This window comes from Coregonus clupeaformis, chromosome 11 (genome assembly GCF_020615455.1).
Source record: "Coregonus clupeaformis isolate EN_2021a chromosome 11, ASM2061545v1, whole genome shotgun sequence".
NCBI lineage: Eukaryota > Metazoa > Chordata > Actinopteri > Salmoniformes > Salmonidae > Coregonus > Coregonus clupeaformis.
The window spans coordinates 45,887,633-46,026,215 of NC_059202.1; the positions used below are offsets into that span (position 1 = coordinate 45,887,633).

The following is a 138,583-nucleotide window of genomic DNA, read 5'->3' on the forward strand; positions in this document are numbered from 1 at the left end:
TACAGATACGACCTATCAGTAAGTTTGCATTTGTTTTCAAATGCTACACAAAGGAGATATTAAACATTGTTCATGTGTGGACTTCTGCACAGCTCAGTGGCTGAATCCATTAGTCAGAGTAAGTCTGAGAAGTCAGAGTGGATAATATATCGCCCGTGGTTTGTAAACTGTTTTGTTAACAATGCATTGTGTAGAAATGAAAAAAGGGTCAGAGCGTTGAAATGTGAACAGTTGGAGGGATGTAAAAAAGCATGCAGCAGCCTGTTTTTGGATAGGGCCTGGCGATGCGCCCCTCCCGTCCGCACCGCCCCCACTCTAACAAGGCTCTGCTTAGTCACACCACCTGCCTCCCTCATTCTTCAACCCCAGAGCTGGGCCTGTCAGGGGAGCAGACGTAGCCCTGGGTCAGCCCCTCCTGGGTCAGCCCCTCCTGGGCCAGCCCCTCCTGGGCCCCAGGGACAGCACCAGACAGCCCCAGGATAACCAGGGCCACAAATTGAGTGATCAATACAGTTCCGATCACATGGTCCGCACGCGGCTTGGCCTGTTGTGTTATTCGCTGAGGCAGAAGACATGATGGCCGCCACCAGTCCATGTCTTTTGTTCCAACCTGCTTCCAAACCTTTGTGCTGGACTGTGTGTGCTTGTGTGTGAGGAAGCCTGGGGTAGGGAGGATGCAGGCAGGGGTTCATTAACCTACGTTTGGCACAAGTGACATCAAGTGCCATCAGTATCAGAACTGGAGAGAGAGAGAGTGTTGAGCTGGTTAGAGTGTTGAAACTATGTCAGCAGGCAATCTTTGAATCACAACAAGGCACAAATTATGCCTTATGTAGCAAACAGACATGTTAGAAAACAACACTGACTCCATGGCCTTTAGATAGCACAACATATCCCAGATGACAGGATCTCCCACACCAGTTAGAGAAGCTTCTCACGAGTTAGCACGTTTGTCTAATTCTGTAACTGATCACTGTTGTGCTGTGTGACAGTAATGGCCAGCTAGCTAGCTATCCCCAGTAGAACACTAGAGATTAGAGGTAATGAGAAGCTCGATCCTTCACACTGATCACCCATTAGCCCCTCACAACCCACCCAGACCCAGAGCACACACACACCACCCCCTCCCCTAATTTGCTCTGAAGGCTATCTTACCACTGTCACACACAAAGGGTGGTGACAACTGATCTGATTCCCACTTAAAATCACCACTTGATTAACACAGCTCTGTTGTGATCTGTGTGTGTGTGTGTGTGTGTGTGTGTGTGTGTGTATGTGTGATTGTGATTGTGTGTGTCATACAATATTGAATTAGTACCACCTGTAATCAGATTTTTTACATGATGGATAATCTTTTTCACACATGGGAAATGTCAGCCTTAATGGCCTAATAGTCAAACTTAACAGCTTTGATAAGGCCAACTCTAGCCTACATCTTTCAAATATGATGATTTTGAGTTATAACTTGCTGAAATATATTTGTAAAAGATATTAAGACTTGAAACATGTTGTTCCTTTGAATCATTTGCGTTACGCTCCGTGATATTTCCACTAGCTTTCAAAATACAACACAATCAAATAGATTCTGCAAGAGGGAGAGCCTTTCGATAATGCCTTTCTTTATATGCTGAATTTGAACCATTTCAATCTTCTTTGAAGTAGCTTTTGGCACATTTAATGCAGAGATTTAGAGCAGAGAATTAATAAAAATAAGAAAGGGGCTTTGGAGGTGTTTATAGATTTCAATTATCTCTCACTTGTAGAGAGCAGCAGAATGTGTGGTCTGATTGGGTCACCCCTCAAGTATCACTTGAAATGTACACAGCAATTTTTCCCTTTTTCACCACACTACTAGTCCGCCATGCTAAATCTTCAAGGAATTTGCTTTGTAGGGGGTTCTAAGGGCTAAGGTCTGGGGACAAAAAGCCCCCCCCACACCAACACAGACACACACACAATATTACAAAGTAGCAGTGCCAAAAGCGGGAGCAAAATTGCAAAACTAGGCCGGCTGACCGCTGAGCAAACAGACTCAACGTAATGGATCGGCCATCTTCTCCACCCTCCAATTACCCTGATCCCGTGTAGAGAATATGGCTGCATTGGTTCACACCCAAGCTCATTCTGTTAATCCCATACATACATATCAACCTCACATTCACTAACATTACTCTATTACTCTATTCCACAGCCACCCAGGCAGTGGGAGTGGAGGAACAGAGAACGCTAGCTGTGAAAACCTGCCTTCTTCAGGTTTAAATAAAATAATGAGGAATATGCAAATGCTTTGGAAGCTTATGGGATTACTAGTTGTTGGACAGTGGTCTTCACCACAATGATGGTGCACTAATACAGGTGTTAGTAAACTGGCATTAGGGGCCTGGCTAATGCTGCTCCATTCACTCTGGGATTGTTCCCTCGGCATTGACATTTGTAGCTCTGTTTGCCCCCTGGTAGAGAGGCTGGTTTGGGCTATTGTGGGTCTGCTGTTACCCAAACTGACACTGGGCTTCCACACCAACTGTGGGTCTGTGGACCCAGTTCTAGACACAACTTGTTAGCTGTCTTTGGGCTAAACATGGTTTTCCATTAGTGACCTGTTTGTTTGTTAACAGGACTACCCTATGAAAGTCTACTTATTGTTCCTGTGGGAAAATCCATGTGTTGTTGCCTAAAGGTGACAGGCCTCTGTGCAGTCTACTTTACCAAAGGAAAGGTATTATATTATTCTATTTCATCAAATTACATCCAGAGCTAGGGAAAAATGTCACTGCACAGTAGTAGAACACATGCAAGAAAGATGTATCACTTTAGCTGAAAACAAATGAGCTAGACATAGACCATTTTGTCTTTAACTGTTTTGTGTACAACTTGGGGACTTAAAAAGGGCCATTCCACTGATCCAGACCTGTAACAATAGAATCATTTATGTGGCTAATGGTGAGAAAATCAAACAGACATATTGCCTAAGAGGCTTTGAAGAGTTAGTGAAGTCCATACCAATTTGAAGATCTATCATATTCTCTGGCCTGGGAAAATCATGGGCATTGTTTTGTAAGGTATTTGAAGGGTTTGTAGGATGTTGCTTAGGGCAGTTAATTCATTGTACTTTTCTCTCTGTATTGGACTATGGTGATACTATTTACAGTATGTGCAAGCCTCAAGCTCTATACTGAAGGCTCTGTGTATCATGCAGCCCTTCATTTTGTCACCAATCAGAGACGTCTAACTCTACAGTGATCCCTACAGTGCTGTCGGGTGGACATCACTAGCAACATGCAGGCTCAAACACTGGTACATTCTTATTTATAAGACCATTTTAGGAAAACTGCCATTTTATTTATTCTCTCTTCTAGCTCAAAATAAAAATGCATAGAAGCTCAGATCTCAATCTTGTTTTATGCTAAAAGTCCCGAAAATTAGAACCGAGCATGGAAAAAGGGCCTTTCATTACTCAGCCGCCTGGTCTTGGAATTCCCTCCAAGCCAACCTAAAACAGGACCTGGTGTCCCTGGAGGAGTTCAAAGGTGATGAACAGGTTGTTGAGACATGTACAGTAGTTGTTTCTAGTTGTCACTAGTTTGCGTTGCCTTTTGTAAGGAAGTATGTTGTTTTACTTCACACACATGCCTGCACGCACGCACACACATCCGCTGTTTGTTTGCTGTTGTATTTGTGCTGTTGCCAGCGTCTTCTGTCTGTGTTATCTGTTTTGTCTTACTTTTATTTGTATTGTATTTTTTAATACCCCGTCCCCACAGGAGGCCTTTTGCCTGTTGCCATGACATCATTGTAAATAAGAATGTGTTCTTAATTGATTACCCTGGTTAAATAAAGGTTAAATAATAAATTACTAAATGTACCAATGATTCAGTTATGTAAAAAAACAGAAGAAGCGTTATCTAATGTGTTGCTCAACAATCATACTCAAGTATAGAAAAGTGAAGGACTACATTGTATTACACTCAGCCTAGTTAATCTCAAAAGGCAGACTACATTATGAGTGGCTTCAGTGACAGTCAGTGTGCATGACAGTCAGTGTGCACAGCAGACAAGGCATCTCAACAGAAGCAGGACTGTTTTTATTTCAATTGTAGCATCAACAGTCTGAACTTGTCCTGCCACTATCCCTCAATTATATTATTTTTTGCCCCATCCCAATGGGATGCTACAACTAGACTAAAGACCATACCATTGGAGAGGAAATGGAGACGCCTACAGTTGCTTTAGACAGAGGAAGCAGCCAGCTGGAGAGATGCATATTCATTCTATATATTCAGTAATCCAACAACAGTAGTGGTACCTGTTGATTCTCCCTTCAGGATGAGCTATAGACTAATCAGTTTGCTCATAGCATTACTGTATTGTTCTGCTTTGATTTGTATTAATTGCAATTGGTGAAAGTTTACCTTAGCCAAAGCCCTATGTTAGCTAACCCTTACATAAAAAAACTGGTCAAATTTGCAGTTTAACATGTGAAATCGCAATTTCGCATGTTAAATAGCTGATTTCATATGTTGAGCTTAAATTTCACATGTTAACACCACCTTTCCACATGTGAAAAGAAAACATGTTTTCACCTCACGTGAATTGCAGTTGCACATGTGAAATTTGCGGTTTTACATGTTAAAACATTCACATGTGAAAATTGGATATGCAGTTTCACATGTGAAAAACATTATCATGTGAAAATCTCACATTCACATGTGGAATTGCAAGTTCACATGTGAAAATCAATCTCATGTGAAAATCAAATTTGCAGTTTCACATGTAAGAAAACTCCACATGTGAAAATCTCACATTCACATATGGAATTGCATTTTCACATGTAAAACCAATCACATGAAAAATCACATTTGCAGTTTCACATGTAAGAAAACTCCATATTTGAATATCTCACTTTCAGATGTGGAATTGCAAGTTCATGTGAAAACCATTCACATGTGAAAATCTATTTTGCACTTTCACATGTAAGAAACATTCACATGTGGCAGTTAAATAGTGTTATTCTCCTCACATGTGAAAAGGTGGCGTTAACATATTGCAGTAGCAATGTTTCCACATGTGGAATTGCAAATGATGTAATGCCATTCTGTAAAAGGTAACTTAGCCTACCTGAGTATAATAATTGAAGTGTGTTAAAAAATAATGATTTCTTATTTCTGAGCCATCCATTTGGAGTGTTACTCCTGAAGGCGCACGCCTCTCTTCTTCATACATTGGTCTGTGACCGTTGGAAGAAGCCCAGTGAAAAGAACAGAGAAGCTAGCTCTCCTTGTTTCCTTATTTATCCTGTTTAACATGTTAGAATTAGCCATTTTGTAATTTAAAGCTAAAAACAACAATCCAATGTAAAAAACAAGTTGACTTTGAGGTTAAAGTGTGTTTATCAATTTATCTGATTTTGCTAACTGGTACTTTGGACAAAATCAAGACGTCAATATTCTTGTAATGCTTTTTGTATAAACAAATCTTAAATTACAGCTCAATTTGAGCAAATTATGAATTTGCGATTCATTGTGATTAATCACAGCAAATCCTGCGATAAACTCAATTACATTTTTGAATAGTTTGACAGCTCTAGTTGACATTAAAATGTGAAAATACACATGTGAAAGTGTAGCGGACATGAGTCGGTCATGGTCATGTGATGAGGTAGCCCCGACTACGACATCAAAATTAGTGTTGGCCCTCTCGGTCGAATGGTCAAGCCGTTGGCTTCTCCCATGGAGACCTGGGTTCTAATCCCACCAGTTACGAAAACACACAATCTGAAATGTCATATGAATAATCAATTTGAAACTTCACACGTGTCCAAAAACCATGCGTCTGACTCACATGTTTATTTTTCACGTGATTTGTTTACATGTGAAATGTCACACATATGTCCGAAAACCACGTCTGTATTTTTTTTTACATGTGCAATTTTTCGCGTGATTTGTTCACGTGTTTTTTTTGTTCACGTGTCCGAAAACCACATGTGGTTTTTCACGTGTTCTTTTCACGTGTTTTTTTTATGTGGGTTCTTTGTAAGGGAAGTGTAAGAAAGGAAGAAATGCATGTATGTGTGTGTACTAGTGAGTGCATTTATTCTCTTTTTTATTTTCTTAATGTGAACAAGTTGCTTTGTCTGTTTATTTCAACAAGTGTTCTTTTAGTATGTCAAATGTTTCATTCTGGGGGAAAAAACGAGTGATTGGATGCTATCTGAATTGTAATGTGTTTGTTTTCAGAAAAACAACGGTAGATGAGTATGAAAAGTATGCACTCAATAACTGTAAGTCGCTCTGGATAAGAGCGTCTGCTAAATGATTGTAAAAAAAAATGAGTGCCAGCATATTTATGACTGTGTCTTTGCCGATAACACATTCATGTATGACACCTATGCAGATAAAGTCACCATCCACCTGGTCCAGTGATCAATGAATGGCAATGAATCAACATGAGCAACTGACACAAACCCAACAACAGCTTGTTCCCTACTGCTCACTGCAATTACTGCCCACTGACAAGAACAATACCACAACATTTCCCTTTCATGAGCATGCAATTAGTGACTGGCTGGTCTAAAGACCCAGATCCAAGGCTCAGTACATACTGTCAGCTTCCTACTATGTGGTCTATGGGAGACCTGAATTCAGACTGTTGCATTGAATCTTACTGTTTTTTTTTCTCAGAGTCAATTATCTTCATGTTATTACTAGACTAATGGTCTAAGGTGACACCAATGTGTAATTAGTGGTCTGTCCAATATCAGTATTTATTACATAAATACTATTTTTGTTTTATTTTTAACCTAAGTATTTACCACAATCTCATGAAAATGCTGATTATTGTCATTTCAATGTCCAAACACTCAAGGAACAATGTTAAGTACGCCCTCTGCTGATTGATTCGAGGAAGGCCATTTTGGAAACAGAATACTGAAGTTAGGGTTAGAGCTGAAGAGGGTTAGTGTAGCCTGGAAAGAGAGCCCGTGACACAATCCATTTACTGGATTGGTTGAACAGTACAGAAGAGAGCCTCCCCTGACAGTTTTTGTTATTCACGTCAAGACCAGTATGTAGGGGATCTATTTTATTATTATTTTTTACACCTTTTCGTGATATCCAATTCGTAGTTACGGTCTTGTCGATCTAGTTTCAGGCGTTTCTAAAGTTAGGGCTGGAGATAAGGTTTGGGTTAGGTTTGTTGTTGAAGCTAGTGTTAGGGCTGGAGATAAGGTTTGGGTTAGGTTTGTTGTTGAAGCTAGTGTTAGGGCTGGAGATAAGGTTTAGGTTAGGTTTGTTGTTGAAGCTAGTGTTAGGGCTGGAGATAAGGTTTGGGTTAGGTTTGTTGTTGAAGCTAGTGTTAGGGCTGGAGATAGGGTTTGGGTTAGGTTTGTTGTTGAAGCTAGTGTTAGGGCTGGAGATAAGGTTTAGGTTAGGTTTGTTGTTGAAGCTAGTGTTAGGGCTGGAGATAAGGTTTGGGTTAGGTTTGTTGTTGAAGCTAGTGTTAGGGCTGGAGATAAGGTTTGGGTTAGGTTTGTTGTTGAAGCTAGTGTTAGGGCTGGAGATAAGGTTTGGGTTAGGTTTGTTGTTGAAGCTAGTGTTAGGGCTGGAGATAAGGTTTGGGTTAGGTTTGTTGTTGAAGCTAGTGTTAGGGCTGGAGATAAGGTTTGGGTTAGGTTTGTTGTTGAAGCTAGTGTTAGGGCTGAACTCATCTCTCATGGACAGACTACATAAGCATAAATGGTACCCTAGATATGTCATGATACAACCGGATGCGTGAGATAATGAGCAGCATTAGTTCTGGTGCTTTGGACAAATCACGATTTCGCAGGTGTTAGCGTCTTTCAAATTCCGGAAGGGGAGGGGACATTTGGGCCATAGACTTGCCTGTAACTTGCAAAGAGAGACGGTGGAGCTCTTCATTAAGGTTCCGATCCTCGTTCTATTTCTTCTCTTAACAAGTATGGACCCAGACCTTAATCAAGCATCTGACCAATTATGCAAGACTTTAGTTCTGGGTTAACCGAGATTAGGGTTGAACCGGGATGTGAACATGAAGATAGGGTTAGGGTTGTGGTTGAGGCTAGGGTTAGGTTTGTGGTAAGGCTGAACGATTTTGGAAAATAATCTAATTGCGATTTTTTGCCCCCAATATTGCGATTGCGATTTAATATGCGATTTAATTTATTTATCCTTTTTCCCCTACAAAACATAATGAATGATTTAAATATGACCAACACAATAGTATATACATTTAGTGTGAAATGTTCTTTCCCATAGGCTGGGTCTATTTGTTAGAATTAAATTCAAACATGTATGACTTGAAATAAATGACATTTTTATTGAACTGCTCATTACAGAAACATCTGTGGCTTTGCCACTGTGCATTTAAATAATTTAAACAAAGGCATGAACTTTGTAAACACTGTGTGCAAAAGGTACAGTCTTAAGAAAAAAATAATTTTAAATTGTATGTATCTTACTGCTCCCAAGTCAGTAACATTTCACACAACTGAAACAAGGAATTTGCTTTGAAAATATTTTGTAAAATCAAAGTAAATAAAGTTATAAATAAAAAATGAGAAATGCACTTTTAATTTAGACAAACTATTTTTTATAAACGATTTGAATATTATAATATAAAATAGATGAGCCTCACTTATCTCAAGTACACAACAATAACACACCACACAGACTAAAGTTCACTACGAGTATGGCACTGCCAGCCATACTTATCCAACAGTTCTGTTCTCAGTGGCTCACAGGTTTTTGCTAAGAAAACCAGAATATTGACTTTTTCTGGCTTCAAGGATGAGCGAGTGCAAGTCACAATATTCCCTCCTGTGCTAAAAAAGACGCTCTGAGGGGAGCGCTTGTAGCAGGTACACAAAGATACTTGCGTGCCATGGTGCACAACTGTGGGTAGCTGATCTTGTGCACCCTCCACCAAGCCAATGGATCATCTTCTCCATCAATGGTAGGAGTCATCAGGTAATTGTTTATCTCTGCCTCTGCGACATCTTCAAGATTTACAGGCAAAGAAGGAGAGGCTGAACTGGTCTTGAAAAACTGCCAAGAGACCTCTTCGTCTTTTCCCCAAGGACTGTGCACTTTGAGGCATCTGAACAGTTTCAGTACGAGACCTCTTCTCCTATTAGATGAAAACAACAGCCATTAGTTTTCCAGTTAGATTTTACAGAAAATTTTTGTTTTTGTGAAATACATAATTATTTACCCAATGATATGTACGTTGTGCCAAGTCTACTATCTCTGTCTTCAGACGAGTCTTGATAGCAGGGATGTTGTCTGTACTGATGTACTGTATTTTGAACCTAGGGTCCAGGAAACAGGCAACATCCAAAAGCTCCTGGATGTTTGGGTCTCCATATTTGTTATTGAGGTATGCTAGGACTTTGGTTTTTATTGATTTAGTCAGGTCAGTGTCCTCAGCATCTTCAGCCAGGACTGATGTGGCAAAAAGGTGGAGAACTGGCTTGAGGTAGGAGATGCTTACATACTCCTCTCCAGAAAGAGCATCAGTAAACTCCAGTAGAGGATGCAGTGCCTTGTGAATCGACTCCAACACGTCAATATCCTGCCAGGTTGGGATAAGGGAGCGTGCATATCGATCTCCAGACAATACCTGAGAAATGGCTTTGGCCTGTTCAAGCACTCTGGCAATCATCATTTCTTTAGAACCCCATCTTGTTGGGCACTCCGTTATGAGGTTGTGCTCAGGGAGTTTGAGCTCTCTCTGTGCCTCCGTCAGGGCTGCTTTCTTCTTCCAACTGTGGGAAAAGTGCCCCACCAGCTTCCTGCACAGTGCTGTTGCCCTTGACACTCTGTCATCTTTGAGTGCATTTTCTAAAAGAAATAAAAAGTAGTGTATTACACACAATTTGAGTTTTGATACAAGGCTCTCACTATTACACACTCAAATTAGCTGTAATTCTGAAATACACACATCCACAACACATCCTCTCTCTCTCTCTCAATTCAAAGGGTCTTTATTTGCATGTCAATTCTCTCTCTCTTTCTCTCTCTCTCTCTCTCATAAACACTAAAAAAACATGTAAAAAACAAAAACAAGAAAAGAAAAAAAAATGCAGGTGGGCATTCCACCACAGACAGACATATGATATAAGCAAGTAAAATGAATTTACATATTAGAAAAGGAGTGGAAGTATGAATTTATTTAATCCCATCCGATTTATATAATATCATTTATATATATTTGTATATTCAGCTTTACTAATCGACGCATCTCTCTCTCTACTCGCGCACACACACACACACACACACACACACACACACACACACACACACACACACACACACACACACACACACACACACACACACACACACACGATAATTTACCAATGGCAAGATGTAATCTGTGGCCAAAACATTGGAGCCTCGTCCATTCATTAAGCCGCGCAGCAAGCACCATATTCGACGCGTTGTCCGTCGTGATGCAGACGTGATTCTCCTCGTGGAGATCCCAGCTGACAAGCCCTTCTCTCAGGCCGGCTGCAATATTTTCCCCTGTGTGATCGTCTGGGAAGTAGGTAGTTTGTAGGCAGCGAGCTCGGAGGTTGAAATCTTCATCAATAAAATGGACTGTAAGACTCTGGTACGGCTCAGCTGTGCGGCTTGACCACATATCAGTAGTGCTAGCAAAAAACTCCACCGTTTTAAGTTCCGTGGCGACTTTCTCTTTGCACTTTTTGTACAGCTCCGGTATGGCAGTCTGACTGAAGTATGTGCGGGAGGGTATACTGTAACGTTTATCAAGCGTATGTATTAATGCCATGAACCCAGGCTTGGTCACCGTGCTGAGAGGCATCATATCTTTGGCTATGAACTCGGTTATTGTCCGAGTGATTTCTCCGTGCCGTTTTGAATTACGTTCATACGGAGTGACACTTTCGAACATTTCTGTCAGTGATCCCTGTCTTGAGGTATTTGGCTTGTCTCGCGCACTGATGCTCGGCATTTTGGTCATACAACTGTCATGCATTGATTTGTGGTATTTTTTAAAGTGCTGAAACAGGTTTGTAGTGTTACCCGTGAAGTAGCAATCGGAGCACGGCATGCTCTGCACAACACCTGATGCTGCTCAGCATCTTCTTTTTTAAAACCAAAATAGTTCCACACCACCGACGTGCTGTTCCTCTTCGATATTAAAGTATCAGCTGTGTCAGTTTCTGACTGTTCCGTCGAGCAAGAGGCCATTGCGCTGGACAGCATGAAAAGTCGCGTCACGTGACCACCTCAAATCGCGCACGTTGCGATTAGAAAATCGCGTTCAGTCAAATCGCGATATTATCGCGAATGCAATTAATCGTTCAGCCCTAGTTTGTGGTGGACATTAGGGTTGAACTGGGATGTGAACATGAAGCTAGGGTTAGGGTTGGTTCTTAACCCATTCTTATAAACCCTAACCTTGATTTAGTGTACTTCTTTCCTACTTTTTATCCTACTCCTCTTTGGACCTGTAAGGTGCTGGAGCTTGGCTCCACCTAGCTCTCCCTTTCACCCAAGGTGCATGAACCCGGCTCTGTGTAGCTCCGGCTCAATTTCAACACTGCCTTACAGGCATTCGGTTCTGTCATGAGCTCCTCCTCATGAACATGGGAGATGGCTCTAAGTATTCCGAAAAAGATGCCAGTTGTTATCACGTCCAATTTATGAAAACTGTAAATATTCAAACTTAAATAATAATTATAGTTATATTGGCCTGTTGGTATACACTTCATACTAACTTCAGCAACACACATTTTTATTTAAGAAATGAATGCAAACTTAACAAAGGTCTCAACTCAAAAGCCATAAATGACAATACACAAATTATTTCTCATGAGCTCTCTGACTCTCAGGATTCCCCTGTAACCCCAGTCCCACATAACCATGGATATGTATTCCTGTTTCCCACCGCAGCACATAGACATCCACACACATACCTCATCAACTGGCCTAACGCTTTGCCATACTGAGAGGCCATTGTGCACTCAAATCTGGGAAACGTATTGCTGCTAAATGTATTTGAAGTTAAGCAATACCCTGAAAATGCAGTTCTTTTAGACTACCTCCTTGTTGTTCCCTACCCTGTTTTGTTCCTTGGTGGAGGGACACAAGACTTGCCATTGTAACAGCTTCTCCTATTTATTCTATTCTGTTAACCACTTTAAGTAGTGTGGAAATTCCAGCACGCCAAGGATGGGAGCTTTCTTTATGGGGTGCCACCTATTTGCTGCTCATAAAACAATATTTAGGTTGATTCAGTGCACTGTGTGCGTCACCTCACTGAATGGGCCCCATTCATGCGGGGTGAGGGTGTAGCGTGGGGCTATGCCGAGGTAGCGTGGGTCCCTGTGTTTTGGGGAGGCGCTGTCACTTGTTAGTAGGAGTGGCAGAAAGGAGGCCCGCCAGCGTCCGATGCTTGGGTTAGCATTGAGTTGATTTAACCGCATAATCGGATTGAAACTGAGCCACGGTATTTATGTCAGTTCACATTTCATCAAATGTGGAGTGTGAATTGGAGTCCACAGTACAGAGGGTTAATCCAGAACTAAAGCCAAAATAATTAGGGGCTCCGTTTAATCCACTCACAATTCTACAAGCTGGGGAGAACATTAAAATGAGAACGCTTTCTGTTGGCAAACAATTAAATGGACCTATCACATCCCAGATTCTCGCTCCTGCCAGGCTCTTAGAGGTTGTATTGGCTCTGAAAATGAAAAGGAGTTTTGCTCCATGATTTTAGTGATGAATTTTAAATGAAAAAGAAACACATGCACCAATGACACACCAAACTGCTGAGAAATGCATAGGATAGAGGATTGTTATTAAAATAATTCCAAATATTTTCAACCTAATCAATAATAAACAAAAATACAGTTTAAAGATTAGTTAGTTTCGAGTATAGCTTACCCGCTGGGCACAATACGTCATTTCAATGTGGTGAATTGGATAATATTTGGTTGATACGTCACTGATAAATCCATCATTTCAACCTATATTCACCCACTCAGAAAGACAGCCAAAAGTTAGTTGAATTTTGAATGTGTTATCACTATGCTTTCAACCATCTAAAAGCACAACCAAATCCCAATGGAAAAACAATGTCTGATTTTTGGTTAAATTGTCACTCAAATATCTATCACTGTGCTTTGAACCATTTAAAAGCACAGCAAAGTTCAAATGGGAATACAGTGTCAGATATTTTGTTTATTTATACAACAGATTAATGTGACATCACTGTGCTTCATCTCATAGCAGAACCAAATGACCTAGATTGCAGTTGAGATTACATTAAAAGTACATAGTGCAAGTGATCAATGCCGTTCGAGATTCTGCGCAGATTATTACAGCAATTGTGAAGATCTCCACAGACCTGCTATGACCTATGTATGCTATCTTGAACATGCACGCTTTATATGATTACATAAGAAGACATTTTTAGTTACAGTAACCTCAAAATGGATGTGTTACTCATTTTAAGGTTGCATGTTACATTAGTTTGTATATAGCTGTTTACTGTATTACAAAAGTAATATTGAATAGTGTTTGGTTGACAATGCAACCAAATATCAACATTTGAAGGAGATGTATCTACTGCTTGGATAGTTACATCCGAGCCACTGGCTTAATCACATTATTTAAATAAATGCCTTGAATATAATGTATAATGTAAAAAGGCCTGCTGGATGTAACTCTTCACTTAAGTGGAATATGAAAATGTCTACAAATATCCCTTTTATACCTTAACAAAAACCGGCAAACTTTAGTATACAGCATTCTTTTTACCGCCTTTTCTTTATATTTGAAAGTAATAACATGTGCAAGTGACGTGGTCATACTTCTGGGTCCTGTCCCCTAATCTTTTGAATTGGCTTGAAGATTATATTACCAAATTCGTGAAAACGCAGTCATTTAATGTATATTAAATTATATTTACTCAATTAACTTCTGGCAGATGCCTTTTATTACATTTTTGCTCTGAAGACCATTGTGCTACGTTTTTTGCCAATTGAAAACCATTGAAAACAGTATTAAAACCGGATTATAGTTCCTGTCCAAATGTTGTCAATGATATGTGTTCAAGTCATAAACCAAGTTTCCATCCAATCATTTCATAAAGATGATTTACCTGAAGTTTGAAAAAAATGTATGACCGGGCTGATGGGAACAGGAAATGCCAGTACAATTTGATAAATGTTGACAAAAGAGATTGGTTGGGCGAAGCGAGAGAGCGCTGAGCTTTACTGACGGGTTAGCCAAGAACAAGATAAGAAAATTGAGAGATAGGCAGCGATGCCAGAGTCCCCTGGTGCGAACCAGGAGTACGGTGGAAGTAACTTTAGACAAAGATTTGGTTGGAGAGCCTCGTAAATGGCGTCCCTTGAGAAAGCAAGAACAAGATGTATGTCAGGAGAAGTGCAGTATTATCATAAGGAGACGTATACTTGGAATACGGAGGAGGAATGGAGGGAAAAAGAGAGGCAGAGGAGGTGTAAGAGAGAGAGGGAGGAAGATTGTGAGCTTGAGTTGGTTAAAAATGGCTGAAAAAAGGGAGAAGGTTTGTTAAAGAAGAATGGTAGAAAATGTAAGCAGAGTGAGCTGAAGACAGGAGGAGAAATGGAAGTGAAGTATCGGAGGTGGTAGGTGTGGTGAAGTTCTCGGAGCCTGAGGCTTGCATCGAGGGTCAGGATAAAGATGAGTATGTGACAGTAGGAGTGACGTTTTTGGAAAAAGGGGACCCTTGCCTTTGGCTGATCAATTTGTGGTTTCAAAGTGGGTGAAAACAGAGTTGGGTACAGTGGAATTGGTGAGGGTAACCAGAAGTGGTCTAGTGATAATTGTTTGTGTTTCTGCTGGTCAGAGGGAGAAGGTGCTCAGAGTTAAACAAATGGGGGAAAGAATTGTGAATTGTTTCGCTCTCAAGAAAAGGGCGCCATTGAAAGGAGTGATTACTGTGGTAGCAGTAAATGTAAAAGTTGATCAACTGAAAGGTGAAGATTCCCGGTGTTTGTGATGCTCGTCGTTTGGTGCGACGCAAACAGGGTGGCGAGAGTGGGGAAACAGAAGAGTCATTGTCTATTCTTTTGAGTTTTGAAGTTGAGTCTTTGCCCGACAAAGTGAAGTTAGGATATATAAGTTATCCTGTACGAGCTTATGTGCCGAATACATTACGTTGTTACAGGTGTCAAACTTATGGGCATGTGGCAGCAGTGTGTAGGAGGGAGGTTCCAAGGTGTGAGAAGTGTGCAGAAGGGCATGAAAGGAATGTGTAGAATTGGGGAAAGTAGTGGTATGTGCTAATTGTAGGGGTGCCCATGGGGCTGGGGATCAGAAATGTCCCGTGCGAGAGAGGCAGGTTGAGGTTTCCAGGGTTAGAGTGGTGCAGAAGTTGTCATATGCTGAGGCAGTGAAGAAAGTAGAGGAAGATGGGTCAAGGGGGAGGAGTGGTGAGAGTAGTAGATCTGTACCAGTACAGAGGGATAGGCCAACAAGTGATATTTGTTTCAGTAAGATTGGATTTTTAGCATTTATAGCAATGGTTATTAACTGTACTGCAGGGATGGAACGGAAGTTGCAGAAAATTGAGGTTGTGGTGGCAGCTGCAGAGTGGTATTTGGGTGTGCGAGATTTGACATCAGAAGAGCTACAGGGTGTGTTAAGTGGTGATGTCCCATCCTTTCAGGTTGAGGGCATGAGGTAGGAATAAATAGATTCAAATAGTGGAGTAGGATGGTGTTCATTTTATTTTATATATTTCTTTGAATTTGTGAGATGGTAGGGTATTTCTTTATTTTTCAAGCAAAGTATAAGGGAGTTGTACTCCAGTCTAGTAGGTGTCAGTAATGCAACATATTGGATGCCAACCGCCGTTAAACCTCATCGAAGAAGAAGAGAGACAGGTTGAGGTTGCCAGGGTCAGAGTAGAACAGAAGGTGTTGCATGCTGAGGCAGTGAAGAGAGTAGAGGATGAAAGGAATTGTAGGTGTAGGTGACCGCATGCACAAACAAAATGTGTGAATGCCATGATACCAAAGAAGAAGGAGACGAGGAGAGAGGAGTATGCAATTGAGATCTTCCCAGTGTAAATGCACAAATCTGATATGGGTCATATGTAAAACTGAGTGTGGAAAGATTCGATATGGAGAAAATAAATCTGAATTGGGTTCTTAGGGTAGCTGTGTTTAGAGTATCAATCATTGTCATTTCACGCGCCCCCAAACTTTCACAAACTCAAGTAGCCAAACTTGGTCTAGCCTACATAATGCAAAATAGCCTAACTGAATTTGCTTTTAGTTGCAAAACGAAACTTTCAAAAAACATAACATTGCTTACCATTTTAACTTTTCCATGTTTTTATCACCCCTTGATCATAATTTCCAGTTATTTCTTTCGTTATTTAAGAACACCATGAATTGATCAATTAATTGAGTTAGCATTAGGCTTAGTTTGATAGCCACCAGTGATCTGCGTCAAAATGGTCCTTGCTATTCGGAATATTTGGGATGTCCCTACTTCTTCTTCTTCTTCAGTGGGGTTTATCGGCGGTTGGCATCCAACGTTATGGTGCATTTCCGCCACCTACTGTACTGTGAATTAAAATTATAGACTGCTGACCCAATCACAGCGTAGTGTGTTACCAATTGTTTTCTTGGTGACTATGGTCCCAGCTGCCTTGAGATCATTGACAAGATCCTTCCGTGTAGTTCTGGGCTGATTCCTCACCGTTCTCATGATCATTGCAACTCCACGAGGTGAGATCTTGCATGGAGCCCCAGGCCGAGGGAGATTGACTGTTATTTTGTGTTTCTTCCATTTGCGAATAATCGCACCAACTGTTGTCACCTTCTCACCAAGCTGTGTAGGTCTACAATCTTGTCCCTGACATCCTTGGAGAGCTCTTTGGTCTTGGCCATGGTGGAGAGTTTGGAATCTGATTGATTGATTGCTTCTGTGGACAGGGGTCTTTTATACAGGTAATAAACTGAGATTAGGAGCACTCCCTTTAAGAGTGTGCTCCTAATCTCAGCTCGTTACCTGTATGAAAGACACCTGGGAGCCAGAAATCTTTCTGATTGAGAGGGGGTCAAATACTTATTTCCCTCATTAAAATGCAAATGAATTTATAACATTTTTGACATGCGTTTTTCTGGATTTTGTTGTTGTTATTCTGTCTCTCACTGTTCAAATAAACCTACCATTAAAATTATAGACTGATCATTTCTTTCTCTGTGGGCAAACGTACAAAATCAGCAGGGGATCAAATTCTTTTTTCCCTCACTGTAGGTATAGCCTCAGTAGCTGCCCCCACTAACGCTGTTCTCACCCAGTTATTCATACTATCTACATCCCCTCTCATATCCACCCGAGCCATCACCTGCTCACTCAGCTCCTGAAACTGATCCCACTTTGCCCTTCCAAACACCCACCTGCCTACTCCCTCCACTAACACCTCCTCTTCCCTTCGGCCTACTGTGCATAGAATGGAGTAATGATCACTCCCTACTGCCTGCCCAACAGGCTTAGAGCATTCCATTGTAGTACTACTACCATAACTAAGATCCAGTAATACATGACTCCACTATCGGCTGCTTGAGGTCATCTCGAACCTCTCCCCATGTCAACCCTGTCATACTCAAATGTCTCCCAGTAGCTTTCACTATTAGTTTAATCCTCTCCGTTTTAGACTCTACTTTATCAGTGCTATTGATAGCTCCTGCTATGAACGTCACCAGCTTTCTCTTTTCTATGTATACCATATCGCTGCCCACCTGCCCTGTAATCCCTGGTCTAGATGCTCCTACCCTTCTCTCCCTTGAACCTGTATTTCCCTGGACCTGGACCACCCTCACTGCCTCAGCATATGACACCCTTCTCTCCTGGACCACCCTCACTGCCTCAGCATATTGATACCCTTCTCTCCACTCTCACTTGTTGCACCTCCACTGCCTTCTTCATAGCCTCACACCCGTCTATATGCCACACTATGAGCACCCCCACAGTTGCAGCACTTTGGTTGTACACCATCTCCACACTTCCCATACTCATGCTCCCCTCCACACCTGGCACACCTCTTTTTCTCTTGACAGACTGTTGCCACATGCCCAAACCTCTGGCATTTATAACATCTTAAAGGTTTCGGTACGTAAGCCCTCACATAGTAACTCATATATCCTATTGTTACCTTATTTGGCAGTACCCGGTCCTTAAAATTTAACAGAATAGATGTGCTAACCCCTTGTTGCTTGCAATCTTTGTGCATTCACTAGAACGCCTCCTCTCAAATTTTCCCTTATCTCTTTAGTGCTAACACTCACAGGCACTCCTGTTATCACCCCTTTACTCCACTGCTTCCCTGCTTGGTCAGACCAGCTGCTAGACACCACCTTACACTTCCCTATTTGCTTCACTCCTATAGCTTTTTCCCCCTGCGCCATGTCCTTACAGAACACCAACAAGCTCCCATCTCTTAACACTTTAGCATTAACAACTTCCCCAATCAACTTGTTTATCACAGCCGTCAACCTTGTCGGACTCATCTCCCCAACTCCCCCTTCCTCCCTAAACTTCATAATCACGTTATGCTCCTCCTCACCTCCATGATCCTCTCGTGTCTTATCTTGCCCTTCCTCTGCACTTTCTGCCTCCGAACTTCCACTATCGTTGGAATCTAGGTTGCTCTCCTCAAACTTCCTTTTCTGCCTCCTCTCTACCTCCATAGAACTCTCGCTCCCCTTCATACCCCTACTCCCTTTCTCTCCAGCTTTATTTTTCTCTTTCTTACTCCCTCCTTTATTTGAACCACTATGTTCCATACTTGCTTCCCTTTCCTCTCCATCACTATCTCCTACCATCTCTGACCCATTCACAGCACGGCCGTGGCGAACTTCCGCCACACCGAGTAAAGTTTGTTTGTTTCTCAACGATTTCAAAAATCCCTCTCCTCAAAGAAGTTCCCACGGAAAGTCTTCTTCCTCCTCCAAAATCGTCCGTCTTCGCTGTTCAGCCGTGTTGTTTCACTTTCCGAGTGTGTGCGACATCCACCGGGCTGTCCCTACCCCATTGAAGTTTACATTTTAAATGGTTATGTAAGGACAGTGCGAAGTTTGCTGGCCACTACTTTCTTTCGTCATCATTCTGCGACAGCTCTACTAGCGCTATAGAAGCCACAACATAAACTCCCAAACAAATTAAACGTTGCTGATTGCATGTGGGTTGTAAAATATCGATGTTGACACGTAGCCATACCAGGTAAGGTGAACTTTTGTCACCAAATGTATATCGATGTTCTTATGTGGGCTTTCCGAACCTAAGAAATAAATTGTGACGTTAGCTATTTAGTCATATGTAGCTATGTGCCAGATGCAGTAAAATGCCAAAGACAAATTGCAACAAATATAGGCAACCCTTTCGTGTGACTAACTACAGGTTTTCAAGTCAAGGCAAGCTAACTTAGCTGGCTAGCTCGATGTGTTGATTACATAACATTTCTGACATCACTAGGATCGTATTCGTAACAGCATGTAACGTTGGTTAGCGTTCATATTGTTGATGAGATTTTCTGGGAAATATGACATTAGCGTAAGCTAACGCTTGATGGATAAACCTATCAATGCCGTGATAGGTAACAGTCCTAACTAGCCAAATAATGGACTAAAGGAGCCTAAAGTACCTTATAGTACAACGACCTTATGTCTGTTTTAAAGCGAGGCGAATTGGCCCTGGAAGCAACAAAATAAAAGCCAAATACTCCATCTAAACGTGAATCGATTCTCAATTGCGGTACGATTCTAGAAACGTAAATCCCTTGTCTTTCATATCACATCAAAATAATTTCACAAATGCAAAATACACACTTACTGTACACTGTTTTGACACAGTTGCAGCCGACAGTATTTTTCAGTGACCACGGTTACATGCACACTAATATCACGTTATTATTTGGGATACTCAGTATTCCGTTTTTGAGTTGACTCGTATAAACATCATATCCCGTTTACAATAACCCCAAAAAGCTTGTATCCCGGTTATGAGAAACCCGGATAAGATGCCTAGGATATGCTGATCTAAGATGGGATACTGTGGCATGTAAACATCTTATCCCGTTTACTGTTGTTTTTGCGGTTTGTGTAGGCTCAGTTTCGCAAATCATGGGTGTTGTGATGTTTTCTTCTGATTGTCAAACAAATCACTTAAAAAAGTAGGCTACCTGCGCAGTTTGATCCATCATAATAATTCCATAATAACTTGCCAACTATAATTCATTGACTATAATTTAACTTTCTGCTTATAATTTAGAAGGCCATTTGTTTATTAACTATAGTTTGATACAGTACATGCAGCTTCTCTTTTGTCATAACTTGTTGCCCCAGAAGACTAAATAAAGTAGTGCTCACCAGAATAATGTCTTATGTGAAATAGAATGAATGCATTCATAATCTTGAAAAGTTGTCTGTTTCGTTTAGGGACCAGGGAGAAAACTCAATAACTCCAAAACAGTAGAAACAAGAAAAGCATAATTCTGCAGGAGTTAATATTATATTACTCTACATGTGAGAAGTTATACGTTTTTCGCTTTGCTTGAAAAATTAGCATTTACCTTACGTCAGCAAATACAGGATGGCTGAATTAAATTACATCTAAACTTTTGATTGATCTTATGTATCAATGTAAATAGTCGGTTAGAAAATACATTCCACACGAGAGGGGCACTGAGAAGGAGCACCAGTAGTGGCTAAGGGAGCAAGCATGGAGAGGCCAGAGATAGCCAGACTTGTAAATTGGGCTAAGGAACAGAAGTTGGGTTTTGGAGAAACGCCAGGCCCGGCTCCAGGATGACATGCCTGAGGGGACATTTTAAATCCATGGGGGGCACAACTAGTATTGCTTTAGAGCCCCCAAAGAACAAGGTAGATTGGTCCTACTGCTGTTCAAATGTACAAAAATGTATATGAAATGTAGCCATACACATCAACAACCGTTGTTTTATTTTAATAACACAAGAAAGATATGCGCCCAACTACAACATACAAGTGTATCCTAAATGCAGCCGTAGCTGCCATAGGCCTACACATAATTTCCGCCTACCAACACGCACAGATCAGCTTGACAGGATGAGCAACACTAGGCTATCAAAGGTTCTTACAGGCTTCATAGCTTAAACTTCAATAATTAGAACTAAAGGCTACATTTCTGTCGAATTTGTGACACTACAGAATGAGCGTAACCTACAGTAAGCCAAGCCGCCACTTCTCCAGGTGCGTAATATTTTCTGTAGGAGAGTTTCAGAAAAGCGAACTAAACCAAACTAAGTGCATATTCTATATTCATAGCTGATGTGACATTTCCTACATGACAGTAGCCAATTTGAATCTGCCGCGAATAAGAGTAAATGCCCATTCAGAGCAACACACACATGCTATAGCAAGAGAGCAGGGAGGGGATGAAAAAGTAGGCTATGTATCGTTTTCATAGTATTGACATCACTTTTACAGTAGCCTATCACACAATGACTGTGTGTAATGCAAATTAATGATAAGAGTGAACGTTTGCCTACTTCTTTTAGTAGGCTACACACAGTATTGGTCCTACTACTGCGACGTACAAAAATGTAGGCCTATCTGAAATGCAGCCATATAGCCTATACACCAACTGCCATTTTGGTCCCAAGAAAGCGCGCAATGTTGAAGAGAAGCCCCACGAGGACTGGTGGCCCAAGATGCGCTCATTAAAACAGCACACGCCGTAACATCGATTCAGTACCATGGACAGAAGGCTACTGCGCGATGAAAGGGTGCACTACCAATTTCAGCACCACCGAAGTGGACAGCCAGGACAATAAGAGAACTGCACCAGGGCTCATCTCAGAGCACAACCAGTAGGCTACATTGGTCATTGTCTGTATACCCAAAAAATAACGCAAAGCTACATATCTGTCATTCGCAATTAGACCCGCAAAAGCAAGCAATGACATTAAGAGATCACAGATAAATCTAACATTAATTGAAGTACAAGGCAAAGGCCTGAAGTAACACTACATTACATTTAAAAAATCTGCCAAACAACCAGGCTTACATGAGGGAAAACCAGTTAATTCTGGCACGGCGGCCAGGGCCATAAAGGTTGTAGCTTACCATTTAGAAGAGTTGCAGCCTCCTTGATGATGTCTTGAATCTCATAAGAAGTTTCTTATTCCATTCTCATTCCTTTACTTGGTAGGTCCCTCTCAAATGCCAGCTGGACAAGCTGGGCTTTTCGTTGATGTAACATGCTGCATCTGTGTTCACTGAATATGTTATTCAGGGTGTAGAAGGAATTTTTGCACATTGCTATAGATGCCCCAAATGTTAATCCATGTTTCAGTGCAAAGGCCCTCCATATCTTTGAATAACACTGAGTGGGGTCCATTTGTTGTTGTTGGCTGTGTTTGTGATTGCACTTTTCAAGAATGTGCGAGCCACAATAAACTCTGTCATTTGCTTGGAGCTGGTGTGCTCGTGCCCTCCTGGCATGCCTCACAAAGCTTTTCGAATTCAGCATCACATCGCAGTTTTTCAACGCACCCATACGTACTGCGGACAAGTTTGACACCGGAGTGCAGATCAGTAGCTTCATACTGCAATAACTTGTTAGGAGGGTCGAGAAGCCCCAGGATTTTGTGAGAAATTGTACAGGCAGCTACACACATTGAAAAGTCGTATATCGCCTCAGACGTCATAGCGTGCACCACAACCAAATGCAGACCTTGAAACAGGTGCTACAAATGACCGCTTTCTCCCACTGAAAATGTGACTCGGGTACGTGTCAAGACAAACCTGTGCTGGCTCCTCATCACCGAGGTCATCAGGTGCTAGTGGCTGGGGTAATGGAGGTGCAGGTGCTTGTTGTGATGTTACCCTCGTGCTGCTGGTGCTAGGCTCTTCACGTTCTTTTTGGTCAGCAGGCGGCGTGGGGGATGGGCAGGTATTATATTTGCTGCTAGGGTCCTCAACTCGGTCGGGCAAGCAGGTTGCTCGGTGAGCTCGGCATCTGTCTCGACATGGTGGTCCTCAGTTTTTTTGCTCTTGGCAGTGCCCAGCCATTTTCGGATATCAATGCTGATGAAAGCTTAGTGGACAGTGCATTTGGAATGTATTCAGACCCCTTGACTTTTTCCACATTTTGTTACGTTACAGCCTTATTCTAAAATTGATTAAATTAAATGTTTTTCATCATCAATCTACACACAATACCCCATAATGACAAAGCGAAAACAGGTTTTAAGAACATTTTGCAAATGTATTAAAAATAATAAACAGATACCTTATTTACATAAGTATTCAGACCCTTTGCTACGAGACTCGAAATTTAGCTCAGGTGCATCCTGTTTCCATTGATCACCCTTGAGATGTTTCTACAACTTGATTGGAGTCCACATGTGGTAAATTCAATTGATTGGACATGATTTGGAAAGGCACACAGTGCCTGCAGCATTGAAGGTCCCCAAGAACACAGTGGCCTCCATCATTCTTAAATGGAAGAAGTTTGGAACCACCAAGACTCTTCCTAGAGCTGGCCGCCCGGCCAAACTGAGCAATTGGGGGAGAAGGGCCTTGGTCAAGGAGGTGACCAAGAACCCGATGGTCACTCTTGACAGAGCTCCAGAGTTCCTCTGTGGAGATGGGAGAACCTTCCAGAAGGACAACCATCTCTGCAGTACTCCACCAATCAGGCCTTTATGGTAGTGGCCAGACGGAAGCCACTCCTCAGTAAAAGGCACATGACAGCCCGCTTGGAGTTTGCCAAAAGGCACCTAAAGGACTCTGACTATGAGAAACAAGATTCTCTGGTCTGATGAAACCAAGATTGAACTCTTTGGCCTGAATGCCAAGCGTCAGGTCTGGAGGAAACCTGGCACCATCCCTACGTTGAAGCGTGGTGGCAGCATCATGCTGTGGGGATATTTTTCAGCGGCAGGGACTGGGAGACTAGTCAGGATCGAGGGAAAGATGAACGGAGCAAAGTACAGATATCCTTGATGAAAACCTGCTCTAGAGCGCTCAGGACCTCAGACTGGGGCGAAGGTTCACCTTCCAACAGGACAACGGCCCTAAGCACACAGCCAAGACAACGCAGGAGTGGCTTCGGGACAAATATCTGAATGTCTTTGAGAGCCCGGACCCGATCTAACATCTCTGGAGAGACCTGAAAATAGCTGTGCAGCGATGCTCCCCATCCAACCTGACAGAGCTGGAGAGGATCTGCAGAGAAGAATGGGAGAAACTCCCCAAATACAGGTGTGCCAAGCTTGTGGCGTCATACCCAAGAAGACTCGAGGCTGTAATCGCTGCCAAAGGTGCTACAACAAAGTGCTGAGTAAAGGGTCTGAATACTTATGTAAATATATTATGAAAGTTTTTTATATATTCTGTGACGTCACGAGAGGCTACACAGCTTTCAGCGGGATTGCTCAAGTAGTGCAAGGAGACAAGGTTCAAACAAAACAAGGATTTTATTATAGGTCTTGGGAAATTAACGAAAATATAACAAAATTCTGTTCTCTTGTGGCTCTTTAAGGGTTAACAGTTCAGGGATGTCTCTTCCACATCCAAAATCATAATTCTCACTCGCTCAGATAACTTTTCCACAGCCTTACTGTAGTCCACGTTGCAGCTAGTGGCCAACCCAGCAAAAAAGTCCTTCCAAATGTCTCTCACGTATTTCCACCGGTGCATATATCCAAAGGTGAGTATTTCCCAAAGGTAAGTATCTCCAAATCCTTATATTCCTCATGGAAGTGGACGTGCAGCACTCTTGTCCTCCAGAGAGCCCAGGTTGGAGACTGTGTCTCTTCACCCCCCACACACCCTCTCAGTGTGTCTCTTCCCTTCCCAAACCTTCAGCTCATCAGCTCCTCATTTGTTTCAGCTGCGTGGGAAGATTGGCCATAGAGGGGTGGAGTTCCCGACCATACCAGCAGATGGAGCCATAGCTGTCTGGGTTTGCAGCCACCTCAGGGGGATGTAACGTCCCTCCAGGACACAGCCTCTCGTGACATCACACATCCCCCTCCTCGGGACCGACGTCCTCGTCGGGGTAAAGGCAGCGAAGAAGGCATCACGCCGGGAGAGGGCGTCCGCATTGCCGTGGTGCTTGCCAGCCTGCTCTCTCTTCAACTCCTCCACCTCTAGGACCAGGGACTCAGCCTCCTGTTGTCTCTCCTTGAGTTTCTTACTGAACGCATCAGCCTTGGTTTTAGCAGAGTTTAGCTTCTGTTGAGCAGCTTTCAGTTCCTTCTCTCTCTCTGCCTCCGCATTCTTCATCTTGTTCTCCAACACCTTGTACTTCTCCTCTGCCTTCTTCTGGACCTCCTTACTACTGCGCAGGGTCTCCTCACACTCCTCGATGGTCCTGCGCAGCCTCTCCAGCTCCTCCTGTTGCTTATGGAAGGAGCTCTGTTGGAGTTTAGCCTGGAGGATATCTAACTCTTCTGTCTTCATGTCTAACTGTTGCTTTAACAAACGATACCTCTCAGCGGTCCCCTTCAGACCAGACAGTTCTTTGTCCAGATTCTGTAGCTCCGTCTCTGTGTCGGTCTGGGCACCTGCCATCCCTATCCGAGCCCGGGCGGGAGTGAGTAATTCGGAGGATTGCACCGGAGCCTTCCCAGGATGAGTCTTGCCTCTCCGTTTCCGAGGTACTCGGGTTATCCTCTCCTGAGACTCTCTCCAGAGTGGGTAAAAGGCTGGGCAGTCTCGTCCAATTAGGACAGGGACGGGGAGGGAATCAACCACCCCCTGCCGTCGTGTGTATGGTTCCCCGTGTGCTGGTCATTGTAAGTTCAGTAATGGGGTATTCTCTGGTGTCCCCATGGACACAGGAAACTGGGAGGACTTTCCCCGGGGTCAGACACGTTGGGCCCACCAAATCCTTACGCACCAGGGTGGCCCGGCTACCAGAATCCAGTAAGGCCTCCACATCATGGTGATTCACAGTTACCGGGCAGGTGGGGGGGTCGATCTGGGCCGCCATCTACGACTCCCAAGAGCGAGGCAAAACGGTGTGTGGGTGCTGAGCTGGAGGACTCCGCAGTGGGCATAGGTTCATCGGCTGGTTTCCCACACTGCCAGGAGATATGTCCCATCTCCCCACACCGGTAACACTGTCGAGTTTCCCCCTCCTGGTGTACTCTTCTTGGACCCGCCTGGTTTCTGGCTCCCCCTGGAGCCGGGATAAGTCCTGACGTGGCTGGGTTCGAGACCTTGGGGTCCTTTGGACGGGTTCTTCCCATTTGTGGTGGGGCCGCACTCCTGGGGTCTTTTCGGGAAGCATTCAGCATCTCCGCTGTGGCCTGGTACTTTTCCACAGCTTCCACGGTCAGATCAGCCGTGGTCAAGGCCTGTTGACTGATGACCCGTTTTGCCTCATAAGGCAGGGCGCGTAGGTAACGATCCACCACAACGGCCTCCACCACCGCCGCTGCTGTATTCCTCTGCGGATCCAGCCATTTCCTTGCGATTCGGACAAGTTCATGCATCTGCGCCCGAGGAGGTTGGTCTGGTTGGAAGGTCCAGCTTTGAAAGCGCTGGGCCATACCAAACTTTGTGAGTCCATATCTGCTGAGGATCTCAGACTTCAGGGCATCATAGTCAGTAACCTGGTCAGGGCCCAGGTCCCGGACAGCATTCAGCGATTCCCCGGTTAGAAAGGGGGCTAACAGACCAACCCACTGTTGCTTGGGCCAGGCTTCCCTAGTGGCCGTGGCCTCAAATGCATGCAGGTATGCCTCAATGTCATCGGTAGCTCCCATCTTAGATATAAAGTCACTTGCCTTTATTGGGCGGGTATTTTGGACAACCCTCTGTCTCTGCAACTGCAATTCCTCTGCCTTCAGAAGGTTGGCTTTCTTTTGCTCCTCCAAGAGAGCCACGTTTGCTTGCATCTGGGCGTGCTGGCCAGCAACAAGGGCTTTCAATATGTCCTCCATTTCAGTCGGCGGGGAGCCTACGGCCAACTTGGAAAACTGGGTGATCAAACCTTCGGTATCCTCCTCTGACATGCACTATTAACGCTTGAGCGTGCCCGCATTCTCCACCATCTGTGACGTCACGAGAGGCTACACAGCTTTCAGCGGGATTGCTCAAGTAGTGCAAGGAGACAAGGTTCAAACAAAACAAGGATTTTATTATAGGTCTTGGGAAATTAACGAAAATATAACAAAATTCTGTTCTCTTGTGGCTCTTTAAGGGTTAACAGTTCAGGGATGTCTCTTCCACATCCAAAATCATAATTCTCACTCGCTCAGATAACTTTTCCACAGCCTTACTGTAGTCCACGTTGCAGCTAGTGGCCAACCCAGCAAAAAGTCCTTCCAAATGTCTCTCACGTATTTCCACCGGTGCATATATCCAAAGGTGAGTATTTCCCAAAGGTAAGTATCTCCAAATCCTTATATTCCTCATGGAAGTGGACGTGCAGCACTCTTGTCCTCCAGAGAGCCCAGGTTGGAGACTGTGTCTCTTCACCCCCCACACACCCTCTCAGTGTGTCTCTTCCCTTCCCAAACCTTCAGCTCATCAGCTCCTCATTTGTTTCAGCTGCGTGGGAAGATTGGCCATAGAGGGGTGGAGTTCCCGACCATACCAGCAGATGGAGCCATAGCTGTCTGGGTTTGCAGCCACCTCAGGGGGATGTAACGTCCCTCCAGGACACAGCCTCTCGTGACATCACAATATATATATACATGTGCAAAAAAAACTAAAAACCTGTTTTTGCTTTGACATTATGGGGTATTGTGTGTAGATTGGGGGAAAAAAAACAATTGAATCAATTTTAGAATAAGGCAGTAACGTAACAAAATGTGGAAAAAGTCAAGGGGTCTGAATACTTTCAAATCAAATTTTATTTGCCACGTGCCGAATACAACAGACCTTACAGTGAAATGCTTACTTACAAGCCCTTAACCAACAATGCAGTTTTAAGAAAAATAAGTGATAAGTAAAAAATATAAATAATTAAAGAGCAGCAGTAAAATAAAATAACAGTAGGGAGGCTATGTACAGGGGGTACCGGTACAGAGTCAATGTGCGGGGGCACAGGTTAGTTGAGGTAATTGAGATAATATGTGCATGTGGGTAGAGTTAAAGTGACTATGCATAGATAATAAACAGAGAGTAGCAGCAGCGTAAAAGAGGGGGTGGGGGGGACAATGCAAATAATCTGGGTAGCCATGATTAGCTGTTCAGGAGTCTTTTGGCTTGAGGATAGAAGCTGTTAAGAAGCCTTTTGGACCGAGACATGGTGCATCAGTACTGCTTGCCATGCGGTAGTAGAGAGAACAGTCTATGACTAGGGTGGCTGGAGTCTTTGACAATTTTAGGGCCTTCCTCTGACACCGCCTGGTATAGAGGTCCTGGATGGCAGGAAGTACTGGGCCGTACGCACTACCCTCTGTGGTGCCTTGCGGTCGGTTGCCATACCAGGCAGTGATGCAACCAGTCAGGATGCTCTCGATGGTGCAGCTGTAGAACTTTTTGAGGATCTGAGGACCCATGCCAAATCTTTTCAGTCTCCTGAGGGGGAATAGGCTTTGTCGTGCCCTCTTCACGACTGTCTTGGTGTGTTTGGACCATGATAGTTTGGTGATGTGGACACCAAGGAATTTGAAGCTCTCAACCTGTTCCACTACAGCCCTGTCGATGAGAATGGGGGAGTGCTCAGTCCTCTTTTTTTTTCCTGTAGTCCAAAATCATCCCCTTTGTCTTGATCACGTTGAGGGAGAGGTTGTTATCCTGGCACCACACGGCCAGGTCTCTGACCTCCCTATAGGTTGTCTCATCCTTGTCGGTGAACAGGCCTACCACTGTTGTGTCGTCGGCAAACTTAATGATGGTGTTGGAGTCGTGCCTGGCCATGCAGTCATGGGTGAACAGGGAGTACAGGAGGGGACTGTGCACGCACCCCTGAGGGGCCCCCGTGTTGAGGATCAATGTGGCAGATGTGTTGTTACCTACCCTTACCACCTGGGAGCGGTCCGTCAGGAAGTCCAGGATCCAGTTGCAGAGGGAGGTGTTTAGTCCCAGGGTCCTGAGTTTTGAGGGCACTATGGTGTTTAACGTTGAGCTGTAGTCAATTAATAGCATTCCCACATAGGTGTTCCCCTTGTCCAGGTGGGAAAGGGCAGTGTGGAGTGCAATAGAGATTGCATAATCTGTGGATCGGTTGGGGCGGTATGCAAATTGGAGTGGATCTAGGGTGTCTGGGACAATGGTGTTGATGTGAGCCATGACCAGCCTTTCAAAGCACTTCATGGCTACAGACGTGAGTGCAAAGTGTCGGTAGTCATTTAGGCAGGTTATCTTGGTGTTCTTGGGCACAGGGACTATGGTGGTCTGCTTGAAACATGTTGGTATTACAGACTCAGTCAGGGACATGTTGAAAATGTCAGTGAAGACACTTGCAAGTTGGTCAGCGCATGCGCGGAGTACGTGTCCTGGTAATCCGTCTGGCCCTGAATGTTGACCTGCTTAAAAGTCTTACTCACATCGGCTACGGGGAGCGTGATCATATAGTAATCCGGAACAGCTGATGCTCTCATGCATGCTTCAGTGTTGCTTGCCTCGAAGCGAGCATAGAAGTGATTTAGCTCTTCTGGTAGGCTCGTGTCACTGGGCAACTCGAGACTGTGCTTCCCTTTGTAGTCTGTAATAGTTTGCAAGCCCTGCCACATCCGACGAGCGTCGGAGCTGGTGTAGTACGATTCAATCTTAGTCCTGTATTGACTCTTTGCCTGTTTGATGGTTCGTCGGAGGGCATAGCGGGATTTCTTATAAGCGTCCGGGTTTGAGTCTCGCTCCTTGAAAGCGGCAGCTCTAGCCTTTAGCTCAGTGCGGATGTTGGCTGTAAACAATGGCTTCTGGTTGGGGTATGTACGTACGGTCACTGTGGGGACGACATCATCGATGCACTTATTGATGAAGCCAGTGAATGATGTGGTGTACTCCTCAATGCCAACGGAAGAATCCCGGAACATATTCCAGTCTGTGCTAGCAAAACAGTCCTGTAGCTTAGCATCTGTGTCATCTGACCACTTCCTTATTAACTGAGTCACTGGTGGTTCCTATTTTAGTTTTTGCTTATAAGCAGGAATCAGGAGGATAGAATTATGGTCAGATTTGCCAAATGGAGGGTGAGGGAGAGCTTTGTACGCGTCTCTGTGTGTTGAGTAAAGGTGGTCTAGAATTATTTATTTATTTTTCTCTGGTTGCACATTTAACATGCTGGTAGAAATTAGGTAGAACAGATTTAAGCTTACCTGCATTAAAGTCCCCGGCCACTAGGAGCGCTGCCTCTGGATGAGCGTTTTCCGTTTTGCTTATGGCCTTATACAGCTCATTGAGTGCAGTTTTAGTGCCAGCATCGGTTTGTGGTGGTAAATAAACAGCTACGAAAAATATAGATAAACTCTCTTGGTAAATAGTGTGGTCTACAGCTTATCATGAGATACTCTACCTCACGCTAGCAAAACCTCGAGACTTCCTTAATATTAGATTTCGTGCACCAGCTGTTGTTTACAAATATACACAGACCGCCACCCCATGTCTTACCGGAGTCAGCCGTTCTATCCTGCCGATGTAGCATATATCCCGCCAGCTGTATGTTATCCATGTCGTCGTTCAGCCACGACTCGGTGAAACATAAGATATGACAGTTTTTAATGTCCCGTTGGTCGGATGTCCTTGATCGTAGATCGTCCATTTTGTTTTCCAATGATTGTACTTTGGCTAATAGGACTGATGGAAGTGCTTTCCCGAATGCACTGTATAATTATTCAGTGCGCCACTATCAAAACGTTTTTGTGAGGAAGGAAAACAGTCAATTTGACCCTGCCCTGGGATCCAATGAGCTTCCTAAACAAGGTAATGAAGGCGATATCTTATGACATTGCATGGCTAGGTGCCCAATCAGAATGCAATTTTGGATTTTAACTACTAAATATTACATTATTACATCATCCCCTTCCTCCCTACTTCTCAGATCATGAGCGCACACCGGCATATAGCCTCTGTCCCGGTCAGCACTACTGGCAGGCCCAGCGGCACTACAGTGGCAAAAGCGGCATGGTAATTCATATACCATTTGTTATGTTTATGGGGAAACAAAACTGGGGGGGATAAATTGTATCTGGGGGGTCTATACCTGGCTTTTCTACCCCGTAGGGCCTGAATATAACGGATGAAGGCACGGTAAGAGCATGGTGAACGGATAGATGTGGTTATGGACAGAGAGGAAGAAAGAGAAGAGCCGAGTGCAGAGGGAATGTGTGTGTTGAGGAAGAATGGCGCCACGTACAAACCGCACTCTGTTGCCTCTGATAGCGCAGAAAAGTTAACCTGACGAGTGTGAGGATGAATTATCTCTGTTCATGCAAAGGATGAATCTGGCCCAGTGGTAGTGATATTTTTGGAGAACGTGGATCCCTGCCTTTTGGCTGACCCATATGTAGTATCAGGCTGGGTAGAAATGAAGTTGGGTACTGTTCAATCGGTGAAGGTAGCTCGACGGGCCCTTGTGATGGTTTTCTGTGTCTTCCACCCAGAGGGAGCGGCGCTTCGCCTCACGAGCTTTGGGACAAGACCTGTGACTTGGTTTTTGCAGATGCTCTTATCCAGTTAGTGAGTGCATAATTATTTTCTTTTTTTTCTTTTTCTTTCATACTGACCCCCCATGGGAATCGAACCCACAACCCTGGCGTTGCAAACGCCATGCTCTACCAACTGAGCTACATCCCTGCCGGCCATTCCCTCCCCTACCCTGGACGACGCTGGGCCAATTGTGCGCCGCCCCATGGGTCTCCCGGTCGCGGCCAGCTACGACAGAGCCTGAACACTAAGGTGTTTTAGATTCCAAGTTTATGGTCATATTGCAGCAGTGTGTAGGAGTGAGATTCAGAGATGTGAAAAGTGTTCAAGGGGGCATGGGACAAAGGAATGTGAAATATCGGTGGAAAGAACGGTCAATTGTGGGGGTGCCCATGTTGCTGGGGATTAGAAGTGCCCGGTGCGAGAGAGACAGGTTGAGCTTGCCAGGGTAAGAGTAGAACAGAAGGTGTCGTATGCTGAGGATGATGGGTCAAGGGTGAGCAGTAGGCCTAGGCCAATACAGAGTGACATGAATGTGTGCTTCAGTAAGGTTGGCTTCTTGGCATTCATTGCCATGGTTATCAACTGTACTGCAGAAATGGAATGTAAATCACAGAAAATAGATGTGGTGGTGGCAGCTGCAGAGAAGTACATGGGTGTACAAGGTTTTACTGCAGAAGAGTTACAAGGTCTGTTGCATGAAAGAGTCCCGTCCTCCCAGGCCGGCGGCCTGGTGTAGGATCAGTTAGGGTCAAAGTAGTGGAATGGGGTGGTGTTTTTATTTTTATGAAATGGTGTTATATTGGTGGTGGTGCCATTTATTTGTTCCTTTCCCCCTTTATTTTTATTTTTGTATCACTAAATGTAACATGACTGACCACACACTACCGACCACACACTACCGCACAGTAGGTGACAGCATGCACAAACAAATGTGCGAATGCAATTATACCAAAGAAGAAGAAGAGGTCCACTCGGTCTTCCGTCTGTTTTCCGTAAACAAGCACTCTAACATGGAAATATGGCCATGTGGAAACCCTAACCCTATAAAGATGTGTATCAATTCAACCTTTTAGTTTTTATTTTATTTTTATTTCTCACTGATATGAAAGATAAGGTCCTTATGCTTCCAAAACCGTACCTCAAGCGATGTTAATGTTCAGACCGTGTGTCGGGCCTCTTAACAAAACTTCCCCATACAGAAGACGCCTTCGTCCAATGACTCTTATGTGTAATGTAATGGAACTGAAAGTGCTGATCAAGTGCTAAGTCCTAGCTAGCTAGCTAGCCAGTTATATATGGCTATTTTGTGAAACAGTACCTGCCTCAATTCAACTGGTTATGACAGTAACAGTAAAGTTATATTGTCATGCCATTTTATGTGTCAATGCATTGAAATGTGTATGAAAAATGTATGCGCTCACTGCTAAATGACTAAAATGTAAAATGTAAATTAAAGTTACCTAGCTGTCAAACCCATTAGACATTTTCACAAATAATTAGGCTTATCTGATATCTAAATAATGCCCTATGGCTGGTAGCAGTCTTGGCTGAAAACACTCATACTAGGCTACAAAGTTGGGATAACAGTCCTTCACTGAAAATAGTTCCCTCTAAAGCAGCGTTTCCCAAACTAGGGGTTGTGACCCAATGTGGGGTCGGTTGATTTGAAAATGGAGTTGCGAGAGAAGCTAGGTGTGGTTGTAATAAACAGAGTGGTTTCTGTTTTCTTCCTACAAATGTGGCTCTATCTTTTGAACGGTTTAAGCTACAAAGGATTATGACCCCATCACTGAAAGATAAGACTCTCAGGAACACTTATGTGTCTGTTTCCCTCTACAATGCCCACAAGCCTCATTAGAACAGACTGGACAAGACCAGGCACTAAATCCGACTGGGGGGAAAAGAACATCGTCAATTATTATCTTTTCTACACAGAAAATCATACAAAATTATTACCTGATGACCTTCTGAATTTCACAATAATTTTCTGATGCATTTCTGTCACTTCAAACCATACTTTCATCAGATTGAAATACTGTCAAAAGTACTGTCAGACTGATTTGTAATAGACTGTCATAGCCCCCCCCCCAAAAAAAAACAAAATGTAAACATTGGCTGCTGATTACATCACTTTTTTCATATCGTGGGGTTGTGAACTTAAATATCAAAATGGGGTCGCAGGTCAACAAAGGTTAGCAACCCTTGCTCTAAAGGCCGTAGGTAAATGACTTGGTGACTTTGCTTGTTTCCCTCGGTCAGGCCCTCTTGTGCTGAATGAGGCACGGTCTTCCCATAGTGCTGTTGATTGAGTGCGGTCAGGATGGGCCAGCAGATCTCAGGCCAGGCGGTGATGACCCATCTACCTGAGAAGCTGGTGAAACATGCAGGGCTGGTACGCGACAGCGGCTACCTCAACTACGATGAGTTCCTGGCCAGGGTGGCAGAGCTCAATGACGTGTAAGGCCGGCCATGTTGTTACTGTCAATGTAGGCCTTGTTTGCTTTGTACTTAGTCATTAGACAAATATATGATGATATAATAATAATAATATGCAGATCTACAAAGAGAATCGCAGTCTTTCCCTTTTCATTTCCAGATGGGGAGCTAATTCCCCAAAGTAACATCCAGGTCCTCCGCTGGCACTTCTTGAACATTATCCAATTATAACACTAGTTATTAACTGACATAATCCAGGTTATGAACCTTAATCAAGAGCTAGAGCAGTATCTCCCTGCTAGGATTTACCCTAGTCTATTCCCCAATCAGTAGGCCTTGCTGCTACTGGTGTAAATCTGGCTCTCACAGGCAGTGAGTGACTGAAACGGAGGATAGTTAGGTGACAGTGTTAAGTTGTCATTGTGACTGTCCTCTGATCATCTGTTGAGTAACAATGTTTCTCTATGACTGTGAACTGGACAGGACGGCTAAACTAGCAACTGGACAGCAAAAACATCTGATCTTTGAAGTCCAGACTGGCTCGGACACCTCTGCTCTGTGGAAAGTGGCTGTGAGGATAGTTTGTACCAAGGTGAGAGAGGGACAAATTAAAGTTGGTCTCTGATGGAGACATGTCATTGTGAATCAGTCTCCACTCTCACTAGTTTTTTAGGGGGCATGTGTGTTTTTGAAACAGAAATGATGTGTGTGTGTGTGTGTGTTACAGTGTCTGTCGTAAGCACATCGTGTGTGTTCATGGCATCTGTGTTTTTGAGACTGAAACGTGTGTGTTGTTGCCCTGTGCTCTGGCAGATCAACAAAGAGAATGGGATGGTGGAGGCGTCTCGCATCATGAACCTGTACCAGTTCATCCAGCTGTACCATGACATCACCAGCCAGGCAGCAGAGGTGCTGTCAGCAGAGGGCGCCAGCCTCGCGTCTGGAACACTCCCGTCAGGGGACTCCTGCCAGGCCAGCATGTGGATGGGCAGGTTAGTACTTCAGTGTGTGTGTGTGTGTGTTTCTTTCATGTGTCTGTGTGAAGTCTTGCGTTGCCATCCTTCCAAGTCTTGTTCCTGGATGTGAGGAGGTCTGGAAGCTGAGGCTGGTCTGTGACTGGCTGCCATTGTGTGTATTCCCATACAGGGTAAAGCAGTTGACTGATGAGGAGGAGTGCTGTATCTGCATGGATGGGAAATCTGACCTCATTCTGCCCTGTGCGCACAGCTTCTGTCAGAAGTGCATTGACAAGTGGTAAGAGACACAGACACTATCCACAATAGGTCATACATACATCTGTTGTCATGAGGTCCATTTTTCATGGGTCATTTGAGTAATTGAGCACATTAACATGCCCACTAATAATTTGATATTAAACTGATTATAGCAATAGTATGGCATTAGTCATGTAAACGCCTAACAATAATTATCTTAAGTAAGCATATGTCAATTAAAACGCCTATATTTCTTTGCAATCTTTCAAATAATTAGGACATGTAAACCCGTTAATCAGAGTTCCAGCTGTGTCTGTGCATGTGCTCGCAGGAGCAGCACGAGCCTTCTTATGCGTGAGTGAAGTGAGCTTGGAAAATCTAAAAGTGTGAATATTAGAAATAGTTTTCATATACAAACTTTATGTCCGAACTTGGGTACCGTGGCCCAGCGCTTGAAGCAAAGCCTCCTCCTCCACACTTGTCTGTCCAATGCATGTAAATAACTTGCCCACTCCATAGCAAGCTGCTCTATCCACACTGACTGGGGAAGTCATTTAACGTGGAACTAAATATAAACAAAAAAGAAAATGGTTTCAGAGGTTTAAAAAGGAACAGAAAGGAACGACATAAACCAATACATGTTTTGGGGTTGGAACCGATTCAGAACTTTATTTTGCTGGTCTGAACAGTGGAACGGAAACAAAAAAAAAAAAATGGTTCTGTTCAGAACAAAACGATTGGAAAATAATTTCTGTTCCAACCCCCGCTGAAACTTTGTTGCTTAGTATTTTTCAGTAATTTTTTTCATGTATGTTTATCTAATTTGATCCCTTAGCTCCTCGGATTGGGATGGGGGGAGGGGGGTTGTAACTTCATTTTGTATGTATTCATGTTTGCTGACAATTATTATTAATAAATAAAAAACATTTGATCACCAAAGAAATGTCTTAACTCCGTATCAAATAGGCTTCCCAAAAATAATGAGTTTGGAGGGCTAAAACTATTAAATATCAAGGCATTAAACCTCTCTCTTAAAGCTTCTATTATACCAAAACTGTATCTAAATCCAAACTGGTTTTCCAGTAGGCTACTAAGAGAGGCACATCCGATGTTTAAAATGGGTCTCTTTGTTCTTATACATATTAAACTATCCATTTCCGGTTGATTGACAATGGAACCCTGTTGAAAGTATCCTCCTTAAATGAAGCCATGCAGAGTTCCCTACAATTCCAATTTCATCCTCCAGAAGAGACGGCATATAAACTCAGCAAAAAAAGAAAAGTCCTCTCACTGTCAACTGCGTTTATTTTCAGCAAACTTAACATGTGTAAATATTTTTATGAACATAACAAGATTCAACAAATGAGATCTAAACTGAACAAGTTCCACAGACATGTGACTAACAGAAATTGAATAATGTATCCCTGAACAAAGGGGGGGTCAAAATCAAAAGTAACAGTCAGTATCTGGTGTGGCCACCAGCTGAATTAAGTACTGCAGTGCATCTCCTGCTCATGGACTGCACCAGATTTGCCAGTTCTTGCTGTGAGATGTTACCCTACTCTTCCACCAAGGCACCTGCAAGTTCCCAGACATTTCTGGGGGGAATGGGCCTAGCCCTCACCCTTCGATCCAACAGGTCCCAGACGTGCTCAATGGGATTGAGATCTGGGCTCTTCGCTGGCCATGGCAGAACACTGACATTCTTGTGTTGCAGGAAATCACGCACAGAACGAGCAGTATGGCTGGTGGCATTGTCATGCTGGAGGGTCGTGTCAGGATGAGCCTGCAGGAAGACACATGAGGGAGGAGGATGTCTTCCCTGTAACGCACAGCGTTGAGATCGCCTGCAATGACAACAAGCTCAGTCCGATGATGCTGTGACACACCGCCCCAGATCATGACGGACCCTCCACCTCCAAATCGATCCCGCTCCAGAGTACAGGCCTTGTTGTAACGCTCATTCCTTCGACGATAAACGCGAATCCGACCATCAACCCTGGTGAGACAAAACCGTGACTCGTCAGTGAAGAGCATTTTTTGCCTGTCCTGTCTGGTCCAGCGACGGTGGGTTTGTGCCCATAGGCGACGTTGTTGCCGGTGATGTCTGGTGAGGACCTGCCTTACAACAGGCCTACAAGCTCTCAGTCCAGCCTCTCTCAGCCTATTGCGGACAGTCTGAGCACAGATGGAGGGATTGTGCGTTCCTGGTGTAACTCGGGCAGTTGTTGTTTCCATCCTGTACCTATCCCACAGGTGTGATGTTCGGATGTACCGATCCTGTGCAGGTGTTGTTGCACGTTGTCTGCCACTGCGAGGACGATCAGCTGTCCGTCCTGTCTCCCTGTATCGCTGTCTTAGGCGTCTCACAGTACGGACATTGCAATTTATTGCCCTGGCCACATCTGCAGTCCTCATGCCTCCTTGCAGCATACCTAAGGCATGTTCACGCAGATGAGCAGGGACCCTCGACATCTTTCTTTTGGTGTTTTTCAGAGTCAGTAGAAAGGCCTCTTTAGTGTCCTAAGTTTTCATAACTGTGACCTTAATTGCCTACCGTCTGTAAGCTGTTAGTGTCTTAACGACCGTTCCACAGGTGCATGTTAATTAATTGTTTATGGTTCATTTAACAAGCATGGGAAACAGTGTTAAAACCCTTTACAATGAAGATCTGTAAAATTATTTGGATTTTTACGAATTATCTTTGAAAGACCGGGTCCTGAAAAAGGGACGTTTCTTTTTTTTGCTGAGTTTATATTACAGCAAATAAATGGCTAAACTCCAATCTACTGATAGAGGATAAACCAATTTTCTTGGAGAGAATGTATAAGGAAGGTATCATGTTCATGAATGACATTTGTAAACAACGACGGTAAAATTGTCACACAAGCAATTAATAATGTATGGAGATGTATGCACAATAAGTAAGGGATAATCAACGAGGGGCTATGCGTTCTCTGGAAAATAATGGGGAAGATTATTCCATTTAATTAAATCTGCTTTCATATTGTTGAGTAATGGAATAAAGTTATCTTTATATATTGGTCACTTATTAAGCATCTTTATTTTTTGTGGTCCACTTAAAGGATTGCTGTAAATCGTGAGTTTTTCTTTTTCTTATTGCCAATATTTCATTTTTTTCCATGTACATTTTATAACCTGAGATTTGAGTATTCTGAAAATATTTTTATCAAAGGGGGCATTATCAGGTATATCAGGAGATCATCTGCAAATAAGTTTTGTTTAAATGTATGTTTACCAATACTGATACCTGTTACATTTTGAGTCCTCTATAATTCTTACTGCAAGCGGTTCAATTGCCAGTGCAAACAGGAGGGGAGAGAGAGGACATCCCTGTCTTTTGCCCCTTTCTAAAGCAATTTCTTCAGATAATGTATTATTTGAGTATATTTTTGCTTTAGGATATTTATACAATAATTTTATGAAATGTATTATTTCAGCTGGAAATTTGAAAGCTTCCAAAGTTTTGAGTAGGAACGGCCATCCAAGACAATCAGCCATTATTATAGCCATTGAATTCTACCGTGCAAATATACCGTGTGTTATAGGGAAATAATGCACGCTCTAGAATGCCCTTCAAGCCAATCAGAAACGAGTATTCAACAATGCCATGGTATAAAAAAAGTATAAACTGGGTGGTTCGAGCCCTGAATGCTGATTGGCTGACAGCCGTCAGGAACGAATTGCAAAAATCTCTGAAGCTGGAGACACTTATCTCCCTCACTATCTTTAAGCATCAGTTGTCAGAGCAGCTTACCGATCACTGCACCTGTACACAGCCCATCTGTAATTAGCCCACACAACTACCTCATCCCCATATTGTTATTTACATTGTTATTTATTTTGCTCTACTTTCACATCATCTTCTGCACATCTATCACTCTAGTGTTAATGCTAAATTGTAATTATTTTGCACTATGGCCTATTTATTACCTTACCGCCATAACTTAATACATTTGCACACACTGTATATAGATTTTCTATTGTGTTATTGACTGTACGTTTTGTTTATTCCATATGTAACTCTGTGTTGTTGTTGTTTTTATCGCACTGCTTTGCTTTATCTTGGCCAGGTCGCAGTTGTAAATGAGAACTTGTTCTCAACTGGCTTACCTGGTTAAATAAAGGTAAAATAAATAAATAAAAATATCAGACTTCATACCACGGGTATGACATAACATATATTTTTACTGCTCTAATTACGTTGGTAACCAGTTTATAATAGCAATAAGGCACCTCGGGGGTTTAGGGTATATGGCCAGTATACCACGGCTAAGGGCTGTATCCAGGCACTCCACGTTGCGTCTTGCGTAAGAACAGCCTTTAGCCGTGATATATTGGCCATATACCACACCCCCTCGGGCCATATTGCTTAAATAACCAACTCATCGCAGCTCTTCCACAAATGGAAGAGGCAATTACTTAGAAGCTAAAGGAATTAATTAGTTTGTCTGCCACCAATTAAAAAGTACCGTATAAATGGCATAAAATGACCAATATAAATCGTAAAATGTATCAGTTTCACTTACGGTCAAGAGGGTTGACAACTATGCTTCATAAAATTCAAGATAGTTGGGAACAGATTTTCGAAGTACCAATACCATGACATCGGGTTTATGAACTGATATACAAAACTTAAATTTAAGCTATTATATCAAATTCTCGCTACAAAAGAATGCTCAGTGTACAGTCGTGGTCAAAAGTTTTGAGTGACACAAATACTAATTTTCACAAAGTCTGCTGTCTCAGTTTTGATGATGGTAATTTGCATATACTCTAGAATGTCATGAAGAGTGATCAGATGAATTGCAATTAATTGCAAAGTCCCTCTTTGCCATGAAAATGAACTTAATCCCCAAAAAACAATTTCACTGCATTTCAGCCCTGCCACAAAAGGACCAGCTGCCATCATGTCAGTGATTCTCTCGTTGACACAGGTGAGAGTGTTGACGAGGACAAGGCTGGAGATCACTCTGTCATGCTGATTGAGTTAGAATAACAGACTGGAAGCTTTAAAAGGAGGGTGGTGCTTGAAATCATTGTTCTTCCTCTGTTAACCCTGGTTACCTGCAAGGAAACATGTGCCGTCATCATTGCTTTGCACAAAAAGGGCTTCACAGGCAAGGATATTGCTGCTAGTAAGATTGCACCTAAATCAACCATTTATCGGATCATCAAGAACTTCAAGGAGAGAGGTTCAATTGTTGTGAAGAAGGCGTCAGGGCGCCTAAGAAAGTCCAGCAAGCGCCAGGACCGTCTCCTAAAGTTGATTCAGCTGCGGGATCGGGGCACTACCAGTACAGAGCTTGCTCTGGAATGGCAGCAGGCAGGTGTGAGTGCATCTGCACGCACAGTGAGGCGAAGACTTTTGGAGGATGGCCTGGTGTCAAGAAGGGCAGCAAAGAAGCCACTTCGCTCCAGGAAAAACATCAGGGACAGACTGATATTCTGCAAAAGGTACAGGGATTGGACTGCTGAGGACTGGGGTACTCATTTTCTCTGATGAATCCCCTTTCCGATTGTTTGGGGCATCCGGAAAACACCTTGTCCGGAGAAGACAAGGTGAGCGCTACCATCAGTCCTGTGTCATGCCAACAGTAAAGCATCCTGAGACCATTCATGTGTGGGGTTGCTTCTCAGCCAAGGGAGTGGGCTCACTCACAATTTTGCCTAAGAACACAGCCATGAATAAAGAATGGTACCAACACATTCTCAGAGAGCAACTTCTCTCAACCATCCAAGAACAGTTTGGTGACGAACAATGCCTTTTCCAGCATGATGGAGCACCTTGCCATAAGGCAAAAGTGATAACTAAGTGGCTTGGGGAACAAAACATCAACATTTTGGGTCCATGGCCAGGAAACTCCCCAGACCTTAATCCCATTGAGAACTTGTGGTCGATCCTCGAGGCGGGTGGACAAACAAAAACCCACAAATTATGCAAGAATGGGCTGCCATCAGTCAGGATGTGGCCCAGAAGTTAATTGACAGCATGCCAGGGCGGATTGCAGAGGTCTTGAAAAAGAAGGGTCAACACTGCAAATATTGCCTCTTTGCATAAACTTAATGTAATTGTCAATAAAAGCCTTTGACACTTATGGAATGCTTGTAATTATACTTCAGTATACCATAGTAACATCTGACAAAAATATCTCATAACACTGAAGCAGCAAACTTTGTGACGACCAATACTTGTGTCATTCTCAAAACTTTTGACCACGACTGTATATGGGTCATTGAACAGTCAGACCGGTGCAGGCTGCCACGAGGAAACAGAATCAATAGAACATCTCTTTTGGTACTGTCCATCTGTGGCTTGTTTTTGGAGTCAGGTCTAGGAATGGTTTGTTATATCAGGGTGCGGTTGGACCTGCAAACTGTATTGTTGGGGGATTTGAAGGATCACTGTCAAATGTTTATTTATGGGGCATTTTCGGTAGAAATGCTGCAGATGGGGAGGTTCAGGTCCCTAGTGAGACACCATGGTAGAATGGAGGGATATATTACAAGAGGAAATGGTAGAATGATTTATTGGGAGAGATGGGTTGATCTGTGGCTGTTTGAAGGTTGGCATTAATGAGTGTTGGAATAAATACACTTGCACAATATAAAGGTTTGAGATCCTCCAATCAGGGGTGAGGGTGGGGATGTGATTGAATGTTTTGTGTTTAGTTATGTATGTTTTGGTTTCACGCTGTGAGCGGTGTGTGTGCTGGTCTGGTGGTTATGGGTGCGCTCGCTTCCATGCCCGCCTGGGCGTCGGGTGGTGCTTGGTCCTTCCCACCCTGGGAAAATCCCATTGGGCCAAGGGCGGGGGCTTTGCCCTGCTGGCATCTCTGGGGTGGGTGGGGGAAATCGCATCCACTGACTAGAGCACCCACTGATAGGAACGGCCATTTGTATTGTCTTTGTATTATATTGTTGTTTTAATAAATAAAATAATATGGTCGCTTTGATAACATGTTTATTTTGATTGGCGATTTTTCTGCATTCATCAAAGTCCCTTCAGGTAGCCTAATTTAGGCCTGATGTCCATTTTAAACAGGATTATTAGGGAAATCGTTCTTCTTGCAAAGCATGTAGACGTTTTAATCAAACTACATTTAATCAGTGTCCATGTAAACATACCCAATGAAATGATTTGGTTTGTTTTCATAGGAGTGGGCAGAGCAGGAATTGTCCGATATGCCGCTTGCAAGTGACCGCTGCCAATGAGTCGTGGGTGATGCCTGATGCCCCTACAGAGGAGGACGTAGCTGGCTATATCCTCAACCTGGCTGACGAGGCAGGCCATCCGCACAGACCTTAAACTACTCAACACTGAGGCACTTTGATTAACCACTGACAGACAAACTGATATCAAGAATAGTTTGGGGAAGGGTCTGGAGTTTTTTGCCAGGAAAAGCACCTTGCCCTGGTTTTGGGTGTATGTAGATAAGATGGTTTGCTTTATAGGAATTTGCCTGCTGTGATGGTTTATATTTCTTTTATGTTCTTTTTCTTTTTACTTTTCCATATTATTTCAAGATGACTTTTACATGATTGCTCTTAAACTTTGTGTGTGTGTATGTACAGTACCAGTCAATAGTTTTAGAACACCTACTCATTCAAGGGTTTTTCTTAATTTTTACTATTTTCTACATTGTGGAATAATAGTGAAGACATCAAAACTATGAAATAACACATATGGAATCATGTAGTAACCAAAAAAGTATTAAACAAATCAAAATATATTTTATATTTCAGATTCTTCAAATAGCCACCCTTTGCCTTAATGACAGCTTTGCACACTCTTGGCATTCTCTCAACCATCTTATAATAATAATATGCCATTTAGCAGACGCTTTTATCCAAAGCGACTTACAGTCATGCGTGCATACATTTTTTTTTTGTGTATAGGTGGTCCCGGGGATCGAACCGACCACCTTGGCATTACAAGCGCCATGCTCTACCAGCTGAGCTACAGAGGACTACAGTCTTGAAGGAGTTTCCACATATGCTTAGCACTTGTTGGCTGCTTTTCCTTCATTCTGCTGTCCGACTGGGTTGAGGTTGGGGGATTGTGGAGGCCAGGTCATCTGATACAGCACTCCATCACTCTCCTTCTTGGTAAGATAGCCCTTACACAGCCTGTAGGTGTGTTGGGTCATTGTCCTGTTGAAAAACAAATGGTCGTTTGGGATGGCTGCAGAATGCTGTGGTAGCCATGCTGGTTAAGTGTGCCTTGAATTCTAAATCAATCACAGAAAGTGTCACCAGCAAAGCACCCCCACACCATAACACCTCCTCCTCCATACTTTACAGTGGGAACTACACATGTGGAGATCATCCGTTCAACCACACCGTATCTCACAAAGACATGGCGGTTGGAACCAAAAATCTCAAATTTGGACTCCAGACCAAAGGACAAATTTCCACCGGTCTAATGTCCATTGCTCGTGTTTCTTGGCCTAAGCAGGTCTCTTCTTCTTGTTGGTGTCCTTTTAGTGGTGATTTCTTTGCAGCAATTCGACCATGAAGGCCTGATTCACACAGTCCCCTCTGAACAGTTGATGTTGAGGTGTGTCTGTGACTTGAACTCCATGAAGCATTTATTTGGTCTGCAATTTCTGAGGCTGGTAACTCTAATGAACTTATCCTCTGCAGCAGAGGTAACTCTGGGTCTTCCATTCCTGTGGTGGTCCTCAAGAGAGCCAGTTTCATCATAGCGCTTGATGGTTTTTGTGATTGCACTTGAAGAAACTTTAAAAGTTCTTGAAATGTTCCATATTGACTGACCTTCATGTCTTAAAGTAATGATGGACTGTTGTTTCTCTTCGCTTATTTGAGCTGTTCTTGCCATAATATGGACTTGGTCTTTTACCAAATAGGGTAAAAAAAAAAACTTGTCACAACACAACTGATTGGCTCAAACGCATTAAGAAGGAAAGAAATGCCACAAATTAACTTTTAAGAAGGCACACCTGTTAATTGAAATGCATGAAGCTGGTTGAGAGAATGCCAAGAGTGTGCAAAGCTGTCATCAAGGCAAAGGCTGGCTATTTGAAGAATCTCAAATATAAAATTGGTTTAAAACTTTTTTTGTTATGTGTTATTTCATAGTTTTGATGTCTTCACTATTATTCTACAATGTAAAAATAAAGAAAAACCCTTGAATGAGTAGGTGTGTCCAAACTTTGGACTGGTAGTGTATATTACACACACAATCTATCTCTCCACAAGAATATATAATGCAACCACATTGTTTCCGTTCGGCTTGGTCCTGCCTAATCTTATAATTACACTGTGAGTACTGAATAGTAGTAGATATTTTTATAGGCACCTCTAACTGCTGTTGAAATGTCCATAAATCACAAGTCACATAACTACTATAATTTCATTTTGAAATCCTATAACACTCAATGTGAATGGTTTGTCATTTGATGAAATGTGAAATTAAGTACAATAATCTCATGGATGCTTCAGCCATGATTAAACGTTCTATTTTCTCCTCAAAATGTTAATTAGGTGAGGTGATTTATCCCCCCCAAAATGTTGCTTTTAGTTTTATATATGAATCAGTAAAACAAAATGTAATTATTGTTTACAAAATCATTTATATATCATGGGTACTTAAGCATGGCCAGTGCATTGGATGTTTTAAATATTTAACTTTTTATTAAGTGTGAGGCTGTGAATTAAAATAATACTACAAATAATACAGTCCAAATATGTTATTCCCATTACTGAACTAAAGATTTGAGCTGTATGTACTTTACTCATGACTGGCTTTTACTATACTGAATAAAAATATAAACACAACATGTAAAGGGTTGGTCCCATGTTTCATGAGCTTAAATAAAAGATCCCAGAAACTTTACATATGCACAAAAATATTATTTCTCTCAAATGTTGTGCACAAATTTGTTTACATCCCTGTTATTGAGCATTTCTCCTTTGCCAAGATAATCCATCCACCTGACAGGTGAGGCATATAAAGACGCTGATTAAACAACATGATCATTTCACAGGTGCACCTTGTGCTGGGGACAAAAGGCTACTCTAAAATATGCAGTTTTGTCTCAAGTTTTGAGGGAGCGTGCAATTGGCATGCAATTGGCACATTGAATGTTCAATTCTCTACCATAAGCTGCCTCAGTCTTTTTTGAGAATTTGGCAGTACATCCACAACCGCAGACCACCTGTAACCACGCCAGCCCAGGACCTCCACATCCGGCTACTTCACCTGCGGGATTGTCTGAGACCAGCCACCAGGACAGCTGATAGAACTGTGGGTTTGGTATGGGCAGGCATAAGCTACCGAATTGGTGGCGGTGGGGTTATGGTATGGGCAGGCATAAGCTACCGACAACGAACACAATTGCATGTTATTGATGGCAATTTGAATGCAGAGACATACTGGGATGAGATCCTGAGGCCCATTGTCGTGCCATTCATCTGCCACCATCACCCCATGTTTCAGCATGATAATGCACAGCCCCATGTCGCAAGTATCTGTGCACAATTCCTGGAAGCTGAAAATGACCCAGTTTTCCATGGCATGCATACTCACCAGACATGTCACCAATGTTCCATCAAAACTGCGCGCCTCCGCGGCCGCGCACTTCCTTCAGGTCTGCGGCGCAGAATAAATGCCATGCTGCGCAGAGACTCAAGAGATTGAACTTCACTGAGTTCGCCCCATTAATTTGCACTATATAGATCAACTTTTTTTCTGTGATCGAATCAACATTGTCAGCCACTTTTCAATGCAACAAACCAAAACTAATTCTAACTTTGCAAGATTGAGTCTTTGATTTTGTTGTAGGCAGAGCCAGAGCGCAACGGAGTAGAATTCTATTGGCATGGATAGCCCACGAGCGGTTTTCAATCACCCGCAGGTGAATGAGCTTGTCAGATCAGATCAGAGCGCAGAGCCGTGCGTGTGCACATTTGTTGATATTCTTTGCTAGTTATCGAGTTATCTCAGTTATAGATAAGTGTATAGGTCAGCAATGGGGAGTTACTGCTTCCTACAACAGCACAAAACGTGTAGGCTACATTTCAAGCTGTCTTTGAAAAGCCGTTCAGGTAAAAAGCTTATGTCTTAATTAAAGGAGCAGTGTTGTATTTTGAGACAGCCTTGGATATGCAAATAGTAGCCTACATTGTATATTTCTCTGTATGGTAATAATTATTAATTTTATTTTGTAAAGTGGCTTCTTGCATCGTACAACACAATACAATGCAATTTACAGTCACATGTTTGGCCCATGGTGTTACAAACCAAGTAAAAAATCCTTAATGTCAAGCCCTTCATAATGTAAAAACGTCTTTAAAATTCTCATGCAATGTAGGCCTGCATTGAACACCACATATAGGCTACTATAGGCTATATCATAGAAATCAAAAGCTTTTTCTGTGTGAAAATGTTATGGGATTCGCTCCATTGGTTTTGTTGGTAGGCCTACATTATGCTGAAATGGCTACTGTCTAAAACTGTAAGGGTACAGCCTCAGTGTTCACTGTAAACGCGTGCTGGAAGTTGCACAAAATTCTCACAATGTTCAAGTTTTTCGCTCACAAGACCTCAAATTTGCTCAGTGCCCCAAACAATTAGAGGGAACATTGCATGTCACCCATTGAGAATGTTTGGGATGCTCTGGATCGACGTGTACGACAGCGTCTTCCAGTTCCCGCCAATATCCAGCCATTGGAGGAGTGGGAAAACATTCCACAGGCCAAAAGCAACAGCCTGATCAACTCTATGCGAAGGAGATGACGCACTACATGAGGCAAATGGTGGTCACACCAGATACTGACTGGTTTTCTGATCCACGCTCCTACCTTTAAAACAAAAAAAGGTATCTGTGACCAACAGATGCATATCTGTATTTCCCAGTCATGTGAAACCCATAGATTAGGCCCAATTAATTTATTTCAATTGACTGATTTCCCTATATGAACTGTAACACTGTACCTAAACAATGATTTAATTAATGTTAGTCCACAGAAAATACGTAAATCAAATATGACCTAATTATTTAGTGTTTGTAATGTTGACCAATTGCACTTTTGAATACTTTTGTAGTTTGCTGTGACATTCATATTATTAGTATTGTTATTGTGCATGTTTGAGTAAAGGGTTGTTCCATATGATTTCGATAACTTTCTGCCTGCACCCCTTTTGATTTGAACAAGACATTTACATTTACATCATTTAGCAGACGCTCTTATCCAGAGCGACTTACACATTGGAACACCTTCATACATGTTTGCCCATGGTAGAAGTGGTCAGAAAGGGACCGTTTGGACCTGATTGCCAAAGGGTGGCTATTTGAAGAATCTCAAATATAAAATATATTTTGATTTGTTTAAAACTTTTTTGGTTACTATATGATTCCATATGTGTTATTTCATAGTTTTGATGTCTTCACTATTATTCTACAATGTAACGAATAGTAAAAATAAAGAAAAACCCTTCAATGAGTAGGTGTGTCCAAACTTTTGACTGGTACTGTATATATTGTAGCTTACACCCTATTTTACACCATTGAAGGTGGTACCACAAAGATGGTTGGAGGTCCACACATCAGATAATGTTGTCTTGATTGGGAATATTCAATGTTTATAAATTAAACTTTAAATCTTCCATAGGAAACCTATTGAAATCATAGAAATATAGATAATAGAATATACATTCACATTGAAGTTGAGGGTGAGTGGACCGGCAACCACCTGTCTGGTAGTAATTTGAAGTTTCAATTCAATTTAAATGTCAATGGTGTAGCAGCTAAATTGCAGTGGTCTGAAGGGATAGGCCCATTCTATGAATTATATTTTTATGATTTCTGTATTCCAGAGTATGCTGTGTCTCAACCGATGACGGGAACAACACAAACACTTCAGATTATGTAAAATAGTGTCTAAGCTACAACATTTGTGAAAATGAGAAAAAATCTATGTTCATGTGTTTGTTTAATAAGTGATGTTAAAGCTTAAATTTTATCTTTTATTTTTTACAGGGTTTGACAACCCTGTTTGTGAGCATTCAAATTATATCAAACTCAACTGTTTATCTTTTTCAGTGATGAAGACATTGACGTTCCACTACATGACGTCGGACATCTCATTCCAAAATCATGGGCATTAATATGGAGTTGGTACCCCCTTTGCTGCTATGTTGGGACATTTCTGCTGGGACTTCCTTCCATTCAGCCACGAGCATTAGTGCGGTCGGGCACTGATTTTGGCCGATTAGGCCTGGCTCGCAGTCAGCGTTCCAATTCATCCCAAAGGTGTTCGATGGGGTTGAGATAAGGGCTCTGTGCAGGCCAGTCAAGTTCTTCCACACCGATCTCGACAAACAATTTCTCTATGGACCTCGCTTTGTGCACGGGGGAATTTTCATGCTGAAACAGGAAAGGGCCTTCCCCAAACTGTTGCCACAAAGTTGGAAGCACATAATCGTCTAGAATGTCATTGTATGCTGTAGCGTTAAGATTTCCCTTCACTGGAACTAAGGGGCCTAGACCGAACCATGAAAAACCACCCCAGACCATTATTCCTCCTCCACCAAACTGGCACTATACATTGGGGCAGGTAGCGTTTTCCTGGCATCCGCCAAACCCAGATTTGTCCGTTGGACTGCCAAATGGTGAAGCGTGATTCATCACTCCAGAGAACGTGTTTCCACTGCTCCAGAGTCCAATAATGGCGAGTTTTACACCACTCCAGCCGACACTTGACATTGCGCATGGTGATCTTAGGCTTGTGCAGTCGTGGAAGAAAAAAAAAAGTGTCATACTTGAGTAAAAGTAAAGATACCTTAATAGAAAATGACTCAAGTAAAAGTGAATGTCACCCAGTAAAATACTACTTGAGTAAAAGTCTAAAAGTATATGGTTTTAAATATACTTATGTATCAAAAGTAAATGTCATTGCTAAAATATACTCAAAAGTCAAAGTCAAAGTATGAATAATTTCAAATTCCTTATATTAAGCAAACCAGACTGCACCATTTTTTTTATTTTTTATGTACGGATAGCCAGGGGCACACTCCAACACTCAGACATAATTTACAAACGAAGCATGTGTGTTTAGTGAGTCCGCCAGATCACAGGCAGTAAGGATGAGTAGGGATGACCAGGGATGTTCTCTTGATAAGTGAGTGAATTGGACCATTTTCTGTCCTGCTAAGCATTCAAAATGTAACGAGTGCTTTTGGGTGTCAGGGAAAATGTATAGAGTAAAATGTACATTATTTTCTTTAGGAAAAGTAGTCAAATATAAATAGTAAAGTACAGATACCCCCAAAAACGACTTAAGTAGTACTTTAAAGTACACTGCTCAAAAGAATAAAGGGAACACTAAAATAACACATCCTAGATCTGAATGAATGAAATAATCTTGTTAAATACTTTTTTCTTTACATAGTTGAATGTGCTGACAACAAAATCACACAAAAATTATCAATGGAAATCAAATGTATCAACCCATGGAGGTCTGGATTTGGAGTCACCCTCAAAATTAAAGTGGAAAACCACACTACAGGCTGATCCAACTTTGATGTAATGTCCTTAAAACAAGTCAAAATGAGGCTCAGTAGTGTGTGTGGCCTCCACGTGCCTGTATGACCTCCCTACAATGCCTGGGCATGCTCCTGATGAGGTGGCGGATGGTCTCCTGAGGGATCTCCTCCCAGACCTGGACTAAAGCATCCGCCAACTCCTGGACAGTCTGTGGTGCAACGTGGCGTTGGTGGATGGAGCGAGACATGATGTCCCAGATGTGCTCAATTGGATTCAGGTCTGGGGAACGGGCGGGCCAGTCCATAGCATCAATGCCTTCCTCTTGCAGGAACTGCTGACACACTCCAGCCACATGAGGTCTAGCATTGTCTTGCATTAGGAGGAACCCAGGGCCAACCGCACCAGCATATGGTCTCACAAGGGGTCTGAGGATCTCATCTCAGTACCTAATGGCAGTCAGGCTACCTCTGGCGAGCACATGGAGGGCTGTGCGGCCCCCCAAAGAAATGCCACCCCACACCATGACTGACCCACCGCAAAACCGGTCATGCTGGAGGATGTTGCAGGCAGCAGAACGTTCTCCATGGCGTCTCCAGACTCTGTCACGTCTGTCACACGTGCTCAGTGTGAACCTGCTTTCATCTGTGAAGAGCACAGGGCGCCAGTGGCGAATTTGCCAATCTTGGTGTTCTCTGGCAAATGCCAAACGTCCTGCACGGTGTTGGGCTGTAAGCACAACCCCCACCTGTGGACGTCGGGCCCTCATACCACCTCGTTTCTGACCGTTTGAGCAGACACATGCACATTTGTGGCCTGCTGGAGGTCATTTTGCAGGGCTCTGGCAGTGCTCCTCCTGCTCCTCCTTGCACAAAGGTGGAGGTAGCGGTCCTGCTGCTGGGTTGTTGCCCTCCTACACGTCTCCTGATGTACTGGCCTGTCTCCTGGTAGCGCCTCCATGCTCTGGACACTACGCTGACAGACACAGCAAACCTTCTTGCCACAGCTCGCATTGATGTGCCATCCTGGATGAGCTGCACTACCGGAGCCACTTGTGTGGGTTGTAGACTCCGTCTCATGCTACCACTAGAGTGAAAGCACCGCCAGCATTCAAAAGTGACCAAAACATCAGCCAGGAAGCATAGGAACTGAGAAGTGGTCTGTGGTCACCACCTGCAAAACCAGTCCTTTATTGGGGGTGTCTTGCTAATTGCCTATAATTTCCACCTGTTGTCTATTCCATTTGCACAACAGCATGTGACATTTATTGTCAATCAGTGTTGCTTCCTAAGTGGACAGTTTGATTTCACAGAAGTGTGATTGACTTGGAGTTACATTGTGTTGTTTAAGTGTTCCCTTTAATTTTTTTGAGCAGTGTATTTTTACTTAAGTACTTTACACAACTGATTTAAATAAACCAATACCATTGGCTAATAAAGAGGTTCACATTTTGCACATATGTATTTTGTGTATTTTGTCTTCTATTTTATTACAAGAGTGTTGACAACCTCTGGTGATTGCCAGTCTCATATTTGACCAACTATGTGTTTCAGGTGCATGTGTTACAGTTTGCTTCTGTTTGTGTGAAATATTGTAAGTAACTCTTTATTGTCATATAAAAACATCAATTTCCCTATCGCATCATGAACATGTACAGTTGAGTGACAGTTTCCCAATTTTGTCATATTCAGCACATGATAACAGTTTACCTTTGACGTGCTATTTGTGGACCATCTCTACAGCAGTGATATGATGACCACATCAGAGGAGCACTCAAAGTAGTAGAAGGGGCTCTGTAGTAAACCTCTCTTAACAAACTTAAAAACACCACGCTCTCTCAAGACACCGTTACAACAGAGATATTGACCTCAAAAACAATGCATCAAAATGTATGGCTATCGTTTACATGTGAGTCCCTTGACCTGACATAGCACAATAATATCTCTCCTACCATTATGTACTGTATTTCAAATAGAAAGGCCAGAATAACACAATGACTGGTGTGCTCTCGGATTGGCTTTCAATCTGGCGTGAGAGCTCCTGTATTGGCACAGTTGGTAGTATTTCTTGAACAGGACATGAGAAAAGGGAGAACTATGGCAGTGTCCCTCTGTTGGATCGCATGTTCAACTACAAACTGGTTTTTCGAGGTAGGGATAAAGTTCTGCTTTATCAAAGACCATATGAAAAATGCATGCAAACAAAAGAAAACACGAATCAAAAGAGGCCATGGGTACTGTTGATTTGCCTAGTGCGGTGCTGTTAGCTTTGGCTTGATTTGGTGTGGCTTACACAGTACAGTCTCATTACTTTAGCATGGTGCATTATTCTCTCAGTATTACCGTAGCCCAGTAACAGTACAGAATTTGGCTGTGGTCTAGAGCTGAAATAAAGAGAGACCAGAGGTCACTAGCCCACGCGAGCGCAGTACAGCTCAGCTTGGCTCAGCTCGGTAGTGTGAAAAGGGTCTCTCTGTGCTTTGGTCACTCGACCTGTGTGCCGCTAGCCTCTGTCTTCACAGCCTCCACCAGGAAGCTGAGCTCATTGCATAGGGTCTCGTGGCGGTAGGCCATGCGGATCTGAGCCACATTGGTCCGTCTAATGTCATTCCCCTCAGGCCCGTCCTGCAGGTAGTTGGCCCCCAGGAAGTGCTTCTTTTCCTGGCAGGAGTAAAGGGGGATATGTGTCACTAAATATGACAAGGCACACTGAGACATACTCAGGAGTTACATGAGGTGGTCAGGGATGGCTACATAAATCACTTATCAGGTGATGTCCTGGTGAGTTCTCCTGAGCTTAAGGAGGGTGAAAACATCTGTCACAGTCAGCAGGCACTACTATTGTTTACCTAAACACTACAATTTACCAAGCAGTTCTATTTACTGTACCTGGTGAGACAGACCACTCTGCAGTACACTGTTCCTGGCGATCTCACATGTGTCACAGGTGCTTAGCTTCCACAGCTGGGCAGCAATGGCATATTCCTCCATCAAGGCCTCCTGCAGCATGGACAAACAGACAGGGGTGAGTTTCCCCAAAGATTCTTTGCTAACATGCTACTTTATTTCACGCACAGAAGATTAACCGTCAAACACTGACTTTACAATTGTTACTCTCTGGTAGGTGTGCGGCTGGGTTGAGTAGATATAATTATTATGGTGATAGCTTCATCTTGCCTTCTGGTAGGCTAGTTGTAATTTCTGCCACATTGCTTACACCAATCCAATCCTTTCAGATCTACAGAAGTGCCCAGTGGCTCTGACCTTTGTGTAGTGGAACTGCATGGGGTCGTCGGTGGACAGGGACACACACAGGCCCTTCTGGAGGAACTCCTTGAGAGGATTCTTGGAGTACTCCAGGAACAGGCTGTTGTTGCTTAGAGGAGACATGGCGATGGGGACCTGGGCCAGGTAATACAGGTACTGCAGCACAGGACTCTGAGAAAGGAGAGATGGAAAGATGTCAACACTCCCTTGGTCTTGGCCATGGGTAGGGGGGAGGGAGGGTTGGTGGTGGGGTTGTTGGGACAGATGTGACAGCTAGGAGGGGTCTCACTATATTCCTGGCAGGTGGGATCTGGAGAAGGGGGGTTGGGATGGGAGGGTCAGCTGTATGGGGACCTGGGATCGTGGGAGGAGGGATGGAAAGAGGTTCTTATGGTCTTCCACAACCTTTCACATTTTTCACACATTGCCATGTTTAAATTGCACCATTTGTAACCTTAGAAAATATACCAAACTGTGCCATTGTATATTCTACTGCTGTTTCTCATGATTGGTAAAAAAAAAAAGATGTAACACCAAGTTCCAGGGAAAGCTTTCCCAATCCTCATTCTTTGATTGTGGAATTGTAGGTCTTTATTGTCTGATCCACCCTTAACATAACAGTCTGGTATGATAAAGACTTCAATAGACAGATGTAACATGTCTAAGTTCCATCTGATTATTTAAATACTCTGAATGTAGACCATTCAAAGTTAGCAAAAACACGAAGATCTGTCTGCAAAGGCAGACAGGTGGTTTTTAGTGTACTCGTTTCGACTTAGCTGAATAAGCTGCTGATTTGTCATGTGTGTCATCCCAGTGCTTGGGAAGTGAACAGGGTGGAGCTGTGTTGGCTAATGAAAAATGTCCTTTTGACACAAAGAAGCTGAATAAATGTTGAATGTTTCAGTTATCAGTAAGTGGGCTCTAAAATCAAGCACACAGCCATGCAATCTCCATAGACAAATATTGGCAGTAGAATGCTCAGTGACATTCAATGTGGCACCGTCATAGGATGCCACCTTTCCAACAATTCAGTTCGTCAAATTTCTGCCCTGCTAGAGCTGCCCCGGTCAACTGTAAGTGCTGTTATTTTGAAGTGGAAACATCTAGGAGCAACAACGGCTCCCCCACGAAGTGGTAGGCCACACAAACTCACAGAATGGCACTGCTGAAGCGCATAAATCATAAAAATTGTCTGTCCTCGGTTGCAACACTCACTACTGAGTTCCAAACTGCCTCTGGAAGCAATGTCAGCACAATAACTGTTTGTCAGGAGCTTCATGAAATGGGTTTCCATGGCCGAGCAGCCGCACACAAGCCTAAGATCACCATGCGCAATGCCAAGCGTCGGCTGGAGTGGTGTAAAGCTCGCCGTTATTGGACTCTGGCGCAGTGGAAATGCGTTCTCTGGAGTGATGAATCACGCTTCACCATCTGGCAGACGAATCTGGCTTTGGCGGATGTCAGGAGAACGCTACCTGCCCCAATGCATAGTGCCAACTGTAAAGTTTGGTGGAGGAGGAATAATGGTCTTGGGCGGTTTTCCATGATTCGGGCTAGGCCCCTTAGTTCCAGTGAAGGGAAATCTTAACGCTATAGCATAAAATGACAATTTAGACGATACTTTGCTTCCAACTTTGTGGCAACAGTTTTGGCAAGGCCCTTCCCTGTTTCAGCATGACAATGCCCCCGTGCACAAAGCGAGGTCCATACAGAAAGTTTTGTCAAGATCTGTGTGGAAGAACTTGACTGGCCTGCACAGAGCCCTGACCTCAACCCCATCGAACACCTTTGGGATGAATTGGAACGCCGACTGCGAGCCAGGCCTAATCGCCCAACATCAGTGCTCGACCTCACTAATGCTCTTGTGGCTGAATGGAAGCAAGTCCCAGCAGCAATGTTCCAACATCTAGTGGAAAGCCTTCCTAGAACAGTAGAGGCTGTTGTAGCAGCAAAGGGGGGACCAACTCCATATTAATGCCCATAATTTTGGAATGAGTGTTCGACGAGCAGGTGTCCACATACCTTTGATCATGTAGTGTAGATTAGACAGAAGGGAAAAGCTTCCATTCCCACTGAAAGGTGACTTCCGAGCTGTGTGGCTCAACACAGCTTTCAAAGATTATAATTCCTGTTACATGTAATCCGTTACTACCCAACCCTGGGCATGTTATAGGTAATGATTAGGGGTCAGAGTAGAGGTTTCTGACCTTCTTCAGGTTGAGGCCGTGGGAGATGTTGTCGGCCGTGAGGAAGGCAGAGACCAGGTGGGTGATGGAGCCGGCCTCGCCACAGTGGGGCCGGAACTGGAAGGTGTTGAGGCCTCGTTCCCTGAGGGAAAACAAAGAATGACGCATTACATTCCATGAAGACTAATTTTCATAACAATTTTATTGGACAAATAAAGTATGTATTATATATTGCTGAGTCTACCTTTAGTCATAGCAGTAGGCTACACATAGGAATACCTTCAGTACAGTACATGTTTTCCTGACACCCTGGTCAGGAGCAGTGACTTACTTCCTCAGGTTGTTGAGCACCATGATGTTGGCGTACATGTGGAAGAGGTAATAACTGTAGGGGGGGTTGTCACCTGAGGTCCACTCCTCAGGTTTGGGGCTCTTGTAGGAGAACATGTGGTCACTGTGTTTGGACTCATCATCCACGCTGTCGAACCCGGTCACCTACAGGACAGGAGGGATGGATCTGAGCAGGTACCATAGCTAATGCACTGTAAACATTTTAGCACTAAATGGCTGCCATACATGATGCTTGACCAACTCTCATACAATGTAAAATGCTTTGAGACCCAGGGGAAAGTACTACTGTATAAATGCAATCCAATACCAACATTTTATTATTAGGAGGAATATACTGTTTTTTATATACAGTGAGGGAAAAAAGTATTTGATCAGTCTATAATTTTAATGGTAGGTTTATTTGAACAGTGAAAGACAGAATAACAACAAAAAAATCAGTAAGTATTTGACCCCCTCTCAAATCAGAAAGATTTCTGGCTCCCAGGTGTCTTTTATACAGGTAACAAGCTGAGATTAGGAGAACACTCTTAAAGGGAGTGCTCCTAATCTCAGCTTATTACCTGTATAAAAGACCCCTGTCCACAGAAGCAATCAATCAATCAGATTCCAAACTCTCCACCATGGCCAAGACCAAAGAGCTCTCCAAGGATGTCAGGGACAAGATTGTAGACCTACACAAGGCTGGAATGGGCTACAAGACCATCGCCAAGCAGCTTGGTGAGAAGGTGACAACAGTTGGTGCGATTATTCGCAAATGGAAGAAACACAAAATAACTGTCAATCTCCCTCGGCCTGGGGCTCCATGCAAGATCTCACCTCGTGGAGTTGCAATGATCATGAGAACGGTGAGGAATCAGCCCAGAACTACACGGGAGGATCTTGTCAGCTGGCACATCTCAAGGCAGCTGGGACCATAGTCACCAAGAAAACAATTGGTAACACACTACGCCGTGAAGGACTGAAATCCTGCAGCGTCCGCAAGGTCCCCCTGCTCAAGAAAGCACATATACAGGCCTGTCTGAAGTTTGCCAATAAACATCTGAATGATTCAGAGGAGAACTGGGTGAAAGTGTTGTGGTCAGATGAGACCAAAATCGAGCTCTTTGGCATCAACTCAACTCGCCGTGTTTGGAGGAGGAGGAATGCTGCCTATGACCCCAAGAACACCATCCCCACCGTCAAACATGGAGGTGGAAACATTATGCTTTGGGGGGGTTTCTGCTAAGGGGACAGGACAACTTCACCGCATCAAAGGGACGATGGACGGGGCCATGTACCGTCAAATCTTGGGTGAGAACCTCCTTCCCTCAGCCAGGGCATTGAAAATGGATTGTGGATGGGTATTCCAGCATGACAATGACCCAAAACACGGCCAAATTTTTTTTGGGGTTGCCTCTCGGGTCTCCGTCGTCGGCACAGTTGGCACCATTTCACCTCTCCTACCTGGGCATCTACCTTCGCCCATGGCCCTTTCCCCGCAAATATCTCCTCCCATGACCACCATTTGCCCACCTGTGACATGGCTATTTGCTCTTCCTGGGCACGCTGCTTGGTCCTCGTTTGGTGGGATCTTCTGTCACGGTCGTTTACAGACGGGACGGACCGAGGCGCAGCGTGATATGCATACATGTTTATTTAAATGAATAAACAACCAACAAAACAACAAACCAACGAAACGTGAAGTCCAACACAACACAACACAACACAACACAACACAACACAACACAACACAACACAACACAACACAACACAACACAACACAACACAACACAACACAACACAACACAACACAACACAACACAACACAACACAACACAACACAACACAACACAACCCACTAGTGCCAATAGGCTGCCTAAGTATGGACCCCAATCAGAGACAACGAGCGACAGCTGCCTCTGATTGGGAACCACACCGGCCAACATAGAAATACACATACTAGAAAACCAACATAGAAATACACAACATAGAACATACACACCCTGACTCAACATATACGAGTCCCCTGAGTCAGGGCGTGACACACACCTACTCATTCAAGGGTTTTTCTTTATTTTTACAATTTTCTACATTGTAAAATAATAGTGAAGACATCAAAACTATGAAATAACACATATGGAATCATGTAGTAACCAAAAATGTGTTAAACAAATCAAAATCTATTTTATATTTGAGATAATTCAAAGTAGCCACCCTTTGCCTTGACAGCTTTGCACACTCTTGGCATTCTCTCAACCAGCGTCACCTGGAATGTTTTTCCTTCTGTCTTGAAGGAGTTCCCACATATACTGAGCACTTGTTGGCTGCTTTTCCTTCACTCTGCTGTCCAACTAATCCCAAACCATCTCAATTGAGTTTAAGTATTGTGGAGGCCAGGTCATCTGATGCAGCACTCCATCACTCTCCTTCTTGGTCAAATAGCCCTTACACAGCCTGGTGGTGTGTTGGGTCATTCGCCTGTTGAAAAACAAATGATTGTCCCACTAAGCCCAAACCAGATGGGATGGCATATCGCTGCAGAATGCTGTGGTAGCCATGCTGGTTAAGTGTGTCTTGAATTCTAAATAAATCACAGACAGTGTCACCAGCAAAGCACCCCCACACCATCACACCTCCTCCTCCATGCTTCATGTGTCACAAGTGTAGAGAGGAGTAGGCAGGAGGCAGTCGCAGGTTTGGAACTACTGAATTTATTAAAGCACCGTAGCTTAAAGCGGGACGAAACCCACAGTGCAAAATATAAAGTACTCAAGAAATAGTAGGAGAGATTCCGCTCAGGAAAACAAGCTACATATACAATGACCGACAAAGACAAATGACAGAGGGAGTATATATACAGTGATAGAGTGGGGATTGGAACCAGGTGTGTGTAATGATGACGAGACAAGTCCGGGGTTGATGAGTGAAGGGCGTTTGCCAGCAGCAGGTTCGGCAGCAGCTAGAAGGCTGGCGACGCCTGAGCTGGACAGGAGGGGGAGCCAAAGCGAAGGCTGGTGTGACATCGTGGGAACTACACATGCAGAGATCATCCGTTCACCTACACTGCGTCTCACAAAGACATGGCGGTTGTAACCAAACATCTCAAATTTGAACTCCAACCAAAGGACACATTTCCACCGGTCTAATGTCCATTGCTCGTGTTTCTTGGCCCAAGCAAGTCTCTTCTTATTATTGGTGTCCTTTAGTAGTGGTTTATTTGCAGCAATTCGACCATGAAGGCCTGATTCACGCAGTCTCCTCTGGACAGTTGATGTTGAGATGTGTCTGTTACTTCAACTCTGTGAAGCATTTATTTGGGCTGCAATCTGAGGTGCAGTTAACTCTAATGAACTTATCCTCTGCAGCAGAGGTAACTCTGGGTCTTCCTTTCCTGTGGCGGTCCTCATGAGAGCCAGTTTCATTATAGCGCTTGATGGTTTTTGCGACTGCACTTGAAGAAACTTTCAAAGTTCTTCACATTTTCCGGATTGACTGGAATTTCCACAAATTAACTTTTAACAAGGCACACCTGTTAATTGAAATGCATTCCAGGTGACTACCTCATGAATCTGGTTGAGAGAATGCCAATAATGTGCAAAGCTGTCTTCAAGGCAAAGGGTGGCTACTTTGAAGAATCTCAAATATAACATATATTTTGATTTGTTTAACACTTTTTTGGTTACTACATGTTTCCATATGTGTTATTTCATATTTGTGATGTCTTCACAATTATTCTACAATCTAAAAATAAAGAAAAACCTTTGAATGAGTAGGTGTGTCCAAACTTTTGACTTACAGTACGCACACAGGTCGAGAGAAAATATGTATATGACAGACAGTGACACAAGGACAGACAGTGACACATTCAATACCGCCTTGCACACTCTTGCCTGCATCTATCTTATCTAGTCCAACAGTTACAAACGAGAGCTTCTATTGGACAAATTCAGGTATTTTTATCCCCGTTTGGCAGAATGAATACACCCCTGATCACTAATAAACACAGTTCACTTTCACAGTTCACCTCTATGCACTCTCCTCCTCTCACCTTTTCCATCGGTTTGTGGACTTCACTGAACAACACATCAGCTGTAAGTGACCAGGCGAAAAAACCTTTCCAAGCCAAACCATGTCATAACCGCTACACACTGCCTACATCGTTGTCCCCATATTACAGTGGGGAGAACAAGTATTTGATACACTGCCGATTTTGCAGGTTTTCCTACTTACAAAGCACGTAGAGGTCTGTAATTTTTTATCATAGGTACACTTCAACTGTGAGAGACGGAATCTAAAACAAAAATCCAGAAAATCACATTGTATGATTTTTAAGTAATTAATTTGCATTTTATTGCATGACATAAGTATTTGATCACCTACCAACCAGTAAGAATTCCGTCTCTCACAGACCTGTTAGTTTTTCTTTAAGAAGCCCTCCTGTTCTCCACTCATTACCTGTATTAACTGCACCTGTTTGAACTCGTTACCTGTATAAAAGACACCTGTCCACACACTCAATCAAACAGACTCCAACCTCTCCACAATGGCCAAGACCAGAGAGCTGTGTAAGGAAATCAGGGATAAAATTGTAGACCTGGGATGGGCTACAGGACAATAGGCAAGCAGCTTGGTGAGAAGGCAACAACTGTTGGCGCAATTATTAGAAAATGGAAGAAGTTCAAGATGACGGTCAATCACCCTCGGTCTGGGGCTCCATGCAAGATCTCACCTCGTGGGGCATCAATGATCATGAGGAAGGTGAGGTATCAGCCCAGAACTACACGGCAGGACCTGGTCAATGACCTGAAAAGAGCTGGGACCACAGTCTCAAAGAAAACCATTAGTAACACACTACGCCGTCATGGCTTAAAATCCTGCAGCGCACGCAAGGTCCCACTGCTCAAGCCAGCGCATGTCCAGGCCCGTCTGAAGTTTGCCAATGACCATCTGGAGGATCCAGAGGAGGAATGGGAGAAGGTCATGTGGTCTGATGAGACAAAAATAGAGTGTTTTGGTCTAAACTCCACTCGCCGTGTTTGGAGGAAGAAGAAGGATGAGTACAACCACAAGAACAGCATCCCAACCATGAAGCATGGAGGTGGATACATCATTCTTTGGGGATGTTTTTCTGCAAAGGGGACAGGACAACTGCACCGTATTGAGGGGAGGATGGATGGGGCCATGTATCGCGAGATCTTGGCCAACAACCTCCTTCCCTCAGTAAGAGCATTGAAGATGGGGTCGTGGCTGGGTCTTCCAGCATGACAACGACCCGAAACACACAGCCAGGGCAACTAAGGAGTGGCTCCGTAAGAAGCATCTCAAGGTCCTGGAGTGGCCTAGCCAGTCTCCAGACCTGAACCCAATAGAAAATCTTTGGAGGGAGCTGAAAGTCCGTATTGCCCAGTGACAGCCCCGAAACCTGAAGGATCTGGAGAAGGTCTGTATGGAGGAGTGGGCCAAAAACCCTGCTGCAGTGTGTGCAAACCTGGTCAAGACCTACAGGAAACGTATGATCTCTGTAATTGCAAACAAAGGTTTCTGTACCAAATATTAAGTTCTGCTTTTCTGATGTATCAAATACTTATGTCATGCAATAAAATGCAAATGAATTACTTAAAAATCATACAATGTGATTTTCTGGATTTTTGTTTTAGATTCCGTCTCTCACAGTTGAAGTGTACCTATGATAAAAATTACAGACCTCTACATGCTTTGTAAGTAGGAAAACCTGTAGCTAAAGTAACGTCCTAGTCAACATAATGATAGCTAATACAACTAATACGTTAGAAACCCGCTACAATCATGCAGTAACGTTACAGTGTATAGTCAGTAAGCAGTTACACTGGCGGGCCGTTGCAATAAATTAATAAAACCAAAAGCTTACCTTGACTTGGAAGAGTTCCAGTGTTGTGTTGGATAGTCATAGCCAGCTAGTTAACATAGCATCTCTCTTTGAGCCAGGTGTTTGAGTAACTAAACTAGCCAGCTGCATTTGCTAGCTAAGTAAGTGAAACTGAATGTGAAAAAAAGGACAATCTCTCTTTCTCTTGCTTCTCCTTCATTTTTGAAGAAATTAATTTGTTGAAAACTGTTTAACTATTGTCTTTCTCTCTCTTTGAGTCAACTACTCACCACATTTTATGCATTGCAGTGCTAGCTAGTTGTAGCTTATGCTTTCAGTACTAGATTCATTCTCGGATCCCTTGATTGGGTGGACAACATGTCAGTTCATGCTGCAAGAGCTCTGATAGGTTGGAGGACATCCTCCGGAAGTTGTCATAATTACTGTGTAAGTCTATGGAAGGGGGTGAGAACCAAGAGCCTCCTAGGTTTTGTACTGAAGTCAATGTACCAAGAGGAGGACAGAAGCTAGCTGTCCTTCGGCTACACCATGGTGCTACCCTGCAGAGTGCTGTTGAGGCTACAGTAGACCTTCATTGCAAAACATTTGTATTTTAATCAATTATTTGGTGACATGTGAATATATTTATCTAAAAAGGTTAAATTTTTTAATGTTTTACAATTTTTGTTTTTATGAAATTCACTGAGGAGGATGGTCCTCCCCTTCCTCCACTGAGGAGCCTCCACTGGGTGGCAGCATCATGCTGTGGGGATGTTTTTCAGCGGCAGGGACTGGGAGACTAGTCAGGATCGAGGGAAAGATGAACGGAGCAAAGTACAGAGAGATCCTTGATGAAAACCTGCTCCAGAGCGCTCAGGACCTCAGACTGGGGCAAAGGTTCACCTTCCAACAGAACAACGACCCTAAGCACACATCCAAGACAAGGTTGAATGTCCTTGAGTGGCCCAGCCAGAGCCCGGTTTTGAACCCCATCTAACATTCTTGGAGAGACTTGAAAATAGCTGTGCAGCGACGCTCCCCATCCAACCTGACAGAGCTTGAGAGGATCTGCAGAGAAGAATGGGAGAAACTCCCCAAATACAGGTGTGCCAAGCTTGTAGCGTCATACCCAAGAAGACTCAAGGCTGTGATCGCTGCCAAAGATGCTTCAAGTACTGAGTAAAGGGTCTGAATACAAAAAAATGTTTTGAATCCGTTTTAGAATAAGGCTGTAATGTAACAAAATGTGGAAAAAGTCAAGGGGTCTGAATACTTTCCGAATGCACTGTATATAGTTATTTCCCTATTTCTGACATGGAAAATCAGTCTGATAAAGTTGAGCTACCCTGCTGTGTGTTGTAAATACTCACGTATTTCAAGAAAATGTGTATCTCCTTGTTCTTTTGTGGATTGACTGTAGCCTCGAACAGTGGGAGGAAAATATTCTCCAACAGTTTGGCGAAGTTCTGTATTATCTTCTTCGACTTGAAAATGTCACTGCAAGACAAAATGTTACATTTCTGAAACATATCTTTAGATAGACAGATGTAATTTGCTTGATCATTGTAAGACTAATGATGGATTAAATTCAATTATTTGTTGATCAATAATAATGCTGACAACTGCCTTTCTTTTTTCAAGTTGCAGCACCATTCCTACTATCTTTTGTGTGACTAAAACACTCTTAGAAAAAATGGTTCCAAAATGGTTCTTCGGCTGTCCCCATAGGAGCACCCTTTTTGGTTCCAGGTAGAACCCTTTTTTTCTAAGAGTGTCGGCCCACCATTGGTATTTGCAAACAAGAGCTGGGAATCAATTGGTTCCAAGTTAAATAACAACCAGTAAATTGACCATCACCTTGGTTTACAATGTAACATGTCCTATTTTACACATCTCCATTGCCACTTACAACTAGTGAAGTCTTACAAAGACCATTATGGTTGAAGAATTATAGTACCACCACCCTAGAGATCAGCATTGAGAGCAGCATTCCCTTATCTTCCCTTCTCCCTGTGGCACTTACTAGATCCTGGGCACCTGGATGATCCATCGCATGTTGGGGGAGTGAACCTTGTGCTGGATGAACCATGAGGCCAGGCTCTCCCACTCATCAGGGGAGCGGCCGTAGATGGACATACGGGGCTCTGCGTGCTGGTACTTACTCTCCTCCAGCTCATGAGCCACTTCCTGTTATAGAGGAAGAGGAAAATAATTACAGTACGTTAGAGATGCCCATGATAGTGGAGTTGATATTGAGCATAAGTTGATCCTATACCTTGATGATCCGTGCAAAGTATTCCCCTTTGATGTAGTTGTCTGTTTTCAGGAAAATCTCTCTGAGTTCGCTTGCTCCCACAGGGTTGTACTTGGAGTTGAACTTATCAAAGCGGTGGAATGTTTGCCTTCCCTAATAGAGTAAACATTTATAATTTATTACATGCTTTTGTCAACAATGGCAGTTTAGCACCACTATCATTGTGATCCTCAAACACAAGTTACATGGAACCTACTGCCAAACTGCAATTGTTTAAAGACATACTTCTGAATATTCATATATGCATTATAAAGGTGTTATGAACTGCTTATGAACAGTTTAATCGGTATGCCGAATAGGTTATTAAATGTGTTAAAAAACGTGATATTATTTCAAGCATTGGAGCACGTAAGTGTTTCTGGAACATTCTTACAGCGTGTACGTCCAGGGAGTCCACAGTGAGGTCATAGGGGTCCATGGCCAGGGTGTCAAACACCTGTTTCAAGGTGATCATCTGGCCCCCCTTCTCCAGCACCACGCGGTCTGCCTCGGTCTTGTAGGTGGTCTGGATGAACTTCAGCAGGTGCTTCTGGTTCATGCAAGCGGCTGCGTGGATGTGAGTGTCTACCTGTATTTATGAGGAGGCATAAGACAGACATATTTTGTCAGCTTGTTCTAAAGCACAGCTTGAGTCAGTGAGATGTAATGTATGACCATCTAATCATGGGAGTTTCAACCCTTTTATTTGCATTACATCTTATACTCTATACACTACCGTTCAAAAGTTTGGTGTCACTTAGAATTGTCCTTGTTTTAAATGAAAACATACATTAAATTAGTTTGAATAGGAAATATAGCAAAATGAATAGGAAATGTATTCATTGACAAGATTAGAAATAATGATTTTTAATTGAAATAATAATTGTGTCCTTCAAACTTTGCTTTCGTCAAAGAATCCTCAATTTGCCACAATTACAGCCTTGCAGACCTTTGGCATTCTAGTTGTCAATTTGTTGAGGTAATATGAAGAGATTTCACCCCATGCTTCCTGAAGCACCTCCCACAAGTTGGATTGCCTTGATTGGCACTTCTTACGTACGATACGGTCAAGCTGCTCCCACAACAGCTCAATAAGGCTGAGATCCGGTGACTGTGCTGGCCACTCCATTATAGACAGAATACCAGCTGACTGCTTCTTCCCTAAATAGTTATTGCATAGTTTGGAGCTGTGCTTTGGGTCATTGTCCTGTTGTAGGAGGAAATTGGTTCCAATCAAGCGCCGTCCACAGGGTATGGCATGGCGTTGCAAACAAAATGGAGTGATAGCCTTCCTTCAAGATCCCTTTTACCCTGTACCAATATCCCACTTTACCACCACCAAAGCAACCCCAGACCATCACATTGCCTCCACCATGCTTGACAGATGGCATCAAGCATTCCTCCAACATCTTTTCATTTGGTCTGCGTCTCACAAATGTTATTCTTTGTGATCCGAACACCTCAAACTTCAATTCGTCTGTCCATAACACTTTTTTCCAGTGTCTGTGTTCTTTGACCATCTTAATATTTTCTTTTTATTGGCCAGTCTGAGATATGGCTTTTTCTTTGCAACTCTGCCTAGAAGGTCAGCATCCCGGAGTCGCCTCGTCACTGTTGACGTTGAGACTGGTGTTTTGCCGGTACTATTTAATGAAGCTGCCAGTTGAGGACCTGTGAGGCGTCTGTTTCTCAAACTAGACACTAATGTATTTGTCCTCTTGCTTAGTTGTGCACCGGGGCCTCCCACTCCTCTTTCTATTCTTGTTAGAGCTAGTTTGCGCTGTTCTGTGAAGGGAGTAGTACACAGCATTGTACGAGATCTTCAGTTTCTTGGCAATTTCTTGCATGGAATAGCCTTAATTTCTCAGAACAAAAATAGACTGACGAGTTACAGAAGAAGGTTCTTTGTTTCTGGCAATTTTGATTCTGTAATCAAACCCACAATTGTTGATGCTCCAGATACTCAACTAGTCTCAGGAAGGCCAGTTTTATTGCTTCTTTAATCAGCACAACAGTTTTCAGCTGTGCTAACATAATTGCAAAAGGGTTTTCTAATGATCAATTAGCCTTTTAAAATGATAAACTTGGATTAGTAAACACAACGTGCCATTGGAACACAGGACTGATGGTTGCTGATAATGGGCCTCCGTACGCCTATGTAGATATTCCATAAAAAATCAGCCATTTCCAGCTACAATAGCCATTTACAACATTAACAATGTCTACACTGTTTTTCTGATCAATTTTATATTTTAATTGACAAGGAAATGTATAAGTGACCCCAAGCTTTTGAATGGTAGTGTACATCACCAACCTTCCTGACGTTATAGAAGTCTCTGTGAGGTACACCTTTCAGCTCCTTCAACTCAGCCATCTCATTCAACATCTCATGCAGATAAAACTTGGAGGCCACAAAGTTCAGTCGTCTGTGGCAGTAGGTTTTCCTGGAAGAAGAATGAGATGACATTAGAAACACTGTAATAGAGGGGTCATTGGGAATTGGGCAACAGTGGGAGGTGGTGATATTGGTGGTGGGGTGCTCACGTGGGCCCGTCTGCGATCATGGCGAGGACATGGCTGAGGTCTATCGCGAAGGTCTCCAAGTCGGGGTAGGGCAGGCTGTGGGGCTGCTGCTGCTTCAGGGCCTCTGCATCGTCGTACACGTACACGATGCCGTCCTTCATCTGCAGCGAGTAGTTCAGGTCGTCAGGTATGCCCTCCGTAGTGTACGGGTCCTCCCCCTCTCGAGGGCAGGGGCACATGTCTGCAGAGGACAGGATTAAATAAGTGGACAGAGGGAAGAGTGGAGAGAGTGAGAGGAAACGACAGAAGAAGAGGATGAGTGTCTCGAATTGGAGTTACTTTTCCTATGAGTCCTTTTCAGAAATAATCAAGGCAAAGCTGTTTCTAGGGCTCTTTGCCCCAAAGTCTTATACTGTATCTATCACATTGATGAGCAGGTAGCTGGTATGTGGTTGATGCTGGATGTGTACAATGTGATTCTCTACCTGGCAAGATCTCGTCCTCCACGTTCCACTTCTGGTTCTCAGCGCTGCGGAGAAACTGGGCGGTGGTCCTGTGGAAGCGGTGGTAGGCCAGCCTGGAGTACTTCTCTCTGATGAACAGGGCCTTCATCAGGGTCTTGGCTGCCTGCTCATAGTCCTCCACTGTGATCTGGGAATGAAGTGTGTTGACAGGCCATTATAGGCAATACACTGTCATTAGAAATGGCAACTCCTAGAAGTATTGTTTCCAAGCTAGCTCTTGCCTTGGTATAATTTTTTGGGGGATCATTGCATGAAGTATATGACATGATTTGTGATGTGATTAAATTAGATCATACAAGTATCATATTATTGTATGACGTCGCTTACCCCTGCACAATAATCTCCGCTGATGGTGACCCTCTGGAACTCTGGGGAGTTCTCTGGGATACTAGGGCAGACAGGGGCGCCAGGGGAAAGCAGAGGGGTGACTACAGACATAGCCCACTCTGGATTGATGTTGAAGGAAATGGGGACCTGCTGAGATACCGACTGGTAACGCTTAACCTTAAAACTCTTCTTCCTGGAGAGACCAACATCATACAAGTGGATAAGTGGACATTCCGGACCCTAGTCTCCTTTTTAACTCAATGTCATTCAAGTCACTTGGGGAAAATAATCCTCACTGAAAATGTCTACATTTGAAGATCAGTTCATTTCAGTGACTTGACATGAACTGAAATACTTTGAAATTGACTCCCAGTGTCCCTGACCTATTAGACCCATTAGTTTATCTGTGCCCTCTGACCTCTTGACGCTTTCCTCAGAGTACTGCTCGGCGATCTCCTTGAGCATCTCCATCTCCCGGTCCTGGTGCAGGCCGATGGGGCAGTCCTCAGGCACAGTGTACATGGACAGGGCATCCTTGGTGTCCTCCTCCTTCAACGCCGAGGCGTACACCTTCTCTGCCAGAAGACGCACCGACTCATCCACCTCGCTCAGCGAGATCTTAGGGAACTGACGCGGCATCTCTACTGAAACAAAGGAACACACACGTACTCTGACTATCACAGATATGCTTTTACTATGCAGGATTGAAGTATACTGTATTCGTGAAATATACTGGTATTTTTTTAGGTTTCAAACACACAGTTGTGACATTGTCCTTTATAATTGAGTTATAAAATGACTATAAATGACTTATAAATTAAGGCTGTTGGTATGATTATTATATTATCTATGATGAAGTACTACTGCTGTTACGGAAAATAAAACAGTATCTTAGCAGAGGCAGTAAATAACTACAGGGTAAGCAGGAGACTCACACACAACAGGCTGAATCTGAGAGCATGGTGTAATGGGGACACGTGTGTTTCGTAACACCTCAGCTTAAATCACTGCAGTTAACATGTCCTTGAGTGTCCTTGTCTCCTGTTTCTATGTGCCTTCATTTGCTGCGTCATAATCATGTTACAGTAAACAAAACTATTCACCAAAAAGGTCATGTTACAGAGACAGAGTCACCTTTGACCTTCTGGATCAGAGGTCAGTCATTGAGCATGAAAAGGAAAATCGTTCACCCACCCAGCCTCTCTGTCTCCAATTATCTGTCTCAGTGACTCTATACATTTTGTTTCTAAAGCATTTTTTGACTGTGATACAGACAAAATGGCCTTGATAATGTGTTGAGTATGCATAAAATCGTGTGAAGAGTAGTGTGTGATACATACTGTAGTAGGATATGTCACAGTTCATGGGATAGCATGAGCTCATGGCTGATTATGACCATATTAGGTGGACCATATTAGGTGACTGCCTCCCCCCTCCTCACAAAAAAGGTTTAGAAATGATTCCTTTCTTGTTCTACAGAATTGCCCATAGGCTTGGTTCAGGGTAGATCTGGTAACTGTGATATTTGTTTCTGCCTGGCAGTTTCACAAAACCACTGTTGTCACGACTTCCGCCGAAGCTGCCCCCCTTCCTAGTTCGAGCAGGCTTCGGCGTTCGTCGTCACCGGAGTACTTGCTACTGCCGATACCATTCTCATCACTCCACTTGTCATGTCTTGTCAATCACACATACCTGGTGCTCATTCCCCTAATTAGTATGTGTATAAGTGTTCCCTCTGTTCCCCTTGTCTTTGTGAGTGATTGTTTTGTTGTGAGAGCGTTTAGCTCGGTTGAGCTACATTTCACTGTGTTATTGCCAAGGTGGATGTTTTCCCTTGTACAGTTTCGTTTGACGCTTGGGGCGTTTGATTTATGCAAACAGATTAAACTCTGGACTTCGGTATTTTACCTCCTGCGCCTGACTCCTTTTTTCACACCTCGTCACAGAATCACTCACCTGATCTGATATGGAGTCAGCACGAGAAGGCCGCATGCCTGGAGTTGTGGCAAGGGTCCAGGAGCATTCCTCGATGTTGGCCAGCTTGGGGGAAGCGATGGATCGGGTTCTTCAGGTGGTAGAACGCCTGGAGAGGAGAGGATCCGATCTATCGAGACCAGCTGGTCAACCGGATCCAGCCACCTACACCCCAGCCCCTGGAGGGATCCAGATATCCCGGCCACCGGCGTTTGACGGGACTGCAGCGCGCTGTAAGGGTTTCCTACTCCAACTGGAGTTGTATTTCTCCAGCATCAGACCGGAGCCCTGGGAGCGGGAGAAGGTATCCATCCTAATTTCCTGCCTTTGTGGAGAGCCCTGGAGTGGGCCAACGTGGTATGGAATGAGGGAGGTACCACGTTGAAGAACTACGGGGAGTTTACTCGCCTCTTTAGGGCCGTTTTTGATCACCCGCCTGAGGGTCGAGAGGCGGGCGAACGACTGGTTCATCTAAGGCAGGGGACGAGGACCGCTCAGGACAACGCGCTGGAGTTCCGGACGCTGGCAGCGGGGTCCGGGTGTAACGAGCGGGCCCTGACAGACCATTTCCAGTGCCACCTAAGGGAGGACGTCCGATGGGAGCTAGCCTGCCGGGATGCCATGCTATCGTTCTCCCAACTGGTGGACATGGCCATCCGGCTGGACAATCTGCTAGCAGCCAGAGGACATCCTGGTAGGGGTCTGCCCATTTCCACTCCGGACGACTCTGACCCCGAGCAGATGGAGCTGAGGGGAGCCGCTTTTCGAGAGAGCGCAGGAGGACAGCGACAGTGCCACTCTGGTGGCACGAAGGGACAATCCACCTCATGTCGCTGTCAACGTTCTTTTGGGGCTGGAGGCGGTAGGCAGGGTACTCACGCATCACCCCAGGTAACGAACACCCAAACGTGTTCAGAGCCCTTTGCGGCGCACTGTACTTTATCTATCTCGTTTCCAGATCACTTGGTCGGTTCCCAGTGTAAGGCGCTAGTCGATTCAGGCACAGCTGGGAATTTTATGGACAGGGCATTTGCACACCGTCAAAGCATTTCATTGGTTCCCCTAACCATTCCACTCCCCATCAGAGCACTAGATAGTCGACCATTAAGGGTCCGGGTTGGTTAAGGAAGTTACTGTACCAGTCACCATGATTACGCAGGAGACACATGTTGAGCAGATCACCTTTATGATCATTGAGTCTCCTGCTTACCCTGTAGTCTTGGGTATCCCGTGGTTAGCCCTTCACAACCCCAATTTCTCATGGCCGCAGAGGGTTCTTACGGGGTGGTCGCGTGAGTGTCCAGGTAGGTGTCTAGGTGTTTCCGTTGGTGCAACCACGGTGGTGCACATTCCCCCCGAATACCATGATCTGGCTCTCCCGTTTTCCAAGACGCAAGCGACTAAATTACCACCTCATCGGGAGGGGGATTGCGCGATAAACCTTCGGGTAGATGCTGTACCTCCCAGGAGTCATGTGTGTCCCCTGTCGCAGGCTGAAACGGAGGCTATGGAAATATATGTCACCGAGTCCCTGCGCCAGGGGTATATACATCCCTCCACTTCACCTGCCTCCTCGAGTTTCTTCTTTGTGAAGGAGAAAGATGGCAGTTTAAGCCCATGCATTGATTATCGACCACTGAATAATGTGACGGTACGATTTAGTTATCCTCTTCCCCTCATTCCTTCAGTGATTGAGTCAATGCATGGGGCCCGTTTTTTCACCAAATTAGAACTCAGGAGTGACTACAACCTGGTGCGTATTCGGAAAGGGGATGAGTGGAAAACAGCATTCAGCACAACCTCGGGTCATTATGAATACCTGGTGATGCCCTACGGTTTGATGAATGCTCTATGGGTTTTCCAGTCCTTTGTGAACGAGGTGTTTCGGAACATGCTTAGTCGCGGTGTGGTGGTCTACATCGATGACATCCTGGTGTATTCCGCTACGCGCGCTGAGCATGTGTCCCTGGTTCGCAAAGTACTGGTCCGACTGCTGGAAAATTATCTTTATGCCAAGGCAGAGAAGTGTGAGTTTTTCCAGCAGTCAATCTCCTTCCTCGGATATCGCATTACCACCACAGGTGTGGAGATGGAGGGAGACCGCATTGCAGCCGTGCGTAATTGGAAGACTCCAACCACGGTAAAGGAGGTGCAGCGCTTCCTTGGCTTTGACAACTACTATCGAAGGTTTATTCAGGGTTTGGCAAGGTCGCAGCTCCCATTACCTCCTTGTTGAAGGGTGTGCCATCCCGGCTCCGCTGGTCTGCTGAGGCTGATTTGGCATTCAGTAGATTGCGGGGTCTGTTCACCTCAGCCCCGGTGCTGGCCCACCCCGATCCATCACTACCGTTTATAGTGGAGGTGGATGCGTCCGAGGTAGGGATAGGAGCTGTCTTATCCCAACGCTCGGGCACGCCACCCAAGCTCCGCCCCTGTGCCTTCTTTTCTAAGAAGCTCAGCTTGGTGGAGCAGAACTACAGCGTTGGTGATCGGGAGCTGCTGGCTGTTGTCCGAGCTTTGACGGTGTGGAGACATTGGCTCGAAGGGGTGAAACACCCTTTCCTCGTCTGGACAGACCACCATAACCTGGAGTACATTCGGGCAGCGAGGAGGCTGAATCCTTGCCAGGCCAGGTGGGCCCTCTTCTTCACCCGGTTTGATTTCACACTCTCATACATTCCGGGTACGAAGAACGTGAAGGCAGACGCACTGTCTCGGCTGTATAACACAGAGGAGAGGCCCAGAGACAACACCCGCATACTCCCGGCCTCATGCATGGTGGCGCCGGTAGTATGGGCGATGGATGTAGATATAGCGCAGGCATTACGCACAGATCCATCTCCACCGCAGTGTCCAGCTGGGCTGCAGTACGTGCCTGCGCTTATCCGTGATCGTCTGATCTACTGGGCACACACGTCACCCTCCTCTGGTCACCCAGGTATCGATCGTACAATGCGCTGCCTGACCGAGAAGTACTGGTGGCCTACCTTGGCTAAGGATGTGAGGATGTATGTTTCCTCATGCTCAGTGTGTGCCCAGAGTAAGGCACCTAGGCACCTCCCAGCGAGTAAGCTACAACCTTTACCAGTTCCACAACGACCATGGTCTCACCTGAATATTGACTTTCTCACTGATTTTCCCCTCTCCCAAGGTAACACCACTATCCTGGTCGTTGTGGACCGCTTTTCAAAGTCCCGCCGCCTCCTTCCTCTGCCCGGTCTCCCCATGGCCCTACAAACTGCAGAGGCTCTGTTTACTCACGTCTTCCGGCACTACGGGGTACCAGAGGATATAGTGTCCGACCAAGGTCCCCAGTTCACATCTAGAGTCTGGAAGAAGTTCATGGAACGTCTGGGGGTCTCGGTCAGCCTGACCTCTGGTTTTCACCCCGAGAGCAATGGGCAGGTGGAAAGGGTGAATCAAGATGTGGGTAGGTTCCTGCGGACCTACTGACAGGAACGGCCGGGGGAGTGGTCAGTGTTCCTGCCATGGGCAGAATATGCTCAGAACTCTCTCCGCCACTCCTCCACTAACCTAACACCCTTCCAATGTGTTTTGGGTTACCAACCGGTCCTGGCACCGTGGCACCAGAACCAGACCGAGGATCCCGCAGTGGATGACTGGTTTCGGCGCGCGGAGGAGACTTGCGACGCTGCCCACATTCGCCTCCAGTGCGCCGTACGTCGTCAGAAGGCCAACGCTGACCGCCACCGCAGGGAGGCCCCGGTGTTCGTACCGGGGGATCAGGTCTGGCTCTCGACCCGGAATCTGCCCCTCCGCCTGCCCTGCCGGAAGCTGAGCCCGCTGTTTGTGGGGCCGTTTAAAGTCCTGAGGATAATAAACGAGGTGGCATACAGGTTGTTACTCCCCCCTGATTACCGTATTAACCCCTCGTTTCATGTGTCTCTCCTCAGGCCGGTGGTAGCTGGTCCGCTCCAGGAGTCTGAGGTACGGGAGGTTCCTCCACCTCCTCTGGACATTGAGGGGGCCCCGCCGTACTCGGTCCGTTCCATCCAAGGTGGATGTTTTCCCTTGTACAGTTTCATTTGACGCTTGGGGCGTTTGATTTATGCAAACGGATTAAACTCTGGACGGATTAAACTCCGGCCACAATGCATGAGGCCGGGAGTATGCGGGTGTTGTCTCTGGGCCTCTCCTCTGTGTCTGGATGGTATTTTACCTCCTGCGCCTGACTCCTTCTTTCACACCTTGTCACAGTTGTGCAACAAACATGGTTTCATTCACATCTTTCAGTTCTGTGGTCTGTTTCTGTGTTGTAGCACAAAAACAACTCCATTCACATTAAATGACACAGAATATTCCCAGTCAGACCAAGCGGACAGAGAAAATGAGGGGTTAACAATCTTGAGGTCCATTTCTACTGTAAAAGGCAAAGACAACCTACAGTGTTTGTTGTTTTAGTATGCAGTTATTTGCAGACTATATTACTCTTGGTTCCCAGGACCTTGTATATTTTAAATGTTTATTTGTGTAGCCCTCAAGCCTTACATTATCGTGTTTCCATTTGCAACCAACTGATTCTGCTGATTCACTTAGCTTAGCCATTTTGGAGTGACACAACTTTGGTTGCTATCCAACTCCCAGTCTACAATGCTTGCTGTGTTCTTATTTTATTGACCATGTCTCCACATGTGACTATTAATACTAGTGCCACTGTTAGGGTAGCATCTGTGACTGAGTGGGTCAGTTGGCCAGTTCCCCAGTCAGACGTCACGGATACTGTGTAGAACGACAAGCAGGGAAAAGGAACATTAAGCACCACCCTATCAAATGAGTGCTTCGATGTTGACTCACTTTCACTAAATGTTGACATGGAACTCAAGCCAACTAAGATCATTCAACAACCCCAGTGCCTTAAAATAGGCCTACAATGCTTTGGAACATTTCCCCCATGTTCCTCGGCCAGCGCCTCTAGGAAGGCCGCATTTCCGACGAGTCGTCCCAACAACAGCTGGGCAAGTCTCATCAAATCAAATCAAATCAAATGTTATTTATCACATGCGCTGAATACAACTGGTGTAGACTTTACAGTGAAATACTTGTTTACGAACCTTTCCCAACGATGCAGAGTACAAGTACCAGATCAATGTGCAGAGGTACGAGGTACTTGAGGTATATACAGTGCATTCGGAAAGTATTCAGACCCCTTGACTTATTCCACATTTTGTTACGTTACAGCCTTATTCTAAATTTGATTAAATAGTTTTTTCCGCTTATCAATCTACACACAATACACCATAATGACAAAGCAAAAAAAAGGTTTGTAGACGTTTTTGCACATTTATTACAAATAAAAAACGGAAATATCACATTTACATAACTATTCACACACTTTACTCAGTACTTTGTTGACGCACCTTTGGCAGCGATTACAGCCTTGAGTCTTCTTGTTTATGACGCTACAAGCTTGGCACACCTGTATTTGGGGAATTTCTCCCATTCTTCTCTCCAGATCCTCTCAAGCTCTGTCAGGTTGGATGGGGAGCGTCGCTGCACAGCTATTTTCAGGTCTCTCCAGTTCGATCGGGTTCTAGTCCGGGCTCTGGCTGGGCCACTCAAAGACATTCAGAGACTTGTCCCAAGTCACTCATGCGTTGTCTTGGCTGTGTGCTTAGGGTCGTTGTCCTGTTGGAAGGTGAACCTTCACCCCAGTCTGATATCCTGAGCGCTCTGGAACAGGTTTTCGTCAAGGATCTCTGTACTTTGCTCCGTTCATCTTTCCCTCGTTCCTGACTAAATTTTTACATTTACATTTTAGTCATTTAGCAGACGCTCTTATCCAGAGCGACTTACAGTTTAGTGAGTGCATACATTTTTCATACTGGCCCCCCGTGGGAAATGAACCCACAACCCTGGCGTTGCAAGCGCCATGCTCTACCAACTGAGCTAGTCTCCCAGTCCCTGCCGCTGAAAAACATCCCCACAGCATGATGCTGCCACCACCATGCTTCACAGTAGGGATGGTGCCAGGTTTCCTCAAGATGTGACGCTTGGAATTCAGGCCAAATAGATAATCTTGTTTCTCATGGTCTGAGAGTCCTTTAGGTGCCTTTTGGCAAACTCCAAGCGTGCCGTCATGTGCCTTTTACTGAGGAGTGGCTTCTGTCTGGCCACTCTACCATAAAGGCCTGATTGGTGGAGTGCTGCAGAGATGGTTGTCCTTCTGGAAGGTTCTCCGTCTTGGTGGTACCAAACTTCTTCCATTTAAGAATGATGGAGGCCACTGTGTTCTTGGAGACCTTCAATGCTGCAGACAATATTTTGGTACCCTTCCCCAGATCTGTGCCTCGACACAATCCTGTCTCGGAGCTCTACGGACAATTCCTTAGACCTCATGGCTTGGTTTTTGCTCAGACATGCACTGTCAACTGTGGGACCAAATATAAACAGGTGTGTCTCTTTCCAAATCATGTCCAATCAATTGAATTTACCACAGGTTGACTCCAATGAAGTTGTAGAAACAGCTCAAGGATGATCAATGGAAACAGCTGAATTTCGAGTCTCATAGCAAAGGGTCTGAATACTGTAGCTTGATGAGGGAACATTTTTATTTAATCCATTTTAGAGTAAGGCTCTAACTTAACAATATGTGGAAAAAGTCAAGGGGTCTGAATACTTTCCGAATGCACTGTATGTACATAAAGGCAGGGTAAATTGACTAGGCATCCGGATATATAATAATAAGAGTAAAATAGAGTATCATCAGCAAATGATCAGCGTAAAAGTGTGTGTGTGTGTGCGTGCGTGCGTGTGTGCAACACGTGCGTATGTAGTGTTTGAATGTGTGAGGGATTTGTGTAGGAGTGAGAGTGTAGTGTGTGTATGTGGTGTGTATATAAAGTCTAGTGAGTGTACATAGGGTCAGTGCAAGATGGAGTCAGTGCAGATAATTGACTATTTAGCAGTCTGGCTGTTTAGCAGCATTATGGCTTGGAGGTAGAAGCTGTCTCTGAGCCTGTTGGTCCGAGAGCCGATGCTCTGGTACCATTTGCCCGACGGTAGCAGAGTGAACAGTCTATGACTTGGTTGGCTGGAGTCTTTGGCCATTTCTTACACCTCCTGATATGGATGGCAGGGAGCTCGGCCCCAGTGATGTACTGGGCTGTCTGCATCACCCTTTGTACCGCTTTGCGGTCAAGGGCGGTGCAACTGCCATACCAAGCGGTGATGCAGCCGGTCAAGATGCTCTCGATGGTGCAGCTGTAGAACATTTTGAGGATCTGAGAGCCCATGCCAAATATTTTCTTCCTCCTGAGGGGGAACAGACGCTGCCGTGCCCTCTTCACGACTGTGCGGGTGTGTGTGGACCATGTTAAGTCCTTAGTGATGTAGACGCCAAGGAACTTAAAGCTCTCGACCCGCTCCACAACAGCCCCGTAGATGTGGATGGGGGAGTGCTCTTCCCTGTTTTTCCTATAGTCGACGATGAGCTCCTTGGTCTCCTTGACATTGAGGGAGAAGTTGTTGTCCCGGCACCACACTGCTAAGTCTCTGACCTCCATCCTGTAGGCTGACTCATCGCAACAACAACAGTGTATATGGGGACAACAAACTGAGTAATTTACTGAGTGATTTAGTTGTTGTCATGATTTAGTTTTTGACTTTGTGTCCATGAGGAAGGTCAGTGCCTCTATACGCCATCACACACAATCCAAACACATGACATCATCAAACTGGCGACTCATCCTGACTTATTGTCATTTCCTCTGAAAATGCCCCTTTTTCAGCATTTGACTATTGTCAACTAGCTGTGCTTCATCACAGTATTTTCTTGCACACAGGAAGTGCTCAATCCAGTAGATCCTGACCCTCAGAGTGCCCCAAGCCATAGACATTCAATGACCCCTGCTATTCACACAACGCCCATTGTCATCATCACAACACAACAGGATGGTCAGTAGGTAGCTTTATCTCTCACTCTTACCTTCTGCAGTGATCCGGGCCATGCCTGGCTCTCTGGCTCTGAGTGGTGAGTCTCTATCACCCAGTGGTGACTCTCTGTCTCTCTTGTGAATCTCTTTGTATGACTGTTGATCACTACTGTGATGCAGGAGAGGCTCCCTGTTATGACTCTCTTTGTCTCTGTTTTGACAGCCTCTTCGGTGTGATACAGTTGCTTTATCTCTTTCTGTGTGTCTTTCTCAGGATTCGCTCAGTTGTTTATCAACCCTGGTCTCTGTATGAGGCAGCAGCTGGTTATTTCTGTGTCTTGAATATTTCTATTTTAGGAGGCTGGGAGCGTCATGGAGACCAAACTCGCTAATCCAAGTTGTGTATGTCACAACTGGCTCTTAGCGAGGCAGTGACTCAGCACTCATTGAGAGATGAGAGATGGGGTGATGGGGGGTGAACCTAATGTCCTCCGGATCCCCCTCCTCCCACCATACACTGTAACAGTTGTAAGGAGAACAGGAGAGCAGAGGACTTAATGCTTGCTTGAATAGATCATCAATGGCAGGAGGCAACCTCTTTGCCTTTGATCTTCTGGTCATGTCTTTGAGGGAGGCAAGCAAGACGCTCTGCTAAACAGGAAAGGTAAAACATATGCTTGTCTGCACCAGCTGGCTCTACTAAAAGCCAGGCCTGGAACTGGGCCATGCCAGCCTGCCAGGAGCATAGCAACCATGCCCTGCACTGTGTTGGACAGACAACTGAGCTTTACCAGGATTCCATAGTCCATAACAGGACCGAGAACACAAGTACCTGATAGAATAGAATGTGCTGTGCACATTAGAGCTAATGACAATTTATGGAACACTCTGTCCCTGAAACATTGTGCTACACTGTATGAAACACACAGAAGGTTACAATGTTATAGTCAAATGCACACATTCCCAAACCCATGCTTTGATAGACCTTGACGTAGGATACCAGGCATAGAGTACTGAATCCTATTTGCTGTGAGTGGCCTCCTTTACCCTTACTATACGCTGGGTGTCAACAGTCACATGTGCCCCTAAGCCATTACAGAAACAACAAACATCATGTAATTCAATAGTAGTATGCTGACACACCAGGGTGAGAAATGCCTGGATCTATTTGTGCAGTGTAGTCATAACAATCACTGGTCCAGTGGCAGGAAATGGAAAGTGTCAGGAACAAGTCAGATTATAAACACAGTTAGAGGGCAGTCAAAAATACGTAATTAGTCTCCAGTGAAAACATGCAAAACCCCCGAAGAATGTAGAGACACAGGCCTACTACTTACCCCAAGGTGTAACAAAGCGGAGAAGTTGGTAGATATGTTGTTTATTTGTTCAGTGTTGTGTGCTGATGCTACAGAATCAGACGAGGGGAGTGAGTGTGTGGTGCTCTCAACGGACTAGGTCTATTTATTTATCTTTTTAATGGCTGAGCTGCGTCTCACGGCCTCTCCTCTATTTGCAGGGAAACAATTGGGGGAAACCTGACTCCGCCTCGGAAAGCGTTACTGTTGTACGTGCACATCCCACAGAGACTTGTGTGTGTGCCAGTCCTATCCTGTCCTGCCTTTCCCAGTCCCAAAACCCCCACTTCCCCATCTCTCACTCCCACTCAGAGCCACACACAACCACAACCGCTCTCCAGATTATTGCTTGAGTAATTTTGGCATTGGTATTGTATTATGTAACATCTCTTATGAAGGACTGTGACATCTGCGTCATATTCAGTACTCTGGTAATATGATACTCCACCTCTTTACTCTCATGAGAAGAAATCACAATTTTTGACAGTGAGGCATAGGAACACACATAGAAACATGGATTAGCATAGATTTATTTAGGCTTAGCGTAGGAGTGGGCTCTGTAGTCTTGAGCTCACTTGACAAATCAGTTCCATCGTGCCAGCATTGTGCCAACGAGGCCTCTACATTTAGGAAGGAATAAAAGATAACCAACCAGCTCCCTTATCACTCACAGCAATTCAGCGTTAGAAGAAGTGTTCTCTACACTCTCATGCTCTTTAACATGTAGTAATATCATTGAATTAGATTAAATAAGACGCTCATGCTTACATTGCTGCACACAACTAGTGTATGAACTCTGTCAGCGTAAATGAGTGTTTTTTGTTATTGCACTGACCCTGCTGTATGGCCAGTGCACATGCTCATACCTTGAACAGTACTTAGCTCTTAAATGCTGGTAGAGAACAATGGAATGCCCCAGGCTGCATTCTCACCTCAGCATTCAGACATTGTTGTTTTTCTTTCATACTGTATGTGTCTGCAAGTGCATCTGGATATCATTAGCATATAGTATGTGCATGTGCACAGTGTGTGTATGTGCGTCTTTGTGTGTGTGTGTGTGTGTGTGTGTGTGTGGTTAGGTTTGAAGCTGCTCTAACCTGCTCTTTGTTGTTTGCCACTGGAAACACCTCTGATTGTCAGCGCTCTCTGTGACCGCTGAAGATTTTTTGTTGTTGCTTACGATAACAATCTCAATTTGAAGCTCTAAAGAAAAGGGGAATTCTTCTCAAAATCAAGAACACCATTCTCCCTCCTGCCCCACCTATTGTCCATGTATGAATATTAGTTGGCATCTAACTGAAGAAGCTAACTGCATCGCAGTGCTAGCAGTGCATCGCAGTGCTAGCTGTGCCACTAGAGATCCTGGTTCGTGTCCAGGCTCTGTGGCAGCCAGCCACGACCGGGAGACCCATGGGCGGCGCACAATTGGTCCAGCGTCGTCCAAGGTAGGGGAGGGTTTGGCCGGCAGGGATGTGGGTTAGTTTCCCACGGGGGGCCAGTATGAAAAAAATAAATAAAATAAATAAAAATAAAAAAACATGTATGCATTCACTAACTGTAAGTCTCTCTGGATAAGAGTGTCTGCTAAATGACTAAAATGTCAATAGAAGATTAGCCTTAGTGCAGCAGCTGTGGCAGACAGATTCTGCTAGTGAGCTAAACTGAGTGCACACAGCTGATTTACCCCTTCACTGCCGGCCTGGAAATTGAAATGAATGTAACTTTTTACCAGTTTATGCAAATAATTGCACCATGAAAGAAAGAAGGCTATGTTTCAGTTATGGTGATGCACGACCACATGTAGCCTAACTAATCTAACTTTACTGAGAGTATGATGGAAAGTGTTCAGATGTAACCCAACATCCTTATATGCTTTGTCCTCTCTCTATCTCTCTCTTTTCTTTCTTGAACCAGTTCTGGAACAATTTATACACACATTTATACACTCATGCATGTTTTTAGAGAGAAACTGGGTACGATGCATGGCTGATCTTACAGTGCAATGGTAATGTTGTTAGTCTTTGCACTGGCCCCCATATATATCTCTACAGAAATTCTTAAACTTGAGTGATGTCTTTGGTGGAGAGAATGTGTTTTATAATGAATCTTAGACAATAATACATAAGTTGCCAAAAAGTGTTTATTTTGATGGACTGTGAAAACCCAAGGGATCATCATCTATTAATTTACTGTGTCAGAGCAGATATTATATTTTCTTCCATTGAAATATTTGAGGCTGTGAGTAAGTTCAGTTGGTGTTCAAGGTACAAAGTGTTCAGATAGAATGTGCGCTGCAGTCTTCTCCCCCCTGCTTTCCAACCTCCTTTAATTACAGACCTTTAGTGCCCTCTGTGGGATATCATGTGTTGTTACATGGGGATCAACATTTATTTTTGAGGGTTGCAAAGAAAAACATGAATAATGTTATAATAAAATCATGCTGAGGAAGCTTTCTTCAAAAGACAGAGGATGAGACATGATGTGTCATACAGTGTCATGCTTCAGAACAAAATAAAAACTATACAGTCACTGCCTCGCAGTCTAACCAACGGTACTTTAAACGAAGCACAGTTTGAAGGCTAAACAAATTTAGTTTCACAAATGTAAGGCAGCACTACATCTATTCCAGATAAAGGGGTACTAATTATTTGTATAAAATAATTTATATAAGTACTGTGTTATGTGGCACTATCCAGGTCTTTCTTGCAAAAGTGGGTTATTTTGGCAAGAGAGACCTGGTTACCACATAACCCTGCTTCCCATACATTATGTGCAAGTTGAGACAGGGCCTCTTGACTCAAGCGAAGAAAACTTTGGCCAAATATTACAACAAACAAGCCTACTGGCCAGAAAATGTTGTTCAGCGTTCTCGCATTTCATAAACACTGTGTTTGGATAGATCCTGACGGAACTAATTTCCAATACTGTAGTACAAATAGTTCCACCTGAGAATTTGTCAATGTTGCTATACTTTGAAAATGTGAAGAATTATGGAACTAAGGTGTGAGTCAGATGTGCCTCCCTTCGGATTAATACAAATTTGAATTAGTCCGGTCAGCACTTACTTTTTCTCCTTGGTCAACAAATCAACAAATCCAATGAAGAAATGAACATTCTATTAAATCTATCATAGCTCACATGAAACCAACTCCACACACCACAGATAATTTTCAACTGCAATAAAACTTTATAGAAACAGAATTCTTTGGCACATGCTGAGGATAAGTTAACATTGGCCTAACTAGAATATCAAGTGGATTAATATTCATCTCTAGTAGATCCTGAAGGGCATATTCTATCATCACACCAGCATACTAGATATTCTGGATACTCCCAAGGGGTTGAAGCAGACCATCTTCAGGAAGAGAACACTCTTAGAGAAGCTACCCACCCCAGGGATGAAAGTACTTTGACAGCTTGTGGCCTCTGTTGGGTCTCATAGGAAAAGTATGTTCCAACAGTACTTTCAACAGTAACTGCTGCTCATGCACAACAGCAATCGGTGGGCGCTGGATCATTTCTGTCACCTGCCCTTTGTGGTTTGGGGTTGACAGGCAGTGGAGGTACTAGGATGGCAGGCAGGGCAGACGCTGGGATGATGCCAAGCTGGCTGACCCTCTCTAGTCCATGAGAGGCCATGAGGTCTCAATTATAAGTTCCTGTGTGTGTGTGTGTGTGTGTGTGTGTGTGTGTGTTACCCCCTACAGCTGGCTTCGCCCCATCTCTCCAGAAAGAGAAGACCCACGGGAAAGCAGGGGGCTAGTGGGGGGGGTGAAGAGGGGGGAGTTGGGTGTGCTTTCTCTCGTAGAGGGGCGCGGAAGCATAATCCTGTGAGAGTGGATAGGGCCACGTGTCTTCAACACAAAGCGGGAAAATGGCTTGCCCATGGTGATTATGTCATGGCTGAAGTCAATCTTGACTGTGGTCTCCAAGGACTTCCAGTACTTGAGCATCTCTTCATCCTCCTCCTCTTCATCCACCTCCAGGATCGAGGGCAGGGATGGAGAGACACACACTGGGAGGAAAGGCCCAGACTGAAAGTTAACATCCCAGTGAATGGGCTTTACTTTCTTCCTGCGCCCTCGTTTGCTATTCTCCCATTCCCGCTCGGCCTTGGCACGGGAGGCGGGCATGTGCCACCGCTTGATAGGAGGCTGTTCTGCCAGTGGGACCAAGGGGGTCAAGAGGATTTCAAAGGGGCACTTCTCGCCCGCCTGCACGGCTCTCCTATTGGTCAGTAAAGTGGAGTGGTCGGTGCGACCTGTGTGGTTGGACTTAGGTCTGGGCAGGGGGTGACAGCCATCATATCCGCCTACGTTAGCTGGGTGGCAGACTGAAGGTGGACCACACAGGAATATCCTCTCAGTGCTACTGAAGGACAGGGGCTCAGAGGGTAATATGATTTGTCTGTCGTCCAGTAGCTCTGGCAGCTGCTGGTCCTGCATAGCAGACCGGATCTGTAAGAGCTGGATCCTCTCCGACACACGCCTCGATGGTCTGGCGTTGGCAGGCCGGGCTGGCACTGGGGAGGCAGGTGGGGCAGGCATAGGGAAAACAGGTAGACCAGGCACTCGGCTGGAAGGAACCGGAGAGGCAGATGGGGCAGGCACCAGAAGGTCAGGCACAGGGCTGACAGTTGGGGTAGGCAATGGGATGCCCATCTGGGCAGGTGGGGCTGACACTGCAATGGCTGGCAGCTTAGGGAAAGACTTGGTGATCTCCCTCCTACCCATGGAGTCTATAACCTCTAAGGTCCGGTTAGGGAACCTCAGAGTGCTGCCATCAGTATGTCTTGTGATCCTAGCTATCCCTGTCTTGGGTCGAGCCAGGATTCTGCATGCCTGGACCTCCGGCTGGAGGACATCCAAAGGATAACATGACGGCTGCCATCGGCTGCCATTGGACAGAGGCCGTCTGGCCTGAGCAGGAGGAGAGCGGGGCCTTTGGTCCTGGATGTTAGACCTCTGGGGAGGATTGGCCTGGATCCTGACCTCAGACTGGCTGCATGGAGTCCCAGATAAAGGAGCTACTGCCTTGGCTGCAGTGGAGCATACCTTGGGCCTCCTAGGGATGCCTCCTGGTGTCTGTGGTCTGCTGGGTTTAACCTCTGGCTCCTGCTTGTGGCTGGAGGTAAATGTGCTCCCACTGGTTTTGGTTTTGACTGGACCCAGACGCTTGCTACCCATTTGTCCCTCCAGCTGCAGATGAGGCATGCGAGGCACCTTAGGGGTGTTTTTTCTCCTTTGGACAGTGAGAGAGGTCACTGTGAGCAGTGGGGGCCTGATGGGTGGAGTGGCCATTGGAGGCCTTCCCAAGTCAGCCCTCTCTTCAGTCACATCCATGTTGTGGAAGTGGGATCGGCTATTCCTTCTCCCTGGTGGCATTGGCTGTAGGACAATATTACTGGCACGCCGGACACTGAGGATGTCTGTCAGGCTGTTCTCAGAACTGTTCTGACTGGTCTCTGGTGTCCTAGCCAATGGAGAGCTGGACTTCCGTCTGTCTTTCATGGCTGTGAGAGTCACAGTGGAGGAGCAAACAACAACAAAAAGCATGTTTGAGAATAAGAATATAGAATAGATTGCAGATATTTCAATAGAATTTGATCAAAGTTGTTATTATAAACTAGTGTTTTTCCACTTTCAAAGGACCAAAATGTTCATAAATTCATAAAAATGACAGATTCACAAACTAAGGCCTACCTTCAATTTGTACATCCAGATAATTTGCACACGTAGGATTTGACTATACAGTCTCAACAATATATTCTTGAAAACAGAAAGACAAGATCTGTTTTATTTTTCCTCGTTTTGTACATATTTTTTTGTCACAAAATCACAAAACATAATAGAGAAGTTTTTCTTACAATTATTGATAAAATAAAGTTCTCATAACATAAAAGTAATGTATATGAGATTATTTCGTTAATTATATGGCCTACCTCAGTTCAGGAAGAGTGTAATGACTTGTCTATAGAACGTCTTGTTTTAACAAAAGAATGCATCATTATGACATTATGTACATTATGACATAGCAGCCTTCCACCTCATCAAAGTTAGTCAAAACCACTTGAATAGGCCTAATGTAAAATTAAATACAATAGGCCTAATTCAATAATTGAATACAAATAATAGTTTGACAATAATTATTCCGTTTATTGGCTTTTATTTTCATTACAGTAGTAGTTTAGAATTTATTAAAATGTGATTAGGCCTGGTGACCTTAGCTCATTGAACATCTGTGTGGAACGTTCGCAGCTGACGCCACAAAGACGCCCCTTGAAAAAAAATCACGATTTCATATTCAACGTATTGGCATATATGCACGGAAAATAAATTCCCAGTACTCAAATAAATGTGAACATTTTATTATGTATTTATTATAGCATCCTCTTAGAACGAGAACCACCGTGGTGTCACTGTTTTAGAAAATAAAAAGGCACTAAATTAAACAGATTCATGACTTCTGCACGTCCCTCCTGCACAGTAGATGGCGCCAAAGTGCTCTCGTTTCTTCTTCGTTAGAAGAAGGAAGCAGACTTCTAAAGCATGCTGTGTGCTTTGCGCCGTTGTTTTTGATGATGTCCAAGTGCGAACATAGCTACAGGTATTTTGACTTCTATACTAAATTATAATAGCAGTAGTTGTGTGTTTTCTTGTTGTGCATTCGACCCACAATATTTTGGTCCCATTCGGTATTAGCATTGTGATAATGCCTAATGCCCAGATTGATGATGTCGACCAAACACAATTCAATATCACTTTTGAAATACAATAAATAGCCTATTAATTTGTTGACAAAACAAGTTAACAAATTATATGTTGGCTTCACGTCTCCAACTCAACTCAAATAAAATGTATGAAAAATGTATGCACTCACTAAAACTGTAAGTCGCTCTAGATAAGAGCGTCTGCTAAATGACTAAAATGTAAATGTAAATAAAAATTAAAGAATGGGATTAAGCCAGTATCTTAGATTGAACTATTTAAGCAGTAAATATATCCTTTAAATGTTGATCTTTGATTGCGTTGTCAACTAAACACAATTTAATATTACTTTTCTAATACAGTACAGTAAATAGTCTAAAGTTAAGACTATCTTACAAACGAATGTAACATTCAACCTTAAAATGAGTAACATGGCCACATTTTGAGGTTACTGAAACTATACATTTATTCTTATGTAACGTTAATCCAAAATTGCTGTAGTGTGTGTAGAATCTCGAACGGCATTGATCACTTGCACCATGTACTTTCAATGTAATCTCAACCTCAATCCAGCTAATTTGAATATGCTATTAGATGAAGCACAGTGTTGCTTAGTCGCCAGGGATGTGGGTTCGATTCCCACGGGTGGCCAGTACCAAAATGTATGCACTCACTACTGTAAATCGCTCTGAATAGGAGTGTATGCTTAATGACTAAAATGTAAATAACACATTAACGGTTGTGTGTGTGTATATACAGTACCAGTCAAAAGTTTGGACACTCCTACTCATTCAAGGGTTTTTCTTTATTTTCACTATTTTCTTCATTGTAGAATAAAACAATGAAATAACACATTTGGAATCATGTAGTAACCATGTAAATCATGTAGTAACCTATATTCACCCACTCAAAAAGTAAAATGTATTTTTGAGTGGGTGAATATAGGTTGTAATCTCATTGATCAACGTATCAGCCACATATTACCAAATGATCCACGTTGAAATGACACGGTGTGCCCAGTGGGTAGCTTGTTTGCATTAGCCATGCCTTATTCTATTCTCTTCTATTCACAAATTGTTTTGTCTTTTTTCAGCAAACAGAAAATTAGACTGCACCTCTCCCTCCATCTATCAAGATGGAGAACTTGATGAAAAGAACACCACAGCCGCAATGATCCAGAGAACAGGGCAAATGACATTGATTCAGCTGAAATAAAGATTCAAATAGATGAGATACGCATTGAGTACACTGAACAGATGAACACACTGGAAGAAGATAATCTAAGTGACCAGCCAGCAAACCAAGCAGACAGTTCGGATTCGCCACAAGAGGATTCTAAGTCTGATTCAGTCTTTCTTTTGTACACAGTGTGAGAAGAGCTTCCGTACTGCATCACGCTTAAAGCAGCACCTAACAATTCATGATGCTGACAGAACATACTGTTGCACAAAATGCGACAAGCACCTCCGATATGCATAGTGCCTAAGGAAGCACCTGACAATGGACAGTGAGAAAAATCTGTGAGGAAATTCTGTTCTGTTGCAAGAGCTTCAGTCAAACCATACTGGTATCAAACCCCATTCTTGTGAAGAGTGTGGGAAGAGCTTTGGTCTTCTGCAGGGTTTTCAGAGGCACCAATACACACACAAGCCCAAACCAGAAAAGTCCTGCCTCTTTGAGGATTGTGGAAAAAGCTTTCTTAACCTCACTCAGCTGGCCAGTTATAAACATGTTCACTCCAATGTTAAGTCACACACTTGTGAGGAGTGTGGTAAAAAATTCAAACAGTTTGGAGGTTTGACTGTACACTGCCGCACTCACACAGGGGGAGACACCGTTCTCTTGCAAAGAGTGCGGGAGAACATTTACGCAGTCTGGCTCCTAAGGTTCATATGTTAAAACACACAGGAGAGAGGTCATTCTCTTGTAAGGAGTGTGGTAAAACCTTAAACATCGCAAAGATGTTACGGCTTCACATGCTCGTTCACACAGGAGAAAAACTACATAAATGCCCTGAATGTGGGAAGGGAAACCAAATACAGTGATATACTGTATTTCACCACAAACTGAACTTTCCATAGAATGTTATTGTTGTCACGACTTCCTCCGAAGCTGCCTCCTCTCCTTGTTCGGGCAGGCTTCGCCGTTCGTCGTTACCGGCCTTCTAGCCACTGCCGCTCCTCATTTCATCATTCCATTTGTTTTGTCTTGTTTTTACACACACCTGGTTCATATCCCCTCATCAGTACCTGTATAAGTGTTCCCTCTGCCCCCTTGTCTTTGTGTGTGATTGTTTATTGTGGAGGTTACTATAGCTCGGTGGAGCTATATTGTATTTTGTATCGCCGGGATATTCACCCGTGTGCCTTGTTTTCTCCAGTGTGCCGTATTACCGCACTGGAGTGTGTTACGCATTGCTGCGTACAGCTGTATTGCCGAATAAACCATTTATTCTGTGATTTACCCTCCTGCGCCAGACTCTTGTCACAATCACCCGCTACAATTGTGGGTCGCCTTTTTGTAATATAATGCCTATGATACATTGTGTCAAAATAGTCTAATGATGCATAAGATAAAAGTGGTAATTCAATTTATAAAACTTTTTTTTAGCGCTTTTCATTATATAAAGAATCTGAGCGCTTTAAAGGAGTAAAGAAATAAGTGCAATGGTGACTTATTTCTCATTGAACTTGCATTGCAATTGCTGTACTGCATTACCGTTGTTGTCCATTTGAAACCCTTATGTTGTTGTTGTGGCAACAAAGTACAGTTGGGAAAAAAAGTATTTAGTCAGCCACCAATTGTGCAAGTTCTCCCACTTAAAAAAGATGAGAGAGGCCTGTAATTTTCATCATAGGTACACGTCAACTATGACAGACAAAATGAGCATTTTTTTCCAGAAAATCACATTGTAGGATTTTTAATGAATTTATTTGCAAATTATGGTGGAAAATAAGTATTTGGTCAATAACAAAAGTTTCTCAATACTTTGTTATATACCCTTTGTTGGCAATGACACAGGTCAAACGTTTTCTGTAAGTCTTCACAAGGTTTTCACACACTGTTGCTGGTATTTTGGCCCATTTCTCCATGCAGATCTCCTCTAGAGCAGTGATGTTTTGGGGCTGTCGCTGGGCAACACGGACTTTCAACTCCCTCCAAAGATTTTCTATGGGGTTGAGATCTGGAGACTGGCTAGGCCACTCCAGGACCTTGAAATGCTTCTTACGAAGCCACTCCTTCGTTGCCCGGGCGGTGTGTTTGGGATCATTGTCATGCTAAAAGACCCAGCCACGTTTCATCTTCAATGCCCTTGCTGATGGAAGGAGGTTTTCACTCAAAATCTCACGATACATGGCCCCATTCATTCTTTCCTTTACACGGATCAGTCGTCCTGGTCCCTTTGCAGAAAAAACAGCCCCAAAGCATGATGTTTCCACCCCCATGCTTCACAGTAGGTATGGTGTTCTTTGGATGCAACTCAGCATTCTTTGTCCTCCAAACACAACGAGTTGAGTTTTTACCAAAAAGTTATATTTTGGTTTCATCTGACCATATGACATTCTCCCAATCCTCTTCTGGATCATCCAAATGCACTCTAGCAAACTTCAGACGGGCCTGGACATGTACTGGCTTAAGCAGGGGGGACACGTCTAGCACTGCAGGATTTGAGTCCCTGGCGGCTTAGTGTGTTACTGATGGTAGGCTTTGTTACTTTGGTCCCAGCTCTCTGCAGGTCATTCACTAGGTCCCCCGTGTGGTTCTGGGAATTTTGCTACAAAAATCCTACAATGTGATTTTCTGGATTTTGTTTTCTCAATTTGTCTGTCATAGTTGACGTGTACCTATGATGAAAATTACAGGCCTCTCTCATCTTTTAAGTGGGAGAACTTGCACAATTGGTGGCTGACTAAATACTTTTTTTCCCCCACTGTAGATGACCTGATCTATGTACTTTGGCAGGGCCATACTTGTTAATGGGGATACCTGTAGTACTGTACTGTATGTCAACCTTTCAGTGAATAATGAGTGATTTGAAATGTAAAAGTGTTGTGCACAGAATTAACACTAACCTCCACCTTTATTCAATGCCTTGATTGAAGAAAACTATACAGGCACATATTGCACTCAAAATATATGCTTTACTGCAGTGGTTTCCAACCTGTGGTCTGCGGACCACTGGTGGTCCACTGGGGTACTGTAGGTGGTCCGTACATTTTATTGATTCCCAAAATAATAACAGTTGGGAGTATTTATGGTATAATAAGCGATTTTACATTACTTTTCACAATACAAATTGTTTATAATAATAGGCCTTTAATCTGTTACATTCACAGATAAAATTGACTCAAAATTTGACAGCCAAGATATTTTATGTAAAAAAATTCTGAGACTCTGTGAATGGTGGTCCTCAAGAGCTGTTGACAGTGATTTGGTGGTCCTCTGAATGGAAGAGGCTGTGAACCGCTGCTATACTGAACATATTGCGTTGTAAAATAAATAAATAATCCTGACATTGCCTTGTATAATCTCACACATCCCTCTCTAGCATGGCTTAAACTAGCCTTTTTCTCGCTTCATTTTTCACAGTTTGAATACATCTATAAAAAAACAAGGAAATACAATTACAATTTTATTAAAACCAGCAAGAAGGATCTAAATCGATATACCAAATGCACTTCTGGAGGTGCTATCTGGAAATTCAACTGTTTCTGATTGAATACCCACCTAGGTTTTATCTACTTCATTATCTGTGATTGACAACGATGTGTGTTCTATTTCTTTGATACAACTGTATCAGTATTTGGTTTAAATGCACTAGTAGAGACTATTTTATGTTGGTTGAATCCCCCTTCCTCATACTGTATGGTATCCAGGCAAGGTGTGCACTCAGACACTATTCTATGTGTTCTAATTCATTGCTTTATGAATTGGATCCACTCCACTACACAGGATATGGTGAATATAAAGAAGAGACCGTTGGTGTATTCTATGTTTTTGTTAGGGTAAACCGCTGTCTCGTACTATACTACATCCAGGGAAGGTGAGCATACCTCAGTAACTCTGTGTGTACTCTGTGTTCGTGTCTTTGTCCAAGTAAATCCCTCCCTCTTGCTGTACTCTACCTCAGGTATAAGTCAGAGAGGGAGAGAGAGGGATGTGTCAGCTTTGAATGAAACCTAATCCTCCTTCTCCTTCACTTGCACCCCGGGGGCTTCGTTTGGCCTGCTCTCTCTCTGTATGGCGCTCAGGTGTGCTCTTACATGCTGAGACTCCATGTCATTACCGCTGTAATCACAGTCAGGGTCTGGAGCAGGTAAGCGCTGATTCTGGAAGCATACAGGGAAGACTGCTCATATTGTAAGTACTACTACTGTCTGCGTTATGATATGAGAAAGCTAGCTAGTGTATTGTTGCACCGATCTTATGATATGGTCTGTAATAAGCTTTGAATGGAACATACGTTTTGTTCTTACATCATCACTTTTTATCAGATACTCTATTGGGAAGTTGACTTGAGGCAAATCTGGTGCAGTAGATCACTTATCAAATAAAGGTCTCACATAGGTCTCATACTTTTTCCCCCTGAGTAGTTGGCAGTTATTTGGTTTGAAGTAATTTTAGTGTGATATATTTGAGATGACATCTTGTTTCACTGCCTCTTTGATTACTTTTGTGGGATATTCATTTGATTCTACCCAACGCTTTAATCATTGCTGCGTTATGAAAGGTAAGCTTGGCTTTTATATGGTGTTGAGTTAAGCTTAAACCATGTATTTAGATTGTAGGTAGGTATTGTAGTTTGGTATTATAGGTAGCTTACTCAGGTAGTTATTGAAGGTTATTGTAGGTAATTATTGTAGGTAAGTATTGTATTCGGCAGACCCCGCGAAGCACGAGGCTAGCTTACCCACTACTTGGACCAACAAAGCTAGCTAGCTAGCTAGCGGCTAGCTACTGGTAACTTTTGCAACTGTGGTTAATTGTTTCCAATGTTATTTCATGCTTAAGAGTACCTGTGATTGAGCCAGCTAGCTGCTACCATTCAGCTGTTTTTCTAACCTCATCCGAGGCATTAACGTTAGGTGGTTGGTAGCTGCTGTACTTAATTACAGCTACTGATAACAGTCTGCTGTAGTTTACAACAATTCTAATTTCTAAAGTGGAAGTTGGGAGAGTTTTACTCGGGTGGTTCAGTGAAACAATTATAGTTTCTGAGGTGGAAGTTGGGGAGAGTTATATATATTTTTTTTGGGTGAGGGAGGCCTGCTCTCTCCTTTCCCAGATGTTTAGTTCATTTCATTCCGATCTCCTCTGCATTATTGTAGCCATCTGCTGCAGCCTGTCAACTATGCCTCTGCCTATCCCTGTTCTCTCCTCTCCGCACAGGCTACACAAACGCCTCACACCGCGTGGCTGCTGCCTCTCTAATCTGGTGGTCCCTGCACGCACCACACACCTGGAGTTCCAGGTCTCAGGCAGCCTCTGGAACTGCCGTTCTGCCGCCAACAAGGCTGACTTCATCCCAGCCTATGCTACCCTCCAGTCCCTCGACTTCCTGGCGCTGACGGAAACATGGATTACCACTGAAAACACTGCTCCTCCTACTGCTCTCTCCTCGTCTGACCATGTGTTCTCGCATACCCCGAGAGCATCTGGTCAGAGGGGTGGTGGCACAGGAATCCTCATCTCTCCCAAGTGGTCATTCTCAATTTTTCCCCTAACCCATCTGTCTATCTCCTCATTTGAATTCCACGCTGTCACAGTCACTAGCCCATTTATGCTTAATATCCTTGTCATCTATCGCCCTCCAGGTTCCCTTGGAGAGTTCATCAATGAGCTTGACGCCTTGATAAGTTCCTTTCCTGAGGATGGCTCACCCTTCACAGTTTTTGGGGGATTTCAACCTCCCTACGTCTACATTTGACTCATTTCTCTCTGCCTCCTTCTTTCCACTCCTCTCCTCTTTTGACCTCACCCTCTCACCCCCACTCACAAGGCAGGCAATACGCTTGACTTCATCTTTACTAGATGTTGCTCTTCTACTAATCTCACTGCAACTCCCTCCATGTCTCCGACCACTACTTTGTATCCTTTTCTCTCTCGCTCTCCTCCAACACTACTCACTCTGCCCCTACACAGATGGTAACGCCGCCGTCGCAACCTTCGCTCTCTCTCTCCCACTACTCTCTCCTCTTCCATCCTATCATCTCTTCCCTCTGCTCAATCCTTCTCCCTCCAATCTCCTGATTCTGCCTCCTCAACCCTCCTCTCCTCCCTTTCTGCATCCTTTGACTCCCTGTGTCCCCTATCCTCCCGGCCGGCTCGGTCCTCCCCTCCAGCTCCGTGGCTTGATGACTCATTGCGAGCTCACAGAACAGAGCTCCGGGCAGCTGAGCGGAAATGGAAGAAAACTAAACTCCCTGCCGACCTGGCATCTTTTCACTCCCTCCTCTCTACATTTTCTTCATCTGTTTCTGCTGCTAAGGCCACTTTCTACCACTCTAAATTCCAAGCATCTGCCTCTAACCCTAGGAAGCTCTTTGCCACATTCTCCTCACTGCTGAACCCCCCTCCTCCCTCTCTGTGGATTACTTTGTCAACCACTTTGAAAAGAAGGTTGACGACATCCGATCCTCGTTTGTTAAGTCTAATGACACTGCTGGTCCTGCTCACACTGCCCTACCCTATGCTTTGACTTCTTTCTCCCCTCTCTCTCCAGATAAAATCTTGCGACTAGTGACTGCAGGCCGCCCAACAACCTGCCCGCTTGACCCCATCCCCTCCTCTCTTCTCCAGACCATCTCCGGTGACCTTCTCCCCTACCTCACCTCGCTGATCAACTCATCCTTGACCGCTGGCCATGTCCCTTCCGTCTTCAAGAGAGCGAGAGTTGCACCCCTTCTCAAAAACCAACACTCGATCCCACTGATGTCAACAACTACAGACCAGTATCCCTTCTTTCTTTTCTTTCCAAAACTATTGAGCGTGCCGTCTTTAGCCAACTCTCTTGCTATCTCTCTCAGAATGACCTTCTTGATCCAAACCAGTCAGGTTTCAGGACTGGTCATTCAACTGAGACTGCTCTTCTCTGTGTCACGGAGGCTCTCCGCACTGCTAAAGCTAACTCTCTCTCCTCTGCTCTTGTCCTTCTAGACCTGTCTGCTGCCTTTGATACAGTGAACCATCAGATCCTCCTCTCCACCCTCTCCGAGCTGGGCATCTCCGGCGCGGCTCACTCCTGGATTGCGTCCTACCTGACCGGTCGCTCCTACCAAGTGGCGTGGCGAGAAGCTGTCTCCGCACCACTTGCTCTCACCACTGGTGTCCCCCAGGGCTCAGTTCTAGGCCCTCTCATTTTCTCCCTATACACCAAGTCACTTGGCTCTGTCATATCCTCACATGGCCTCTCCTATCATTGCTACGCTGACGATACACAACTAATCTTCTTCTTTCCCCCTTCTGATAACCAGGTGGCGAATCGCATCTCTGCATGTCTGGCCGACATATCAGTATGGATGACGGATCACCACCTCAAGCTGAACCCTGGCAAGACGGAGCTGCTCTTCCTCCCGGGGAAGGACTGCCCGTTCCATGATCTCGCCATCACGGTTGACAACTCCGTTGTGTCCTCCTCCCAGAGTGCGAAGAGCCTTGGCGTGACCCTGGACAACACCCTGTCGATTCTCCGCTAACATCAAGGCGGTGACCCGATCCTGCAGGTTCATGCTCTACAACATTCGGAGAGTACGACCCTGCCTTACACAGGAAGCGGCACAGGTCCTAATCCAGGCACTTGTCATCTCCCGTCTGGATTACTGCAACTCGCTGTTGGCTGGGCTCCCTGCCTGTGCCATTAAACCCCTACAACTCATCCAGAATGCCGCAGCCCGTCTGGTGTTCAACCTTCCCAAGTTCTCTCACGTCACCCCTCCTCCGCACACTCCACTGGCTTCCAGTTGAAGCTCGCATCCGTTACAAGACCATGGTGCTTGCCTATGGAGCAGTGAGGGGAACGGCACCTCCGTACCTTCAGGCTCTGATCAGTCCCTACACCCAAACGAGGGCATTGCGTTCATCCACCTCTGGCCTGCTGGCTCCCCTTCCTCTGCGGAAGCATAGTTCCCGCTCAGCCCAGTCAAAACTGTTCGCTGCTCTGGCACCCCAATGGTGGAACAAGCTCCCTCACGACGCCAGGACAGCGGAGTCACTCACCACCTTCCGGAGACATTTGAAACCCCACCTCTTTAAGGAACACCTGGGATAGGATAAAGTAATCCTTCTACCCCCAATGTCAGCTACAGCATGTTGGATTGCTTGCTGTACATTCAATTCTAGCGACTATTTTTCACCTGAGATTTGAGTTACTGTATGGAATGGTTTCATGATGCAAGTCGAAGCATAGCCTAGAGTAAATCCCCAAACTATCTCTTGAGGCCCATACATTCCCAATAAAGTTCATTCCTCCCTTGAGGGTGCACTTTTGCAGAGAACCGTGATATACGGCATTGTACATTCCAATGTAGTCCCTTGGGCATATTATTTTGCTGCCATGCATTTAAGTCTCCCATTGTGAATTGGCTATATGACCCACGATGTGAGAAAAGTAGCCCATACAATTAGGGAGATGGTCAAATCAGTCACACCACCAAAGGCATTGCAGCTTAGCTAATATCACATCACCAGAATGATCTGAATATTTAGTGATGAAGCGAATGGCTTCTGTGGTATGTGTAAACTTTACTGTTGTAGGCACTTTGTATTTACAATACATTGCCTAAACATTTGGTAGTTTAGGATCTTAATTTGATCACGCTTTTGTTGTTGAGAATTTTCCTGCACTGCAGCAAATGCAGATTATTTATATAAATTAACTGAAAACCCACACTAACACACAGTTATATTAACAACATTGCACTTTTCATGTAGCCTACTTTTGTCCAGCTAATAGCCAAACCACCGATCAAGTAACATTATGGACTAAACGTTCAAGTCCTGTTGCTGCAGGATTCTTTTGCTGTGACAGTATACAGGTAACTAACTAAATAAAGTAACCACCAACATAAGTCCCCTGTAGATCAGTTGGTAGAGCATTGCACTTGCAACGCCAAGGTTGTGGGTTCGTTTCCCACGGGGGCCAGTATGAAAATGTATGCACTCACTAAGTGTAAGTCGCTCTGGATAAGAGCGTCTGCTAAATGACTAAAATGTAAATGTGAATAAAGTGTCTTAATAAGGCGTTGGGCCACCACAAGCCAGAACAGCTTCAATGCATCTTTGCATCAATTTTTACAAATGTCTGGAACTCTACTGGAGGGATGTGACACCATTCTTCCACGAGAAATTCCATCATTTGGTGTCTCCCATGGGCGTTCAATTGGGTTGAGATCTGGTGACAGAAACAGCCATAGCATATGGTTTACATCATATTCATGCTCATCAAACCATTCAGTGACCACTCGTGTCCTGTGGATGGGGGCATTGTCATTGTATGTGGGCATAGCCATGGTAGCCAAAATAATGACCTGCCCAGCATGTCTGGACCTATTTATCAGCATGTTGGTGAAACCTTGATTTTACCTGTGATAATGTGAATACCCTCACCTAATTGTACTGGTAGAAAGGTCCTGGACATCAACTCTCCACTCTACAATTTTTTTCGGCTAATGTGTTGTTCACTGTCTGACCTATGACCAAGACCTGACTAATTAATTTTTACAGACCCTCTCCCTTCCTTCCCCATTGACAGTGATAAACACTTTGGTCTGGTTCACTGGACCCTTATTCATTATTGGACTAAAAAGCACCTCCAATAGAGCATCTCTGTTGAGTCTGCTTCTTTGTCAAGGAATTGTCACGGTTCAGACAGACGACAAGAGGACCACAATTGCGTCACACCAGAAAGTTTATTTAAACTTAAGGGGAAAGGGATGTAGGGAGTGAGTGAAGGCTCCAGGGGTTATCCCGTCCGATGTGCTGGGTCTGTGCCTCCCCCAGTGGCAGCGATGCGTCCGATGACGCCGGTGGTTGGTGGTCCAGAAGTCCTGGGGGGAGGAAACACAGACACAACGGGGCGGATGAAAACAGGCAGAAGTACAGTTCAAGGGGAAATCCAAATACGTTGTAGCAAGGCAGAAGGCTGGTCAGAGTTACCGGGGTCGAAGAGTAGTCAGGAGTCGTAACGGCAGGAAGCAGGTCTGGTTCTCCTGGGGCAGAAGAGTATCCAGGAATCAGGCAGGTCCGGGGTCACAAAACAGGGGTGAGCCAAAGCGCGAGCACACAGGTTCGGGTGTGAGCTTTGCAGACGATCTGACAAAGGAGAGCTGAAAGACAGGGCTATAAATACTGGGAGAGGTTAGTGGGTAATGCAGCGCAGCTGGCAGAGTAATTAGAGCCGAGCAGAGCAGGGACAGGTGGAGCTAGTTAGGCTGAGTAGAGAGAGAGTGGTGAGCAGAGTGGAAACAACTTAAGGTGGTAACCCAGTGGAGTGAGAGGGCTCATGACAGAACCCCCCAAGGGACGGCCCCAGAAGTCCCAAGAGCAACACCACGCCGGGCGGGAGGAGGGGAGCCGGAGGAGGGCTAGAACTCCTCCGAACGGTCCGAGCGAACGTCCTCATCCTCGGAGGAAGCCGGAGGGCCGTGGTCGGGAGATGGGACAGGTCCCGAGACAGGATCAGGCACAGGACAGGAAGCCGAGCGGGCAGGACGGTTAGGGATCCCTCTGGGGCGGCCCCTACGGATTGCAGGTTGATCAGGATGCCGTTGGTGGAAAGCGGTGATGAGAGTCCTATCCACAATCCGACTAGCTGGCACCCAGGTCCTTTCCTCAGGTCCATAGCCCTCCCCAGTCAATGAGGTACTGGAGACCCCTACCCTTCCGTCTGGACCGAAGCAGGCGGCGGGACGGTGTAAACCAGACCACCATCGACGAGCCGTGGAGGAGGAAGACAAGGCGCAGCAGGGACCAGCGGACTCTCATGGACGGGCTTAATCTTAGACACATGGAAAGTGGGGTGCACCCTCAGGGAATTAGGCAGTTGGAGCCGGACAGCAGTTGGGCTAATCACTCTTATGATAGGGAATGGGCCAATGAACCGAGGTGCCAGCTTCTGCGACTCCACCCTGAGTGGCAGGTTCTTCGATGACAACCACACCCTTTGACCAACATGGTAGGTGGGAGCAGGAATTCTCCGACGGTTGGCCCCGGTAGTGTAGCTGGCAACGGATCTGAGGAGTGTGGCTCTAGCTTTGTTAAACACCTCTCTGAGACCATGGTAGCATTCTGGGACATTGGAGAGGTCAGGAGCGGAGTTAGTAGGTACTGGCCGAGGGGGTAGTGCGGCAGCAAGCAGGCAGGTTCGGTGGCAGTCCTCTCCCCACTCCCTGATCACCCCGGTCACCCAGTCGAGCTGAGGGTTGTGCCGGGCGGAGCCATGGGTAACCCAGGATGAGGGTTGGCCTGGAGAGGGGAGCAGGTGAAACTGGATAGTTTCTTGATGGTTTCGGACAGACCCATCGAGACCGGGGCCGTGACATGAGTGACCGATCCGAGTAAGTGTCCGTCCAGTGCCCGGGCAGGAATAGGAGGTGTCAAACGGAGGTTCTCCAGTCCCAGTTGGCGTGCCAGCTTGATGTCCATTATGTTGGCTTCGGCGCCAGAATCCACCAGAGCAGCCAGGGTGTGAGTTGAGTCAGAGAGGCGGAGGTGAACTTGCAGCAGGGGTTTGCGGTCGGAGGACTGGATGGTCATTGAACTCAACCGGACTCCCCCTATGCCCGGTGAGCTTCGGCCCTTAAAGGGCAGGTTACCACACGATGTCCGTCACCTCCACAATAGAGGCAGAGGTTTGAGGTGAGCTGCCGCTGGCGCTCTGCAGGAGTGAGAGAGGCTCGCCCAATCTCCATAGGCTCAGACTGATCAAGCTGACCTGGGTGAGTGGCAGTAGATGACAGGAACCCAGTCGGATCTCTCCGAATGCCGGTAGTAGGTGGACCTTGGCGCCCCCTCTCACGACGGACGGGTCTGTATCCTTCTGTCGATCCTGACAGTCAGTGCGATGGCTTCATCAAGAGTGGAAGGCAGTTCCTGGGAGACCAACTCGTCCTTGATATAGTCAGCCAAACTATGGAAGAACGCGTCCACCAACGATGGTGTGTTCCAAGAACTTCGTCTAGCCAGGGTTCGGAAGTCGATGGAATGGTCTGCGACTGTACGTCTGCCTTGTCGAATACTGAACAGTTCACGAGACGCCTCTGCGGTTGGTGAATCCAGGTCAAACACCTTCAGCATCTCCTCAGCAAACAGGTCGAAGGTTGCACATGCGGGGGGTTTGACGTTCGAACTCTGCTGTTCCCCAGAGTCGAGCTCGGCCCGTCAGGTGAGTGATGGCATACCCAACCTTAGCCCCTCCGTGGCGAAGGTCCTTGGCTGCAAGGAGAACTGAAGTCGGCAGCTAGTCAGGAATGGCCGGACCTGGGCAGAATCGCCGTTGAACCGCTCGGGGTTTCCAATCTTGGGTTCCGGAGCAGCGGCTGCAATGACCGGGGCAGGTAACTCGGGGGCAGGGCTGGTGGGCAGACTGGCTGGGGTCCGGTTGGTGAGGAGTTGAATGATCATGGCGAGTTGTTGTTGCTGCTGCTGGGACTGCTGCTGGTGCTGCTGGAACTGCTGATGCTGTTGGTAGCCGGCCTGAAGCAGAGAGGTGATGTCGCCGCTCATGCGGCCTAGCTCTCTCTCAGTGTGTTCCAGGCGTAGCATGACGGTGGGTTGCTCAGGTTCTTCGGTCTCCATGTCGGGGGAAGTGTGCGCTGAGTCCATAATGGTCAGATCGTACTGTCACGGTTCAGACAGACGACAAGAGGACCACAATTGCGTCACACCAGAAAGTTTATTTAAACTTAAGGGGGAAAGGGATGTAGGGAGTGAGTGAAGGCTCCAGGGGTTATCCCGTCCGATGTGCTGGGTCTGTGCCTCCCCCAGTGGCAGCGATGCGTCCGATGACGCCGGTGGTTGGTGGTCCAGAAGTCCTGGGGGGGGGGGGGAGGAAACACAGACACAACGGGGCGGATGAAAACAGGCAGAAGTACAGTTCAAGGGAAATCCAAATACGTTGTAGCAAGGCAGAAGGCTGGTCAGAGTTACCGGGGTCGAAGAGTAGTCAGGAGTCGTAATGGCAGGAAGCAGGTCTGGTTCTCCTGGGGCAGAAGAGTATCCAGGAATCAGGCAGGTCCGGGGTCACAAAACAGGGGTGAGCCAAAGCGCGAGCACACAGGTTCGGGGTGTGAGCTTTGCAGACGATCTGACAAAGGAGAGCTGAAAGACAGGGCTATAAATACTGGGAGAGGTTAGTGGGTAATGCAGCGCAGCTGGCAGAGTAATTAGAGCCGAGCAGAGCAGGGACAGGTGGAGCTAGTTAGGCTGAGTAGAGAGAGAGTGGTGAGCAGAGTGGAAACAACTTAAGGTGGTAACCCAGTGGAGTGAGAGGGCTCATGACAGGAATAGGCTTAATCTGGGTCCAGTGAACTGAAAACATGGTGACTCGGTCTTCAAAATCAAATCAACGTTTATTGGTTGCGTACACAGATTTGCGGATGTTAACGCAGGTGCAGCAAAATGCTTATGTTTCTAGCTCCAACAGTGCAGTAATATCTAGCAAATATATTGGGTTTTCACACTCTGGGTTGTTTTCAACCACCCAATAGGTCTGGCAGCCAACAACCTGCAGGATGGTTTCTCTGTTCCTGCTCATGTGTAAGTCACACTCACCTTCCTTTGGCACTATTTGAATTGATGACAGGCAAATCACATGTAGCAGAAAAAGGAAAAACACAGATCTTCACAGCTATTTGTTTCAACAGGGGCAGGATTAAATTGTCTTGTTTTTGGCAGGAAGAATCTCTTTGACATTATAGTCCATGAATCCTCTCTCCACAGGCGTGTGATCACTTGCTGCACACTGATGGAGAATATTTCCACTTGTTGGCACTTGCTTTCTCTAGCGGAATACATTTTTATTTGCATATTTTCCCTAATATTCATAATGGTAGATATCATTTTAGTCATGTATGGACAACTTTACTATTGTTAAGTAGAAGTTTTGAGTGTTATAAAAAGTGACTTTGGTCATCTTAGAAATTGTAGTATTTTTGGTTTTATTTGTTTTTATTTCTGTTTAATAAAATACTTATTTTCGTAAAGGCCCCATCAAAGATGACATGTCTTTAAAACAATTTGTAATTTACTTAAAATGTTTACTTAGAAAGGGAAAAGAAGCACAACATCTGGCTTGTTGATGATTACAGTGTCTGGATATAATCAAAAGCACCAAAGTGTTTAATAATGACCTATAATCTTTACATAATGACAGCTTACACATACTGTAAGTATAGTCAATGCATGTATCCTTTTTTCACTATACTGTTTGTGAGCATAGGGTTTAAATCCTTCCAAAACAAATAGTACTGAAGCACAATACTCATAATATTATCTTCCATGATCTAGCTATTATAGTGCAGCCTTGACATCATACTTTTTCATTCTAAATCCTGTATTACATTTAGTGTTAATCTATAATCTATAAACAAACACTAAACAGGTTAAAGCAAAAGAAAAGGATAAGAAAATGTTTTCTTTCTTGACCCCTCTGACTGTTCAGTTTCTCTGTTCCAGTGCTGGTGCCTGGGGCCCTTCTCCAGGAAGACTGTGATGTGAACTCTTGCCACCCCCAGCTGGGGGACCTGATGGTAGGCCGCGCTGCCCAGCTCTCAGCCTCCTCCACCTGTGGACGGAACAGGCCCCAGAACTACTGCATCCTCGGATACCTGGAGGTCAGGACTTAAATCTTGATAGGGGGGGCTCTGTGGTGCACTGTTCCTAAATACAAACTAGAGATGTGGTGTTGAAGGCAGTGTTGTCTGCATATGTTCATCTGTCTCTGTACACAGTACTAATGTCAAAACAGATATGTTCCACAAGCACAGACAGACAGTGTCAGGGCGACGTGTATGCTGTGAGCAAAGTCAAGCGCAGGACACCGAGCTACTGGCAGACAAACTTTACTTGCACAGTAAATCAAATACAAACAAGACCAAGATCGTCGTGTTCCCCTGGGAGGGGGGGAAGGTCCGTGACAAAATCCACCGATAGGTGAGACCACGGCCGTTGTGGAACGGGTAGGGGTTGTAACTTCCCCCTGGGCAGGTGTCTAGGCGCCTTACACTGGGCGCACACCGAGCAGGAGGAAACATAAACCCTCACGTCCTTAGCTAAAGTGGGCCACCAGTACTTCCCACTAAGGCAGTGCACTGTCCGACCAATACGAGGATGACCAGAGGAGGGTGACATGTGAGCCCAATATATCAATCGATCGCGAACCTCGAGCGGCACGTACTTCCGACCCTCTGTACACTGTGGGGGAGTAGGATCGGTACGTAACGCCCGCTCGATGTCCGCATCAACCTCCCACACCACCGGTGCCACCAGACAAGACTCCGGGAGTATGGGAGTGGGCTCAATGGACCTCTCCTCTGTGTCATATAGTCGGGACAGGGCGTCTGCCTTAGCGTTCTGTGACCCTGGTCTATAGGTGAGCTTAAATACAAATCGGGAGAAAAACATAGCCCACCTTGCCTGGCGAGGGTTCAGCCTCCTCGCTGCCCGGATGTACTCCAGGTTACGATGGTCAGTCAGAATGAGAAAAGGGTGTTTAGCCCCCTCAAGCCAATGCCTCCACACCTTCAGGGCTTGAACCACAGCTAACAGCTCCTGTCCCCCACGTCATAATTGCGCTCTGCCGGACTGAGCTTCTTAGAATAGAAAGCACAGGGGCAGAGTTTTGGTGGCGTACCCGAGCGCTGAGACAGCACAGCGGCGATCCCAGCCTCGGACGCATCCACCTCAACTTGGAACGCCAAAGTGGGATCCGGATGTGCCAGCACCGGAGCCGAGGTAAACAGGTCCTTCAGATGTCTAAACGCCCTGTCCGCCTCAGCCGACCACTGCAGATGCACCGGACCCCCCTTTAGCAGGGAGGTAATGGGAGCTGCTACCTGTCCAAAGCCCCGGATAAACCTCTGGTAGTAATTGGCAAAACCCAAGAACCGCTGCACTTCCTTCACCGTGGTGGGAGTCTGTCAATTACGCACGGCAGAAACGCGGTCAATCTCCATCTCCACCCCTGACGCAGACAACCAATGTCCCAGGAAGGAGATGGACTCCTGGAAGAAAATACATTTCTCCGCCTTCGCATACAGGTCATGCTCTAACAGTCTACCAAGCACTCGACGCACCAGGGACACATGCTCGGCTCGTGTAGCGGAGTATATTAGAATGTCATCAATATGCACCACTACACCCTGTCCATGCAAGTCCCGGAAAATCTCGTCCACAAATGATTGGAAGACTGAAGGAGCATTCATTAAACCGTATGGCATGACGAGGTACTCATAGTGACCCGAGGTGGTACTGAATGCTGTCTTCCACTCATCTCCCTCCCTAATGCGCACCAGGTTGTACGCGCTCCTGAGATCCAATTTTGTGAAGAATCGTGCCCCGTGTAATGACTCCGTCATACTAGCAATCAGAGGGCGTAAACCCCCATCCTTCTTCTTCACAAAAAAGAAACTCGAGGACGCAGGGGAAGTGGACGGCCGTATGTATCCCTGTCTCAGAGATTCTGTGATGTATGTCTCCATAGCCGCTGTCTCCTCCTGAGACAGAGGATACACATGACTACGCGTGTCACGGTTTCGGCCGAGGCGGCTCCTCCTCCTTGTTCGGGCGGGTTTCGCCGGTCGTCGTCTCCGGAGTACTAGCTGCCACCGCTCTATGTTTCTTGTTTGATTGGTTTTGTCTGTTAGTCACACCTGTTTTGTGTTATGTCTCATTTAGCACCCTATTTAGTTTCCTTGTTGTTAGTTTAGTGTTGTGTGTAATTGTTCGTGTCGTGTTGTTGCGCTACCCGTGTCGGTACGCTATTTTCATAGCTTCCTCCTTGTGTTTAGGAGAGTATTTTCGCACCTGTGTGTGCGCTCGCTATTTACGCCTGTGTGCGTCCCTTTTGCCTCCGGGCTGTTTGGATTATTTTGTGTGCTGTAGTAAAGTCTTGTTGGACGTATCCTCTGCTTCCTGCGCCTGATTCTACACCACACCAATCCACAGCAACGTGACAACGCGGAAGAGCAGCGCCTACTTGGAGGTCTATCGCACAATCCCCCTGTCGATGAGGTCTTTTTACAGAAGGCGAGTGCCAAATCGCCATACTCAGGTGGAATGTGCATGGTGGGAACTTGGTTTGGGCTTTCCACCGTCGTTGCCCCTACGGAAACACCTACACACCGCCCAAAACACTGATCAGACCATCCCTTGAGAGCCCTCTGTTGCCATGAAATGTTGGGGTCATGAGATGTTAACCAGGGAAGCCCCAACACCACGGGAAACGCAGGAGAATCAATCAAATACAAACGTAGTTCCTCCTCATGGCCCTCCTGCGTTTTCATCCTGAGAGGCGCTGTGACTTCCCTAATCAATCCTGACCCCAAAGAGCGGCTATCTAGGGCATGGATGGGGAAGGGCACATCAACAGGTACAATAGGAATCCCTAACTTATAGGTGAATTGGCGATCGATAAAATTCCCAGCTGCGCCTGAATCTACTAGCGCCTTATGCTGGGAGTGAGGAGAAACCTCGGGAATCACAACTTTAATACACATACAGTGGGGAGAACAAGTATTTGATACACTGCCGATTTTGCAGGTTTTTCTACTTACAAAGCATGTAGAGGTCTGTAATTTTTATCATAGGTACACTTCAACTGTGAGAGATGGAATCTAAAACAAAAATCCAGAAAATCACATTGTATGATTTTTAAGTAATTAATTTGCATTTTATTGCATGACATAAGTATTTGATCACCTACCAACCAGTAAGAATTCCGACTCTCACAGACCTGTTAGTTTTTCTTTAAGAAGCCCTCCTGTTCTCCACTCATTACCTGTATTAACTGCACCTGTTTGAACTCGTTACCTGTATAAAAGACACCTGTCCACACACTCAATCAAACAGACTCCAACCTCTCCACAATGACCAAGACCAGAGAGCTGTGTAAGGACATCATGGATAAAATTGTAGACCTGCACAAGGCTGGGATGGGCTACAGGACAATAGGCAAGCAGCTTGGTGAGAAGGCAACAACTGTTGGCGCAATTATTAGAAAATGGAAGAAGTTCAAGATGACGGTCAATCACCCTCGGTCTGGGGCTCCATGCAAGATCTCACCTCGTGGGGCATCAATGATCATGAGGAAGGTGAGGGATCAGCCCAGAACTACACGGCAGGACCTGGTCAATGACCTGAAAAGAGCTGGGACCACCGTCTCAAAGAAAACCATTAGTAACACACTACGCTGTCATGGATTAAAATCCTGCAGCGCACGCAAGGTCCCCCTGCTCAAGCCAGCGCATGTCCAGGCCCGTCTGAAGTTTGCCAATGACCATCTGGATGATCCAGAGGAGGAATGGGAGAAGGTCATGTGGTCTGATGAGACAAAAATAGAGTGTTTTGGTCTAAACTCCACTCGCCGTGTTTGGAGGAAGAAGAAGGATGAGTACAACCCCAAGAACACCATCCCAACCATGAAGCATGGAGGTGGAAACATCATTCTTTGGGGATGCATTTCTGCAAAGGGGACAGGACGACTGCACCGTATTGAGGGAGGATGGATGGGGCCATGTATCGCGAGATCTTGGCCAACAACCTCCTTCCCTCAGTAAGAGCATTGAAGATGGGGGTCGTGGCTGGGTCTTCCTGCATGACAACGACCCAAACACACAGCCAGGGCAACTAAGGAGTGGCTCCGTAAGAAGCATCTCAAGGTCCTGGAGTGGCCTAGCCAGTCTCCAGACCTGAACCCAATAGAAAATCTTTGGAGGGAGCTGAAAGTCCGTATTGCCCAGCGACAGCCCCGAAACCTGAAGGATCTGGAGAAGGTCTGTATGGAGGAGTGGGCCAAAAACCCTGCTGCAGTGTGTGCAAACCTGGTCAAGACCTACAGGAAACGTATGATCTCAAACAAAGGTTTCTGTACCAAATATTAAGTTCTGCTTTTCTGATGTATCAAATACTTATGTCATGCAATAAAATGCAAATGAATTACTTAAAAATCATACAATGTGATTTTCTGGATTTGTGTTTTAGATTCCGTCTCTCACAGTTGAAGTGTACCTATGATAAAAATTACAGACCTCTACATGCTTTGTAAGTAGGAAAACCTGCATAATCGGCAGTGTATCAAATACTTGTTCTCCCCACTGTAGCTAAAGTAACGTCCTAGTCAACATAATGATAGCTAATACAACTAATATGTTAGTAAACCCGCTACAATCATGCAGTAACGTTACAGTGTATAGTCAGTAAGCAGTTACACTGGCGGGCCATTGCAATAAATTAATAAAATCAAAAGCTTACCTTGACTTGGAAGAGTTCCAGTGTTGTGTTGGATAGTCATAGCCAGCTAGTTAACATAGCATCCCTATTTGAGCCAGGTGTTTGAGTAACTAAACTAGCCAGCTGCATTTGCTAGCTAAGTAAGTGAAACTGAAAGTGAAATAAAGGACAATCTCTCTCTCTCTTGTTTCTCCTTCATTTTTGAAGAAATTAATTTGTTGAAAACTGTTTAACCATTGTCTTTCTCTCTCTTTGAGTCAACTACTCACCACATTTTATGCATTGCAGTGCTAGCTAGTTGTAGCTTATGCTTTCAGTACTAGATTCATTCTCGGATCCCTTGATTGGGTGGACAACATGTCAGTTCATGCTGCAAGAGCTCTGATAGGTTGGAGGACATCCTCCGGAAGTTGTCATAATTACTGTGTAAGTCTATGGAAGGGGGTGAGAACCAAGAGCCTCCTAGGTTTTGTACTGAAGTCAATGTACCAAGAGGAGGACAGAAGGTAGCTGTCCTTCTGCTACACCATGGTGCTACCCTACAGAGTGCTGTTGAGGCTACAGTAGACCTTCATTGCAAAACATTTGTATTTTAATCAATTATTTGGTGACATGTGAATATATTTATCTAAAAAGGTTAACTTTTTTAATGTTTTACAATTTTTGTTTTTATGAAATTCACTGAGGAGGATGGTCCTCCCCTTCCTCCACTGAGGAGCCTCCACTGGGTGGCAGCATCATGCTGTGGGGATGTTTTTCAGCGGCAGGGACTGGGAGACTAGTCAGGATCAAGGGAAAGATGAACGGAGCAAAGTACAGAGAGATCCTTGATGAAAACCTGCTCCAGAGCGCTCAGGACCTCAGACTGGGGCAAAGGTTCACCTTCCAACAGAACAACGACCCTAAGCACACATCCAAGACAAGGCAGGAGTGGCTTCGGCACAAGTCTCTGAATGTCCTTGAGTGGCCCAGCCAGAGCCCGATTTTGAACCCCATCTAACATTCCTGGAGAGACTTGAAAATAGCTGTGCAGCGATGCTCCCCATCCAACCTGACAGAGCTTGAGAGGATCTGCAGAGAAGAATGGGAGAAACTCCCCAAATACAGGTGTGCCAAGCTTGTAGCGTCATACCCAAGAAGACTCAAGGCTGTAATCGCTGTCAAAGATGCTTCAACAAAGTACTGAGTAAAGGGTCTGAATACTTATGTAAATGTGATATTTTTTAAATTTGTAATACATTTGCAAAAATGTCTAAAAACCTGTTTTTGCTTTGTCTTTATGGGGTATTGTGTGTAGATTGATGAGGGCAACATTTTTTTTGAATCCGTTTTAGAATAAGGCTGTAATGTAACAAAATGTGGAAAAAGTCAAGGGGTCTGAATACTTTCCGAATGCACTGTATATAGTTATTTCCCTATTTCTGACATGGAAAATCAGTCTGATAAAGTTGAGCTACCCTGCTGTGTGTTGTAAATACTCACGTATTTCAAGAAAATGTGTATCTCCTTGTTCTTTTGTGGATTGACTGTGGCCTCGAACAGTGGGAGGAAAATATTCTCCAACAGTTTGGCGAAGTTCTGTATTATCTTCTTCGACTTGAAAATGTCACTGCAAGACAAAATGTTACATTTCTGAAACATATCTTTAGATAGACAGATGTAATTTGCTTGATCATTGTAAGACTAATGATGGATTAAATTAAATTATTTGTTGATCAATAATAATGCTGACAACTGCCTTTCTTTTTCAAGTTGCAGCACCATTCCTACTATCTTTTGTGTGACTAAAACACTCTTAGAAAAAAATTGTTCCAAAATGGTTCTTCGGCTGTCCCCATAGGAGCACCCTTTTTGGTTCCAGGTAGAACCCTTTTTTCTAAGAGTGTCGGCCCACCATTGGTATTTGCAAACAAGAGCTTGGAATCAATTGGTTCCAAGTTAAATAACAACCAGTAAAGGGACCATCACCTTGGTTTACAATGTAAGATGTCCTATTTTACACATCTCCATTGCCACTTACAACTAGTGAAGTCTTACAAAGACCATTATGGTTGAAGAATTATAGTACCACCACCCTAGAGATCAGCATTGAGAGCAGCATTCCCTTATCTTCCCTTCTCCCTGTGGCACTTACTAGATCCTGGGCACCTGGATGATCCATCGCATGTTGGGGGAGTGAACCTTGTGCTGGACGAACCATGAGGCCAGGCTCTCCCACTCATCAGGGGAGCGGCCGTAGATGGACATACGGGGCTCTGCGTGCTGGTACTGACTCTCCTCCAGCTCATGAGCCACTTCCTGTTATAGAGGAAGAGGAAAATAATTACAGTACGTTAGAGATGCCCATGATAGTGGAGTTGATATTGAGCATAAGTTGATCCTATACCTTGATGATGCGTGCAAAGTATTCCCCTTTGATGTAGTTGTCTGTTTTCAGGTAAATCTCTCTGAGTTCGCTTGCTCCCACAGGGTTGTACTTGGAGTTGAACTTATCAAAGCGGTGGAATGTTTGCCTTCCTAATAGAGTAAACATTTATAATTTATTACATGCTTTTGTCAACAATGGCAGTTTAGCACCACTATCATTGTGATCCTCAAACACAAGTTACATGGAACCTACTGCCAAACTGCAATTGTTTAAAGACATACTTCTGAATATTCATATATGCATTATAAATGTGTTATGAACTGCTTATGAACAGTTTAATCGGTATGCCAAATAGGTTATTAAATGTGTTAAAAAACGTGATATTATTTCAAGCATTGGAGCACGTGTTTCTGGAACATTCTTACAGCGTGTACGTCCAGGGAGTCCACAGTGAGGTCATAGGGGTCCATGGCCAGGGTGTCAAACACCTGTTTCAAGGTGATCATCTGGCCCCCTTCTCCAGCACCACGCGGTCTGCCTCGGTCTTGTAGGTGGTCTGTAGGTGGTCTGAACTTCAGCAGGTGCTTCTGGTTCATGCAAGCAGCTGCGTGGATGTGAGTGTCTACCTGTATTTATGAGGAGGCATAAGACAGACATATTTTGTCAGCTTGTTCTAAAGCACAGCTTGAGTCAGTGAGATGTAATGTATGACCATCTAATCATGGGAGTTTCAACCCTTTTATTTGCATTACATCTTATACTCTATACACTACCGTTCAAAAAGTTTGGTGTCACTTAGAAATGTCCTTGTTTTACATGAAAACATACATGAAATTAGTTTGAATAGGAAATATAGCAAAATGAATAGGAAATGTATTAATTGACAAGATTAGAAATAATGATTTTCTCAATTTGCCACAATTACATCCTTGCAGACCTTTGGCATTCTAGTTGTCAATTTGTTGAGGTAATATGAAGAGATTTCACCCCATGCTTCCTGAAGCAGCTCCCACAAGTTGGATTGCCTTGATTGGCACTTCTTACGTACGATACGGTCAAGCTGCTCCCACAACAGCTCAATAAGGCTGAGATCCGGTGACTGTGCTGGCCACTCCATTATAGACAGAATACCAGCTGACTGCTTCTTCCCTAAATAGTTATTGCATAGTTTGGAGCTGTGCTTTGGGTCATTGTCCTGTTGTAGGAGGAAATTGGTTCCAATCAAGCGCCGTCCACAGGGTATGGCATGGCGTTGCAAACAAAATGGAGTGATAGCCTTCCCTTCAAGATCCCTTTTACCCTGTACCAATATCCCACTTTACCACCACCAAAGCACCCCAGACCATCACATTGCCTCCACCATGCTTGACAGATGGCATCAAGCATTCCTCCAACATCTTTTCATTTGGTCTGCGTCTCACAAATGTTATTCTTTGTGATCCGAACACCTCAAACTTCAATTCGTCTGTCCATAACACTTTTTTCCAGTGTCTGTGTTCTTTGACCATCTTAATCTTTTCTTTTTATTGGCCAGTCTGAGATATGGCTTTTTCTTTGCAACTCTGCCTAGAAGGTCAGCATCCCGGAGTCGCCTCGTCACTGTTGACGTTGAAACTGGTGTTTTGCCGGTACTATTTAATGAAGCTGCCAGTTGAGGACCTGTGAGGCGTCTGTTTCTCAAACTAGACACTAATGTATTTGTCCTCTTGCTTAGTTGTGCACCGGGGCCTCCCACTCCTCTTTCTATTCTTGTTAGAGCTAGTTTGCGCTGTTCTGTGAAGGAGTAGTACACAGCATTGTACGAGATCTTCAGTTTCTTGGCAATTTCTTGCATGGAATAGCCTTAATTCCTCAGAACAAAAATAGACTGACGAGTTACAGAAGAAGGTTCTTTGTTTCTGGCTATTTTGATTCTGTAATCAAACCCACAATTGTTGATGCTCCAGATACTCAACTAGTCTCAGGAAGGCCAGTTCTATTGCTTCTTTAATCAGCACAACAGTTTTCAGCTGTGCTAGCATAATTGCAAAAGGGTTTTCTAATGATCAATTAGCTTTTAAAATGATAAACTTGGATTAGTAAACACAACGTGCCATTGGAACACAGGACTGATGGTTGCTGATAATGGGCCTCCGATTACGCCTATGTAGATATTCCATAAAAAATCAGCCATTTCCAGCTACAATAGCCATTTACAACATTAACAATGTCTACACTGTTTTTCTGATCAATTTTATATTTTAATTGACAAGGAAATGTATAAGTGACCCCAAGCTTTTGAATGGTAGTGTACATCACCAACCTTCCTGACGTTATAGAAGTCTCTGTGAGGTACACCTTTCAGCTCCTTCAACTCAGCCATCTCATTCAACATCTCATGCAGATAAAACTTGGAGGCCACAAAGTTCAGTCGTCTGTGGCAGTAGGTTTTCCTGGAAGAAGAATGAGATGACATTAGAAACACTGTAATAGAGGGTCATTGGGAATAGGGCAACAGTGGGAGGTGGTGATATTGGTGGTGGGGTGCTCACGTGGGCCCGTCTGCGATCATGGCGAGGACATGGCTGAGGTCTATCGCGAAGGTCTCCAAGTCGGGGTAGGGCAGGCTGTGGGGCTGCTGCTGCTTCAGGGCCTCTGCATCGTCGTACACGTACACGATGCCGTCCTTCATCTGCAGCAGGTAGTTCAGGTCGTCAGGTATGCCCTCCGTAGTGTACGGGTCCTCCCCTCTCGAGGGCAGGGGCACATGTCTGCAGAGGACAGGATTAAATAAGTGGACAGAGGGAAGAGTGGAGAGAGTGAGAGGAAACGACAGAAGAAGAGGATGAGTGTCTCGAATTGGAGTTACTTTTCCTATGAGTCCTTTTCAGAAATAATCAAGGCAAAGCTGTTTCTAGGGCTCTTTGCCCCAAAGTCTTATACTGTATCTATCACATTGATGAGCAGGTAGCTGGTATGTGGTTGATGCTGGATGTGTACAATGTGATTCTCTACCTGGCAAGATCTCGTCCTCCACGTTCCACTTCTGGTTCTCAGCGCTGGAGAAACTGGGCGGTGGTCCTGTGGAAGCGGTGGGTAGGCCAGCCTGGAGTACTTCTCTCTGATGAACAGGGCCTTCATCAGGGTCTTGGCTGCCTGCTCATAGTCCTCCACTGTGATCTGGGAATGAAGTGTGTTGACAGGCCATTATAGGCAATACACTGTCATTAGAAATGGCAACTCCTAGAAGTATTGTTTCCAAGCTAGCTCTTGCCTTGGTATAATTTTTTGGGGGATCATTGCATGAAGTATATGACATGATTTGTGATGTGATTAAATTAGATTATACAAGTATCATATTATTGTATGATGTCGCCACCCCTGCACAATAATCTCCGCTGATGGTGACCCTCTGGAACTCTGGGGAGTTCTCTGGGATACTAGGGCAGACAGGGGCGCCAGGGAAAGCAGAGGGGTGACTACAGACATAGCCCACTCTGGATTGATGTTGAAGGAACTGGGGACCTGCTGAGATACCGACTGGTAACGCTTAACCTTAAAACTCTTCTTCCTGGAGAGACCAACATCATACAAGTGGATAAGTGGACATTCCGGACCCTAGTCTCCTTTTTAACTCAATGTCATTCAAGTCACTTGGGGAAAATAATCCTCACTGAAAATGTCTACATTTGAAGATCAGTTCATTTCAGTGACTTGACATGAACTGAAATACTTTGAAATTGACTCCCAGTGTCCCTGACCTATTAGACCCATTAGTTTATCTGTGCCCTCTGACCTCTTGACGCTTTCCTCAGAGTACTGCTCGCGATCTCCTTGAGCATCTCCATCTCCCGGTCCTGGTGCAGGCCGATGGGGCAGTCCTCAGGCACAGTGTGCATGGACAGGGCATCCTTGGTGTCCTCCTCCTTCAATGCCGAGGCGTACACCTTCTCTGCCAGAAGACGCACCGACTCATCCACCTCGCTCAGCGAGATCTTAGGGAACTGACGCGGCATCTCTACTGAAACAAAGGAACACACACGTACTCTGACTATCACATATATGCTTTTACTATGCAGGATTGAAGTATACTATATTCGTGAAATATACTGGTATTTTTTTAGGTTTCAAACACACAGTTGTGACATTGTCCTTTAGAATTGAGTTATAAAGTGACTTATAAATGACTTATAAATGAAGGCTGTTGGTATGATTATTATATTATCTATGATGAAGTACTACTGCTGTTACGGAAAATAAAACATTATCTTAGCAGAGGCAGTAAATAACTACAGGGTAAGCAGGAGACTCACACACAACAGGCTGAATCTGAGAGCATGGTGTAATGGGGACACGTGTGTTTCGGTAACACCTCAGCTTAAATCACTGCAGTTAACATGTCCTTGAGTGTCCTTGTCTCCTGTTTCTATGTGCCTTCATTTGCTGCGTCATAATCATGTTACAGTAAACAAAACTATTCACCAAAAAAGGTCATGTTACAGAGACAGAGTCACCTTTGACCTTCTGGATCAGAGGTCAGTCATTGAGCATGAAAAGGAAAATCGTTCACCCACCCAGCCTCTCTGTCTCCAATTATCTGTCTCAGTAACTCTATACATTTTGTTTCTAAAGCATTTTTTGACTGTGATACAGACAAAATGGCCTTGATAATGTGTTGAGTATGCATAAAAGCGTGTGAAAAGAAGTGTGTGATACATACTGTAGTAGGATATGTCACAGTTCATGGGATAGCATGAGCTCATGGCTGATTATGACCATATTAGGTGGACCATATTAGGTGACTGCCTCCCCCTCCTCCTCACAAAAAAAGGTTTAGAAATGATTCCTTTCTTGTTCTACAGAATTGCCCATAGGCTTGTTTCAGGGTAGATCTGGTAACTGTGATATTTGTTTCTGCCTGGCAGTTTCACAAACCACTGTTGTCGCGACTTCCGCCGAAGCTGCCCCTTCCTAGTTCGAGCAGGCTTCGGCGTTCGTCGTCACCGGAGTACTTGCTACTGCCGATACCATTCTCATCACTCCACTTGTCATGTCTTGTCAATCACACATACCTGGTGCTCATTCCCCATTAGTATGTGTATAAGTGTTCCCTCTGTTCCCCTTGTCTTTGTGAGTGATTGTTTTGTTGTGAGAGCGTGTAGCTCGGTTGAGCTACATTTCACTGTGTTATTGCCAAGGTGGATGTTTTCCCTTGTACAGTTTCGTTTGACGCTTGGGGCGTTTGATTTATGCAAACAGATTAAACTCTGGACTTCGGTATTTTACCTCCTGCGCCTGACTCCTTCTTTCACACCTCGTCACAGAATCACTCACCTGATCTGATATGGAGTCAGCACGAGAAGGCCGCATGCCTGGAGTGTGGCAAGGGTCAGAGCATTCCTCGATGTTGGCCAGCTTGGGGGAAGCGAATGGATCGGGTTCTTCAGGTGGTAGAACGCCTGGAGAGGAGAGGATCCGATCTATCGAGACCAGCTGGTCAACCGGATCCAGCCGCCTACACCCAGCCCCTGGAAGGATCCAGATATCCCGGCCACCGGCGCTTTGACGGGACTGCAGCGCTGTAAGGGATTCCTACTCCAACTGGAGTTGTATTTCTCCAGCATCAGACCGGAGCCCTGGGAGCAGGAGAAGGTGTCCGTCCTCGTTTCCTGCCTTTGTGGGAGAGCCCTGGAGTGGGCCAACGTGGTATGGAATGAGGGAGGTACCACGCTGAAGAACAACGGGGAGTTCACTCGCCTCTTTAGTGCCGTTTTGATCACCCGCCTGAGGGTCGGAGGCGGGCGAACGACTGGTTCATCTAAGGCAGGGGACGAGGACCGCTCAGGACAACGCGCTGGAGTTCCGGACGCTGGCAGCGGGGTCCGGGGTGGAACGAAGCGGGTCCTGACAGACCATTTCCAGTGCCACCTAAGGGAGGACGTCCGACGGGAGCTAGCCTGCAGGGATGCCATGCTATCGTTCTCCCAACTGGTGGACATGGCCATCCGGCTGGACAATCTGCTAGCAGCCAGAGGACATCCTGGTAGGGTCTGCCCGTTTCCACTCCCGGACGACACTGACCCCGAGCAGATGGAGCTGGGGGAGCCGCCGGTCGAGAGAGCACAGGAGGACAGCGACAGTGCCACTCTGGTGGCACGAAGGGACAATCCACCTCATGTCGCTGTCAACGTTCTTTTGGGGCTGGAGGCGGTAGGCAGGGTACTCACGCATCACCCCAGGTAACGAACACCCAAACGTGTTCAGAGCCTTTGCGGCGCACTGTACTTTATCTATCTCCTTTCCAGATCACTTGGTCGGTTCCCAGTGTAAGGCGCTAGTCGATTCAGGCGCAGCTGGGAATTTTATGGACAGGGCATTTGCACACCGTCAAGGCATTTAATTGGTTCCCCTAACCATTCCACTCCCCATCAGAGCACTAGGTAGTCGACCATTAAGGGTCCGGGTTGGTTAAGGAAGTTACTGTACCAGTCACCATGATTACGCAGGAGACACATGTTGAGCAGATCACCTTTATGATCATTGAGTCTCCTGCTTACCCTGTAGTCTTGGGTATCCCGTGGTTAGCCCTTCACAACCCCAATTTCTCATGGCCGCAGAGGGTTCTTACAGGGTGGTCGCGTGAGTGTCCAGGTAGGTGTCTAGGTGTTTCCGTTGGTGCAACCACGGTGGTGCGCATTCCCCCCGAATACCATGATCTGGCTCTCGCGTTTTCCAAGACGCAAGCGACTAAATTACCACCTCATCGGGAGGGGGATTGCGCGATAAACCTTCGGGTAGACGCTGTACCTCCCAGGAGTCATGTGTATCCCCTGTCGAGGCTGAAAGCGGAGGCTATGGAAATATATGTTACAGAGTCCCTGCGCCAGGGTATATACATCCCTCCACTTCACCTGCCTCCTCGAGTTTCTTCTTTGTGAAGAAGAAAGATGGCAGTTTAAGCCCATGCATTGATTATCGACCACTGAATAATGTGACGGGACGATTTAGTTATCCTCTTCCCTCATTCCTTCAGTGATTGAGTCAATGCATGGGGCCCGTTTTTTCACCAAATTAGAACTCAGGAGTGCCTACAACCTGGTGCATATTCCGGAAAGGGATGAGTGGAAAACAGCATTCAGCACAACCTCGGGTCATTATGAATACCTGGTGATGCCCTACGGTTTGATGAATGCTCCATGGGTTTTCCAGTCCTTTGTGAACGAGGTGTTTCGGAACATGCTTAGTCGCGGTGTGGTGGTCTACATCGATGACATCCTGGTGTATTCACGCGCGCTGAGCATGTGTCCCTGGTTCGCAAAGTACTGGTCCGACTGCTGGAAAATTATCTTTATGCCAAGGCAGAGAAGTGTGAGTTTTTCCAGCAGTCAATCTCCTTCCTCGGATATCGCATTGCCACCACAGGTGTGGAGATGGAGGAGACCGCATTGCAGCCGTGCGTAATTGGAAGACTCCAACCACGGTAAAGGAGGTGCAGCGCTTCCTTGGCTTTGACAACTACTATCGAAGGTTTATTCAGGGTTTGGCAAGGTCGCAGCTCCCATTACCTCCTTGTTGAAGGGTGTGCCATCCCGGCTCCGCTGGTCTGCTGAGGCTGATTTGGCATTCAGTAGATTGCGGGGTCTGTTCACCTCAGCCCCGGTGCTGGCCCACCCCGATCCATCACTACCGTTCGTAGTGGAGGTGGATGCGTCCGAGGTAGGGATAGGAACTGTCTTATCCCAACGCTCGGGTCACGCACCCAAGCTCCGCCCCTGTGCCTTCTTTTCTAAGAAGCTCAGCCTTGGCGAGCAGAACTACGGCGTTGGTGATCGGGAGCTGGCTGTTGTCCGAGCTTTGACGGTGTGGAGACATTGGCTCGAAGGGGTGAAACACCCTTTCCTCGTCTGGACAGACCACCATAACCTGGAATACATTCGGGCAGCGAGGAGGCTGAATCCTTGCCAGGCCAGGTGGGCCCTCTTCTTCACCCGGTTTGATTTCACACTCTCATACATTCCGGGTACGAAGAACGTGAAGGCAGACGCACTGTCTCGGCTGTATACACAGAGGAGAGGCCCAGAGACAACACTCGCATACTCCCGGCCTCATGCACGGTGGCGCCGGTAGTATGGGCGATGGATGTAGATATAGCGCAGGCATTACGCACAGATCCATCTCCACCGCAGTGTCCAGCTGGGCTGCAGTACGTGCCTGCGCTTATCCGTGATCGTCTGATCTACTGGGCACACACGTCACCCTCCTCTGGTCACCCAGGTATCGATCGTACAATGCGCTGCCTGACCGAGAAGTACTGGTGGCCTACTTTGGCTAAGGATGAGAGGATGTTTCCTCATGCTCATGTGTGTGCCCAGAGTAAGGTAAGCTAAAACCTTTACCAGTTCCACAACGACCATGGTCTCACCTGAATATTGACTTTCTCCTGATCTCCCTCTCCCAAGGTAACACCACTATCCTGGTCGGTGGACCGCTTTTCAAAGTCCGCCGCCTCCTTCCTCTGCCCGGTCTCCCCATGGCCCTACAAACTGCAGAGGCTCTGTTTACTCACTTCTTCCGGCACTACGGGGTACCAGAGGATATAGTGTCCAACCAAGGTCCCCAGTTCACATCTAGAGTCTGGAAGAAGTTCATGGAACGTCTGGGGGTCTCGGTCAGCCTGACCTCTGGTTTTCACCCCGAGAGCAATGGGCAGGTGGAAAGGGTGAATCAAGATGTGGGTAGGTTCCTGCGGACCTACTGACAGGAACGGCCGGGGAGTGGTCAGTGTTCCTGCTATGGGCAGAATATGCTCAGAACTCTCTCCGCCACTCCTCCACTAACCTAACACCCTTCCAATGTGTTTTGGGTTACCAACCGGTCCTGGCACTGTGGCACCAGAACCAGACCGAGGATCCCGCAGTGGATGACTGGTTTTCGGCGCGGAGAGACTTGCGACGCTGCCCACGTTCGCCTCCAGTGCGCGTCTCGTACGTCGTCAGAAGGCCAACGCTGACCGCCACCGCAGGGAGGCCCCGGTGTTCGCACCGGGGATCAGGTCTGGCTCTCGACCCGGAATCTGCCCCTCCGCCTGCCCTGCCGGAAGCTGAGCCCGCTGTTTGTGGGGCCGTTTAAAGTCCTGAGGAGAATAAACGAGGTGACATACAGGTTGTTACTCCCCCTGATTACCGTGTTAACCCCTCGTTTCATGTGTCTCTCCTCAGGCCGGTGGTAGCTGGTCCGCTCCAGGAGTCTGAGGTACGGGAGGTTCCTCCACCTCCTCTGGACATTGAGGGGGCCCCGCCGTACTCGGTCCGTTCCATCCAAGGTGGATGTTTTCCCTTGTACAGTTTCATTTTATGCTTGTGGCGTTTGATTTATGCAAACGGATTAAACTCTGGACCGATTAAACTCCGGCCACAATGCATGAGGCCGGGAGTATGCGGGTGTTGTCTCTGGGCCTCTCCTCTGTGTCTGGATGGTATTTTACCTCCTGCGCCTGACTCCTTCTTTCACACCTTGTCATAGTTGTGCAACAAACATGGTTTCGTTCACGTCTTTCAGTTCTGTGGTCTGTTTCTGTGTTGTAGCACAAAAACAACTCCATTCACATTAAATGACACAGAATATTCCCAGTCAGACCAAGCGGACAGAGAAAATGAGGGGGTTAACAATCTTGAGGTCCATTTCTACTGTAAAAGGCAAAGACAACCTACAGTGTTTGTTGTTTTAGTATGCAGTTATTTGCAGACTATTTTATTCTTGGTTCCCAGGACCTTGTATATTTTAAATGTTTATTTGTGTAGCCCTCAAGCCTTACATGTATCGTGTTTCCATTTGCAACCAACTGATTCTGCTGATTCACTTAGCTTAGCCATTTTGGAGTGACACAACTTTGGTTGCTATCCAACTCCCAGTCTACAATGCTTGCTGTGTTCTTATTTTACTGACCATGTCTCCACATGTGACTATAAATACTAGTGCCACTGTTAGGGGTAGCATCTGTGACTGAGTGGGTCAATTGGCCAGTTCCCCAGTCAGACGTCACGGATACTGTGTAGAACGACAACAGGGAAAAGGAACATTAAGCACCACCCTATCAAATGAGTGCTTCGATGTTGACTCACTTTCACTAAATGTTGACATGGAAATCAAGCCAACTAAGATCATTCAACAACCCCAGTGCCTCAAAATAGGCCTACAATGCTTTGGAACATGTTCCTCGGCCAGCGCTCTAGGAAGGCCGCATTTCCACGAGTCGTCCCAACAAAAATCAAATGTTATTTATCACATGCGCTGAATACAACTGGTGTAGACTTTACAGTGAAATACTTGTTTACGAACCTTTCCCAACGATGCGAGTACAAGTACCAGATCAATGTGCAGAGGTACGAGGTACTTGAGGTATATACAGTGCATTCGGAAAGTATTCAGACCCCTTGACTTATTCCACATTTTGTTACGTTACAGCCTTATTCTAAATTGGATTAAATTGTTTTTTCCTTATCAATCTACACACACAATACACCATAATGACAAAGCAAAAAAAGGTTTGTAGACGTTTTTGCACATTTATTACAAATAAAAAACGGAAATATCACATTTACATAACTATTCACACACTTTACTCCAGTACTTTGTTGACGCACCTTTGGCAGCGATTACAGCCTTGAGTCTTCTTGGGTATGACGCTACAAGCTTGGCACACCTGTATTTGGGAATTTCTCCCATTCTTCTCTCAGATCCTCTCAAGCTCTGTCAGGTTGGATGGGGAGCGTCGCTGCACAGCTATTTTCAGGTCTCTCCAGTTCGATCGGGTTCTAGTCCGGGCTCTGGCTGGGCCACTCAAAGACATTCAGAGACTTGTCCCAAGTCACTCATGCGTTGTCTTGGCTGTGTGCTTAGAGTCGTTGTCCTGTTGGAAGGTGAACCTTCACCCCAGTCTGATATCCTGAGCGCTCTGGAACAGGTTTTCGTCAAGGATCTCTGTACTTTGCTCCGTTCATCTTTCCCTCGTTCCTGACAAAATTTTTACATTTACATTTTAGTCATTTAGCAGACGCGCTCTTATCCAGAGCGACTTACAGTTTAGTGAGTGCATACATTTTTTCATACTGGCCCCCGTGGGAAATGAACCCACAACCCTGGCGTTGCAAGCGCCATGCTCTACCAACTGAGCTAGTCTCCCAGTCCCTGCCGCTGAAAAACATCCCCACAGCATGATGCTGCCACCACCATGCTTCACAGTAGGGATGGTGCCAGGTTTCCTCAAGATGTGACACTTGGAATTCAGGCCAAAGAGATAATCTTGTTTCTCATGGTCTGAGAGTCCTTTAGGTGCCTTTTGGCAAACTCCAAGCGGGCCGTCATGTGCCTTTTACTGAGGAGAGTGGCTTCTGTCTGGCCACTCTACCATAAAGGCCTGATTGGTGGAGTGCTGCAGAGATGGTTGTCCTTCTGGAAGGTATCTCCACAGAGGCACTCTCACTTCTTTATTAGTCTTTGTCTCACCGCCATTGTCTTGGTGGTACCAAACTTCTTCCATTGAAGAATGATGGAGGACACTGTGTTCTTGGAGACCTTCAATGCTGCAGACAATATTTTGGTACCCTTCCCCAGATCTGTGCCTCGACACAATCCTGTCTCGAGCTCTACGGACAATTCCTTAGACCTCATGGCTTGGTTTTTGCTCAGACATGCACTGTCAACTGTGGGACCAAATATAAACAGGTGTGTCTCTTTCCAAATCATGTCCAATCAATTGAATTTACCACAGGTTGACTCCAATGAAGTTGTAGAAACAGCTCAAGGATGATCAATGTGGAAACAGCTCAATTTGAGTCTCATAGCAAAGGGTCTGAATACTGTAGATTGATGAGGGAAAATTGTTATTTAATCCATTTCAGAGTAAGGCTCTAACTTAACAAAATGTGGGAAAAAGTCAAGGGGTCTGAATACTTTCCGAATGCACTGTATGTACATAAAGGCAGGGTAAATTGACTAGGCATCCGGATATATAATAATAAGAGTAAAATAGAGTATCATCAGCAAATGATCAGCGTAAAAGTGTGTGTGTGTGTGTGTATGTGTGTGCGTGCGTGCATACACGTGCGTATGTAGTGTTTGAATGTGTGAGGGATTTGTGTAGGAGTGAGAGTGTAGTGTGTGTATATGGTGTGTATATAAAGTCTAGTGAGTGTGCATAGGATCAGTGCAAGATGGAGTCAGTGCAGATAATTGACTATTTAGCCTGAGTCTGGCTGTTTAGCATCATTATGGCTTGGAGGTAGAAGCTGTCTCTGAGCTCCTGTTGGTCCGAGAGCCGATGCTCTGGTACCATTTGCCCGACGGTAGCAGAGTGAACAGTCTATGACTTGGTTGGCTGGAGTCTTTGGCCATTTCTTACACCTCCTGATATGGATGGCAGGGAGCTCGGCCCCAGTGATGTATCCTGGGCTGTCTGCATCACCCTTTGTACGCTTTGCGGTCAAGGAGGTGCAACTGCCATACCAAGCGGTGATGCAGCCGGTCAAGATGCTCTCGATGGTGCAGCTGTAGAACCTTTTGAGGATCTGAGAGCCCATGCCAAATATTTTCTTCCTCCTGAGGGGGAACAGAGCTGCCGTGCCCTCTTCACGACTGTGCGGGTGTGTGTGGACCATGTTAAGTCCTTAGTGATGTAGACGCCAAGGGAACTTAAAGCTCTGACCCGCTCCACAATAGCCCCCGTAGATGTGGATGGGGGAGTGCTCTTCCCTCTTTATCCTATAGTCGACGATGAGCTCCTTGGTCTTCCCTTGACATTGAGGGAGAATTTGTTGTCCCGGCACCACACTGCTAAGTCTCTGACCTCCTTCCTGTAGGCTGACTCATCGCCAAACAACAACAGTGTAAATGGGGACAATAAACTGAGTCATTTACTGAGTGATTTAGTTGTTGTCATGATTTAGTTTGTTGACTTTGTGTCCATGAGGAAGGTCATTGCCTCTATACGCCATCACACACAATCCAAACACATGACATCATCAAACTGGCGACTATCCTGACTTATTGTCATTTCCTCTGAAAATGCCCCCTTTTTCAGCATTTGGCTATTGTCAACTAGCTGTGCTTCATCACAGTATTTTCTTAACACACAGGAAGTGCTCAATCCAGTAGATCCTGACCCTCAGAGTGCCCCGAGCCATAGACATTCAATGACCCTGCTATTCACATAACGCCCATTGTCATCATCACAACACAACAGGATGGTCAGTAGGTAGCTTTATCTCTCATCTCTTACCTTCTGCAGTGATCCGGGCCATGCCTGGCTCTCCGGCTCTGAGTGGTGAGTCTCTATCACCCAGTGGTGACTCTCTGTCTCTCTTGTGAATCTCTTTGTATGACTGTTGATCACTACTGTGGTGCAGGAGAGGCTCCTGTTATGACTCTCTTCGTCTCTGTTTTGACAGCCTCTTCGGTGTGATACAGTTGCTTTATCTCTTTCTGTGTGTCTTTCTCAGGATTCGCTCAGTTGTTTATCAACCCTGGTCTCTGTATGAGGCAGCAGCTGGTTATTTCTGTGTCTTGAGTATTCCTATTTTAGGAGGCTGGGAGCGTCATGGAGACCAAACCCGCTAATCCAAGTTGTGGTATGTCAACAACTGGCTCTTAGCGAGGCAGTGACTCAGCACTCATTGAGAGATGAGAGATGGGGTGATGGGGGTGAACCTAATGTCCTTCTGATCCCCTCCTCCCACCATACACTGTAACAGTTGTAAGGAGAACAGGAGAGCAGAGGACTTAATGCTTGCTTGAATAGATCATTAATGGCAGGAGGCAACCTCTTTGCCTTTGATCTTCTGGTCATGTCTTTGAGGGAGGCAAGCAAGACGCTCTGCTAAACAGGAAAGGTAAAAACATATGCTTGTCTGCACCAGCTGGCTCTACTAAAAGCCAGGCCTGGAACTCGGGCCATGCCAGCCTGCCAGGAGCATAGCAACCATGCCCTGCACTGTGTTGACAGACAACTGAGCTTTACCAGGATTCCATAGTCCATAACAGGACCGAGAACACAAGTACCTGATAGAATAGAATGTGCTGTGCACATTAGAGCTAATGACAATTTATGGAACACTCTGTCCCGGAAACATTGTGCTACACTGAATGAAACACACAGAAGGTTACAATGTTATAGAAGATAAAATGGACACATTCCCAAACCCATGCTTTGATAGACCTTGACGTAGGATACCAGGCATAGAGTACTGAATCCTATTTGCTGTGAGTGGCCTCCTTTTACCCTTACTATACGCTGGGTGTCAACAGTCACATGTGCCCCTAAGCCATTACAGAAACAACAAACATCATGTAATTCAATAGTAGTATGCTGACACACCAGGGTGAGAAAGCCGGATCTATTTGTGCACTGGTCCAGTGGCAGGAAATGGAAAGTGTCAGGAACAAGTCAGATTATAAACACAGTTAGAGGGCAGTCAAAAATACGTAATTAGTCTCCCAGTGAAAAACATGCAAAACCCCGAAGAATGTAGAGACACAGGCCTACTACTTACCCCAAGGTGTAACAAAGCGGAGAGTTGGTAGATATGTTGTTTATTTGTTCAGTGTTGTGTGCTGATGCTACAGAATCAGACGAGGGGAGTGAGTGTGTGAGTGCTCTCAATCATTTACTTATCTTTTTAATGGCTGAGCTGCGTCTCACGGCCTCTCCTCTATTTGCAGGGAAACAATTGGGGGAAACCTGACTCCGCCTCGGAAAGCGTTACTGTTGTACGTGCACATCCCACAGAGACTTGTGTGTGTGCCAGTCTCTATCCTGTCCTGCCTTTCCCAGTCCCAAAACCCCCACTTCCCCATCTCTCACTCCCACTCAGAGCCACACACAACCACAACCGCTCTCCAGATTATTGCTTGAGTAATTTTGGCATTGGTATTGTATTATGTAACATCTCTTATGAAGGACTGTGACATCTGCGTCATATTCAGTACTCTGGTAATATGATACTCCACCTCTTTACTCTCATGAGAAGAAATCACAATTTTTGACAGTGAGGCATAGGAACACACATAGAAACATGGATTAGCATAGATTTATTTAGGCTTAGCGTAGGAGTGGGCTCTGTAGTCTTGAGCTCACTTGACAAATCAGTTCCATCGTGCCAGCATTGTGCCAACGAGGCCTCTACATTTAGGAAGGAATAAAAGATAACCAACCAGCTCCCCTTATCACTCACAGCAATTCAGCGTTAGAAGAAGTGTTCTCTACACTCTCATGCTCTTTAACATGTAGTAATATCATTGAATTAGATTAAATAAGACGCTCATGCTTACATTGCTGCACACAACTAGTGTATGAACTCTGTCAGCGTAAATGAGTGTTTTTTTGTTATTGCACTGACCCTGCTGTATGGCCAGTGCACATTGCTCATACCTTGAACAGTACTTAGCTCTTAAATGCTGGTAGAGAACAATGGAATGCCCCAGGCTGCATTCTCACCTCAGCATTCAGACATTGTTGTTTTTCTTTCATACTGTATGTGTCTGCAAGTGCATCTGGATATCATTAGCATATAGTATGTGCATGTGCACAGTGTGTGTATGTGCGTCTTTTGTGTGTGTGTGTGTGTGTGTGTGTGTGGTTAGGTTTGAAGCTGCTCTAACCTGCTCTTTGTTGTTTGCCACTGGAAACACCTCTGATTGTCAGCGCTCTCTGTGACCGCTGAAGATTTTTGTTGTTGCTTACGATAACAATCTCAATTTGAAGCTCTAAAGAAAAGGGGAATTCTTCTCAAAATCAAGAACACCATTCTCCCTCCTGCCCCACCTATTGTCCATGTATGAATATTAGTTGGCATCTAACTGAAGAAGCTAACTGCATCGCAGTGCTAGCAGTGCATCGCAGTGCTAGCTGTGCCACCAGAGATCCTGGTTCGTGTCCAGGCTCTGTGGCAGCCAGCCACGACCGGGAGACCCATGGGCGGCGCACAATTGGTCCAGCGTCGTCCAAGGTAGGGGAGGGTTTGGCCGGCAGGGATGTGGGTTAGTTTCCACGGGGGCCAGTATGAAAAAAAACAAATAAAATAAATAAAAATAAAAAAACATGTATGCATTCACTAACTGTAAGTCTCTCTCTGGATAAGAGTGTCTGCTAAATGACTAAAATGTCAATAGAAGATTAGCCTTAGTGCAGCAGCTGTGGCAGACAGATTCTGCTAGTGAGCTAAACTGAGTGCACACAGCTGATTTACCCCTTCACTGCCGGCCTGGAAATTGAAATGAATGCAACTTTTTACCAGTTTATGCAAATAATTGCACCATGAAAGAAAGAAGGCTATGTTTCAGTTATGGGGATGCACGACCACATGTAGCCTAACTAATCTAACTTTACTGAGAGTATGATGGAAAGTGTTCAGATGTAACCCAACATCCTTATATGCTTTGTCCTCTCTCTATCTCTCTCTTTTCTTTCTTGAACCAGTTCTGGAACAATTTATACACACATTTATACACTCATGCATGTTTTTAGAGAGAAACTGGGTCGATGCATGGCTGATCTTACAGTGCAATGGTAATGTTGTTAGTCTTTGCACTGGCCCCCATATATCTCTACAGAAATTCTTAAACTTGAGTGATGTCTTTGGTGGAGAGAATGTGTTTTATAATGAATCTTAGACAATAATACATAAGTTGCCAAAAAGTGTTTATTTTGATGGACTGTGCAAAAAACCCAAGGGATCATCATCTATTAATTTACTGTGTCAGAGCAGATATTATATTTTCTTCCATTGAAATATTTGAGGCTGTGAGTAAGTTCAGTTGGTGTTCAAGGTACAAAGTGTTCAGATAGAATGTGCGCTGCAGTCTTCTCCCCCCTGCTTTCCAACCTCCTTTAATTACAGACCTTTAGTGCCCTCTGTGGGATATCATGTGTTGTTACATGGGGATCAACATTTATTTTTGAGGGTTGCAAAGAAAAACATGAATAATGTTATAATAAAATCATGCTGAGGAAGCTTTCTTCAAAAGACAGAGGATGAGACATGATGTGTCATACAGTGTCATGCTTCAGAACAAAATAAAAACTATACAGTCACTGCCTTGCAGTCTAACCAACGGTACTTTAAACGAAGCACAGTTTGAAGGCTAAACAAATTTAGTTTCACAAATGTAAGGCAGCACTACATCTATTCCAGATAAAGGGGTACTAATTATTTGTATAAAATAATTTATATAAGTACTGTGTTATGTGGCACTATCCAGGTCTTTCTTGCAAAAGTGGGTTATTTTGGCAAGAGAGACCTGGTTACCACATAACCCTGCTTCCCATACATTATGTGCAAGTTGAGACAGGGCCTCTTGACTCAAGCGAAGAAAACTTTGGCCAAATATTACAACAAACAAGCCTACTGGCCAGAAAATGTTGTTCAGCGTTCTCGCATTTCATAAACACTGTGTTTGGATAGATCCTGACGGAACTAATTTCCAATACTGTAGTACAAATAGTTCCACCTGAGAATTTGTCAATGTTGCTATACTTTGAAAATGTGAAGAATTATGGAACTAAGGTGTGAGTCAGATGTGCCTCCTTCGGATTAATACAAATTTGAATTAGTCCGGTCAGCACTTACTTTTTCTCCTTGGTCAACAAATCAACAAATCCAATGAAGAAATGAACATTCTATTAAATCTATCATAGCTCACATGAAACCAACTCCACACACCACAGATAATTTTCAACTGCAATAAAACTTTATAGAAACAGAATTCTTTGGCACATGCTGAGGATAAGTTAACATTGGCCTAACTAGAATATCAAGTGGATTAATATTCATCTCTAGTAGATCCTGAAGGGCATATTCTATCATCACACCAGCATACTAGATATTCTGGATACTCCCAAGGGGTTGAAGCAGACCATCTTCAGGAAGAGAACACTCTTAGAGAAGCTACCCACCCCAGGGATGAAAGTACTTTGACAGCTTGTGGCCTCTGTTGGGTCTCATAGGAAAAGTATGTTCCAACAGTACTTTCAACAGTAACTGCTGCTCATGCACAACAGCAATCGGTGGGCGCTGGATCATTTCTGTCACCTGCCCTTTGTGGTTTGGGGTTGACAGGGCAGTGGAGGTACTAGGATGGCAGGCAGGGCAGACGCTGGGATGATGCCAAGCTGGCTGACCCTCTCTAGTCCATGAGAGGCCATGAGGTCTCAATTATAAGTTCCTGTGTGTGTGTGTGTGTGTGTGTGTGTGTGTGTGTTACCCCCTACAGCTGGCTTCGCCCCATCTCTCCAGAAAGAGAAGACCCACGGGAAAGCAGGGGGCTAGTGGGGGGGTGAAGAGGGGGGAGTTGGGTGTGCTTTCTCTCGTAGAGGGGCGCGGAAGCATAATCCTGTGAGAGTGGATAGGGCCACGTGTCTTCAACACAAAGCGGGAAAATGGCTTGCCCATGGTGATTATGTCATGGCTGAAGTCAATCTTGACTGTGGTCTCCAAGGACTTCCAGTACTTGAGCATCTCTTCATCCTCCTCCTCTTCATCCACCTCCAGGATCGAGGGCAGGGATGAGAGACACACACTGGAGGAAAGGCCCAGACTGAAAGTTAACATCCCAGTGAATGGGCTTTACTTTCTTCCTGCGCCCTCGTTTGCTATTCTCCCATTCCCGCTCGGCCTTGGCACGGGAGGCGGGCATGTGCCACCGCTTGATAGGAGGCTGTTCTGCCAGTGGGACCAAGGGGGTCAAGAGGATTTCAAAGGGGCACTTCTCGCCCGCCTGCACGGCTCTCCTATTGGTCAGTAAAGTGGAGTGGTCGGTGCGACCTGTGTGGTTGGACTTAGGTCTGGGCAGGGGGTGACAGCCATCATATCCGCCTACGTTAGCTGGGTGGCAGACTGAAGGTGGACCACACAGGGAATATCCTCTCAGTGCTACTGAAGGACAGGGGCTCAGAGGGTAATATGATTTGTCTGTCGTCCAGTAGCTCTGGCAGCTGCTGGTCCTGCATAGCAGACCGGATCTGTAAGAGCTGGATCCTCTCCGACACACGCCTCGATGGTCTGGCGTTGGCAGGCCGGGCTGGCACTGGGGAGGCAGGTGGGGCAGGCATAGGGAAAACAGGTAGACCAGGCACTCGGCTGGAAGGAACCGGAGAGGCAGATGGGGCAGGCACCAGAAGGTCAGGCACAGGGCTGACAGTTGGGGTAGGCAATGGGATGCCCATCTGGGCAGGTGGGGCTGACACTGCAATGGCTGGCAGCTTAGGGAAAGACTTGGTGATCTCCCTCCTACCCATGGAGTCTATAACCTCTAAGGTCCGGTTAGGGAACCTCAGAGTGCTGCCATCAGTATGTCTTGTGATCCTAGCTATCCCTGTCTTGGGTCAGAGCCAGGATTCTGCATGCCTGGACCTCCGGCTGGAGGACATCCAAAGGATAACATGACGGCTGCCATCGGCTGCCATTGGACAGAGGCCGTCTGGCCTGAGCAGGAGGAGCGGGGCCTTTGGTCCTGGATGTTAGACCTCTGGGGAGGATTGGCCTGGATCCTGACCTCAGACTGGCTGCATGGAGTCCCAGATAAAGGAGCTACTGCCTTGGCTGCAGTGGAGCATACCTTGGGCCTCCTAGGGATGCCTCCTGGTGTCTGTGGTCTGCTGGGTTTAACCTCTGGCTCCTGCTTGTGGCTGGAGGTAAATGTGCTCCCACTGGTTTTGGTTTTGACTGGACCCAGACGCTTGCTACCCATTTGTCCCTCCAGCTGCAGATGAGGCATGCGAGGCACCTTAGGGGGTGTTTTTTTCTCCTTTGGACAGTGAGAGAGGTCACTGTGAGCAGTGGGGGCCTGATGGGTGGAGTGGCCATTGGAGGCCTTCCCAAGTCAGCCCTCTCTTCAGTCACATCCATGTTGTGGAAGTGGGATCGGCTATTCCTTCTCCCTGGTGGCATTGGCTGTAGGACAATATTACTGGCACGCCTCGGACACTGAGGATGTCTGTCAGGCTGTTCTCAGAACTGTTCTGACTGGTCTCTGGTGTCCTAGCCAATGGAGAGCTGGACTTCCGTCTGTCTTTCATGGCTGTGAGAGTCACAGTGGAGGAGCAAACAACAACAAAAAGCATGTTTGAGAATAAGAATATAGAATAGATTGCAGATATTTCAATAGAATTTGATCAAAGTTGTTATTATAAACTAGTGTTTTTCCACTTTCAAAGGACCAAAATGTTCATAAATTCATAAAAATGACAGATTCACAAACTAAGGCCTACCTTCAATTTGTACATCCAGATAATTTGCACACGTAGGATTTGACTATACAGTCTCAACAATATATTCTTGAAAACAGAAAGACAAGATCTGTTTTATTTTTCCTCGTTTTGTACATATTTTTTGTCACAAAATCACAAAACATAATAGAGAAGTTTTTCTTACAATTATTGATAAAATAAAGTTCTCATAACATAAAAGTAATGTATATGAGATTATTTCGTTAATTATATGGCCTACCTCAGTTCAGGAAGAGTGTAATGACTTGTCTATAGAACGTCTTGTTTTAACAAAAGAATGCATCATTATGACATTATGTACATTATGACATAGCAGCCTTCCACCTCATCAAAGTTAGTCAAAACCACTTGAATAGGCCTAATGTAAAATTAAATACAATAGGCCTAATTCAATAATTGAATACAAATAATAGTTTGACAATAATTATTCCGTTTATTGGCTTTTATTTTCATTACAGTAGTAGTTTAGAATTTATTAAAATGTGATTAGGCCTGGTGACCTTAGCTCATTGAACATCTGTGTGGAACGTTCGCAGCTGACGCCACAAAGACGCCCTTGAAAAAAAATCACGATTTCATATTCAACGTATTGGCATATATGCACGGAAAATAAATTCCCAGTACTCAAATAAATGTGAACATTTTATTATGTATTTATTATAGCATCCTCTTAGAACGAGAACCACCGTGGTGTCACTGTTTTAGAAAATAAAAAGGCACTAAATTAAACAGATTCATGACTTCTGCACGTCCCTCCTGCACAGTAGATGGCGCCAAAGTGCTCTCTGTTTCTTCTTCGTTAGAAGAAGGAAGCAGACTTCTAAAGCATGCTGTGTGCTTTGCGCCGTTGTTTTTGATGATGTCCAAGTGCGAACATAGCTACAGGTATTTTGACTTCTATACTAAATTATAATAGCAGTAGTTGTGTGTTTTCTTGTTGTGCATTCGACCCACAATATTTTGGTCCCATTCGGTATTAGCATTGTGATAATGCCTAATGCCCAGATTGATGATGTCGACCAAACACAATTCAATATCACTTTTGAAATACAATAAATAGCCTATTAATTTGTTGACAAAACAAGTTAACAAATTATATGTTGGCTTCACGTCTCCAACTCAACTCAAATAAAATGTATGAAAAATGTATGCACTCACTAAAACTGTAAGTCGCTCTAGATAAGAGCGTCTGCTAAATGACTAAAATGTAAATGTAAATAAAAATTAAAGAATGGGATTAAGCCAGTATCTTAGATTGAACTATTTAAGCAGTAAATATATCCTTTAAATGTTGATCTTTGATTGCGTTGTCAACTAAACACAATTTAATATTACTTTTCTAATACAGTACAGTAAATAGTCTAAAGTTAAGACTATCTTACAAACGAATGTAACATTCAACCTTAAAATGAGTAACATGGCCACATTTTTGAGGTTACTGAAACTATACATTTATTCTTATGTAACGTTAATCCAAAATTGCTGTAGTGTGTGTAGAATCTCGAACGGCATTGATCACTTGCACCATGTACTTTTAATGTAATCTCAACCTCAATCCAGCTAATTTGAATATGCTATTAGATGAAGCACAGTGTTGCTTAGTCGCCAGGGGATGTGGGTTCGATTCCCACGGGTGGCCAGTACCAAAATGTATGCACTCACTACTGTAAATCGCTCTGAATAGGAGTGTATGCTTAATGACTAAAATGTAAATAACACATTAACGGTTGTGTGTGTGTATATACAGTACCAGTCAAAAGTTTGGACACTCCTACTCATTCAAGGGTTTTTCTTTATTTTCACTATTTTCTTCATTGTAGAATAAAACAATGAAATAACACATTTGGAATCATGTAGTAACCATGTAAATCATGTAGTAACCTATATTCACCCACTCAAAAAGTAAAATGTATTTTTGAGTGGGTGAATATAGGTTGTAATCTCATTGATCAACGTATCAGCCACATATTACCAAATGATCCACGTTGAAATGACACGGTGTGCCCAGTGGGTAGCTTGTTTGCATTAGCCATGCCTTATTCTATTCTCTTCTATTCACAAATTGTTTTGTCTTTTTTCAGCAAACAGAAAATTAGACTGCACCTCTCCCTCCATCTATCAAGATGGAGAACTTGATGAAAGAACACCACAGCCGCAATGATCCAGAGAACAGGGCAAATGACATTGATTCAGCTGAAATAAAGATTCAAATAGATGAGATACGCATTGAGTACACTGAACAGATGAACACACTGGAAGAAGATAATCTAAGTGACCAGCCAGCAAACCAAGCAGACAGTTCGGATTCGCCACAAGAGGATTCTAAGTCTGATTCAGTCTTTCTTTTGTACACAGTGTGAGAAGAGCTTCCGTACTGCATCACGCTTAAAGCAGCACCTAACAATTCATGATGCTGACAGAACATACTGTTGCACAAAATGCGACAAGCACCTCCGATATGCATAGTGCCTAAGGAAGCACCTGACAATGGACAGTGAGAAAATCTGTGAGGGAAATTCTGTTCTGTTGCAAGAGCTTCAGTCAAACCATACTGGTATCAAACCCCATTCTTGTGAAGAGTGTGGGAAGAGCTTTGGTCTTCTGCAGGGTTTTCAGAGGCACCAATACACACACAAGCCCAAACCAGAAAAGTCCTGCCTCTTTGAGGATTGTGGAAAAAGCTTTCTTAACCTCACTCAGCTGGCCAGTTATAAACATGTTCACTCCAATGTTAAGTCACACACTTGTGAGGAGTGTGGTAAAAATTCAAACAGTTTGGAGGTTTCAAATCAAATCAAATCAAATTTTATTGGTCACATGCGCAATACAACAAGTGCAGACATTACAGTGAAATGCTTACTTTGACTGTACACTGCCGCACTCACACAGGGGAGACACCGTTCTCTTGCAAAGAGTGCGGGAGAACATTTACGCAGTCTGGCTCCTAAGGTTCATATGTTAAAACACACAGGAGAGAGGTCATTCTCTTGTAAGGAGTGTGGTAAAACCTTAAACATCGCAAAGATGTTACGGCTTCACATGCTCGTTCACACAGGAGAAAAACTACATAAATGCCCTGAATGTGGGAAGGGGAAACCAAATACAGTGATATACTGTATTTCACCACAAACTGAACTTTCCATAGAATGTTATTGTTGTCACGACTTCCTCCGAAGCTGCCTCCTCTCCTTGTTCGGGCAGGCTCGCCGTTCGTCGTTACCGGCCTTCTAGCCACTGCCGCTCCTCATTTCATCATTCCATTTGTTTTGTCTTGTTTTTACACACACCTGGTTCATATCCCCTCATCAGTACCTGTATAAGTGTTCCCTCTGCCCCCTTGTCTTTGTGTGTGATTGTTTATTGTGGAGGTTACTATAGCTCGGTGGAGCTATATTGTATTTTGTATCGCCGGGATATTCACCCGTGTGCCTTGTTTTCTCCAGTGTGCCGTATTACCGCACTGGAGTGTGTTACGCATTGCTGCGTACAGCTGTATTGCCGAATAAACCATTTATTCTGTGATTTACCCTCCTGCGCCAGACTCTTGTCACAATCACCCGCTACAATTGTGGGTCGCCTTTTTTGTAATATAATGCCTATGATACATTGTGTCAAAATAGTCTAATGATGCATAAGATAAAAGTGGTAATTCAATTTATAAAACTTTTTTTTAGCGCTTTTCATTATATAAAGAATCTGAGCGCTTTAAAGGAGTAAAGAAATAAGTGCAATGGTGACTTATTTCTCATTGAACTTGCATTGCAATTGCTGTACTGCATTACCGTTGTTGTCCATTTGAAACCCTTATGTTGTTGTTGTGGCAACAAAGTACAGTTGGGAAAAAAAGTATTTAGTCAGCCACCAATTGTGCAAGTTCTCCCACTTAAAAAGATGAGAGAGGCCTGTAATTTTCATCATAGGTACACGTCAACTATGACAGACAAAATGAGCATTTTTTTTCCAGAAAATCACATTGTAGGATTTTTAATGAATTTATTTGCAAATTATGGTGGAAAATAAGTATTTGGTCAATAACAAAAAGTTTCTCAATACTTTGTTATATACCCTTTGTTGGCAATGACACAGGTCAAACGTTTTCTGTAAGTCTTCACAAGGTTTTCACACACTGTTGCTGGTATTTTGGCCCATTTCTCCATGCAGATCTCCTCTAGAGCAGTGATGTTTTGGGGCTGTCGCTGGGCAACACGGACTTTCAACTCCCTCCAAAGATTTTCTATGGGGTTGAGATCTGGAGACTGGCTAGGCCACTCCAGGACCTTGAAATGCTTCTTACGAAGCCACTCCTTCGTTGCCCGGGCGGTGTGTTTGGGATCATTGTCATGCTAAAAGACCCAGCCACGTTTCATCTTCAATGCCCTTGCTGATGGAAGGAGGTTTTCACTCAAAATCTCACGATACATGGCCCCATTCATTCTTTCCTTTACACGGATCAGTCGTCCTGGTCCCTTTGCAGAAAAACAGCCCCAAAGCATGATGTTTCCACCCCCATGCTTCACAGTAGGTATGGTGTTCTTTGGATGCAACTCAGCATTCTTTGTCCTCCAAACACAACGAGTTGAGTTTTTACCAAAAAGTTATATTTTGGTTTCATCTGACCATATGACATTCTCCCAATCCTCTTCTGGATCATCCAAATGCACTCTAGCAAACTTCAGACGGGCCTGGACATGTACTGGCTTAAGCAGGGGGACACGTCTAGCACTGCAGGATTTGAGTCCCTGGCGGCTTAGTGTGTTACTGATGGTAGGCTTTGTTACTTTGGTCCCAGCTCTCTGCAGGTCATTCACTAGGTCCCCCCGTGTGGTTCTGGGAATTTTGCTACAAAATCCTACAATGTGATTTTCTGGATTTTGTTTTCTCAATTTGTCTGTCATAGTTGACGTGTACCTATGATGAAAATTACAGGCCTCTCTCATCTTTTTAAGTGGGAGAACTTGCACAATTGGTGGCTGACTAAATACTTTTTTCCCCCACTGTAGATGACCTGATCTATGTACTTTGGCAGGGCCATACTTGTTAATGGGGATACCTGTAGTACTGTACTGTATGTCAACCTTTCAGTGAATAATGAGTGATTTGAAATGTAAAAAAGTGTTGTGCACAGAATTAACACTAACCTCCACCTTTATTCAATGCCTTGATTGAAGAAAACTATACAGGCACATATTGCACTCAAAATATATGCTTTACTGCAGTGGTTTCCAACCTGTGGTCTGCGGACCACTGGTGGTCCACTGGGGTACTGTAGGTGGTCCGTACATTTTATTGATTCCCAAAATAATAACAGTTGGGAGTATTTATGGTATAATAAGCGATTTTACATTACTTTTCACAATACAAATTGTTTATAATAATAGGCCTTTAATCTGTTACGTTCACAGATAAAATTGACTCAAAATTTGACAGCCAAGATATTTTATGTAAAAAATTCTGAGACTCTGTGAATGGTGGTCCTCAAGAGCTGTTGACAGTGATTTGGTGGTCCTCTGAATGGAAGAGGCTGTGAACCGCTGCTATACTGAACATATTGCGTTGTAAAATAAATAAATAATCCTGACATTGCCTTGTATAATCTCACACATCCCTCTCTAGCATGGCTTAAACTAGCCTTTTTCTCGCTTCATTTTTCACAGTTTGAATACATCTATAAAAAAACAAGGAAATACAATTACAATTTTATTAAAACCAGCAAGAAGGATCTAAATCGATATACCAAATGCACTTCTGGAGGTGCTATCTGGAAATTCAACTGTTTCTGATTGAATACCCACCTAGGTTTTATCTACTTCATTATCTGTGATTGACAACGATGTGTGTTCTATTTCTTTGATACAACTGTATCAGTATTTGGTTTAAATGCACTAGTAGAGACTATTTTATGTTGGTTGAATCCCCTTCCTCATACTGTATGGTATCCAGGCAAGGTGTGCACTCAGACACTATTCTATGTGTTCTAATTCATTGCTTTATGAATTGGATCCACTCCACTACACAGGATATGGTGAATATAAAGAAGAGACCGTTGGTGTATTCTATGTTTTTGTTAGGGTAAACCGCTGTCTCGTACTATACTACATCCAGGGAAGGTGAGCATACCTCAGTAACTCTGTGTGTACTCTGTGTTCGTGTCTTTGTCCAAGTAAATCCCTCCCTCTTGCTGTACTCTACCTCAGGTATAAGTCAGAGAGGGAGAGAGAGGGATGTGTCAGCTTTGAATGAAACCTAATCCTCCTTCTCCTTCACTTGCACCCCGAGGGCTTCGTTTGGCCTGCTCTCTCTCTGTATGGCGCTCAGGTGTGCTCTTACATGCTGAGACTCCATGTCATTACCGCTGTAATCACAGTCAGGGTCTGGAGCAGGTAGCGCTGATTCTGGAAGCATACAGGGAAGACTGCTCATATTGTAAGTACTACTACTGTCTGCGTTATGATATGAGAAAGCTAGCTAGTGTATTGTTGCACCGATCTTATGATATGGTCTGTAATAAGCTTTGAATGGAACATACGTTTTGTTCTTACATCATCACTTTTTATCAGATACTCTATTGGGAAGTTGACTTGAGGCAAATCTGGTGCAGTAGATCACTTATCAAATAAAGGTCTCACATAGGTCTCATACTTTTTCCCCCTGAGTAGTTGGCAGTTATTTGGTTTGAAGTAATTTTAGTGTGATATATTTGAGATGACATCTTGTTTCACTGCCTCTTTGATTACTTTTGTGGGATATTCATTTGATTCTACCCAACGTTTAATCATTGCTGCGTTATGAAAGGTAAGCTTGGCTTCTTATATGGTGTTGAGTTAAGCTTAAACCATGTATTTAGATTGTAGGTAGGTATTGTAGTTTGGTATTATAGGTAGCTTACTCAGGTAGTTATTGAAGGTTATTGTAGGTAATTATTGTAGGTAAGTATTGTATTCGGCAGACCCCGGCGAAGCACGAGGCTAGCTTACCCACTACTTGGACCAACAAAGCTAGCTAGCTAGCTAGCGGCTAGCTACTGGTAACTTTTTGCAACTGTGGTTAATTGTTTCCAATGTTATTTCATGCTTAAGAGTACCTGTGATTGAGCCAGCTAGCTGCTACCATTCAGCTGTTTTTCTAACCTCATCCGAGGCATTAACGTTAGGTGGTTGGTAGCTGCTGTACTTAATTACAGCTACTGATAACAGTCTGCTGTAGTTTACAACAATTCTAATTTCTAAAGTGGAAGTTGGGAGAGTTTTACTCGGGTGGTTCAGTGAAACAATTATAGTTTCTGAGGTGGAAGTTGGGAGAGTTATATATATATTTTTTTGGGTGAGGGAGGCCTGCTCTCTCCTTTCCCAGATGTTTAGTTCATTTCATTCCGATCTCCTCTGCATTATTGTAGCCATCTGCTGCAGCCTGTCAACTATGCCTCTGCCTATCCCTGTTCTCTCCTCTCCGCACAGGCTACACAAACGCCTCACACCGCGTGGCTGCTGCCTCTCTAATCTGGTGGTCCCTGCACGCACCACACACCTGGAGTTCCAGGTCTCAGGCAGCCTCTGGAACTGCCGTTCTGCCGCCAACAAGGCTGACTTCATCCCAGCCTATGCTACCCTCCAGTCCCTCGACTTCCTGGCGCTGACGGAAACATGGATTACCACTGAAAACACTGCTCCTCCTACTGCTCTCTCCTCGTCTGACCATGTGTTCTCGCATACCCCGAGAGCATCTGGTCAGAGGGGTGGTGGCACAGGAATCCTCATCTCTCCCAAGTGGTCATTCTCAATTTTTTCCCCCTAACCCATCTGTCTATCTCCTCATTTGAATTCCACGCTGTCACAGTCACTAGCCCATTTATGCTTAATATCCTTGTCATCTATCGCCCCTCCAGGTTCCCTTGGAGAGTTCATCAATGAGCTTGACGCCTTGATAAGTTCCTTTCCTGAGGATGGCTCACCCTTCACAGTTTTGGGGATTTCAACCTCCCTACGTCTACATTTGACTCATTTCTCTCTGCCTCCTTCTTTCCACTCCTCTCCTCTTTTGACCTCACCCTCTCACCCCCCACTCACAAGGCAGGCAATACGCTTGACTTCATCTTTACTAGATGTTGCTCTTCTACTAATCTCACTGCAACTCCCCTCCATGTCTCCGACCACTACTTTGTATCCTTTTCTCTCTCGCTCTCCTCCAACACTACTCACTCTGCCCCTACACAGATGGTAACAGCGCCGTCGCAACCTTCGCTCTCTCTCTCCCACTACTCTCTCCTCTTCCATCCTATCATCTCTTCCCCCTCTGCTCAATCCTTCTCCCTCCAATCTCCTGATTCTGCCTCCTCAACCCTCCTCTCCTCCCTTTCTGCATCCTTTGACTCCCTGTGTCCCCTATCCTCCCGGCCGGCTCGGTCCTCCCCTCCAGCTCCGTGGCTTGATGACTCATTGCGAGCTCACAGAACAGAGCTCCGGGCAGCTGAGCGGAAATGGAAGAAAACTAAACTCCCTGCCGACCTGGCATCTTTTCCTCCCTCCTCTCTACATTTTCTTCATCTGTTTCTGCTGCTAAGGCCACTTTCTACCACTCTAAATTCCAAGCATCTGCCTCTAACCCTAGGAAGCTCTTTGCCACATTCTCCTCACTGCTGAATCCCCCCTCCTCCCTCTCTGTGGATTACTTTGTCAACCACTTTGAAAAGAAGGTTGACGACATCCGATCTCTCGTTTGTTAAGTCTAATGACACTGCTGGTCCTGCTCACACTGCCCTACCCTATGCTTTGACTTCTTTCTCCCCTCTCTCTCCAGATAAAATCTTGCGACTAGTGACTGCAGGCCGCCCAACAACCTGCCCGCTTGACCCCATCCCCTCCTCTCTTCTCCAGACCATCTCCGGTGACCTTCTCCCCTACCTCACCTCGCTGATCAACTCATCCTTGACCGCTGGCCATGTCCCTTCCGTCTTCAAGAGAGCGAGAGTTGCACCCCTTCTCAAAAAACCAACACTCGATCCCACTGATGTCAACAACTACAGACCAGTATCCCTTCTTTCTTTTCTTTCCAAAACTATTGAGCGTGCCGTCTTTAGCCAACTCTCTTGCTATCTCTCTCAGAATGACCTTCTTGATCCAAACCAGTCAGGTTTCAGGACTGGTCATTCAACTGAGACTGCTCTTCTCTGTGTCACGGAGGCTCTCCGCACTGCTAAAGCTAACCTCTCTCTCCTCTGCTCTTGTCCTTCTAGACCTGTCTCTGCTGCCTTTGATACAGTGAACCATCAGATCCTCCTCTCCACCCTCTCCGAGCTGGGCATCTCCGGCGCGGCTCACTCCCTGGATTAAGTCCTACCTGACCGGTCGCTCCTACCAAGTGGCGTGGCGAGAAGCTGTCTCCGCACCACTTGCTCTCACCACTGGTGTCCCCCAGGGCTCAGTTCTAGGCCCTCTCCTTTTCTCCCTATACACCAAGTCACTTGGCTCTGTCATATCCTCACATGGCCTCTCCTATCATTGCTACGCTGACCCGATACACAACTAATCTTCTTCTTTCCCCCTTCTGATAACCAGGTGGCGAATCGCATCTCTGCATGTCTGGCCGACATATCAGTATGGATGACGGATCACCACCTCAAGCTGAACCCTGGCAAGACGGAGCTGCTCTTCCTCCCCGGGGAAGGACTGCCCGTTCCATGATCTCGCCATCACGGTTGACAACTCCGTTGTGTCCTCCTCCCAGAGTGCGAAGAGCCTTGGCGTGACCCTGGACAACACCCTGTCGTTCTCCGCTAACATCAAGGCGGTGACCCGATCCTGCAGGTTCATGCTCTACAACATTCGGAGAGTACGACCCTGCCTTACACAGGAAGCGGCACAGGTCCTAATCCAGGCACTTGTCATCTCCCCGTCTGGATTACTGCAACTCGCTGTTGGCTGGGCTCCCTGCCTGTGCCATTAAACCCCTACAACTCATCCAGAATGCCGCAGCCCGTCTGGTGTTCAACCTTCCCCAAGTTCTCTCACGTCACCCCCCTCCTCCGCACACTCCACTGGCTTCCAGTTGAAGCTCGCATCCGTTACAAGACCATGGTGCTTGCCTATGGAGCAGTGAGGGGAACGGCACCCTCCGTACCTTCAGGCTCTGATCAGTCCCTACACCCAAACGAGGGCATTGCGTTCATCCACCTCTGGCCTGCTGGCTCCCTTCCTCTGCGGAAGCATAGTTCCCGCTCAGCCCAGTCAAAACTGTTCGCTGCTCTGGCACCCCAATGGTGGAACAAGCTCCCTCACGACGCCAGGACAGCGGAGTCACTCACCACCTTCCGGAGACATTTGAAACCCCACCTCTTTAAGGAACACCTGGGATAGGATAAAGTAATCCTTCTACCCCCAATGTCAGCTACAGCATGTTGGATTGCTTGCTGTACATTCAATTCTAGCGACTATTTTTCACCTGAGATTTGAGTTACTGTATGGAATGGTTTCATGATGCA

General features: G+C 44.9%; 4 protein-coding genes and 1 pseudogene across 8 annotated transcripts; 1 reads left to right on the forward strand and 4 right to left on the reverse strand.

The window, feature by feature from the left end:
- Window positions 1–352: 352 nt before the first annotated feature.
- LOC121577335 (E3 SUMO-protein ligase ZBED1-like) lies at window positions 353–10,691 on the reverse strand. The gene is made up of 4 exons (XM_041891093.2): window positions 10,371–10,691; window positions 9,226–9,854; window positions 9,024–9,141; window positions 353–660 (listed from the first exon to the last, which is right to left on the reverse strand). Exons 1-4 carry the CDS (start codon window positions 10,654–10,656, stop codon window positions 353–355), a joined length of 1,341 nt encoding a protein of 446 aa, XP_041747027.2. The 5' UTR covers window positions 10,657–10,691.
- An 8,466-nt stretch (window positions 10,692–19,157) lies between these two features.
- On the forward strand, window positions 19,158–42,932 carry LOC121576903 (RING finger protein 141). Of its 3 annotated transcripts, XM_041890464.2 has the most exons (8): window positions 19,158–19,265; window positions 30,783–30,910; window positions 31,029–31,114; window positions 33,896–34,093; window positions 34,556–34,664; window positions 34,886–35,064; window positions 35,219–35,326; window positions 42,466–42,932. In XM_041890464.2, exons 4-8 carry the CDS (start codon window positions 33,957–33,959, stop codon window positions 42,614–42,616), a joined length of 684 nt encoding a protein of 227 aa, XP_041746398.1. In that variant the 5' UTR covers window positions 19,158–19,265; window positions 30,783–30,910; window positions 31,029–31,114; window positions 33,896–33,956; the 3' UTR covers window positions 42,617–42,932. The 3 variants fall into 3 exon arrangements, with proteins under 3 accessions (XP_041746398.1, XP_041746397.1, XP_041746396.1); XM_041890463.2 differs by lacking the exon at window positions 30,783–30,910; XM_041890462.2 differs by lacking the exons at window positions 30,783–30,910; window positions 31,029–31,114.
- An 8,471-nt stretch (window positions 42,933–51,403) lies between these two features.
- LOC121576902 (AMP deaminase 3) lies at window positions 51,404–78,419 on the reverse strand. Of its 3 annotated transcripts, none has more exons than XM_041890460.2 (15): window positions 78,315–78,419; window positions 67,530–67,752; window positions 67,112–67,304; window positions 66,746–66,911; window positions 66,282–66,501; window positions 66,052–66,181; window positions 64,132–64,326; window positions 63,720–63,851; window positions 63,468–63,631; window positions 62,815–62,941; window positions 55,601–55,764; window positions 55,291–55,411; window positions 53,078–53,251; window positions 52,703–52,813; window positions 51,404–52,474 (listed from the first exon to the last, which is right to left on the reverse strand). In XM_041890460.2, exons 2-15 carry the CDS (start codon window positions 67,748–67,750, stop codon window positions 52,298–52,300), a joined length of 2,295 nt encoding a protein of 764 aa, XP_041746394.2. In that variant the 5' UTR covers window positions 67,751–67,752; window positions 78,315–78,419; the 3' UTR covers window positions 51,404–52,297. The 3 variants fall into 3 exon arrangements, with proteins under 3 accessions (XP_041746394.2, XP_041746395.2, XP_041746393.2); XM_041890461.2 differs by having other exon boundaries at window positions 67,530–67,755; XM_041890459.2 differs by lacking the exon at window positions 78,315–78,419 and adding an exon at window positions 77,031–77,511 and having other exon boundaries at window positions 67,530–67,755.
- A 3,614-nt stretch (window positions 78,420–82,033) lies between these two features.
- Window positions 82,034–84,123, reverse strand: LOC121577163 (proline-rich protein 36). The gene is made up of 2 exons (XM_041890937.2): window positions 84,035–84,123; window positions 82,034–83,844 (listed from the first exon to the last, which is right to left on the reverse strand). The coding sequence occupies exon 2, from the start codon at window positions 83,840–83,842 to the stop codon at window positions 82,034–82,036; it is 1,809 nt and encodes a 602-aa protein (XP_041746871.2). The 5' UTR covers window positions 83,843–83,844; window positions 84,035–84,123.
- Window positions 84,124–106,829: 22,706 nt separating this feature from the next.
- Window positions 106,830–121,127, reverse strand: LOC123491979 (annotated as a pseudogene).
- Between the last annotated feature and the right edge of the window lie 17,456 nt (window positions 121,128–138,583).

What these genes read in the sequence shown, in the direction of transcription:
- LOC121576902 (XM_041890459.2), bottom strand. Translation starts at nt 77,052, where the DNA reads ATGGCCCGGATCACTGCAGAAG. An exon ending in GGCCCGGATCACTGCAGAAG is followed by an intron (nt 67,756 to 77,030) that starts GTAAGAGTGAGA and finishes CCTTTGTTTCAG; the next exon opens with TAGAGATGCCGCGTCAGTTC. An exon ending in GCGGAGATTATTGTGCAGGG is followed by an intron (nt 66,912 to 67,111) that starts GTAAGCGACGTC and finishes CTTCATTCCCAG; the next exon opens with ATCACAGTGGAGGACTATGA.
- LOC121577335 (XM_041891093.2), bottom strand. Translation starts at nt 10,656, where the DNA reads ATGTGGTCAAGCCGCACAGCTGAGCCGTACCAGAGTCTTACAGTCCAT. An exon ending in CACAACGTACATATCATTGG is followed by an intron (nt 9,142 to 9,225) that starts GTAAATAATTAT and finishes TTCATCTAATAG; the next exon opens with GAGAAGAGGTCTCGTACTGA. An exon ending in CAGCCTCTCCTTCTTTGCCT is followed by an intron (nt 661 to 9,023) that starts GTAAATCTTGAA and finishes TCCCTACCCCAG; the next exon opens with GCTTCCTCACACACAAGCAC.
- LOC121577163 (XM_041890937.2), bottom strand. Translation starts at nt 83,842, where the DNA reads ATGAAAGACAGACGGAAGTCCAGCTCTCCATTGGCTAGGACACCAGAG.
- LOC121576903 (XM_041890464.2), top strand. Translation starts at nt 33,957, where the DNA reads ATGGGCCAGCAGATCTCAGGCCAGGCGGTGATGACCCATCTACCTGAG. An exon ending in GTGGCAGAGCTCAATGACGT is followed by an intron (nt 34,094 to 34,555) that starts GTAAGGCCGGCC and finishes TGAACTGGACAG; the next exon opens with GACGGCTAAACTAGCAACTG. An exon ending in GCCAGCATGTGGATGGGCAG is followed by an intron (nt 35,065 to 35,218) that starts GTTAGTACTTCA and finishes ATTCCCATACAG; the next exon opens with GGTAAAGCAGTTGACTGATG.